Genomic DNA, 144,179 nt, shown 5'->3' with positions numbered 1-144,179 from the left:
ATAGAGGTATGTTCTCTTTCTCTCTCTATATATATGAAATGTCTATGAATTATTCAAATTTTTAAACATTTAAACAAAACTGGTATCTCTCTAAACTCAGTGAGTGGTCTTTTCTCATCATGGACCGTATTAGTGTTCAAATGTGTCTAATAGTGGTCAAGGTTAGAGTGTTGTTTGTTCCCCCATGATTTGGGACAGTGGTGCATTGTAAATGAACTTTTTATACCCTCATAGGAACACATAAGAACTCATGTGCTTTGTTTTACTGTTCCATGCTAGGTTGACCTGTTGGGGGTGGGGTACACAGAGAATTCTTAAGATAGAGAATAACTTTAAGTGAAATAAAAGGTAGTAATTTTTAGTTACATGATTTATAATATGTATTCAAGTATAGTGGATAGTTGCAACACACAATAATTAATCTTATGCATGTACATGTGTATGCATTTTTTTTCAACATAGGATCATAAAACATTAGATCTCTGTATTTCTGTTTCATGAGGGGATATGCCAATGATGGTAATAGGATTATAGACAATATATTTAGTTTAATTAGATTATATGAAGAAATACATTTTTTATTGTGAAAATACTGTACAGAGGGATTACAAGGTACTGAGTACATTTCTTATCAAGCATTGTTGCCTCCTCCTTTGTTTCCCCTTCCCATCTCCCTCCCCACCCCCGATCTCCCTTGTCCCCCCCAAGAAATAAATTTTTGAAGGAAGTGATTTTGAAGAGATTGTGTAAAGAATTCGTGGGCTCACACCTGTAAATATTTTCAACACTATAAAAATACATAACACCCAGGGTTGCACGGACAGCTGAGGATCAAGGGTGAGTATAAAACTAAAAAACAGACCTAACATCTGATTTTTCATTCAAGCAAGTCCTATCCATGCTCTAGTTTATGTCTTTTCTAATTGATTCAGCAGACCAGACACCGAATAGCACGTAATATAACCAGCTTGATGGGGTGGGATCTGTCCGAAGGTCACCGGGTAAATTTCAAAACTTTGCACAGCTGTCCTTGGGTCCAGGGCTTCAAAGTTTGCAGTGTTACTTGGAAATAAATTTGAAAATGAAGGATCCAATTGCTATGCAATTTAAAATTCTTACTTTGATTTTATTTTTTATTTTTTTTTTATTTTTGGGTCCGGTTGTGGGGCCTGAATTCTGGGCCTGGGCGCTGTCCCTCAGCTCTTCAGCTCAAGGCTAGCACTCTACCACTTGAGCCACAGCGCCACTTCCGGCTTTTTTCTTTTTTTTTTGCTTATATGGTGCTGAGGAATCAAACCCAGGGCCTCAGGCATGCAAGGCAAGCGCTCTACCACTGAGCCACCTTCCCAGCCCTCTTACTTTGATTTTTAAAAAAGGTGGTTGGGGAAAAATAGTATTAGAGACAGAATCAAGGTACATTCATGATAGGGTATTGTATTTGGTAGTATTGTCAGGATTTTTGCATTTCATTAATGAAGCAAAAGTCCTTTTACTTTAAAGTGTGTCATTTCTTTCTAGTACTGAAAGTCTATGAAGAAGCAATAAAAATGATCAGCATCATAAAAAGAAAAGCTACGCAGAAAGAAGGAGCCTTTTTTTTGTTCTTTTGTTCCATCTCTTGGATCTTTGTTGTAACTTTCCCTTTCAAATAACATTTTCCTTCAATATATTTTAACAGGAATTATCAAGCTTCTGTCAAGTAAATCAGTGCATGATGAGACAAACCAGGAAAAATACGGAGAAGTAGCTGATGTGTTTATAGGTATGCCACTCTCGATCATCTTACTTGGAAAACAGTTATTTGTATATTGCTGGCAACTTCTTCAGCAAGTCAACGTAGGCATTTCTTTTAAAGTGCTTAGAAGGGAGGAGCAAGAAATAATTTGATTTCCACTCTCCCTGATGTTTTTCCTTTCCCTTGCAAAATGCCACCTAAACTAAAATGTTTAAAAGCTCTTATTGCGACTGCCATGCAGTGGTAACAGGCTGCCAGTTCTGCACTGCACCAGCTGTCTGTCCAAATAAGTCTCCTGTATCACCCCAGATAGACTATCTGTAATAGGTCATTATTTGCCTCTGCCATTGTGGCCTTCCGTGGTGAATCTCTCCCCCATCTGAATATATTTTCTACAACCACTGATAATCAGATTTGATGTGGACAGAAATTATTATGAAGAAGGCCACTCTTCATAAGAACTACCAATGTCAGTGCTTGGAAAATGGATGCCATTTACTAAGATGGTCTGTTTGTTTTTGCTCTCTGATAGGTCTCTCAGTTCACTTAGCATGTTTAAGTTGAGAGTAGAAAAAGAGAGGACCAGAAGATAAGGGAGAGAAAGGGAGCTGGGGGAGGAATATCTATCTCCAAAGAATGGAACAAACCACCCTAAAATAACACCATCTTTACTCCTGCTCTCTGAAGGTATATGTACAAAGAACTAGCTAATATGCTAAAAAAAAAAAGTACCCAACCAGAACTTAAGTGCAATATTTGCCTATTATCAGTTTTCCTTCTAAAGCTTTCTTTATGGAGGTTATTTTTATTCATACAAGAAATATCATAGAAGCAAACCAAGTGGGTGAGTTATGAAACTGCTCAGAGTAGCGTAGCTTCTAATTCTATCGGCAGTGTAGTAGAATTAATCTTTCAGTTATGAAGTAGGAACGCTATAGGTGTTGAATATAGAGTGTGGTGATTGAATTAAATCCCTCAGGCACATATTATCCCAGTCTTCAAACATACATGGAATATTTAGGAATTTTTGAAAAAAAGTTTGGGATAATTAGGATTAAACCAACCCATTCATCATGCAGGTGACAACACTGGGACTCAGACAAGATGAACCATGTGCCTAGTGTGCCTTTAAACTATTGGTCCAGAGTGGGTATGGAAGCCATTTTTAAGTGAGCAAATATTTCTAACCTCTTATACTCTTGTGAGACACCTCCACTGAATATAAGACTTCTCAATAAAACACACCCAATGAGTTCTGTAACTATAACCCCTCTGTACATCACCTTCACAAGAAAACTTAAATAAGAAATACAATAATGAAATATATTCATTGAAAATATGTACCAGGAAACATATATAACTTCCTGCTGAAAACTTGTGCAATATGTCACAGTTATGCTAATGCCATGTAAATAAATACCCGATGATTCAAACAGGGGTATTGAATCCTGGAACTATACTTTGTAACCCCCTCTTAAAAATTTATTATTTGAGCGATGTGGGCTCCTTGTACAATTTTACACTCAATGTTTGCTATGAGACACACACAGTACAATTTATCAATGGAGAGAAGGTTATATTTTTTATCTTCAGACTTGAAGAAAGGCAGAAATGAAGAACTGAGTGTAGTAATGTACTTCGTAATTATGCAATAATTAATACACTTAGGAAGCTTAATTTTATAATCAAAATGATTTGTAATTTTTCTGGTGAGAACATCATTCTTTTGTATAGGCAGACTGTCTCCTTGGTGCAGACTTCAGCATAATAAATCGGGGCATCATACCAAAAACAAATGAAGATTTCAGATAAAGAGCTCTATATTCCAGGAATCCAATAATGAGGACATGCGGGTGTTTCTAGATATACCTCTCAAAATAAAGAAAAATAATGAGTGGTCAGGGTAAGGATATTATATTAGGAATTGAAAATAGATGGAATAAACCCAAGAAAACTTCAGAAAAATAGGTAGAGCTCAACATGAACAGTTAACACATAAGATGAAATACACTTTCAAGGGCATTGCTCCAGAATTAGAAATTGCTTGCATTGAAACCAAGAGCCACTGTGAAACAGGAAAGTGCACTCCCTGCAGGGGGTCGGGGGGGGGGGCACAGGAAGTGGAAGAAAATGCAAATCGTCTCCAGCTTCATAAAGTCAAAACTCACCCCAGAATTGTGGGCAAGAATGCAATTTAAAGTTCTTCACTGGTAAGTTGGATAATTTTACTTCCATATGTTTAGCGTTTATCAGTTCCTTATCATGTGCCAGGAACCAAGCTCTTTGCATAAATCAACTCAATAACAGCCAGCGTAATCCACTGAGATCCTTTGTAATGCTCTTACCGGGACAGTCAAGGGGCCAACGAAGGCCGTGGACTTGGCACCGTGAGCGCTCGCGAGCTTCAGTGGCTAGCGTCGTCCTCACGAGATGCTCTTCAAGTCCAAACGACTCCACATCCAGGTACCCATTGCTTGCAGTCCCATCACCAGTGCCAGGAGAATCAATAGTTACAACTGAAGTTATTTTGCAAGTCAAGCCTCACTTTTAATGCAGGCCTACTTTCATTGGTCTTTGGGGAGAGGCTGGCATGTGCTGACCTCGATGGGGGCTGTAGTTTGGATGTGGATTATCCCTGAGAGCCCAGGTGACCTAGTGTGAGGCACTGGACCATTGGCATGAGCCATCAAAGGAGCCTCTAGGCCTCTTCTTCCTCTTCATCCTGGCCTCCAGGGGAAGGGGCCTCATGCACTGACACAGCCTCTGCCATCGGGCACCGAGTTGGCACAGCGCCAGGCCATCAAGGACCGAGACCCCAAAGCCACGGTCCCAAATAACTGTTCTCCTTTTAAATGAATTTATCTTCAGCATTGTGTCAGCTGACGAACACAGAGTGTCTCAAAAACACAATGGTCTAGTCAGTTCTGCTAAAAATAGATGCAAACGAAGACTATCCACGAATGTACACAGTGTCAGATTCTGGTTATAAATGTGGCGGGCCCTGCAAGCATCTACACAATAATTTTGAAAGCATTTCTCAGTGGGGTGAGGATGACCAAAATCCTGCCCCCCTCCCGCTCTCTGGTAGAGCTTTGGAGAAAGAGGTGAGAAGAGCCACGCACGGTAATGCATGGCGACAGTCCCAGCCAGCACTGAGGAAGATCAGGAGTGTGAGTCCATCCTGGGCTACAGGGTGAGATTCCACCTCAATTCACACAAAGAGAACGAGAATGAAAGAAAAGAAATAGTTCAGCCCACAGTCTCTACTCATGATTCTAGTGGACTGAAAATTAGTGACTTCGGCTCAGGCTGAAACTTGCCCCCAGGTTTCCCTGGTCTGTGATACAGAGCAACTGAGTTAGGTAAGTGGGGTATACTGACCCCCCTACTGGTGCCCGGCCCAGCTGCAACTGGAGAAAAGGTCAAAAGATTTCCCTCCTGGAGCCCCCCTGAGTAATGAGAAGTAGTCAGTTACACTTCTATTAGATGTGGGCGTTCTGATTATGTGAAACTGTAATCTTTAGCTTTGCATAGTTTTCAAATATTATATTCATATAGTATAATTTAGTCAATTAAAGGGGTTACAATTTATAAGGCCAACATAAAATAAATCATGAAGTAATTAGGCACGTGGTTGCCCTTCCCCAGAAGCCTATTAGACTTTATTTTCCCTTTTGTTCGTTTCCTTTGGTGGTCCTGGGGTTTGAACGCAGGACCTTATGCTTGCTGTACCACGTGAGCCACGTTGTCAACCCTAGAGATATATTTTTAGATTGTGTTGTTAAAACAATGGGAGGAGGATACTTGTTAATGACAGATCACTGAAAGCAACTTATGGAATACATTTTCCTAACCATATTGGTGATTTTCTATTATGATTAGATTGCAGCTTTTATATATTATTATTAAAGATACATGCTACACTGACGAGCATATCATAAAAGTAAGGGAAGTATTCTCTGCTAACTTTTTAGATAGTTTCTCTCACTCAAAAAAAAGGTGGAGTAGATTTTGAAAAATATTCACTAGAAAAGAAGAAAAAGTAGAAGCCAAATGTATTTTAATGGTGTCAGTAAAAATGCAGGAATAAAGTGTAGGTTGTGTTTCCATAAACAGATTAACCTCAGCCAACTGTGCACTGCTCTTCCAGTGTGAGCAGAGGACAATGGAGCGTACACATTGATACATCAGGAAAGGAGTCCCAGGACCTTGAAGAGCATTATGCTCTGATATTCAGCACGGAGACTTTAGCTTTGTTCTTATCATACACACAGAATGCTTTCTTGGTTTTATTTTAATGTCCTTCTTAGCACAAAGAGCCTCTCTTGATTCAAATGCTTAGGTTTTTGTCCCTCTTCCTTTTGTTTTGGGAACCATATTCTGTTGAGAGTGGCTCCTGGCGTTAGAGCTGAGGTTCTTCCGGGGTCTGCTGGGAACCTCAAATGGGTGTCCTGACAGTTCGCGGCCATCCTTCCATCCACAGAAGCAGTGACTGCCTCCCACAGACAGGATGTTCACTCAGGGCCGCCTTTGGAGTTTGCACAGAAGATATTTCAAAGGAGACCATTGGTCTTTATAGGAATTCATACACAGTAGAGCTATTTCCATATAAACTTCATCTCCTAATTTTTATCTAGGGATACAGGAAAAAAATGCTAGTTCTAAGATTTCAAGTCTTTGAAACTGATTCTCCATCGTTCAGAGACAAGGCCCACGTGGACCTTAGACAGGGGCTCCATCTGCCCATTTCCTGAAGCTCTGTTTCTTCGTCTGTAAAATGTGGACTACAGTTTATGCCACGAGGCTGTCATGAGTATTGTGAGGGAGAATATGTGAGGAAAACATCACCCGCAGGAGTCAGCTGTTGTAAGGGAGAGGAAAAGAAATTAAATCACAGTTCAATGAGAAGTTTAGAGATGTTCCCATGAAGCGTAGTTTCCAGTCATCCATGGTCTTTCCCTGTGAAGACTGAGAGGTAAAATATATGAACCAGGGATGTGTAAGAAGTCTTAAAAGGGAGGGCCATGAAATACTTTTTTCTGACCATGAGGATAATGGATGGAAATGTGTCCTTTGAAGGGCAATGCAAGAGCCTTGCAGTGAACCACGGGTCCCGGTCTGGATCTTTCTCCACAGAAATCGAGTGAACGTATCCGTGTAAACAAGGCTTCGAGGTCTCTTACCTCTCCGTGGTGCCGTTTGAGGCTGAGGGGACAGGGCAGTGAATGAAAGAGACAGAATGACCTGGTTCCTTACAGCTTATTCATGAGTAGGAAAGAAAGATCATGGACACAGCAAATAGATCATTGATGACGTGACCAAAAGAGTATGAAGGTAGAAGGAAAAAATCGAGCAGAAAGTAAGTGGGGTGCTCTGTGGAGTAGAGGCTACTTTAGTTGGCGAGGTCGGGGCTGGCCTGTGGTCATGGTCATGGTCAGCTGGCATGGTGCGAGGGATGGCTTCATTGCTCACAACATGGAGAGCTTGCCGTAGAGAGCTTGTGCAGGCCCTGGGTTCAGTCCCGAGTGCTGGAAACAGAAGAAAGAGGTGAGAGGTGAGCAGATTTCTGAGGCTGAAGAGTTCCTGCCTCTGAACCAGGTGGGGCTGAGCACCTGCCCTGCCCTGCGGAGAAAGGAAGTGACATCTCGCAAGAACAGCCCGGAAGCTATGTGGGGAGGAGCGGGAGCAAACGCTGCCGCAAAGAGACACGACAGAAAATATGAAAAAACGGTGGAAACCTCGCGACCCATTCCCGAAGGACCGGTGAGTCATCAGAGATGAGAAAGGATGACCAAACGGCCCTGGAATCCAGTGAAATCGCAAACACGACACCACGGCCTTCGAGAAGAAAGTGTGCTGTGAGTACCTGCATCAATAAAAGAGACACCTCGACAACGTTGTAATGATGTGCCACAGACCCTTCCAGAAGACAGGAGTGAGCCAGCCCCCAAACCGGTCGATGGAAAGAAATGATAAAGACGTAGGACAGAAGTCGGTGGAACACAGACTCAAAAACACGGATGCAAGCGCGTCAGGTCCTTTGTGATCAAAGGCCAAGAAATACGCTCTGTTTCCAGTATCTTGTTCCATCCAGGACTTTCCAATGCGCTTTTTCCGTCGGAGACACTCCATCGTATTCGTATGCAGCCATGTAAGAAGCCTCAAAGAAGACCTTGGCTCTCAGAGCTCCTGCCTCCGGACACATCCCCGAGCGGCCTGCGGTTCTGTTGACAACAGTTCAGGTTTGCATGGCCTGCGTCTCCACATTCCTCCAGCCTTTACTCAGGGTAAGGCATTTCCACACTGTCGGGGCTTTGTGAAAGCAACCACCAACCCGGTGACTGGGGCAGGTGTCCTGTCTTAGCTTCGGGTGTACGATAACTATCGTAGCTCCACCACAGTTGGGGTGGTTTGTGAGGCACAGAAATCTCTTTCTTTCCATCTTAACAGTTGAGAGACCCAAGGTCTAGTGTCTAAACCTGGCACAAGCATCTTGCTGCTTCAATCCATGCTGGAAGGAGGGAAGGGAAGAAAGCAGGCGTAAAAGGTGTAGCAAAAGATCAAAACTGAAGCCTCCAAGTCTTTTATAATTGGCATGCTTCCAATTATGAGGGTGGAGACTTCATGACCTAAGGATTTCTCACTGGTTACAAGGTTATCTGGGGCAAGATATGTTCAAAACGTAGCAAATTGCAAGTTTTACTAGATGCCAAACCCTGCTTCAATTTAATGTTGCAATACCTTGTTTAATTCTCATAACCAATATAGGAGATGGTCATAAAGTTCACATAGAGAAACATGAGTTTAGAGAGTTCAAGTCGCTTGTCTGAGATCACTGAACTTGTGAGTCACATGGAGAGAATGTGCCTTTGAACGATGATTCTCTATCAAAATTAATAAATTAGAATAGTAAGCAAAATGTACCACTAATTAATTAATGTACTATTAATTATCTTTTAAATATTATATGTTGAAATGATTCACTTATCAAGCATTCATACTCATGATTTTCTACAATAAAATTTTATTTTTCTTGTTATAGATAAAACTAGAGAGATTATTTTTTGTTTTGGGGACACTTGGGGAGTTTAGCTGATGGATGTTGAATAGTTCAATGTGCAACAAAAATATTTACCTGGATCAAATGATGCCAATGATGATTTTGTCTCAATATTCTATTTTCCTAAGTGTGCCATTAAATTTTCTCCGTGGAAGACTTTTCATGCCACACATTGCCCATATACCATCTTTTAAAAGGGCAGACATGTTCTTCTCTCTCTGTCTCTCTCTCTCTCTCTGTCTCTGTCTCTCTCTGTTTGTCTCTCTCTCTCTCTTGTTCTTGCTCTTGGTCTTTCTCAAACCTATAAAAATGTCTGGCTCCAAATTTCTTTTTCTCATACTTAAAAATGTGCCATACAAACCTGAGTTATTGAGTTGGATGCCTGCTTTTGGTACTGTGTTAGTCTATTTGGGCCACTATAAGGCAATGCCATAGACTTAGTACCTATCACTGGAAGAACTTAGTTCTCACTCTTCTTGTAGCTGGGAAGCAGTGAGCCTATTTGGAGTGCGCCTGATGGCATCTTCCCATGTTGTGCTGTCTGGGCCTGGAGAGGCAGGGGGGACTGGCCTGGTCAGGATGAAGAGACAGGGGGGACTGGCCCAGGGTGGAGAGGCAGGGGGGACTGGCCTGGTCAGGGTGGAGAGGCAGGGTGGACAGGCAGGGTGGACAGGCAGGGGGGACTGGCCTGGTCAGGGTGGAGAGGCGGGGGGCACCTCCAGTCCTGTCAACTGTGCCAGAGCTCATCATTGCATTTACAAGGACTCCGCTTCCCACTATAACCTTGTAGACTAGGTTCTGAACATGTAAACTCCAGAAGGCTTAAATATTCAGGCTGTGGCGCACTGTCAGTGTGCAATCTGAAACGCAGGGAGCCACGAATTGGCCATGAAACACCCTGTGATAGAGATATTTGGGGAGCATTCCTGGGGATTGAATAGGCGCATGTTTTGGGAGAATGGTTTCCTTTCTTTCTTCCTGTCTCCTCTTCCCTTCCATTACATGGCTTCTTCCTTCTTCCTTTCCTTAAACTGAAAAACCTGTATTGACAACCTTTGCCAGAAAAAGACATGTGGCCTTCATAGGGTCAGTCAGATCCTTATGTTCCCTGGTATGTTGAAAACCAAGATTTCAGAGTGGTTACCAATCCCATGTACTATCTATCTGCTTATCCAGACATCGAAGCCCCAGACTTAGCAGTGGCAAAGCCTTGAGGACCACCGTGGGCCTTCTGCCCAGCTGACATGGTGTTAGCACAAGGGAATGGCTGCTGCCCCAGGAGAAGTAACAACGGAGTTGGAGGTTTGCGAAATTCAGGTTGTTGTTGGTTTTGCTGTCATTGGGCCTATTATCCCCAGCAAACGTGCAGGGCCTAGACCTTTCTGCGGTGCCTAGACATCTTCACTCTGTTCTCCCTCAGCAGAATTCCCTCGTCAACTTCCTCCATTCTCAGCCATACCCTGAGAGAAATCCAATCTTTTTCCCCTTCTCCTTCCTAAAACTGTGGCTTCCGTATCTATTCATCTATTGGCATTTCCCCGCACATGAGTTATGTGATGAGTTGGCTCCCGTCTGCTTTCCTTTTTTATTCTTATGGGTTTTTGTTGTTGTTGCTGCAGGTTTCCTCCTGTGGCACTGGCTGGCACACACTGCTGGGTCTCAGTTTGCGCATTTCCATGGTGGATTGATCAGCTCAGTGTCTTCGTGGAAGGCAGGACAAATTCTCCGTGGATGAGTTTTGTCCTTTGAGTGGAGCCTTCAGAGTTCCCTGTCCTTACCCATCACCATCCCTGCTGCCCAGGCTCTGTCCACCCCAGACCCCGCACACATGCCGGCCTCTTGGCACGGGCCCCTGGCCCCTGGCCGTGTCTGCTCCTCTCAGGCGGCTGCTGCTGTTTGCCTGTTGACCTACGTGTTCACATTCTCTTCCCGTGTCCTCACATTGTGTTGTACTGTTGATCATATTTTTCTACTACTATTTTCGAAACTGATGGACACATATGGACTGGACGAGGTCTTTCCATTACAGTAGTTTGAATAAAGCACTGTCATTGCGTGGTGCTGGTCAGGACTTCTGAGTGATTTATTATAGACTATTTTACCCCTTGGTATCAGGGTAGAGTTTGTTCTGAATGATTTGGCTTTATTTTAATTTCACAGTTATGCTTTCAAAATTGTAATAAAAGGGAAAAAGGGAACCTGTGACTCTGATAGCCAGGGAAGGATAGTGGGTCTCTTGAAGCCAGCACCCCGGGAGCTGTTTGTTTGGGGGAACACATGGTTTTCATTGTAGGAACAGACACACAAACTTCCCACTCAGGAATAAGAATTCAGAGATTTTCTGAGAAACCTGGGAATGAGAAAGAAGATGGAGGTAGGTGAAGAAAGAGATGCCAGATATTGGGGCCCGGGGATGGTGTTCTGTATGGAAGGAGATCGGCAGGCTAGTCTCACCAAGAGGCCTGCGGAGGTGGTGTTGGCATGGAAGTCATGGCTGCACCACAGAATCACGTGCCAAGAGCTGGGTCCCGGGAGGGGCTGGATCCGTGGGCTGGAGCCTGTAAAGAGTTGAGTTTTGTGAGAGGTAGATTGAGTGATTGGTGCTGGCCTCCCAGGAAGGGTCCGTTCCTAAGAGAGGAGGTTTAGGAAAGCAAGAGCCTGGCTCTGGTTCACGTTCTCTCTTCTTGCTTACTCTGTGTCTCTTCTACATGGCCTTTCCTTTTGGCTTTCATTTGTATTTGCTGCGACCCAGAGGCCTCTCCAGGACACAGGTACAGTGCTGTATGGACTCTCCAGCTTCTGTAGTTTATACATGGCCCATCCCTGGGTCTTTAATGATAGCAAATGGACTAAGACCACATACATATATAATTTTCCATGTGAACTGTATTGCTCTGATATGAAACACCCCTGCACCAAAACTTCATCAGAATCTTCTAGGTACTTGTACATAGATAATTTGGAGTAGTTATCAAATCACAAGCAAACAAAGGCAAAATACTGATATAAAATTCAGGAAAAGTATGGGTTGTGGATAAGGGGTAAAGCACCTGACTAGCAAGTTTGAGTATTCACACACACACACATGTACACACGCACACACACACACACACACACACACACACACACACACACACAATGCAGTGTCATGCCATTGTGGCAGGCAGAAATAAGTGTTCTCTTCCCTGTTCCAATCTGCCACACAGGAGAAACGAAGTACCTCTTGTTTACTTAAAATGACTTCAGTATGATAGAGTCAATATTTGCACTAGAATATAACCTGTGTTTTGGAAGGGACTCTGATGCCATCAGTTTTAAATAGTACATTCATGTGTAATAGCAAGATAAAAAACACACAATGGGCAGGTGAAAGGGAAGAGGAAGAAGAGGAAGAGGAGAAACAAAGTTCTCACTTGGTGAAGGACATGAACTTTCTGGCCAGGCCCCTGCTCTTCATCCTCCACCCCTTGCCTGCGCTCTCTCTCTTTTTACTCTCTCTCTTTTTTACTCTCTCACTCTCTCGCTCTCTCTCTTTCCCTCTCTCTCACACATGTGCTCTCTCTTGTTTACTCTCTCGTTTACTCTCTCTTTCTCGCTCTGTCTTTCTCGCTTGCTCTCTCTCATGCTCTCTCTCTCTCTCTCTCTCGCTTTGTCGCTCTCTCTTCTCCTTTCTCCTCTTCTCTCACCCCCTCATCTTTCCTGCCCTCCTGTTTTCACTTCCTTCCTAGCCAGGGAAGAGGGCAGGTGTGGTAGAAGAGGAGTGCATTTCTCTGGGAGGGGTCTTTCCTGCAGGAAGGGGAGCGCCTGCCTTCACTGCTTGTTGTACTGCTTGTGTTGGTAAACACGCCCAGGAGGGTTCCCGTGAGTCAGTCTATTCCCTGGGGGTAGTGTGACCGACATGTGTAGGATGAGTATGAGTTCCAAAGGGGAAAACAAGTCAGGACATGGGAGAGAAAGAAGGAGACAGCTATGCAAAGTCCTTTGGGATTGGCCCATAGAGAGAAGCATCAAGGGGCAGATGGGTGGGGGGGGGGGGACAGGAAGTGGGGCCCGTGGGGCTTGCTGTGTTCGCATGCTCAGTGAGGGACATCGGTCTTGCCTTCCTGGACCTCTGTCTGCTATTTTAACTCCTTGAAGCTTCCTTTGTTAGTTGTTTCTTTGTGACTGGATTACAAAATTTCATAGAGCAGGGACTACAAAATTCTTGTGCAATGTCAAGCACACTACATTACAGTTATATTCTAATGAACCACCCACCATGCACGCGTGCACACACACACACACACACACGCACACACACGCACGCACGCACGCACGCACGCACGCACGCACACACCGCCGTGTTATGATGCCCCACCTATACAATGCCTAGCATGTAGTGAATAGGGGTTGAACAATAAATAGGCCAATGCATGGAGGAGAAGCAGAGACTGAAGGGGAGCAAAGGTTACCCAGGCTCATCCAAAGAAAATGTTGCCGCTGAGAACAAGGTGTCAGGCAGGTAGTCAGGACTGCATATACTATTGAGAGATTCAAATGGAAGGAGAATCTGTTTCGCAAAATGAATTTAAGAAGGTACCACCACAAACATTTTCAATTAATTCAACTTTACTTTTTATTTTGTAATGTGCTTATAGTTCCTTGAAACACCTGTGATAGAGAGCCAGTAATTTTATAAGACATGGTTTTTGTGAATTCTGGCCCTGAAGTTCATGTTAGGTTTAATTTTGTTGTCGTTATTTATAACTTATGACTGAATTTAACTGGGTTTGAACTCATAATTATTCATGTTTAGTGGATAATGAAGTTCCCCATCCCTCCCATTTCCAATAATACTTTTATCCTTACTTACTTCCTCTGGTATGTGTCTTTAATAAGTACTGTGCCAGCACAAAGTATGAAGTATGGCACCTCTGTAGCATTCCAGGAGAAGTTAGCATTAGTCATCATGTACACAGGCCAGTGTGGTAACGAAGGGCGTATCTTTCCAGAGATTATAAGATTTCCTGCTTCTCAAAAGAACAAAGATCGCAAGTCCAAGTTGAGACTTGTTTCTGTTCGTGTGGCAATGACTCAATATGTTTTGATTGAAATCCAGGCCCACAATTCCTAATGGCTTGGATTTTGCATTGGGAACACCACCAGGACGATGTATTGTGCATGTCTGCACAGCCCACCACGATACCTACACCTGTCCCTCCCCTCACTGTCTGTCGCTCTATGTTCTATGAAGTTCACGTGGCTCTTAAAAGTCACAGCACAAAAGATCCCAGGCTTTTGTTATTCGGTATACTCGGAGTGTTTTGGCTGCGAGGAATTTTTGTTTTGTTTTGTTTTGTTTTCTGTTACTGGAGCTGGAACTCAGGGTCTCATGTTCCATCTGAGGATCAGCTGGGGCTTTACCACTTGAGCCACTCCTCCTGTTCTACTCAGTGTTTTGAAAACTCTTATTTGCAAATGCTTTCAGCTTGTTTAATATAACCTCAGCCAACAGCTGAAAGAAATCTAGTTCCTAATGGTTAAGGAAGGTTAAGGACTGTTGGGCAAATCTCTTTTCTTCTTCCACCTCAGAATTTAGGCTTAGCTGTTGGGAAATAATCACAGGCAAGGCCAGACCTGCTGACACATCTGCCAAGGAAGGATTCTGTGAATCCCAGTGGGATCCCGAATTCCCTGGGGCTTCCTGAGGAGATGTGCTCACTGGGGTTTTGGAAGAGGTTGAGATGTCAGTCTAGTTTGTTGTAGAGTTCCCTTCAACTTTACTTGTTTGCTTTATTTGTTTATTTTGGTGTTGTGGATGGACCCAGAACCCTGTGCGTGGTAGACAAGCTCTCTATCACGGAACTACAATCTCATCTTTCAGGTGTGTGACAGCCTTTGAGATAGCCAGGCAAGCACATCAGCTCGTCCATTTTATTAATGAACTAATTCAACCCTAGAGGAGAAAAAAAAAACAAACTGGAAAACAATGTCACACAAATGAGACATGGACTTATTTTGCCACATTTCCTGGAGTTCATATCTCACTTCATTTGAAAGAAATAAAACTTGGAATCGCAGCCCAATCTTGTCCCTGGACCCCACCCCTCTCCTCCCTCCTTAAAGGGAACCACTGTCTAGGGTTTGGTAAATCCTGGGGGGGAAGGAGGGGCTGTTCTTTTAAACATTGGAATAGACTGATAATAATCACAGTTTTGTACCTGAAACTACAGAAATGGGGTCACAGAGGCATGCAACCTGCTTCTTGAACTTAACTTGATGCCTTTCAGGTGTTAATAGATGCAAATTCGGTTCCAGATACTTCAGAAAGTGTGTTGCTCTATGATGATTTACAAGCTTGCTGTTAGAGACATGATTGCATTGAGCAATTCTTGCCTCGTGAGCAGTGTATGGGAATTTCGGCAAGGGAGTCGTCTGGTGAAAATTTCTAACTCAGGTGTACATGCAATTTTAGTTTTTCTACATCTCTCCAGATTACCCACTAAAGTACTAGCAGTATTTACACTCCTGGATCTGTTCTTAAGTTTTCTGTTCTTCATACCCCATATGAAGACATAGGTGTCAACCTTGAAAAGGTGCAGCCATTATTTTTTTATTTCCTTGCATAAAGTAGCCTTGGGAGTTGGACTCAGGGGTAGATGCTTGCCTAGCATATAGAGGGCCCTGAGCTTGGTTCACCACTACAGAAAGAATTATGGTTGTGAAATCAGAAAAAAATAATCACCTGTCATTGCCTAAGCTCTCTGACAGAAGGAAATATAATATATCATTATATTCCTAGCTCATGACAACCTCACGACTAGTCCATGTATGCTCACAAATGCCACGGATACCCATGAACAAACTTCCAAGCGCCCACTCTTTGCATCCTATCACCCTGAATTTTAAAGTGCTTATCATTCCCCTGACCTTTAAAGATTGTGTGTGTGTGTGTGTGTGTGTGTGTAAGCACATCTAAGAGTCTTGCTTTTGCTTGTTTCATGAACAAGGTAACATTAACTAGCCGTGGGGTCTTCATTCAGTGTGATATGATGTAGTGTGGCCATGCCAGGCTTTTTGATGCAGGCATGTGCCCCACTCTGCTGAGTGAATACAACACAAGCACTTAACATTCTCTCAATGAACGGGAATTGGAACATGTATCTTTTTTTTCTGATTAAGTTTGGGAACATCTTCTGCTACACACACATAAAGGTTTAAATTATTCTTAAGTAGAATTGTTGGGTTTAGGTAAGCAGATTTTCACTGTGCAGATCTTTGGAAATACTTGTACAAGTCTCCCATGAAGTCATTTGGATTGTGTGTTAAGTCTGTTCTAAGATTCCACCATCTTTTCCAACTTTCTGCAGTCCACATTCCAGCCGTCCTGTACGCTTACAAGTCAGTTTTGTTAGGTTCACTTTCAGTAGTTTGTTCATCTCTCACCCTGCCTAGGTTTTCAATCTGACTAAACAAAACTGTGGACAATAGTTACTTGTTATTTTCAATTCCCATTGAATATGAATTTCTTTTATTGTTCATAATGTTATGTCCCCTGTGGTTAATATTACTATCATTGATTTACTTAGGTGTTGACACTTTTCAAAGAACTAGACTTTGTTGAACTTCTCTATTTCATCTGTTTTCTGTCTTACCATTGTAACCATCTCCCTTTTAGTTTTTTTTTTTTTTTAAATAAGACACTAAACACTTTAATTTTTAATCAGTGGTGAGTTCCAATGGAAACAGTTAAGACTGGACTTCTCTTCAGTATGGCCTTAACTAGTACCCCTAACCTTAGGTAGAATGTTGTTTTTTTATTCACCTCTAAGAATGTTAACATTTCTTACTCTTTCTGACCACATCTGACCACAAGCTTTTTAGTGGGGATTTTAGTCGTCCCATTCCTAGCTTTTAAATGGTGCTGTGATCAGAGAATGTGATTTCTGGTGTTTGTTTCACTGAGCTACATGTTGCAACTGTATCTGATTGAAAAGTGGCTTTTTTTAAAATTCAGAGGTGAGGGTATGGTCATGGTGAAAAGTGGGAAGACATAAGAGAAGTTTTGATCACAAGATATAAAGTAGGATAACCTGTAACCAAAATGTTGATTGTACACTTCTAAAATGGATGAGCTACCCCTGCAGACGAGCTGATATTGGCATATTGGTTAGCATACCTGTACACTCCTTCAGACTGTCAGGCGAGATCTAGAAAGACTATGCCATGCTAGCAGAAGGCAGGGAAGACTTCACTCATCTTATTCATGTACTACAGGCTCTAGCTGCAGAGTGGATCGCCGTCTGGGCTGAATGGTGGCTGGGTGGCTGAGACCTCTGTGCTGTAGGTAGGTGACCTGTATTTGGTGTTCTTAAGCATTACGACTACTGTTCTGGTCGATGTGTATAACTGACCAATGATAATGAAGTGGTTATGTACTAAGGAATAATTAGACATTTTTATCTTCTGTGAATCATCTGCTTAAATCCTTTGTCTTTTTCTGAGTTTTTCTCTTCCTATACATTTGTAAGTATACCTTTATATAGTCTGGACTTCTTATGTGCAAAAACTATATGCGTTCTCAGATATGGCCTGATTCTATGTTTAAAGTAATTTTTTTCATGTACAAAGAAATTTTAGTGTAATATCATAAATTTATAAATACTTTCCTTTATAGTTTCATGACTTTTCAAATTCCATTCTAGGTGCCAGGTTTTAGATCCTAGAACATACAGCAGAAAACACAGTAAACAAAGTTCCTGCTCTGATCAAAGCAGTGGTAATTATTGCAGGATGTAAAGCAGAGCTGGGTAATGACAGAGAACCTGGCATGGAGCAGCATGGGTGGGGCCAGTACTTTATATCTGGTGGCCAAAGGAAAGCATTTTGTGAATAGACCACGCTAGATCAGAGAACTGGTTTCACGAGGGAGAAAGCCCTGTAGACAGTGCTCTTAAACTGTTCACTATGCTGATGATTTACAACCCTGTGAAATACCTTTTGTGGTATACTGTGAAGTAAGAATCTAATTTCAGATTTTTCTGTCTGGATACTCATCTAATCTGTGTATTAAATGAGCCACTTGATTCCTCTGTTTTGACATCTTGTCTGTTTTATACCATTGGTTCCTTAGGTAGTTGAGTTTTTTTAATAGCCTTTTTATTCTGTGCCATTGGTATTTTTGTTTCTGTATCAATATCTCCCAGATTAATTACTATGGGTTTGTAATACATCCTCCTCTTATCATTTCTCCCCTTCTTGGAGCTATTCCTGCTTTGTATGCTGGCATGCAGTGTTAGTCAGACCCCGTGGCTGTGATAGCATAGTTGATAGAAATGACTGTAAAGGGGGGACCCATGGTGTCAGAACATGTGTCCCCAGCTCTGGGCCTCAGGCAGGGGAAACATCATGGTGGAAGAGGTGAAAGAGGTTGCTTGTCTCCTGGCAGCCAGGAAGTGGGAAGAGGAAAAGCACCCCTCTGCGGAGGGACTTCCTGCTTTTGGCTTTTGTTCCACCTAGGTTGTCAGACTATTAGATGGTGTCATCCACAGTCAGGGTCAGATTTACCCTCTCATTGGCTCTCTAACGTGCCAATCATCATCTCTGGAAATACCCTCACAGACTCATCTAGAAGTTTGCTTTCCTAATCTTCTTGGTGTCTCTCCATCCAATCAGCTTGACTATCAAGATTAACCATCACACAAATGAATTTAAGGTTGGCCTTGACTGTCATATTTTTATTTAGCCTTGAAATATCAGCTCATTTACTCAGAACTTCCATGTTTAACCTACTGAAGTAGGACATGGTGAATGTAAGCAGGACTTCAAACTTGAGAGGCAGAGATTCGGCAGGATTATAGGTTAAGGCTTGTCTGTGTATCTGCATGTCTGGCCAACTTTAAGATCTATGCTTTGTCACACAGATTTAAAATTTTTGTTATCATGTGAAGGTTTATTTTTCTGGCATCTGCAGTTTGTATAAGATAAACCTTTTGCACTGTAGATTTCATTTTTACATTTAAATCTTTAGTCTATTATTATTTCATTCTGGATATATGGTGGATACAATTTACATGACTTTATGTTTTCCTAAAAGTTTATGTGTATTTCTGCACATCTTTATGGAGCAGTTCATTCTGAGATGCCAGTTAACATTTGACGAAACCTTCAATTTATTTGAACCAATTTCTGAGCTTTGCATTTTGTTCATCGTTAATTTTTGGAGAATTGTAGTGTATTCTGATAATCTAACTTTCCCCTAATGATTTCTTTTTAGATTTTAAAATGTTTTCATATAACTACAGAATTTTCCTATTTAAAAATAGTATGTTTATCTGTATCATGTTTCATGTATAAGTTAACTAAAGCATGGTAACTTTCCATTTGGCCAAGCAGAGTTGTAAAATATGTACCCTTCAAGCTTACTATGATTTTTATTCTTAGGATTTAAATAATTTGTTGCTACTGCAATGGCAAGGCGATTTTCATTATTTCACTGAATTCATATATATACAATATTGGTTTTATTGTTTGTTTAGCTATTTATTTAGCTATTTATTTATTTAGATGTTAATAGGGTTTGAACTTGGGCCTTAAACTTGCAAGGCAGTTGCTTTACCACTGGAGCCATACCTAGCCCTTTTTTATTTAGGTATTTTTCAGGTAAGGTCTTACATTTTTGCTCTGTGGCTTGCCTTTGACTATGATTCTCTACCTATGCCTTTCAGGTAGCTGGAATTGGGAAAAGGTGCTGCCATCTCTGGCTTGTTGTGAGCAGTGACCTGCCTTCTCTCTATCTTCTAAGTAGCTGGGATTACTGGAATGAACCACCACACCCAGTTATATTTATTTATCTTGGTTATTTTTTAAATCATTGCTCTTATTTGTAATTCACAGTTGTTTGAAATTTTCGTTGCAGCTGCAGTTGAATGCACTGTTTCCTTTCCAGGTGATTTATCATAAAATAATGAGTGTTTTTGGGTCCCTTTTATGTTTCCATGAGCAGGCTTCTTTTCTCACCTGTGCAGTAGCTGGTTGAGGTATAACATACACCGTGCTAAATGATAACATTGACAATAGATTCATTTTGCTTACTCATGTCCTCAAGAGCCCTAGCTTTGGGGTAGAGGTGTGGCTCAAATGGTAGCGCTCACACCCAGAAAGGGCCAGAGTCTTGTGTTCAAACTTCAGTATGGCCATGAAAACAACCAAACCAACCCAAAGAGGTTTCCTTACAGTGTTATTCAACATCACCAGTGACTGCATGGGGCTGTGCATGTCCCTTTCCACCTCCACCCTTTCTCAGTTCAGACTCCAGGGGAATCTCAGGCCTGGCAATGCAGCAGACTGACAGGAGCCAGGAGCTCCCCAGAGAAGTTCCCTGTACCCTGGTGGCCTGACTGCCATCTGGCAGGCAGGTGAGTAAGCACTAGATCCCTTGTGAAAGTCCACCTGCAGCACTACCTTAGTCTCATCCCTTAATCGGACAAGACGAAGAAGCATGTGCAAATCTTTTTCAGGAAGAGCAGCTTCTGCAGGAATGCAGGAAGCAGAGCAAGTGGGAAGAGACACTAACCTATAAGCCCAGGTAAATTCCCCAGCTAATCCTGAAGGAAGGACTCTGGAAGGCAAATCCTACCTCGGGGTTTGTTTCAACTCCAGGAAAGTATGTAGGACCTGGAAATCAGAGGTGAGCCCTTGAAGGCAGTCTGGTTGTCTCTCCCATGGGAAAGGCACTCTGGTGGTGCAGAGCAGCCTTTGAGGGTCACAGGTGTCTGTACCAAGTGCAGCCACAGCCAAGCACAGGAAGGGAATAGGAAAAGTGATACTGAGAGAGGAAGTGGCAGCATAAAAATGCTGTCATTGCTAATGGTTGTTGATTTAGGAACAGTGATTGTGAATGAAACGTTCTTGTAACTCTCTTGCGTTTCCTTCGTATCTGTTGGGGCCTTGATGTTCAGATGCATAAAAATGACATTCTTCATGTGTAATACTTTTTGCCCTATTTTAATTTAACTGTAGGTGCTTTTTGCGAGCTATATAACTGAGTGTTTAAGAAAAACATAACCCCAACCTTATCTATGTCTGATGGTTTTAATTCACTTAATTTGGCAATAGTATTGATAGACTTTTTTCATATTTAGACATTTTAATTAGTTGCCTTTTCCCTTTTCTTGATTACAATTTGGATTAAAAAGTTTTTTTCTTGCCTCTGGTATAGAAGTCAAACATGTTTTGTTCTCATTCTCTTATTCAGTTTCCCTGTCCATTTCCTCCTTGTTCATTTCCTTCCTTTTCCATTCCTTCCAACTGTCCGTCTCTCCATGTCTTTTGTTTTCTCTTATTTGTGATTACCCTTAAATTACTAGCATGAAGGAGTGTCTTTATATAATGTAATGAATGAATGTTTCTACCCTGCTCTCCCCATATAAAAAGGACCTTCGACATCTCATTGCAATCTCCTTTTTACTTTTATGCTTTAACCGGCATATGCTGTTTAAACTTTGTTTTATTTTCATTAAATAACAAGAACGTGGTTATTCTACAAATTTAGGATATGAGCCGATGCCCCTGTTTATAAATATCCCTCCAGGGGATTCAGCATGGCACCACTTTCCTCTCTGAACTGATTTTTCTCGTTTTTGGCTCCAAATCTCTAAATCACTGTCACTATTTGATAGTGACAGTCTCATGGTATATATCAGTTTTCTTTATGACAAGTGATGACTAAGTCTTTTATCCCCTCTGCCCCCAAGTACTTAACCTTTCACTTGCCAGTAATAATGTTGCTTATATTATTAGTAATTGGTAATTATAGAATACATCCAAAGTTTCTTTCTCAGTATCAGAGAATGAACTAGGCATTTCAGTATGCAGAACTTTAATTTCAATCTTTGGTCAGGAAGCCAATAATTTAATGAGGGATAGATAAAGTTAATAAATAACTTGCCTTTTGATACGATTGTTAATGTTCTAGATGTTGGTATGAGAGATGAAAAAAGAAAGGGTGTACAGGTGAGGGGAAGGGGGTTTGTGCAGAGGGAATGCTGACTTCAAGGTTTGTAGGATGAGCAAGCCCAAGGGCATATGACTAGGAAGACAGAAAATCAGTGTGGAAATGGTTCTCAGTGCTGCATATTCTCTTCAGCCAGGGTGAGCAGACTTCTTCTGGGACGAGGCAAATTCATTCTCTTGTGCAAGACAGAGCTCTGATTGGATAATCTGAAATCAGCCACAGACCAAGAATGGATGAGGGGGCATGGCTGTGGTCTAATAGAACTTCATTTGTGAAAAGCCCCTTGTTATAAGCCTTACATTCATTACTTGCTTAATCCTAATTACAATCATGATACCACTAGATAGGGCCTGGCCAACCATGCTGGCACTCTAAGTCATTTCTGCACTTCTGGGAGGTGTGTAACATGCATATGCATATGTACGTTTGTGAGGAATACTGAGCACAGATCAGGTATGGACCTAAACCTCAGATATTTACTGCCTGGCTTTGTGCAAAACGTCTGCTAACTTCTGCACTAGCTTCCCTCTGAGAAAAGGGTAAGACCAGACTTGATGTAAAGGAAGCAAATCTGAACTAGGCCCCATCTGAGAGCCACCAAGTCTTCATGAGAGAAATACTCCCTTTGTGAGACCAAGTGATTCTGTGGAATTCCATGGCCCATAATCCCAGAGGGTGAATGACTGTCAGGTGGGGACCTGGCTGAAGGGACTTTCATGAGTTTCCACCCGTTCATCATCGATGTGTAACTGATAAGTGTGTGGGCAGTTGCCTGATAGAGCCAAAGGATGTCATTCAGGGTCTCAAGGTGATCTTGCTCTTCAGGAGATAAAGCAGGGAAGCATGGGAAATCTCTGAAAGTTCTCTTTTGGTTCCATGAAGACAGGGCTATGTCACTGGCAACGGGACTGCCTGTTATTCTGGAAATCATGTGTTGACAGCTTGCAACAGATAAGTAAAGGGAATTCTCCTTACCTTTAGAAATACCCCAGCTCAGGTCCCATCCATGTCAGTGTAGCCAGAGAGAGAAAAGTTGCCGGGCTGGATTATGTGTCTTTGTACATCATCACAAGGTGGAAATTGTTAGTCTCAAATCACAGCAGCTCTTTTGACTTTATCTTAGAGTTCTTTCAGCAACCTCCAGCTAGTTCCTGGACAGAGGAGACACACAATAAAGGTTGGTGGCAAGCCCATCCTTTGAAAGGCATACTCAAAACAAGGTCAAAAGTAGGAAAAAAGAAGATTACTACATTTGCTTTGAATTGATTTGTCTGATACACACATATTTAAAGACCCTCCAGATTCTTAGCTTATACATTTAGGACTAGTGACCATAAAAGTTTGTTAACATTAAAAGAATTGCAACATTTTCTTTGTAATTGATTGTAACTGCTTTTTTTTTTTCCTTTTGAAAATTTCTGGGTAGTTTGTCCTGTTGCTTTGTTAGCTGTGTTTTGTGGAACTTTTGATTATGTCTGTCTTACTTTGGCCATTAATCTAACTCCAGCATTTCAGTTTTAAATATACTTTTTTATAAATTTAAAAAAAATACTGCAAAGAAAGAGAGTGACATTTAGTATTTAGAGAACATTTTTTTCTCCATCTAGAATTTGCCTAACTTAGGCTCTAGTCCTTTATAGCACGATTGAAAGTCGCAAGGTGGCCCATTGGTAGTTAGAGACAGAAAGTTGCTCCCCGTGAGTCCTGGTGTTCTACTTCTATCTCATATTTCTTCAGAGCTAATACTTTTCCTTCTTGGGAAACAAAAGCTCTTCCCTCCCTCTGAGGTGCACCAATCAAGGTTGTGGGGCTGGAGGGACAGGGAAGGGACAGAGGGTGCCGTGAAAGGAGAATCCTTCATTGGCTTTCTTTTCTAGGAGTTTCATCGAGATTGAATGAGGGAAATGTCTCACTTTATTTAGTTCTTTATTGGAAAACACACCAGCTGAGAAAAGGTATTAATTTTGTCTTAAAAAAATGTCCAACTTGGTATAGCCAAAGCAAAAAATAGAATTTAGATAGAAAGTGTAAACCAAAAAAGTGGTCTCATTCTGTGTCAGCCATCCCCCGGCAGAAGATGGTTCTGACATTTCTTGTCATCCTCCTCACCATGCTTTTCGCTTTTGGGCTTGTATCACCCCCAGGCCTCCAGGACCCTGGTCTCCCCCAGCCCCAGCATGGGCAGCATTTTGCTGTCCCCAGGGGTCCAGTGGGCTCCATTATAGCTGCTGTCCTGGTAACACCTGGTTCTTCTCCCTAGATTCCAACCCATGGATGATCACAGCTGGAAAAAGCTTCCCGGGGTACCTAGGTTATGTGTGTGTGTGTGTATTAACATTTACTTTTTTATTTTTAATTTTCTAAAAAATACTGTATTGTCAAGATGATGTACAGAGGTAGTGAGTACATTTCTTGTTGAACTTGTTACCCCCTCCCTCATTTTTCTCCCACTTCCCCCCCCACCCCAACATTTACTTCTTATAGATACTTGGTTGGGTGAGTTAGATGTTCAAAATTGTTTACCTTTGTCAGCATCGTTTTAGCTTACGCATTAAAGGAGCTTTATTTTTTCACTTTTTTTTGTAGTTTTAAAAAGTTTTGTTTTAATGGATACACAAAAGTGTAACAATTATACACAATACTAGGGAATTGCATGGGAAGAGTGCGCAATGTTTAAACCAAGTGCGTGGCTTCTTCTAGGTGAGAGCTTTCTTGTGGCCTTTTGGAATGGATGGTGTTAGCAAGATGGAGAATGGAAAAGGGACAGGCCTGGGCCAGGACTGTTTATTGCCAGTGAAGGGCACAGACCTTCCTGTGAGTTTGGAGGTTGTGTGAGGGACCGGATTCTGGGGAGGGCTGAACAAGGAAGCAGAAAATATAAAACAGGCTATGGCCTCTTGGGGGCCTAGGGCATTGGCGTTGGCCAGGCCCAGAGTAGAAGGCTCAGTCTGGGATGAGGGGACTTCCAGCCAGGCTTAGGTTGGACTAGCCTGTCCAGGGACAGGCATGTGGCCAAGCCTCTTCCCTGGTGTCTTGCTTGACCTGAGGGGATAAGTTGGGAATCAGCCCTTCACGTGGCACATTATTGTCACCTTCTCCTCAAACACATCACTTCATGGTGACAACTGTCTGGTGGCCTCTTGAAGTGCATGGTGCATTATTGTCACATCATGTCGGTACATCTTTGTCTCTCCCTCCCCCGCCCCGTGCGGTAACACACCAGAACTTCCTACTTACGCATTTTCAATCCATACTCACAGCCACAGTTCATAGGTGGACATAAAAATCAGTATTATTTATTTTTATTCCTTTGTGTGTGTATCCTTTTTTCTATACATTCCTTTGAAATCTTTTGTTCAATGTATGCTTTATGTAATTGGAAATATGGCTTACATTTGAAAATAGATTTTTGTGTGTGTGTGTGTGTTTGTTTTTGGTGATTCTGTTTCTGGAGATAGAAGAAAGGTTCCCCCGCCCCTCCGTGCTTCCTTCCTAGTTTCCACATGAAATCTCAGGTGCTTGAGATCCACTTGTGACAAGCATTTCAGGGTGTCTCACAAAAAGCAGTTTTGCAACAAGAGCATTTTATCAAGGATGTATTTTAGAATGACAGGGTTAAAATAGGGGAAAATGGAAGAGAGAGAACAGCATTTTGTGTTCCCTTTGCAAAGAATGGGAAATAAAGATTCAAAATGGTGGCTCCTTTGAGCTAGATGAGCAGGCCTCACCTAATTAAGATATATATAATCATAATTATATATATATGTATATGTATCTTCCATTCAAGCATAATGCATGGGAAACACATCTTATACTTTAGCAAGTCACCCGTGCCAAAAAGAATCAGAAAACCACTGTTTTCTGCAGTCACTGTGATTTTTAAATTTCTCACACTCAGATGATTTTAAGTGGGGTTTATTATGGGTCACAAGAAATAATTTTATCTCTTACTGTTGAGTAAAACTTAGTTATTTGTATGTATGGTGGGTTGTAAAAACTTTCTGCTTTGTAAATATTAGATTTGCCTGTGTTGCTAGGAAACACAAAATTAAAAACAAAGTTTATATAGGCATGAGAGAAACTGATGAAGTCTAAATCCTGTTGTTATAAACAAGCGAATCTTTGAGGTACCCTCTCTTGTCAAAACAAACGTCTGTGAAATGTAATTCACTCCCAAAAGAGAAAGAAACTTCTCACCATGAAGTAATGATTTCTTTTTCTTTCTTTCCTTTTCTTTCTTTTATTATTATTTTTCTTCTTTAATGTTTTCTTTTCCTCTCGGAAAAGAAAAAAAAAGAAAAAGTTTTCTTTTCCTCAGCGTTGTTTCAAGTCTCTGGGAAAGTCTGTTCGGCATTTCCTTCTTGGGATTGGCGCTGGCGTCTGTGTGTGTGCTTTGTTCTGGGGAAAGCTGAGGTCAGTTAGCAACTTGCAGCTAACTGTTAAAAAAAAAAAAAAAGAACAAAAAAAGCTGAGTAATGCTGGCTGTGCCTGTGGCGCGGCTGATGCAAACCTGGAGAATTTGCATCATCATGAAGTTGGAGTAAGTTAGTGTGACAGGCGGGAGCTTAAATACCAGCCCCGAGGAGGCTGAGCGGCTGTGAGATGCAGGGGAGCGGGGCCCGGGCGCACAGGTGTCCCCGGGACGCACCACAGCGCGGGGCGCGCGCGCACCCCTGATCTCTCCACCTGCCCAGCACAGCCATGCCCAGAAGGACCTTCTGAGCGCACAGGGCACGGGAGAGGCCAGCCCGCGGGACGCCCTCGAGGGAAGGCTTTCTTTCTGTCCTCGTGCCTCCTTCCCTCCCCGTGTCCCCCTGCCCCGGGGCCGGCGCCTCTGCCACCATGGTCCGGAAGCCGGCCGTGGCCACCATCTCCAAAGGCGGTTACCTGCCGGGCAGCGCGAGCGGACGGCTGCCGTCCACAGGGGCCCGGGCCGCCTCCGGCCGGGAGAGGGTGGTCCTGAAGAAGAAGATCACCCTGCTGCGGGGGGTGTCCATCATCATCGGCACCATCATCGGGGCCGGCATCTTCATCTCGCCCCGCGGCGTGCTGCAGAACACGGGCAGCGTGGGCCTGTCCCTCACCGTGTGGACCGTCTGCGGGCTGCTGTCGCTCTTCGGTGAGTGGGGGGAGCCGTGGCCGGCCCTGGGGCTGGGGGCCGTGTCTCCCGGAGAGGAAAGGGTTATTTGGGAAGGCTGGGGGAGAGGAGTGTCCTAGGGGTGTTTGGCTGTTTCCTGGAGGTGTGTGACTGACCAAAACAACGTGTCCCCTGCGGGGGTCCCCCTCCCCCAAATCCCTTCCTGAAGGCTGCTTCCCCCCTCCCTCTCCCTTCCCCGGGGTCCAGCAGATGATTGCTTTGGAGGTTCACTTTGGTGAGCCACAACATGCCTGTGCCAGCTTCCTGGACGGGCGCTCGTGCCCGTGCTCCCGTGTTCTGGCAGCTGGCATCCCAATGACACACCTGTGAGAGGCAGGGCCTGTGGCCTGTTGGGTCCCCTGGCGTTGCCTTGAGAAGCAAGGGAGTGTGTGGGGAGGTAGCGCCCAGCTCCCCTGCCCCCGTCCTGCCCAGCTGCCTGTGGGCCTGGGTCCCCGCAGGCCTGGAGAGGGGACTCCTGGGGAGGGGACTGGAAGGGCGCAGCGCAGCGCCCCTCCACGCGGGCTCAGCCCCCGCTGGGCGCACCTCAGTTTCTGCGCTTGCATTTCCTTAATGAATCCTGCTTTTAAAACGTGACTTTTTCAAACTTCAGTGGGGTGTTCGCTTCCTCTCCTTGCCCAGATGTGTTTGCTTCGCTGGGTCTCTAGGGAAACAGATAACTTTTCCACCTGTTCAGCCGAGTTCATGGAATACAACTGGCAGAAGAATGTTTCTTCTATAGAGTTGAGAGTTAAAGGAAAAGAAATGCTCTGAGGTGGGCAGATGAGAGATGACTTTGTCCGATATATAGACATAGCTATGTATAATTTTGATTTTTGCTCTTTTCTAGAACGTAGTGGTTTGATTCCAGAACACTATACTTTAAAATGATGAACCCTTTGCTCTACCTTAGGTTACCCAAAGCTAACAACCCTCAGCCTCAAGTACACCAGTCCATTCATGCTTTGTACTTAAGTCATCCATGTTTTCATCCGCTGGTTGGTGCAGGTACCTAGAGGACTCAGAGTTCCATTAAAACATTTTTTTTTTTTTTGGAAGGAGGTGCTTTAAATAAAACTTGTTAGTTAAAGCCAAGTCTTCCTGTAGAGAGGACTACAGAGGACTTCTTTTTAAGACTTAGTTTGTAGTGTTGCTTGTGCAGATGGCTGATGCTTAGTGACAGTTGTGTGATGATGTTTGTTTTCCTAGTGGTGACCCTTATCCTCGCAGACTATTATGAGACAGCGTGATGATAGGAGCTCTCCCCAGAACCTTGAGCCATCATTTGTGTTAAAGTGATTCTGGCATGTGCAGGCACAGATGAACTTAATTGTTGGTCTTAAATAACTTTGTGCAGCATCAGCCTTTAATCTTCCTACATTACTTGGTATGTTTAGAATAAATCAATATCTAATGAGATAAACGATAGCCAGTGTTCTGGGCATTGCAAACTCACACACACACAGTTCCCACTGTGATTTTCCATTTTCATACGCCATAAAAGATTATGCAGATGTAATGAAATAAATCACTTTGGGAATTGGACTAAAGTGGCATGATGAAAGCGTGCTTATTCTCCAGTATGCCACGCAATGGAGAGCTTCACAAAAGAAGGACAGAGCAGAGCAGGGGTGTAAGGTAGGCCACACTGGAGTGGTACTTCTAATTCTTCACTGGGGAGTGTGCTCCCGCACGCACTGACCAACAGACCTGCATTTGCATTCCATTTGTCACTTGGATTTCTAGCAGATTTTTGATGACAAAGCAAAACGAGGGGAGAAAAAGCCTTCTTCTTTTGAAACTCTGGAAGCCTGGGAGCAACTTAAGAATCTATAGATAGATGATTCCTCAACTTAAAATGGATTTTTTTTAACCTTGCCATAGTGCGTAATAATTTACTTGTTAACAAGTGATATGAAATCTTCACCACTTTATTATGAAATAAACTCAGTTCCATAATTTGCCCAACTATAGGCAAATATGTGTTCTGAGCATTGAACACATTTTTCATATAATGTTTTCAACTTACAGTGTGGTTTTTCTAGGGGTGGGGGGAAAGAGGGGGAACTCCTCTGTAAATGGAAGAAAATCTGTATTTAATTTATAATTTTTTTTCAAATCCAAGGTCAATACTTGGGTTTTATATCCTGTTTTGTACTTCTTTCATCTGAGCAAAGAGCTATGGAGCTGAAGCCTTTATGAAAATCTCATTTCCCCAGCACTCAATTTAAACCTAGGGCAATCATCCTGGAGTTTCAGCAGAGCATATAGAGGTCTAGGTATTGATTCTCTGACATTAAATTCAGAGGTACTTAAGACTCTTTCCAATAACATTTTATACTGGATGCTTTTCTGCACAACTTGCCAATATGGCGACTATTTCCCAGTAGTGGGTGAATTGCAAGTAGTCGTAATTAGTTCCAAATAGAAAACATGTATCCACGGTCCCCAAATATCCATGTACAGCATACTTACTTCAGAGTCATCTGTGGGAGTTGAAGAAATGTAGACACTCTTGGAGAGTGTGGACTCTTGCTTGGAGAGTAGATCTAGAATTTGGTCTTGAATCTGCTTTTCATTTGGCTGGTTTTGAGTTTAAAACATAAAAAAATTAAGATTCCTCTGATGTAGTGCCAGACTTGGAAATCAGGTCAAGCATAGTTAGATTTCACTAAATATATAAATTATATTTGTGCTGGACAGTTCTACATAACTTATGTCTGATGAGTTAAGGACAATTATCTGTGAAGTCACTTGAGTGAAATTGTGTAGTCATGTGTGAGCACTGAGCAGTGTTCACAGAGCATTTCATATTACATTCAGATCTATTTTTTCACTTTCTTGTTAATTAATTGCTCAGGTTATAAGTATAGTTATATTTCTTTCTCTTTTTTTCTTTTGGTGGCAATAAGGTTTGAAGGGAAGGAACTTTCTAGGCAGACTCTACCACTTGACCATACCTCCAGTTCCTTTTGCAAATTTTACTTGTTTTTCAAATAGGGGCTCACATTTTTCTCTGGCCAGCCTAGATAGACAGTGATCTTCCTACTTGTGGCCTCCAGTCTAGCTGGGATGAGAAGTGTGGATTGCTATAGCCAACTGGAGGGATGGCCTCCAGCTGCAGACTTCAAGTTGAGATCTCAGCTGGTCTTATTTCCTCTTTTGTACCAAGGATTCCAACTCTGGTTTTAGAAATGTTGGGGTTGGAGGAGTGGCTCAGAGGGTAGAGCACTAGCCAACAGGTGAAAAGGACAGATTTCAAGTTCTAATCTCTGTCTTGGAGATAAAAATAAAAATGTATGCATACCAATTTAAGTAACACGGGACTTTCCACGTAGAATGAGCTACGCCTCACACATGAAGAAGTTACAGGAGGAACTTGGAGTGTCTCAGGCATTAGATGACAGTTGTTTTGAAAGCAGGATGCCTGTCAGGTCTGAGGAAGTGCTAGCTCAGCTGCAGCACAAACACTGTTGTGTTGATCCTCGCACCCAGGGGGTTGATTCTGTATTCAACTGACACCTTTTCCTTGTAACCATTTCACAGGGGCCTTGTCCTATGCAGAGCTGGGAACAAGCATAAAGAAATCTGGTGGCCATTACACATATATTCTGGAGGTCTTTGGCCCTTTACTGGCTTTTGTGCGAGTCTGGGTAGAACTGCTCATCATTCGGTAAGAACGGAATCAAACTAAGACACAGTAAGCCTCTTCCTTTAATCACTCCTGTGAGTCCACATTCTTGAAGCCACATGGGACAGTGTACCTCTGGCTGCCCAGACACACGGAGGCCAGCGAGGGACCAGAACTTCCCTTGGTTGTAGGGTAGGTTATTAAGTCATTTAACTTGACTCCATTTTTGTGACTCAGAAACGTCTGGGCCAAACAACTTAGTGTGTCACCGGTCTTAAGATGTATAAAATTGTTTGCATACGACCCATGACTCACTTCCTGACATGAAGCAAATCAGGGAACTACAGCTGTGAAAACCTTTTGATTTTATTGTTGAAGAATGTATTTCCTCTCCTGACTTTCTTGGCATCAAATTGTGCCAAGTCACTCTGAACAGCAAATTTCCTTCCACTTTGAGTAGAACTTACAGGTCACCTGAGCCCCCGCTCTTCTTGCCTGACCTGTTCTCCAGTGGTGAGTTGCACTTTCTGATTACAGAGTTTAAGAGCCATTACTAGGGGGTACTTGCTCCTTCTGGAAACTTCTCAGGCATACACTGCTGAAAGGTTAGGTAAACTTTCATTCTGTCATTTAAAGCGAATGAGAAAAGCAGAGGAATTATTTGTTCAGTCACAGTAATTTTTTTTTAAAGAATTTCCTTTTTAGCAAAGAGCTCCAGAGAAGTATATACTTCATTATTAAGTCTGTTTCTCATTTTTACAAAGTCTGCATTCATTCAAGACTATAATTAAATCATGATAAAAGAGTTTCTCAAAGATCCCTTTACCTAGAGTATACCCTCTGCTGCTTTTCAATTATCTGAAAATATACTTCAAAGTTTCAGTTATATCTTCCAGCTAATTTCCTATTTATTCTACTTATGGTAGTTTTTAATTATTAGAATATGCAATCCTTTTTCATTTGACATTGAATTTGATACCTTGTGTTTTTACTCAGTATTTTAGGTGTCTTGTATACCTTGGAAGTATAAACATTTCATGTACTAATAACTAGGTCTTACACATCCCATAACCTTTTCCTACCTAGATGAGTGTCCTGTGTTATTCTGGGTAAAGATGATTTTTGGTAAATGATAGAAGGTTATAGTTATCCTGCTACGAATGCAACGGAGTCAGAATTCAAATGAGTGTACTCCTTATTTACAGTGCTGATAGACTATGGAGACCTGGAGTCTGATAGAGTTAGACTTGAATCCGTTTTATCCATGTATTTGTTGTGTGATTAATTGCTCATCATCATCATGAGTATGATCATTGCATTAGCAGTGACAGAGACACGGTACTTGTTCATTCACTTATTTAGCCCACACTCTGCTGGTGAACAGTAAGATAAGGGGAGCGCAACTGGAGCCTGTCACAATTCTGCTCCCACATAGCTGTTGCCTTACTTCTGAAAGAACTTCCCCATGTTGTGTGTGTGTGTGAACAGAAAATTCTAGAAGCTTTTTTTTTTTTTTTTGTCAGTTGTGGGGTCTGCACTCATGGCCAGAGCTCTACCACTATGAGCCATTTCTGGTTTTTGAGTGGTTAACTAGAGATAAGAGTCTCACAAGAACTTTTCTGCTCAGGTTGGCTTCAAACTGTGATCCTCAGATCTCAGCCCCTGAGTAGCTAGGCTTATAGGCAGAGCCATGGGTGCCAGCCTTAAATTGTAGAAACTTTTAAAGGTGTCCTATATCCTTTTGTCATATTGGACTCAGGTTTCTGGACTGATTTGTAAATAAGCAGAGTACTAAAGAAACTTAGGAGAGGTAAGCTACCTCAGTACTAACAAGTACTTAAAGATTTATCATCTATTATTAATACCCAGGATATCTAGTACTTTCATTAAAATCATACCATCAGATTAGTCAGTTTTGCCAGAAATACCTATATAGCACTTTCCAGAAAAGAAAACAAATCACCACAAATCACAAAGTACACAGGTGGGAGCATTAAATTGAACACACAAATTCTCATTAGGTACAGTATAAACTAGTTTTCTACTATGTGGCCAATGCTGAGTAAAACACTGGGGGTGAAAAACTAAACTTTTAAGGGGAAAAAGTCAAATACTGGGAGAACACAGGCAACGCTGGCCATCACAGCCTTGCTTCCATGATTATTTAAAAACTGGCCCGTGGTGCTGTACGCAGTCCTTCCTGTGTCTACGCAAGCCTACTTATACACGGTCTTCTGAAAATTGTAGACTCTCACGGTAAATGTGCTCTATAAGCCAAGTAGCATGATTCACAATGGAAAAACATATCGAAAATGATCTTTATTTTTTTTCCCGGAACTTAGTAACCTGGTCTGCTCTGTATCTTAGGCCTGCAGCGACTGCTGTGATATCCCTGGCATTTGGACGCTACATCCTGGAACCCTTTTTTATTCATTGTGAGATTCCTGAACTTGCAATCAAGCTCATCACGGCGGTGGGACTAAGTGAGTACCAGAGGCACAAACAGAAGCTCTGGGAGGAGGCTCCTCAGGATGCAGTGCTCGCCCCAACCTGTGTTCTTTCGGTTTACAACTCCAACTTTGTGCTGGGAAATACAGACAAAACTCAGACTTGGAGTGGGGGGTGCTGCCAGTGTTTCACTGGGTCAAAAAATACTGTGGCTGCCTAATACACAAAGCCTCCACAGTAGGTAAAACCACTTTGTCAGCAAAATATTGTCGATTATACATAAAAGGAGACGCTTAAGGAGGAAAATTCAGCTGTTTTTATGGAATTCCTGTTTGAAAGGTATCCTTTCTCAGTAATACGTTGCCTGTGACTCATATGTGACCGAGGAGTTACGCTTGTGTATTGGGTATGAGATGGTCACCCAATTCCAAGTTTTAATAGCTATAGTGACCATTGATAATGTTTTTACTGTCCTTTGTTGGCCTTGATTAGAATCTTCTTTCAAGATTTCACCATTAGTAGCATTTCTCAAGCAGGACATTAATTAACTAATTAATATGATCATTTTACTGTATTGGAGCTTAAATTCAGGGCTTTGCCCTTGTTCGGCTTGCTTGGTTTAGCCTTTTCTCTACCACTTGAGCCATGCCTCCAGTCTCGCTTGTTGCGGGTTATTTTATAGATGGAATCTCATGGACTTTTCTGTCTTGGTTAACCTCCAATCATGGCCCCCTCCTTCCAAAGCAGGGAGACATAAGCCATGTTGTGCTCAGCCACAAGTGACTATGGGCAACAAATTAGGAAATTATTTTCGAATAACTTTTTGCACAAAGAGGAAGTAACAACAGAAATATGTGCAAGATACCATGAGGTGAAACTAAATGCGATGGTCACTTCCTACAAGATTGCAGAATGTCACCAGAGAGGGTTCCAATTCTAGATGGCCCTGTAATCTCCGTTTTAAGTTCTAACAACTCCAAAAGAAAGCACGAGGCAGGCACACCTGGTTTCACTGTCACAGCGGGTGTTTAGGATGCTATCCCACCTTCCCTGGGAGGAAGGACGGAGCAAAGTGCTTTCAGCCAGAGGCAGGCACTGTGGCTGCCCGCAGAAAAGCAACAAGAGCCCTGTAACCGGGGACATAAATCTGCATTTAAACAGGTCCATCTCAAATGTGAGTCATCAAATGTATGCACACAATCATTCTGTGAGATGTCTCAAAAGATAAAGGAAATGACAATGCAACAGAACCTGCTCCATCTGCTCCTTAGGCCTAACACTAAGAATTTCGCTTAGAACAGATGTGGTTAGGAACCCATTATGTTATGGGCCCATAGTGGGTCATATTCCCCTGGAGAGAACCCGTGAGGACTGGAACTAAGTGACTCAGTTATGTGATCTTGGGCTAGTTAAGCCTCTTCAAGCCTCAGTTTTATTTATTGTGGAAGAGGTCTATGAAAAGACAATTTAGCTGGATGACTATAGAAATATATAATTAAATATGATTTTAAAGATGTTTAACAGTGTCTAGCTCATAGAAAGTTCTTGTCCTGCTGAAGGACTGGACTAACAGCCATATATAGAGACATACATACATATATATATATATGTCTATATACATGTGTATATATATACATATACATATACATATATATATATATATATATACATATGTATATATATATATATATATATGTTTCCCTTGAGTGAATGAGGCATTAAATTTGAGAAGAGAAAGGCATAGAATTTTTTTTTTTTTGGTTGGTGGTGGGGTTTGAACTCTGGGCCTGGGCGCTATCCCTCAGCTCTTCAGCTCAAGGTGAGCGCTCTACCGCTTGAGCCACAGAGCCACTTCTGGTTTTCCAGTGGCTTATTGGAGATAAGAGTCTCACGGACTTTTCTGTCTGGGCTGGCTTTGAACCTCGATCCTCAGATCTCAGCCTCCTGAGTAGCTAGGATGACAGCTGTGAGCACTGGGGCCCAGCTAAGGTGTAAAAATTTTAAGAACTCTAAATTACTAGTGGGAGTTATTATGCTATAACCAGAAGTCTTTAAGCAAATCCTATCTGGATGTTTGAAAATCCACCAATTTTGTGAAATTACATGAGTCATTATAGTGGATTTCTTAATTTTGAGAGTCTAGATAACTTTCTTTTTGTTCCTCCTCCTCCTTCTTTCCTCTTCCTTTTCCCCCTCCTCCTTTTCTTTCTTCTCTTTCTCCTTTTCCTCCCAACCTCCTGATTTCTTCATCTTCTTTCTCCTTTTCCTTTTCCTCTTCCTCTTCTTCTTCCTCTTCTTCCTCTTACCTTTCCTCCTCCTCCTCCTCCTCCTCCTCCTTCTTTTTTTCTGTGGCCGTACTGGGACTTGAATTCAGGGCTTCGCATTGTTCCTTGTCTTTTTCTGCCCAAGGTTGATGCTCTACTGCTTGAGCCAAATCTTCACTTTTGGCTTTTTGCTGGTTAGTTGAAGATAAGAGTCTCTCAGATTTATTATCTGCCTGGCTGGCTCTCAACCACATTCCTCAGTTCTCATCCTCTTGAGTAGCTAGGCACGATCCAATGGTTCCTGACAATGATTTTCTTATTTATTCCAATTCCATTAAGCATCTTAAAGGGAAACCATATATTTTAGGGGATTACATGGAAATTCTTCAAGGCAAACTTTAAAGTGATATGGACAAGTGATTGGGCTCTCCAAAACATCTTCAGGAAAGACTGACAAAGAGCCCCTGTGAGAATATTTTCATCCATTTTTGTCACTAGTATAATATTAGCTTATGCATTTGGATGTTTCTTTTATAAGCTTGAGATTCTGATAAGGAAATCTCAGAAACAGAAGCACTGACAGACAAAAAAAAGAGAGTATTCTTATAACTCAGTGGGTAGTAATTTAAATCAATGGCCTAATTGGCAAAGTCAACCTGTCTTTAAGAAGAATTTAGCTTTAATGGAGGCACCAGGAGTGAGAGGTAGAGATAAAGGAAGAGAGGGAAGTCTACCTGGGGAGCAAATCCTTCACATACTTTATTTTTCAAAGCGACTATAGGTGATTTTCCACCTGCTAGGGATGGAAGGGTACTGAGATGTAGAAAACAGTTTAATTGTATGAATTGCTTCCCTGTGCTCCTGGAGGGAGCTGGGGAGTTTCACATCTCTAGTTAAGTGTGGAAAAAGGTCAAACCCCAGGGTCTTCCTACATCACAGGAAAAGTGAGTTGCAAACTTGTGAGATATTAACCAGCCATTGGAGAAGTGATGAAGGGGTGAAAAGTTATCTAAATGCTAATTTATCCTCATTTTTTAAGTACTCCACTTCAGCCAAATAATCAAGATTAAACGATTCTGCTTATCCCAAATCCCCGTTTCCGTAAGAACACCAGCAGGTGGAGTTTTAATGGAAAATCTGGTGTGTCCACTCATGCGTAGCGGCTCTGACCCTGCCCCGTGCTGGCGTTGATCCTCTCCTTCCCGGACAGGTGCATGGATTTCCTCTGCTTGCATAGTTTTGGTGAATATTGAAGCAGGTTCATATTTAAAATATCTAGCCTGTTGTTCTGGTCTCCTGAATCTAGGCCCTCTGGAAACATACCTTTCATGGTACAATATTATCCTAAGAATACTTCTTTTTTTTTTTAATGGAGATTCCCTGAGTCTCCATTCCTTTGCTAGTTTATTTTGTGTAGGTAAGTTAAGAGCTGCATACAACTTCTTAAACCTTTTGGGAGTCATTGTGAGGAACAAACAAAAAACGGTTGTATCTGATGGCGAAAAACAGCTTGCTACACTACTCCATTTTCTTTTTCAAAGTCAGGTTTTTCACATACGGTATGTGGATATGGGTTAGCTCTAAGTCTGAAGTTTTTGTATACTTATTCTACCATACTTAAATACCAACCCAAGCAACTCATAGGTAGATACATGTAGTAGTGTCATGTACAAATTTGGTAGAACAGTCATAGTCTACAAGAGGATAATCAATCAAATGTGGAAGTAAAGTGTTCCTCCATCCCAGCCAAGATAATCACAGACCTTTACAGAGAGAGAGGAGCAGCACACATTGCAAACCACTAGATTTGCCGTGGGATCGTCTCTGCATCTCTGGAGCTGGCCCCTCGTATCACCGGTGAGAGAGTGTGCTCAGCATTCTCTTACCTAGGTCCCAATCTTATCTTTCCATTTACCGCCTGTGTGTACATAAGCAAGTTAAATACTGCCTGGAGTTACAGCTGCTTATCTGAAAACTAAGACCAATAATAGTAAGCATGTCACAGAGATAGGAGGATTAAGTAACATTATCCATGTTAAGTATTTGCACAACAACTGCCACAAAAATAATAGTTTGTACTTATTTAGTGCCTACTATTTTTATTCCCACTAGTGAGATTGTAGATACAGACTGCTTCTTAAAGGTGTTTATTTCTACACATCCTCTCTAAGATGAATGCATCCAGGGAAGAAATGCTAGCGGAGAGATAAAGGGAACCTAGCAAATATTACAAAAAGTGGTGGAACCATTCCTTCTATCTCAGCTCAGACATGCGTAGGGAGTGTCTATCATTTATCACGTTAGCATGAAGCAGTCAGAAGCCAGAAGCCAAAGGACCCTGCACCGCAGAGAAAACCCAATATATCTAGACTCTGTAATCTCTCTCTTCAAAACCAAAGATGGATTTGAAATATGGAGAGTGCAGAAGGAAATGCTCTCCAGTCTTTAAATCACAGAATCGCCCCTCACAGGCCCCCAAACATCCACCTTGAGTACAGCTCCCTTCACATGTGTATTTCTTATTTCTGGGATTTATAGATATAGTTTTCATTGCTGCATTTCAGTTCTCAGGAAAGTGTATCATAAATAAGCTGAATAAAGACTCTGTGTCCTCGTATTTTCATCTTGGTGAAAATTTGAGGCAAGCAAAATAAATAAGTAGCCTGAACGGACGTAATTAGTTCCTCATGTGTGAAATTAGCAATTACTCAAAGGAAGTAAAACTAAGACCTGAAGAGCTGTCTCAGAGGGCTTTTATTGTTACAGTCTGGGTACTGATGTTATCTGAGGTGTACACGCGCGTGCGCACACACACACACACACACACACACAGACATCTTAAAAAGGTAGATATTGTTTATTTCAGAAACTCAAGAAAGCTCTTGCATTTAGTGGATCCCAAATCCCTTTTCCATATTGTTGACCAAGTGACATAGACAGTGTAAAATCCGCTGTGCTGACCAGTGATGAGCTGCAGTTCCAGCCCGGGGAGAAGCTGCCCGTCTTGGGTGCAGGCTGCCCTGTGCTTGGGTGTGGGCTTCCCCGTTTCTTGGTAAGCTGTACCTTTGGGCTCATTGAGGCACAGCTCAGCTGGGATGTGTGTAATGAGCAGCCTTCTGGGATGCTTGGATATAACAAAACCTTTGATTCTCACTCTTGGGGGAGAAGATGAGTTGGTTGTGTCACCCATTGGCTGGGAGAACTTTAGGAGGTATGATGTAACTCCCTCCTCTTGATCGCAGCAGTGGTGATGGTTCTCAACAGCACGAGCGTCAGCTGGAGTGCTCGGATCCAGATTCTCCTCACCTTCTGCAAGCTCATGGCTATTCTGATCATTATAGTCCCCGGAGTGGTGCAGTTAATTAAAGGTAAGGACTCTGGTCATTATAGTCACCGGAGTGACGCAGTTAATTAAAGGTAAGGAGTGAAAAGGAAATGTCCTTAAAAATACAGATCTGCATTTGGCCTATTGTACCACTCAGTTTTGCTGGTGCAGCAGATTACTTAATTAGTCTCAGCATGTGGGACTTAAACTGGAGACTGTCACCTAATTGATCTGAAAGGCTGCCACACTGGCGTGAATTGGTATTTACAGTGGAATGGTGACAAGAGGACCAGGCCAGCTCAAGCAAGACAAGATGGCATCGGTGAATTCTTTAGGCGTAAGATTGCTTGGCGGGAAGCCCAAAGTGAAAAGAAAAAATAATCTGAAGTTTAGTGTTAGCTTCCTATGAGCATATCCTTTTAGGTGTTACTTTGAGCTTCCTCAATAATAGTAAAAAAAAAATCAAATCGATTTCTAGAAAATAATAAAGGATGACTCATAATACTAGTTTTTGAATTAGAATTAATTTTATCTTCCTGGGCACTGGTACCACAAGTCTTGTAATCCTAGCTACTCAGGAAGCTTGCATCTGAAGATTGTGGTTTGAAGGGTGCTTGGGCAGAAAAATTCCCAAGTAGTTATCAAAAAGCTGGAAGTATTGGTATGGCTCAAGTGGTAGAGTGCCAGCCCTGAATAAAAAAGCTGAGGACGAGCACAAGGCCCTGACTTCAAGCCCCAGTACTGGCATTAACAAAAAACAAAAACAAAAATACAGAGAGAGAGAAGAGAGTTGGAGAATTTCTTTTTTCTTGAGAGAGAGGATCCCAGGGAAAGACATTAGATCTAGAAACAGCATTTCTAAAAATACTTGATCATCAAAATAGTTCTCCAAACTTCATTTTTTATTTTTACATGATTTTCCATGTAAAATGTGCATTTCGAAAGGAAATCATTTCTGACATGACTTGCCTTCATCTGCTATGTAATAAGAAAAGAAGTCTGGGGGGTTTGTCAGTTAGAATTTCAATTGTTTTAGAGAGGAAGGTACATCAGTTGTTTCGATTCTGTGGAAATGGTTGGAAGAGAAGATGGTACACCAGGGTTATTTAACCTGTGCCAGGCACTGGAGCAGAAAATAAAAGACAAAACTGTGAAGAGGTGCCATATAACTTGAGCATGTTAAGTATTTAATGTTTACATTGATAGTGTCTGTTCCAAGAAGGGTAATTTATAGAGAAATGTAATGACGTTGCTGGAGAAGAATTATAACAAGGCAAAAGAGAATGCCAGTGTTCAACGAAATCATTCCTATTGGTTGAGGCATGAAAGAATAACAGACAAGGAGAGCCTGGTCACTCTGCACCTGGAACGGAGCTGCGGTTGTCCATTTCATAAGCCTGAGGGAGCTCTTAGAGCCTGCCAAGTGCTTTCATCAAATCCGGCAACCTCAGCCAGCTCTGGAAAACACAATGAAGATCTTTGAACATTAAGCTTACAGTGACGAGAAGCAAACTTGTTCTTCTCCACAGACCTGGCCTGCTCACCTTTGATCTCTTCTTCTATTGCAAATACAGGCCAAACCAATCTGTTTTGTTGGTACCCTCCTTTTCCCAGCCCTTTTGTCTTTGAAGAGGACTTCCAGGGTCTCGGAACCACTGGCCCATCTCTGCTCTTGATTTATGTTCCTAGTTTTGAGAATCTATACTATTCCTTTAAGCTAAGATTCATTTTCCTGGCTCCTCTTTCTGGTATAATCAGACATAGTACAATAGGTAGATTTATAGTCCATAGCCATTTTACATCACTAACACAATGTGTGTGTGAGGTAGGGTTTGTTTACTCAGACGTTGCTTTCTTCTGAGTTCTTTGAGAGTAGAGTTCATGATAGAGTGCTTAGATTCTTCTTGTCAGTTACAGAAGAGTGATATTTAGTATTATTGACCTCAATGGTTAACATTACCAGGTTTCTTACTTCTCATCTAATAAAATGGTGCCCTGGAAATGAGATCGCATTTAAAGTAGTTTGAATATCTTGGAGAGCATTCTTAGTGGATCTATTTGCTTTATTGATAACAGAACAATCATTTTCCTTAATTGTGACACAATCCTCTATTTTCCATGTGAATCTGAGACTCTGGAAGGATAAAGCCTTCAGTAATGCACAATGTGCATTTATCTCTACTCCATTCAGAGAGTTGAGTGTATTCACGTGTGAGGAATTGTTGAACTTTCCTTTGAATGTTGAAACTTTCATCTTCTGAGACATCTATTTTGCAGCCAAAATATTCCTTAAGTTTAGAAACAAAGCACCTCTTTTTGTAACACCCTCAAAAGAGCACTTTTGAAGTTCTGTGCTTATGACTCAGGCTTTATAGATTGTTTTCATTGATTATTCATAATTGTACTCTGAGGAACATTGTCTCCAGAGTCTAAGGAAACCGCAGGTCATGATAAAAGCATGCCCAGATGCGTTTTCATCTGGATCCCAGTATTTGTGTTTTCCTTCTATGAAGATGTGGAGATGTTTTAGTAACATGGACATTTTTAAATCACCCCACCACTTTTTAACAATGAACTACACTTGAAAACTACCGGGTACTTGAAGGAAAATTCATTCCATGTAACACTGAATGTTCTCTATGTTGAGCAGCCATTTGCAGACTCCATCACGGAGGGCTGTGCCTGGCTGGGTCTAGGGAGGATTTCCCTCATCCGCCTCCCTTATTTACACAAGACAGATTTTGAAGCAAAATCATTTCTGGTTTGGATATTTTCATTTGCTGTTTTCTTTGGGAAAAAGTGATTTTTAAAAAGTTTGATTGTAAATACTGCCTAAAGCAAATCTTAATTTCTTGTTTTTTAAACTATCCAAAACATATACTATATATACAATATATTATATATATGTATATATAGTATATATATATGTATATACATACATACATATGTATGTATATATATGTACTATATATAGTATATATCTATATAGTATATATGTATATATATACATATATAGTGTATACATATATGTGTATACACTATATATACCTATATATACATATACATACTATATATGCTCTATTTGTATATAAGTGTATATATAGTATAGATATATACACACACACACACACATACACACACACACACATACACACACACACACACACACACACACACACACACACACACACACACACATATATACTTCTCTTCACAAAATAAGGGGAAATGTTAGGCATAAAAGTGTTCTATCCCCTCCATGCAAAATCTGTCCAAACTTGGTTTGGAATTCAGCAGGATCTTGGTTTGGATTCAGCAGGATTCAGATGAATGCTGGCATTTATCATGACAGGGTAGAGGGCTTCTGTGTTGAGGCTCATTAGTAAATATTTTCCAGTGCTGTGGGCACTGTGGTCCCCTGGTCCTGGGTGAGGTCAGCCTCCAGCACCATGTGCCGATGGCTGCAATGCAGGGATACTTTACTTCCCAAGGGACTTATGGATTTGGGGGTTCAGTTTGATCTGCAGGGTTTTCAGATCCCTGCTCTAGGAGACGGGGACCTAATGCAACACAAGGGATTATTGTAACAGAAGGCAGAAACAAACAATTTTGGAAGTTAGCTCTGGAGTCTTTGGTATTTCCTCATCAAAAGTAGACCCTTGATGTTTGTGTGCATCTTTTGTATTTTTTAAAGCAAGCCATACACTTTCTTCCTTTATAAGAACTCTACCATTCTTTCAAACTACAGTTTACAGAAAATCCTTCAGTCTTCTTTCATGTTCAAAAGAGAAGCACACTCCAGCCGGAGATTGTGTCTTTTAAAAAGCCACTTTCATCTTGGATTTCACTATATTATTGAGGAGAAATGTGATAAATGTGGATGGTGATCAGAGGACTTTTGGGGTCCAGTATTAACAGATGAAACTCTCTAGAGAGTGACCAGTATTCATAGATAAAACTGGCTATGAGCTGACAGTAAGAAGTCCAGACATGAAACAACATGGCTGGCTCCCCACTTTCATGTTTATGATTGGAGTACATAAGAAGTAGTTCCCTGGAAAGCTGTAAAATCTTTCTATTCTAATTGCAGGGCACACACAGCACTTCAAAGATGCCTTTTCAGGAAGAGATGCAAGCATCATGGGCTTGCCCCTGGCTTTTTATTATGGAATGTATGCGTATGCTGGCTGGTAAGTTGACAGCTCCAGAGACTTTAAACAATTATGGTTTCCTCCTGTTAACCCATCTCTGTTGAAGGAATTCAGGTATGACCCTGGTATGGAGTGAGGAGAAGTCTCGCAGCTATGTGCTGCTACCATATGGTCTGTCAAAGAAGATCAGAGAATTTATGGCCAGATCCTTATGCAGAAAGCCCAGAGAAAGTTCAGTAAATATTTCTAGTTTTTATGACTTGCTTTGGGGGAAGGAAGGGTCAATGGGGCTCCTTGGAGAAGAGAAGTTTTGGTTTCCAGGGCTCACTTTGGGTGGAGAAGGGGTACAAGATGAACAAGGTAGAACAAGTCAGACCCACCCCTCCTCTGAGGCCTTCCTCTGGCCTTCCATTCCCAGGACTCTGTATGACCAGGTCCCACGGTTGGGATGGTCGTTTCTGTGAGCCCAACATAGGTTACCATCTCATGAGAAAAACCCAAACATGCTTGGTCTAAGGAGCCAGGGTAGACTGCGCATTAACAACACGGTGCTAGGAAATACGAGAGATTAGTAGTTGGCTGAGAGTACTTACAGTGATTAATACTTTTTTTTTTCTACTTTCTTGTGAGGAGCAAGTGATTCACATACAGAAATAAGATATTTCTGAGAGGTTAAAATAATGCTTCAAAGGCAGAAAAGAAGAAACCAAGATAACACACTCATCTGTATCAATATGTCAGTTTTTTTTCTCTGCTTCTGGCTTTTTGGTAGTTGGAGATAAGAGTCTCACAGACTTTCTTGTCTGGGCTGGCTTTGAACCGATATCTGCAGGTCTCAGTCTCCTGAGTGGCTAGGATTATAGGCATGTTATGTTACATTGTAAAGGAAATAGTAAGTTCCTTGAAACTTCTCCAATACCTGAAGATAAAAAATATGTACCAAAGCTGTTCCCAAAGCTGATCCATTGCCTGTCATGCATGTCTATCTGTGAAGCCTTTCTGTCTTGGTTAAGTTCTCAGAACTTCATATTTCCACCTTACTTTGTTGAAGTACTTAACTGGCAATAATTGTGGATAATAACTAAACTTTTCTTAGCTAAATTTTATTGGCTCTGTGAGGGTAAGTTGAATTCTAGTGTAGTAGGTGCAAAAGTATTCCTTAAAACATCAAAATCCTCGTGATAAGATTCATTTGTTTTGAGTCAAAAATGGTCTTATTTATTTTTATTGTTTCTAAAACTTGGACAACTTGAGCTGTGAGAATGTTCTGTGTGAGACTAAAAAATAACATCAGAAAACTTCACTAGCTCAACACTTACATAAACATCTTACTGGAAGACTCTCAGGGTGTCACACCAAAAAGGAGAGTCTTAGTGGGTGTAAGTCTTTTTGTTTTTGTTTTTGTGGATTTATTTTTTAAAGCTAGGATTTCTTTTAGAATAACAGGGTTAAAGTAGGGAGAAAGGGAAAAGAGAAGAGCATTTCTAGATCCCCAATACAGGAAGAGATTGGAAATGGCTGCTGTGTTTTCTGCCCTGACTCTTTCTGAACTGGGGAAGGGCAGGTCGTCAAGTCGGTAGTGCCAGCCACCGTCTGATGGATGGGGTCTGGCTGAGGTGTGTGTGAAGCCCACCCAAAGCACAGGTCGCTTCGGGGCATCTTTTCTCCAGACATACCTTTCAGTCTTTCCGTCTTCACCCATCAGTGAGCAGTTCTTTGAAGGCAGATTCACCCCTCAGTAGCTCTAGTCTTCTAACCGATGATGGGAAGAGTGAATCTGCCTTTTCAGCTAACTTCCTGTTCTTCACTGCTGAGTCTGGCCCCTTTCGATAATATAAAAATATATTAAAATAATATAATTCCTTTGTCTCCTTGTCTATCTATCCTGCTTCAAATGCATTTCTGAAATGCATAATTTCCTTTGGTTCTTTTAGAAAAGAAATGATATATTTCAAAATAAATGGAGTTGGTATCCTAATGAATCTCACTGAATCTTGCAAATATAGAATTACAAGAGAATTAGGAGAGAATATAAAGTTTTGATGCATAATGTTTGGAGATAATACCTCTAAAAAAGGTCTGTGCAGAATATTTGTATATTCCCAGAACATTTTTACAGCCATTGTGTGTAAGCATTGCCTTTGAATCACTCAATTTTTTTGAAGTCTTTTTACTTCAGTCCAAAGCACAATGAAATGCTAGACAGAGAAAAGCACTGTGTGTGATCACAGGGTTAGAACAGATCCAACTCTTCTTGTCTCTTCAGCTTGGGTCAGGGCTCTAAGGCCTGGAGCAAGGGTTCTGGATCCGTGAGGGGGAGGGACAAAGGCTCTCCCTCCCCGCACCTGCCCAGCAAGAACGCCTGGAAGGTTCCATCAGCAGTGGGAGATTTGAGTAATTCTGTAGGATGAAGCGTTTTGCTTAAATCTTTGTTCTTTTTTTGCCTGTGAGCACGAATGCATCTGTTCTCATGAATCTGCACATATTTCTACCCTTTCCACTTCCCCATCACCCGGCACTGAGGATTTACATCACCTGTTTCTCCACAAGTTTCTCCACTTTGGAGGCTGTGGAGGGCTGGTAGATTCCACCGTGCATAAAGACTCTTTTTATTCTGAATTATCTTGTTAATATTGGATTTTACTGATGTTGAGCCTTGAAGGTGACTGTTTACAAGGTGAATGAGGTGTGTGTATGTGTGTGAGAAAAAGAGAGAGAGAGAGAGAGGGAGAGAGGAGAGAGGGGAGAGAGGGGGGAGAGAGAGGGAGAGGGGAGAGAGAGAGGGAGAGAGGAGAGAGAGGGGGGAGAGAGGAGAGAGGGGAGAGGGAGAAAGAGAGAGGGAGGGGGGAGAGAGAGAGAGAGAGAGAGAGCACGAACCCTGGTAATGGTCATGTCTGCACGATGCCATTGATTTTTCTCACATCCTTGAGGGTTCAATCTCCACTGTGGGATGTGAGTCCTCAGTTTTACATGGAAGGCTATGGACATGAGCAGTGCATGCTGGGACAGATGTGTAACTGCTATGAGGGCTCCTGTGCTACCTGAGTGCTCCCTTGTGAGGGAGCTCCTGGATTCACACCTGTCAGGTTTAGATCAGGGCAGCTGTGTGGAGCAGAGTGGATTGATTTGGAGTGCAGAGGATGAGTTATCATCCGGATGTGGATGGACCATCGTGGAGGCAAAGTAATTCCCAAAGAGAGGGTCAACTTACCTTCTTTGCGTCTCTGACTGCTCCATCTTTCCTGATGTCATTAGAGGACCAGGTTGTAGAGTGACAAATGGAGGGTACAAATGAGTCCCCACTCCCTCCGCTGCTGCTAGGACAGAGACAAAAAGTAAAGAAGGAAACAGAAACAGAGGGGCTGCCTGGGAGAGAGACAGCAGCCAGGCAGCTGCCGTGATGGAGCTCACGGGCTCGCGGTGTCCATCCAGAAGCAAGCAGCAGGGCCACCGTTGTCTTGGACACATTGCTCCATGAACAACCCAACTCCTACGGTTGAACAGGAAAACAAAGCAGTGAACCAGGGGATGCTGAGCACTGTCAGCTTTTGGCTCTGAGCAATGAAGGACCTTCCAGAACCATGGAAACCCCTTCCCAGAGATACAATTAGGGGAAAAGACATCATTAGACAAGGCAGACCATAGAGTTAGTTAGGTCAGCACAGCTTTCATGTGATTGCCCATGTTCCGCCAGGCCTGGATGCGGCCGGGAGACCACAGCCAATCTCAATCCCATGGCCCGACCCAAAGCTAACTACTGCTTGGTGAGATTTTTATTTTAACCTATGTGATAGAGACAATGGTTTTCAGTGTCTTTCTTCCCCTCCCTTTGAAGTCTTATCCTCCACGGATTTAGTCTTGCTAAAGGACCTGCTGGGATTATTTTGTACCATTTCTTTGTGCCGAATGTAAAGAATAAGCTTCTTTTTTCAAGCCAGCCTCATGGCGCGGCGGGCATCGCAGGGCCTTTTTTCGTGCACAGTGGTGGAGAGGCAGACGCTGGGTCTCTGCACGATCTTCAGGGCCTCGTGGAAATGGGCTCCACAGAGAGGGGTGGGACGCAGTGCTGGAGGCCCAGAGGCCCAGGGAGAGGTGGCCTCCCACAGGACACCAGCGTCTGCAGAAAGCAAGCGGCTTCCTCCTCCTCTCCCCACTGCCCAGGCCCTGGCCTGGCCTCTGGCCTCTGAGGTCAGGGACATATTTGAAGTTTTTTATTATTATTACTATTAAGCCTGGGAAGGTGGCTCAGTGGTAGAGCGCTTTCCTCACATGCATGAGGCCCTGGGTTCGATTCCTCAGCACCACATAAGCAGAAAAGGCTGGAAGTGGCATGTGCTCAAGTGGTAGAGCGCTAGTCTTGAGCTGAAGAGCTGAGGGACAGTGCCCAGGCCCAGAGTTCAGCCCCATGACCAACAATAACAAAAATTAATTATTTCCCTTTTTGTTTTAGACTTGTTATAAAAGATTCATTTCTAAAATAACTGTTAAGAAGGAGTTGGCAATACGCATAAGAAGCCTAGAGATATTCTTAAGGTCTCTCTCTGTTTTGGTTTTGGTGGGAGTTTCTGTTTATTTATTTGCCTATTCCTATTTGCCTATACTTTGATTTGCCTCAGGATTATAACCAACACATCAAGTCTTTCTCAAAGAATGCATCTCACATACAGTTACCTACTGTTGCTTGCTCTTCTAAATAACAATCATCTCTGTTTTTTTTTTTTTTTTTGAGCTTAACTTTCTAGTCATTAAAAGAAATCATTGGCTGCAAACTTTTAATATTATCCTCCTGGATACTGCATTTTCAGCATTTCAGATGAACATAGCCCTTGAGATTGTAGACCTCTTAATCCTGACCATCAGATATACTGGTGAAGGAGCATCTGGTATTTTTTAACCACCTCTTCATTCTTTACCACCCCTGGAGGCTGTGAGCCCATTTACATGTATTACAGGCTGAAGGGCTGATATTCTAGACATTTGGTTTTGGAGTGTGGAGAAATTCTTCCTGTGCATGTGTGCTCCTGTTTACCCATGTATTATTATACCTGGTTATTATAGCTGAGCACTTTGGCTCACGCCTGTCATCCTAACTACTCAGGAGGTTGAGATCATGGTTTGAAGCCAGCCCAGTCAGGGAAGTTCTTGAGACTCTTATCTCCAATTAACCAGCAAAAAGCTGGAAGTAGAAGTATGACTTAAATAGTTAGAGTGCTAGCCTTAAAGGAAAAACCCAAGTGAAATTGTGAGGCTCTGATTTCAAGCTTCTCCAGTACCAACAGCCCCCCCCCCCCCATGGTATTGTCTTTGACCTTTGAAGGAGTAACAACAGGAAATCCTAGTGAAAATGTGGCTTATTGTGTGAAAATTTCCTAAGCCTATGAAATGCAGGAGTAGCAAGTCCTTTTTCTCGATATGTTTAGCTTTTTCCATAATGGTCCCATGGTTTTCTCATTTTTGTGATCCACTTATCGATCCATGCTTCTTTAAAGATGGAATTGGCAGTAACCTTGCATTGTGGAGACATGAGTCAGAACCACACAGATGTTAGCCTTCTAGCGTCCCCTTCAGACTGGACAAGGGATGCAAGGTGCTGGGCCTCCAGCCTCATGGGGGTGGAGTCGAGTCCCTAGTTCAGGAGAGGAACCAGAGGAACCAGACCTGGCCTGACATTAGAGGAGACTTTCAATTCCATGGGCCATGTTCTGTGCCCAGAATGTTTCCTGCCATGTAAAAGACAGGTAAAGTGCTATGGATCTGAGAAATCCCCATATTGTCGTGGTTTTTAATCATCCATTTATGGTGCAATGTGCCAAAAATTGACAGTCTCAATAGACAGGAATGAGAAATGATTACTTAGTCTTGGGAGTTGAGGTTATTGGGGATGAATGTCAGAGAATGGTGACCTGAAAGGAACAGGTGTGAACTGAGCATTTACCAGCTTTTTAAATTTTTTATTATAACTAGATAAATTAGAGCCGAATACATTTATAGGGGCTCCCAGAGTGATGTGGTGATTTACGAGTACAGTGTGGAAGAATTTAACTTCTTAAAATATCCATTGTCAGAAACACTTAGTGGGTAGAAGATTGGAAATTCAATCTTGGTAATTTTGAAGTGTGCATTATTAATGTCATTTATTTTTACTTCTTCTTGTATACTGTGTTTTTGTCTCAGAAACCAGTAAGTCTCCTTAAACTGGGAGACACTGCTGCATACATCATAGCATAGATTTGGGGTTATTTTGCTGTCAGAGCCTCACCCTTGCTTAGCTTGCTTGTTTAGCTGGTGTTCTGCCCCTTGAGCCGTGCCTTCAATGCTACTCTCTGCCAGTTATTTTACAGATGGAGTCTTAACAGACATTTCTGTCTGAATTGGCTTTGGACTTCAATTTTCCTAATCTCAGCCACCTGAGTAGCCAGGATTAGAGGCAGGAGCCCCTGGAACTGGCATTATACTATAATAAGTTTTCTTATTTTATAAAAAGAAAACAACTTATCTTTCAATAGTTGTACAAAGCAGCTTGGATTCCACATGTCAGCTCATAGGTACAATGTATCTTGATGAGTGTCACAATGTCCATCCTTCTCCCCGTCTCTGCCACCCTCCCCACCCCAAGTCTGCATTGACTCTTAGGACTGTGTGTTTGCTCTCATTTCCTCTCTGCTTTGTCTGTCTGTCCTCCTTCCCTTTGACCCCCCCCCCCCACATCTTTTTACCTGTTTATCTCTACTTCTAACACCTGAAGTCACAGGAGGCAAAGTTTGTCTTGCACTGCATCTGTCTTCCTTTTCTCCCTGTGATACCATCCTACAGAACCCTAACCTCTTCTCCTCTCCCCATGCATAATCTTTCTGCCTTGTTTCTGTGCTGTTGGGGGCTCATCCTGGAATGACTCCATGCTGCTGGCCCCTGCTGGGTGTTCAGCATCTCAAAGGCCCCCAGGGGGGAGAGATGCCACCCAGGAGACCTCCCTTTCATCCGCAGGGAGGGTACCCGACTACCCCCCCCACCCCCGCCGCACACTTTCTCCAGCACCTCCTTTTCACACCACACTGTGCCACTCCATGACCCATGAGCTCCGTCCTGCGCACAGAGCCCCGGGCTCTGGTAGATCTTAGGCACTGCACGAACAGGGTTTAATAAAAATGATGTGTGGGCATTTTCAGTTGTGAGATGTTTTCTTATTACAAGTGTTTTAACGTATTCTGAGTTCAATATTAAATCCCATAATGTGAAACTTTGGTTTTCTGTCATCAATATGTGTTACTTATTCGTCATCCATTTATATATTTTTAGGTTTTACCTCAATTTTGTTACTGAAGAAGTAGAAAATCCTGAAAAGTAAGTAAACATATTGAGCCTGAATTTTTAAAAAAGTTGGAATCTTGTAGAATTATCTTTAAGTAGTTGCACTGGGGTTTGACCTGTCAGGTATGAGCACGAAGCATCTTGGCCTGTGTCACCCTTCAGTCAGTGCCCACTGTGCCCCCAGTGTCCCGTCCCCCACCATGGCCTCATGCTACCTGCGAAACTTGGCAGACCCAAGGAAAAGCCATGTGAGATTCCATGGTGGAACACGCAGAGTTAAAAAGGGAATTCACTGTGGGCCAGTTAACTTTATCATCATTGTCATTACTATTATTCTCTTAAGATAAGATGTATTTGATTTTATAACAAATTATATATAACTAATTGCATGTTCTTTATTACATATGAAATTGCCTTAAAACCTGAAAGCCAGCAAGAATAATGTTATATTTTCAGTAAATTGTCTCACCTAAACATGTGCAGATTCTCAGTTTCCAGTACAACTTGAAGCTCAGAAGTGCATTATTCCAAATAATGCATGCACATTTAAAAGTTTGACTAAAGAAAATAACAATCAGTTAAATATTAGTTACAAAAGCTTGGAAAGAACTACAGAATGTTCTAGGAACTTTTAAAATTAAAGGATGACCAATTTTGTAGTTTTTTCCTAAATAACAATTTGAAAATTAGATTGTTTGATGATAATGTGTATGTTCCTAAAATGGACTAAGAAAAAAATGAAACTCTTTATGCCTTTGGCGTAAATGGTAGATTTTGTACAGAAAAGCAACATTAAGATACGCTGGTTAGGAGGGGGCATTGACCACCTACAATGTAAAACAAAACATCTAAGGTTATCAACTCGTTTCACTTCTGTTTAGCATCATCCCTATACCAACAACTGTGTCAGGAGCATTTTGCATGATGAATGAGTCCTACCCTCTGTCAGATGAGGGGGAAAAAAAAGTAAAAGTATGATCAGCACCAGAGCAGATGACTTAGTCAGCTGGGCAGAATAGAAATTAGAAGCACTTGACTCTAGTTAGGAAGACATTGCTTACACCTGGCTGAATAAGAGTGGGTGAGTGAGTGTTCCCCTAGCAGACTGATAGAGGAAAGGGAGAGGGGCAGGAAGGAGGTGGAGGAGAGAAAGAGGTTGACTTGATTTCTAGGAAAAGGATCTAGCACATAAGCGTGGGTGTAGGCTGCACATAGGAGAATATGCCTAAGGGTTGACAACAAATGAAGCTGAGTCAGGTGTCCTGGCCTGGGTGTGTCTGGGAGGCAGGAGGCTGCTCACACCTGTCCTTGCGGGGCCAGCCTGTCACGTGGTCGAGCACAGCCACAGGAGAGGATGTGGAAATGAGGATTCATGGTACCTGGCTCAGCTGCTATGCAAATCAATATGCAATTTCAACACGGACAACGCTGTTTTATTGAGAAACATGACCCACATATAACAGTATTGTCATATCTGTTACTGGAACTGGAGGCAGAGAACACATATGTACCAGGAACTAGTTCTCCCATTTCTTGGAAATGATAAGCTCCTTCAGGACTGTAAACCCATTGATTATAAAGACAGATAGACTGGCCTGTGTTTTGTGCCTTTTAGAATAATTAGTGTATAAGTGGCAACACAGAGATATGGCAACTCTTAGGGCATTTTATATAAAAATTTTATTGAATTTCCATTATGTAAAAAACATAATTATGGTTTCTGGCCATCAGTTTTAAATCTAAAATCTTCTTAAATCATCTTAGGCTCTCCTCACTCTCATTTCCTAGATCTATTTCCCTCTCCCTTTGTATATTTTGGTAGTGGCAGGGCATTTAATTTCTTCATTTTTTTTCAAACTGATGATGCCAGTGGTTCACAGTCTATACATATTAAGGAAGAATAATGGTGATGTAGTGATTTGGTGTGATTGATTTGTTTTTTTTTCCTGTTGCAAATAATTTTTCTTATTTCAAAAGATGGAAATAGCGACACACAGGCATCACTTGATGGTGTGGATGAATTAATATCAATAGAGAATTTAGAAGGTAGGTACTGAAAGCTCAAAGCTATGATTCTAGCTGCTCAGGAGGCTGAGATCTGAGGACTGTAGTTCAAAGACAGCCTGGGTAGAAAAGTCCTTTCTTATCCCAAGCTGGCAGGGAAGGGTGACCCTCAGATCTCAGCCTTCTGAGTACCAAGGATTAAAGTTGTGTGGCACTGGTGCCTGACAAGAACTTTCAGATTTTAGAGGCTGGTGTAATGAGTTATAGCAAACACAGGTTGAAGAAAGGTTTGATAGCTTCAAATCCTTCACCCCAGCTCTTCAGATGGTCAGTTCTCATATGAAAGACTTGGTGTAAAAATTAACTCAACACATTTATTTTCTCAAAATTAAAATATAAGAAAAGCCACACCATCACCTTAGTGCACAGTACAGGTAGTTGTGATATATGTATCATAAAAGTAACTTAGAGTTTTGAGTAACTTCATTATTCTTTGTTTTTTGTTAAACATAACTTCCCCTGGCCACGTTAATGATCAAGTGAGGTCTTTTTAGTAAAACACAGGAATTCTTTGGGAAACATTTAGAGTTGCATATCAAGAACAGATGGTTCAATTATGTAGATCCCGTCAAGATGTGTCATTTTTGTCATTTTGTAGACAGACAAGGTTCCAAAATACCTATATTTACAAGGGAGGATAATTCTGTTTCCATCTTCCTTGTGATGTGCCAAGGTGAACGTGTTTCCCAATCAGTCACGGGCATGTGTCCAGCTGTACCAGAACGGGCAACTATTTGGCAGCTGGTGAAATGAATCACAAGCCAAAGATACAACACCTTTTACCACCCTCCTCCATGGAGGCAGTAAAAGTTTCCTGCTGTTGTGATCTAATGGAAGAAGTGATAATTAATTTAGGTCGGTGAGAATAGTAATGTGATCTGAAGTAAGATAGAGTGCAGAGAGCAGTTTTCTCATCTCGCTTGACTGCCCTTCACGTGGTATTTCATTTTGAGAAGTGTTTTGGATTACATAACATTAGTCTATGAAAATTGTCTGATCTGCCTTATGTAAGCATGCCTTATAGTTCTTCAGTCTTGTAGCTGGGGCAAAAGAAAGACTTGGGCAAAAATCTCTGCCTATGGGATTACTCGTAGAAGGCTGAGAAATTTTTCCATGGCTTTTCTTATTATATGTATCTTTTTTTTTTGTCTCTGAGTACCTTTAGATGGATGGAAGTAGCAATCTTTCAAGTATAATAATTAACATTGAACTTTCATGTGAGAATGTTGCCTTTCATGAATACCTGTAGCACAGTGACTGGCTTGACAGAGAAATGTATTAGAATTGAAATAGTGTTTTGAGGGACACAGGTGTCTGAACTTTAGACTGGGAAGGGCATGAAATCTGAAGGGATTCCAGAATTTAAAAATATTATCATCTCCCCACATGGCATGGGTAATGCTGGTATATTACTGATAATGTTTTTTGAAACTATATGAGTTTTGCCTTCTGTTGTTTCTTTTGTAAAGAATATACAATCTGTCATTGCTTGGGAAGTTTCACAGTACAAAGAACATATCATTGAGATGTATAATGTTTGTAATCCTATGCTTGGATTGATAAATCATGTCTCAGGTTGATGAAAACTAACAAATGGATTGCTTTGCTTTGACCTTCAGGGTGTGAGATTAGTCAGTTTGTCTATGAGACATGTTCCCCTGTTCTTCTCACTTCATTTATTCTTTCTGTTCTGAAGAATTGGAAAAAGTAGACTTAGAGGAAGTGGGTAAAACTTGATATCATCAGTCATTTTTGAAGAACAGGCGCTTAACATGCTCTGAATAATCAATTTTAGTAGAAGGCTTAAGTAATCAGAGTGTTATGTTTAATTAATACCTTGCCTACTTCCAATTTATATTAATTGATACCTCATTGTCATCACACCTTGTACCAAGGATAATGTAGAAACAGAGAAACTTGGTTTGGGGACAGTGCCCAGGCTTGTCTAAGGCAGCATGGGTAGATACATTTAATTGGTCCCCACTGGTTTCCCACACAATTCTGTTGTGTGCATTTGGTTCTGATACCCAAGTCCTAAACATTTGGAATGTATGTGATCACCTGCTTATTAATCTGCTCATTTGCTGTTTAATGTCTTATTAGGCCATTGTACATGGCCTCTTACTTACATCATACAACTCTTTCCCTGATAGAAAAGACAACAAAGCAAGATATACTGCTTGACTTCGGTTGTTGACGTTGTGGGCACCTAAGTTAAAATCATTCCGTGCCATATGCGTTTCCTCTGGAAACATACGTGAGGCTGGCTGGATTCGTTTTCCCAGGTACTGCACGGGAGCAATGTGTTGACCCTTGCGGGGCCTCTGAGACACCACACAGCCAGCACTCAGCCAGGTGGCCCGGGCCGGGGGCGGAGAGGAGAGCAAGGGTACCACGTGGCCCGTCTGAAAAGTTCTCACTAATGGGACATGTGGTTGACATACTTGGGCATCCAATTTTTTTCATTTCTCAGCTTCACATAGGCATGACAGACACGTGGTTCCTGTACACTTTGTTCATGGGAGGCTGAAGTGGCAGATAAGGGGTTCAGAAATGATAGGATTATATTATGACCTTTTATCCTGGGGTAACCAAAGAAGACAGATATTAATACTTCAGGAGCTTTGTGGGAGCCGTTTAGGTTTTTCTCTTTTCAATTGTAAGGATTCTAGACATTGAAGGGCAATACTTTTGAATGTTTCATTTGCTTTCCTATTAGTTGTTCCTTAATTCTAGCTGTAATCTTACGGAGGTTTTTATTTGGAGTCTAAGATTAAAAAAACAAGCCAAAAAACACTTATGCTTTAGGAGCAAAAAAGAGTTTCGGTTTCTGTTATAAGAGATTATAAGTAGTAGAATGTCAGAACTGGAGGGGACTCTTGAAAATCATCTATTCTAGTTTTAAGCGCATGCACAACTACCTCTTATGTCTTTAAATAGCAGTAATTCATAGAAGATGAGGAACTGGCTATAACTTCCTTGAACTAGCATACTCTCTCTGTTTTTTTTCTTGGACTAAAAGCCTTCTAATTACTTCACACATTTCTGCTGAAATTATTGGTATGTATAACCAGTAGGTATAACCAAATGAAGAATCAAATGAGTCAGGCCAGAGTTAGAATTTTTCTGAAATCTAACAGATGGTGTAGGAGTCTCTTTCAAACACAGATTCAGCTTTCTGATCTAATCTTCTCTACAAAGAAACCCCGTAGATCCCATAGCCGGAAGTGCGATATAATTATGAGGCTGTCTCCTGCTTTTGTTTGATTGGTATACTTTTGTAGTGTGTCCCTTATCCATATTCTCCTTTATGAAATCAAGAGTGGAACTCTTCCTGATGTATCTCTTTGAGAGTCCGATGGTTTTCCCTAAAGTGTGACTCATGAGTTGATTTTATATTCTCACTCGAATGTGGTGAAAAGCTTCTTAAACCTCTGCCATGTGATCTGTGTCCCTGCTGGGTAGGCCTTCGTGCAGAATCAGTGTTGTTCTGGGTTTTCACTGCAGTAGAAAATGTCAAGTGTTGGGAATTTTATGGGTAGAGGTGAGCTGTATAAAGGTCATTCTAGTTACACGTGCCATGCCCTAAAGTTGTTTGAATAATTTTGTTCTAATCAATCTAATGTTGACTTGGCTTGTCAGTCCCTTGGAAAAATGAGCAACTTGCATTTGGATAGGTACTAGTTAAACCCTGTTGCCAATTATTCTAAAATACATCAAGTGGCATTGAGACTTCTTATTAAAAAATGAATAAAATTAAAAGGAATTCCAGGCTATGCACAGTGGCTCACATCTGTAGCCTCATGACAGCATAGGCAGGGATTGGAACTCTAAGAATTTGAAGTCAACTGGGGGAGAAAGAAACCCTCCCCCTCCCCCCTTCCCCCCATGTCCCCCCTCCCCCCCCCTCCCCCCCACCATCAATAAGCAAAGCTAGGCAACATTTGTTGTCTCAGCTACTACCCAGGCGGGTGGGGATTTCTCCCTGCTCAGGAGGCTGAGATCTGGACATTGTTGTTTAAGCCCAGCCACAGCCAAAAGTTCAAAAGGCTACATCTTTTATTTCTTTTTCTTTTTGGCAGTCCTGGAGCTTGAACTCTGGGCTTGAATTCCATCTTAACTAATAAAAAGACAGGTATGGTGATATGTGCCTCTCATGCCAGCTATGCGGGGATTGTTCATAGGCCAGCATGGGAAATAAAACAGGGAACCCTCTTTGAAAAATAACTAAGGCAAAAAGGAGGTTGTAACAATGCTCAGAAGGAAATGGACTCATTACCTTGCGCATGTAACTGTAACCCCTCTGTACAGTATCTTTACAATAAAAAATATATATTAAGAACAAAAAAAGAACTAAAGCAAGAATGTCTGTGAGCATGACTCACTTGTACAGCAAGTGTCAAGCTCTGAGTCATAAAGACAATATTTCAAACAAAAATCCCCAAACGACACGAAAGAAGAGCCTGAAGACCTTTTCTCAGAAATAACTAAAGCAAGGGCTGGAGGTTTTGGGTAGAGCGTCTATGTAACAATGGCCACGCCCTCACTTCCAAACCCTCGTGCTACCAAAACAAGAGAAAGATTGCCTTCACTTTAAAAAAATGAACTATAAACTTATTTGCTTGCTGAGTGACTGAAATGGCACTGGTTCAGGATTAAAATTCCAATCCTGTCTCTTCTTAACTAGCTGCTTGACCTTGGAGTGACCTTCTAAATTGCTTCTGAATCTCTGCTCAACACTTTCAAATGAAAGGTAATCATCTCTACCTTATAGTTCTCTTGGGGTTGTAAGGAAAAAATAGGAGAAATTCTAAAATGTTTAATGAGGACCACAGTGACATACAAACACCATCTGCAGACAAACCAAAGAACCCCACAAACCCCTGTATTGTTCAAAGATTAGAAGAGTCTCATAATCTTGGAAAAGTCGAGAGACTTAACACAATTTTTTCTGGGGGCAGAGGGTTCCTTTTCTAGTTACATGACGCATTCTTCAGCTTGAACAGTTGCTCTGCATGGTCAGCAGAGGACCCAATCTTTAGTAGCTAGAAAGCCCAGGTGTTGATGAGATGGCTTTGTAGTTTTCAGTCCCCAGCTGTACTCGGGGTACGCCCCTACACCAGCACCAAGAGGCATTTCTTGGCAGTTTTTCTGTTTTTCTTTCTGAACCAAGTAATTGTACACACACACACACACTGTGGCTGTCACACAGCTGGCAGATGGCGCTGGAATCATGGTTGGACTGTTTGTCTTTCTACGCTCATCACTGTCTTACCCAGAAATGCTTTGAGGGAGTCGGCTGCAGGCGGTCTTGCTGGGGGGGGTCTGTGTAGCTCACACCTTGCCAGTCTGCTTTCAGGTTTTCTGGGGAACTCGCTGCACGTGGGGAAGCACACGGCACCTGTTTTCTCCCAGATGCCTTTTGCAGAGCTTTGGTCAGAAGTGAGGGACACATGGGAGAGAAGATTGAACCTCCAAATCGGAGGCCATTCCGTGCTCTCCTGGCCTGTTTGTGCAAACTGTTTGCACCCGTTTCCTTCCTTCTGGGTGCACATTGGCTTGACTTAGTTTATTCGACTCATTGTCATGGTTGTCACCACAGTAAACCTGACATGAAGAGAATCAATCACAAAAGACTGGGATGATAGAAGAGACGGGAAGGAATTCATCCAACGTCTCACCTTCTCATTTTAATGGCAAAGAAGAGCTTGAAGCCATTGAGAGAGATTCATTTGTCCACGTTTGCAACTTAAACTCTTGATTCGCTTCTAGTCCTTTTTTCCAAACACTCCACAAGGTTGAAGGCAAGTCTAAAAGAGATGTACAAGGCAAGAGCGTGGCCTTGAAATCAGCTAGGGAGGAGGCGGATGGAATAATCATTAAGAGTGACTTGTATGCCATTCACGAATAGAATAATATTGCAGCTTTTAATAATGTGTAAAAGCATTAGCCTTGCCTGCATTCAACTTTCTAACACTGTTGCTCAAACAGAGAGAGAAAGAGGGTGAGACTGGTGGAAGTAAATAACCTATTTCCAGTCACTTTCTGAAGGTCATTTGCTTAGAAGTTTAACACAGAAACACTCCAGTTAAGAGTTGCCAGGAGTCAGAGTGTGAATAAGAAACAGCAGCTTTTATCATCGCTAATATCTCTCAGGATACACTGGCTCTTCACACAGAGGCTTGTTGAGGAGAAACATTTACTTTTCTGTTATTAATATGCTCAAACAATTAAATTTTCACTTCTTACATTTTTGCCGGAGGCAAGAGAAAGGGAAATGGATCCAGACACCATGACTGGCTTTTGGTTTTCTGCCAGGAAATTGGAAAAGAAAAGAGCAAGATGGATAGTAGGTTGAAGTCATGATTCTAAAGTAGGGGTTTGTGGGTCTTTGGGGACTTGGGTTGGGAGGTGACACAGGTGTTCAATGCACGTACGTGTTTAGCTCTCCATATCCCGGAGGTGAGGTCCCCTCTCACAGAGCTGAGCAAGGTGAGCTCAGGGTTGGTTCTCTTAGTCATGAGGCTGATGGTCTTTATGCCAAGTCACAACTTGAACTTGGAGCTGAATCCCACTGGAAGCTTTGGTGTGGACATGCAGGTACTTTTCCAACCGAGAGCCAGTCGGGACTTCCTGTTCTGAGTTCTGCTCCAGAGGCTGTCATGCCTCGAAGGACGGCTGGGTGGACTCTGGAGAGCACCCACAGGTGCAGCCACCTAACACACATATTACCTATTTCATTTTTAATAAGCTGAGACTCAAATCTCCTCGTAGTAGTTGTGGTCCAGTGGTCCATTTAATCAAATGACAGAGAGAAAAAGTTCTGTGCACTCTGTTCCTTCCTAGAAGAGGCGAAAGAAACATTTTCAATAAGTTGAAGCATCATTTTTATATGCTTTTCAGCGTAACATGTTACAACCATCCTCTCAGAATGGTAATAGATGGTCAAAATAGAAAATACCATAAAAATTACAGAGAAGAAACTTAAAATTACCTATAGTCTCTTCATCCAATCAAATGGAAGTATTCACTGCTGTCACTGGGATCTTCCCATCCGCGTGGCTGTGTGCACACCCTGCGTTATGTTGCTTGAGGTAGACGTGCATATGCATTTCTCTCCAGGCACTCTATCATGCATGTGCTTCACATGGCTTTATTATCTGTAGCCCCACAAAAGGTACCAGGCCAAGGTCTTAGCTGTGTCCTTGCTCCCTGGATGTCCTGCCTCGAGGACTTGCTGCTGTAGAAAGGTCATGTCTTTCTTCTCCTGAGACTGGAGCTCTTCCCAATTCTTTACCTTTCCCACCCTTCTTGTCTCATTCAAATTTTAGCAAATACCAATTTTAATGGTGATATACTAATTCTTTGGGTAGATATCCTCATTTTCTTCTTATGTATTGAAAATGTTTTCAATTTTTCTTCACGAAGTCATGCTGGATTGGATATTTTATATGTCTTTGCATATAATTAGGGTAGGTTGCTAGATGATACCTAACATATCAAATGCAATGAACTTTTTACAAGTCCCTTGTATTTTGCCAAATCTTCTTTCCCTGTAGCAACAGCTTAGAATATCTAACAAGCAAGGAAAGCGCTCTATCACTGAGCCACCTTCCCAGCCCTCCAAAATACCAACTCTTTATATTCAGAATATTATATAACAACTGTCAACGTATTAGCAAAACTACTCATGGAAAGATGGAAGAATATAGTTTTTGATTCTTGTAACTGTTGTGATAGCCCTTGCTCTACGTACCAACAATTTGATTGATAATTAAGAGAACTCACCTTGTAGTCCATGTTATCAAAATGACATTCAACACAATTTCTAGCCAATCAGAAACTCCAATTCTACTATACATTAGGAAAAATAAGATGCGTTTTCTTCCTTCACCTCTTTTTTCTATTTGCACCAAACGTGTGTAGAAAAAGACATCAGTCCTATTTTCTAGGACTGTCTGAGGTGTGTCCTACTTTTCTGATAACACAAGAATGATAGTGTTGACCTATTTCTGTGCTGGTCCTTTGGCACTTGTGCAGCTCCCTTCCCGGATTCCCAGTGGTTGGGCTGTGGTTTGTTCCGAGTGTTCCTCTAGACACGAGGGCTCCATTCGTGCCTGGCTCTGATACTCTGAGTTTGTGTTTGTTCCCCACCCCACCCCCTACACCGTACTCACTATGGGTGACTACTGTCTGCTTGCTGCTTTGGGTTTTACAGAGAAATGTTCACATGTGACTGCTGTGTTTGATATTAAATCTGAGATGAACTTCAGCAGGTTCCTGATTTTTTATTAAAAGTGATCCCGGTGAAGGGGCAGTATTATTCTGCTCGGAAATCAGCTGTTCTTAGAGATTTAATAATTTAGAGTTCACAGGAGCACTGGGTGAAGTAGACATTTCCTGTCTGTGCTAGAGCTACCTCTTACCTTTCCTCCCTCCCGCCCTCCCCTGCTCACTGCTTGCTTCTCAAGTCTTCTTTTAGGACATTGATACAGATGTAGTGCACAGCTAGGGGAGTATGTACATGTGGGGAGTTAAGGTCATAGTGTATTTTCTAGGCTCAAGTCATATAAATTTTACCCGGTTTGTGTCTTCCAGTCACTGTGGAAATCTGCTTTTTATTTAATTGATTTCTATTTTTAAATTAAAACTTATATTTCCCAGTTATCGTAGCTCCCTGTTTCAATAATCTGTTACTTTCAGGAGATGTCTTAGAAAGGTTGATAGAAATAAAGTGAATAAAATAAACCAACAGACATTAAATAGGCCAGGAACCCTTTTCATGTGTGATTCTGTGCTGTCCTTGAGGATGATAAGCAGTCTTGACAAGGATGTTTGCACGAGGGATTTAGAGGGAATTCTTCTGGGGAGCTTCACAGTGCTCAGTGAGCTGCCTTAATGTCTTTGTAGAATGTGGTGAGCAGGCATAAAGGATGATGCTGGAAAAAGGTTGTTCAGTGTGCAGAGATGTTTTGTTTCTCCTCATGGTAAAGGCAGTAGGGAATGGAGGGTCTTGGGGTCAGAAGTTTGTATAGAAAAGTGAGGACTTTTCCTCGGAGGGAAGCCCATGACCTTTGGTTGATGGATGTGGAGAGGAAGCAGTGTGGAGGGAGAAAACCCACCCTGCTTGTCCTCTTTGGATTTTACCTTCTGTGAAAGGATGCATTTTTGAAGTGGCTAATACCTTTGTCCCTTTACTTGCTGTAATTTCTAGCCTAGACAAGATGTTTGACAGATCCTGGTTGTCTGAATGACCTGTGGGTCAATGATGGGTGTAGATAGAATTGACTGGCATCACTATAATGTTGCAGATGCTTTCCTAAAATTCAGATGCTAAAGTAACCTGCAATAGTTTTGGTGAAGTCAAAAGTACGTAATATGATGACTTAGGAGCGTATTTCTTGCATGTCTACCATGGTCAGTGTCTCTGTCCCTCTGGAGTTCTGGCTTGATCACAGACAGCCTTTTTATTATGCAGAAGGGAGGACAGATGGCTTATCTTCTCAATTATCTTCTGTACTGATCTTTTCTTTTTCCAGCCAGGCTGACACTCCAAAGTTGTACTGATCATCAGTGCCCTGATGTACTGCATTGCTGGTTCAGGACAGAATCATGTCTTCAGAGGACAGGAAGAGATTGTCAAGCGGTCATTTATTCTCTCCTGAAAACTAGAGCAGAGTAAAGACAGAAGTATATGTAGGATGTTCTGGTATATGAGAAAATATCTGAGTTCTTAAGGAATTCTCTTAAAAACTGTAGATTGGCTTCCTTGGTCACAAATCAAAGAAATAACTTTCCAGAGGGTGAATTGTGTATGGCCTTCATAAGGTTCACACTCTCTCCAGCTGGCGAGGAAGTGTCACTCTAGCGAGACTGGCATGGTCTGTGTGTCAGCTCACACAGGCTCGGTTGAGACCCAGGAGGCTTCCGCAGTTGTGTAAAATCAAGTTAGGGCAAATATCCAGGGTAAAACTTGAGAGAAAAAGATGTCACCAAAAGACAATTTAAATTAGGTAGCGCATATACGTAAAGTTCTGGATTTAAGGCTTTGGGGAGTGGATGAGAAGGGACATAGGGAAGAGAATGGACATTCACGTATGGATGAGCCAAGCTAGGCAGTGTGGGGTGTGTTTCTAATCCCAGACCTGGAGTTGCAGAAGCAAGAGAATCAAGTTCCAGGTTAGTCTAAGCTCCACAGCAAGTCTGATGCCGCCTGAGCCAGTAACGAGACACACAGACAGGGACGCATGCCTACAGCCCTCTGATTCCCGCAGGCAGAGCTCCCTGAACTGCTAGACAGTGTGCTTGGCTTAGAAAATCATTCCTGAGAGGTTTGCCCTAGGAATCTTTGCCGTATTCGAAAGGACCTCAGTGGATATGAAATGAGTGCACAAAAGCTTACGTTTCCGCTGTTTTTACTTTTTAGTTCAAAGAAAGCAGAGCCTGGCACAGCACTGGGATGGGAGTCTGCAGATGGGCGTGCAGGGGAAGGGGCGGTGGTTCCCCGAGGGTCTGTGCTCTGTGGGGCTCTGCGGCCTTTGCAGGGAGCCATCAATGCTTCCAACCGAGAGTCTCCATCATGGCTTTCTTCACAAGGACATGCTGTCCTTCTAGCCTGGCAGGGTGCTTGGCCCAGCAACTTGTTTTCCTCTTCCCCGTGTTTCCTCTGCTCCAGTGAGCTGCTGCCTCGTGTTCTGAGTGGCCCCGTCCGGGGAGCCGCTGTGCTGGCGGAAGCCAGGCCATCTGTATTGGTTTCTCCAACTGCATGCGGCTCCTTCTAAGATTCATTTTATTTGCTACAATTATTTTTTTTCTTAGTTACCACAGGCTTTTGAATAGGGGTTTCAGTAAAACATTATTTTCTGTTTTATAGGAGCAAGTATGAACATATGTGTATTCATTTAAGGCACTTTATAAAACTGGTTCATATATATATATATATATATATATATATATATATATATATATATATATATAAACTGTTTATTAGGAAGCCACAATTAAGACCAAAATGTGTTCCAAGACAATGCTTGGCTCTCAACCCCTAGAACCATGACAAAAATGATTGCAAAGCTCTGGGTCATGTCACTTCAATAAAACTAATAAAAGAGGCCTACTTTGGCAGAATTAAGTGAGGTCAGGGAAGCCTGCAGTGCTATCTGTTCTTTCCCTTCTGTTCTGTTTCCCAGAAGACCCAGCTGGAAGCTCAGTTGTCTCTTGCCCACCAGCTCAGAAAATAAAGTGGTGACTCTTAGTTCTACCTGCCATTGTTGCTCAGAGATGTTGGAGGCAATTTTTGGTGGTGGGGATGGTAGCTTAACTTGTTACGATGTTTATCGGTTCCATTTCTTGCCAGTACTGGGGCTTGAACTCGGGGCCTAGGCACTGTCTCAGCTCTTTTCCTCAAGACTAGTGCTCAACCAGTTCAGCCACAGCTCCACTTCCAGCTTTTGGCTGGTTAATTGGAGGTCAGAGTTCTGTGCGCTTTTCTGTAGGGGCTGACTTCACAAGGCGATCCTCAGATCTCAGCCTCCCAAGTAGCTAGGATTACAGGCATGAGCCCCTCCTGCCCGCTTCTTCTGGTCCATTTCTCCTTATTGTGCAGTCTTCAGAAGTCCAAGTGCTCCTGGCCTTCATGGGTACCATGTTGACATGTTATCAGTGCCTTTTATGGCATAGCATAAGGGAGTTTTGCCAAAAACTTCCCATATGTGATGCCAACATGGGTATATTTAGTTCCTGTGGCCCCATTCTAAACATAAGATTCTGTTGATTTAACACTTCATGTTTTACAACGGGTCCTGGGGGCAAATTATATTTTGATCTTGATTGGACTGGTGGAAAATTTCCAAAGTACAAGAGAGTTTGTATTTTGAAATTGCTGTTTCTGAGAAGTTTGAATAGCAAGTGCATTTTTCTCTATCTTAGCTCTATAAGCTGAAAAATCTATTTTAATTTGAGATTGTCAGTTGGGGCGTTATTTTAAGTATTTTATATCATTTACTGATTTTTATAAGGTGAATAATATGGAACAAAATTCAACAAGGGCCCAGTTCCTCTCCAAAAAAGTCTAAAAAACCTACATATTAAAACCTCTATAAACAAGGTTGACACAGATCAAGATGCACAGTGTTCATAAATGACTTGGTTAAATGGCACTACTTAAAGATAATACAAATTAAATTAAAAAATAAACCCACCCCCTCCTCGACCTCTAAACAAGTCTTGGTATAATGGGGGCCCCTTGTTCTTTTGCCAATTAGGTTAAAGTTAGTATAACAAACAAACCCCGGAATTCTAGCTGTAGGCAACTACAACTTTGCTTCTTAAACCTAAGAGTTCATTGTTGGAGTCCCTGGATTGTCTTTACTCGCGTTGACATGCGGTGGAGATTCCTTCCACAGCATGACTTCTTCACATTAAGGGAGGAATGACAGCATTCCACCCTCCAAACACCTTGGCCTCTGTTGTCAAGATGAGTCACATTCCCCTCCTCGGTGGGAGACTCCAGGAAATGTGCTGTCTTTCCGGGTAGCTGCTTCTCAGGAATAACTTACACTTTAGAAAGAGAAACATAAATGATTGGTAGGAAGTTCTAGTTGTCACATTCATAAATCTGAATCTCAGAAACACTGTTCTAAAAAGCAGTTCACTAAGATGTCACCTTGTCTTCCTGTACTTTAGAATAAATCCTAAGATAAACACAAGATTTTTAAGAAAAATATTGGAAAGACCTCATAACAAAATAAGAATTGAACGGTACTGTGAAATTCTATCAATGATTATTAAAATATTTCATCTTATGATTTTTTTGCTAGCAGTTAATTTGAAATCAATATTATCTTTGCCCACTAGAACTTTCCTACAAAGATGTTGGTGTTTATCCATGATAAATATAGATAACTATAATATATATGTAAGGCACAAACTGTACCTTCAGAAAATGAGGAAAAATGAGAGGTAGACAATGCAAACTCTTTGAGATTACATGAAATGAAGCCAAATGAAAATTTATGTTCAAGCTATACTTTACTGAATAATTTTATTTAGTTAGGGATTTATTCTGGAAGTAGCATAAAATAAGGGATAAAGATATTAATATTCATGATTCTGCTTGATTTATAGCCTATGTTTCTGAGTTGTAACTTTCTAGTTTAGTTGATTTTCTATGTGGTGTGGGTAAAATTAAAATTTTTTTAGGCTATTTTTCTATGTGTGCCTTTTTTCTCCTCCTTTATATCTTCCTGTATATTGCTTTTCTGCCCTGTGCCTTTTAATGTGTGTCTGTTCATTTCTTACATCTCCTTGCAGGTCTCTGTCTTCTCTTTCTGTTTGTGGATTTCACCTGTGGACAATGGAGTAATGGTGAGATTTAGAATAAGAATCGGAGATATTGAAGAGTGCAATATCCCAGGCAAGCCACCAATGTCCTTACCATGGGCCACCGTGTCTCATGTGACAATGTGTATCTTTGCTCTTGGCCCAAGATGGTTAAGGAATAAGAATTGGAACCATGGACCTTTGTGAAAAGGACCTATTCAAAAGCAGGTTTACTGAGTGGCTTCTTCCTCCTGCTGCTATTGTTTTTCTTTCAGTGACAATCTACATCTTCTCTTTAATCACTGGCTACGTGTATTCAAGGGTGTCTCTACTTTGAATGGACAGTTTCCCACTCAGAATAGAAATCAAGAGATTTACATGTCACCCTAAATGGCAATGAGAAAAACAAAAACACTGAAAACAACAAACAAAGAAATTGGACTCCGGTCATCTTTAGTTTAACATTTCAAATACTGGGAATGCTGTTGCTGAGGTAATTACCAGACTGGGCAGGTTTCTACCCAGAGGTCGCTGGGGAGTTATTATGAGCAAGAGTTAGGAAAAGTAAGCAAAACTGTCTGGAAGGAAAAAAAATGACGTGAATGAAAATTACAGATAGATTTTCTTTGACATCTCTTCATTTATTGTTTTAGGCTGTAGCGAAGGCTGTGGTGATAAAGCACACAGTAATGCAACAGAAAGTAAATTTGTGAATTGAAAAAGAAAAGGAGAGAAGTAAAAGATGTTAGAATTATTTCTAGGTTAGAGCTACAGAAAAACTTTCAAGGTCTCTCCAGAGGCACTATGAAGAAAATCTGAAACACTGATGGAATGTGAGATAAATACTTAGAATCAAAAGTTACTTAATATAGCAATTAATACTTTATGTGGAGATGAATCACAGTTGCATTTCAATTTTACATAAGCAAATTGTCCCCAATGTGTCAAGAGAATGTTCTTAAAATCCTTAAAATGAAATCCCTTATTTTCATTTTTTTTAGTTGCATCTCACCTTGTAAATGTTATTTTCTGCCTTTCTTAATCCTTCCTTTTTGCATCTTTTCTTTTTCCTCTAGCACTGAACACATGTTTAAATGCTAATACCTTTTTTCTTTTTGTAGTAGAAAAGCAAAGCATCAGCTCCTTCTCTTAGAAGCTTCCAGAAAGTGTAAGAGTAGGTTCTCACAGAACTTTTGCCATCACGCCAGTTACAGGGCAGGATGATGACTGGAGATGCTCAGGGGTCAGCGGCCCTTAGGTGTATCTGATAAAGGGATTGCATGGAGATTTTGTACAGGTCACAAAACAAAGCCGGAATACCCCAGACTTTAAGTGATTGGTGTATTCCGGAATATCCCAAATTCCTCTAAGTCTCAAGTCTTCTTGACCATCTGGAGAATCAAGCTGGGCGTACACATTCTGTGTGACAGCGATAGTCACTTCTGCTGACACCAGCAGTGAACACAGGCCTTTCCAAAACACTCGCGTAGATGTGCAAAGTACATTGAAAAATTACATCCTATACTATTTTGTGACCGCTGGGTACATAAAAAATATAGTTGGCTTGAAACATGTTAGTGGTCTGATATTGAGTCATTTGAATGAAATGAGATGCATTTTTGTCAGCGTCCCTGGAGACCCTGCAGGCTGTATAATGACGGATTATAAAAGTAGGCTGGATAAGCCCGAATCTCATGGAAGGTTCTGGGTTCAGGTTTCAGCATTTTTCCCTTACTTCTTTTGTGACTGGTTATATCAGTAAGCCTCTGTGAGAACTGTTCCATTGTGTTTCTCACCTGCTATTTCCAGGGGCCATTTTGTTTGATATTCGTTCATGCTCACTTTCCTTCTACAAAGACTTGACATGGGGCCATGTATTTGCAGCTGAAATGTATTTTCAGTGCTTTGTAGATTTTATAAAGAAAAGCCAGTGCCCGTCGCTAGAGAAGCCATTCTGGAAGGTGTTGCCTTCAGAATGGAAGTGCTTCTGTGGAGATAGTTCAGGAACTTTCAGGAACAGTCTCACACACACAGTTGTGCATCCCTGCATCGCACAGATGCCTAGTTACAGATGACTGTTCAAAACCAGCCTGTGAGCAAAACAACCAGAACTGGATGGAGGAGAGTTTGCAGTTAATAAAAATATCACACTCGTACGCTTACCCCCTGCTCATCGGAAGAATGTATGTAACGATGTATAGCTCTGATAGCTGGAGTCACTTCTCTCCAGACCCTCGTGTTTTGTTTATCCCAGCCAACGTGTTCAAGCGTGTCAGAAAGTGTGGAACTCACGGGCGTGGCTAGTTTCCTTCAGCATAATGACCACGCAGTAACTCAGAGGTTTTGATTGATTCCTTGATTGATTCCCTGCCATTTGCTTTCGTCATGAGTTAGCCTGGGTGCTTTTCTGCTTGCTGAATCTACAGTCCCCAGCAGGCTGGCTCCCGTACCACCTAATAGCTTCTATCAGCTCTGTGGGCGTCTCCAAGGCTCTGTGATTGCCACGGGGAGTTAGTTCACTGGGTGGTGCCTTCCCTGAACAAGTCAGCAACCCTCTTCTGTAAGTGAGGCTGTTTATGCCAAGGCCGCCTGAGAACTTCCCCATGTCCGCCCTTTCCTCGGTGTGAAATGGAACACGAGGACCAGTGCCAGGCCTTTGGCGCCACGCCCTCGCCCTCCCCTGCTCACGTGGCTGCACTTGCTCTGTGTGTACTCAGAGGGGAACCCTAGCTAGCTCCTGCACAGCACCACATTCAGACCTCAGCTTGTGCTCTCTGATCTGCGACTGTCACTCTCAATGTCTTATCTTATGTGGTTAACTCTTAATGCATTCCAGCTTTTGGACCAGCGTGCTTATATTTCTGTCTCTTCTATAAAAACTTGCCTGGGAAAATTTGTCCTGTGGACTTATTTCCTTTTCAGGAACAAGAACCTATTTTGAAAATATCGTCTTGTCATTAACAATTCATATTTTACAGAAACACGATAAAAATCTTAGCTTTAAGTCCTTTTTCACAGTAAGAAAATTATAAATCCACGAGAAACAATGTTGCCAAGAGCTTTCCAATATATTTTATAGCCAATAACTATAATTTTCCTGGAAATGAAGAGCGTAGACGCTACCTCACAGGAGAGAGACGGAGCTTGGCTGGTAGAAGTGAACCACTTTGAAAGTAGAATCTACATGTTATCTTTATTATATCCAAGTACTGGCATGAAGGCGTTACCATTCAACAAGTCAGTTTATGAATACATTGCTTCTTGATCCATGTCACCCTATCCCCACTCCTCCCTACCCCTCCCAACTCAACCCCTCCCCTTAGTTTTCCTATCTCCTAGGATATGCACTGAGCATTGTAACTGCTGAATTCTGGCTTTCTGCGTGCCAGTTGTATATCTGAACCGTTATGTAATCTCTCACTACCTCCATTTCTTCCTCAACAGAAGGTAATGTGTCTAATGGAATGTCAGTTGGAGGGCAGCTGGTGACAGGGGCACACTGTGTTTTGGTTATTGACAACCTAAGGAAGAAAGGAAGCCAATCCGGAGGCTGGATTTTTCTAGCATCTAGTTCAGAAAACCACCCTCAGGGAGGCCGAAGCGTGTAGGTGGGGACCAGGCAGAGAGCCCTCAAGGCTCAGTGCTACCTTGGGGGGTAGGGAGGGGACAGTCCCAGGTTGCAGAAGTATTTCTCCTTCTGTTGCTCAGCATTCTGGATATGTTAGATCACCTCACTGCATGTAGCAATGGATCTGAGCTTTTTAGTAATGACCTGATCATATGCCTGCAGGGACCAGAAACTTTCCTCTCTTCTCCCCGTCTTGTCTGTCTTCTCTACAGAACCTCTTATTCCCCATTGGGAACATCATCAAAGCCTAAAGAATCCAAGTTGAAAATAACGCAGTGGGGGCTGTGCTGTGTGTGCACCCTGTCCTTCAGCTTTGCCTTCTAACCCTGTCTGCATTCACTTGGATCCACTTGGGTTCTTTCCCCCAGAAGAACAGAAGTCATCCCCTATGCGCACTGCGCATGTCCATCCCCCCCCCCCCCCCCCCCCCCCGCGTTTCCCAGGTACCTGTCAATCATCGCTAGCGCAGCCTGTCACGGGGTTAGCAGGAAATTCCCCAGGACCCCCTTCTTATTGGAGAAGCAGGGAACAGCTGCTCCTGCTGTGTTTGGAGGCCAGGGCCAGGATTTAGAGGTCACGGCGCTTCCCCGTCAAGGCTAGAGACCTTGGGGTTGAGGGAAAGCATCAGGCTCAGAGCAGCATGTATGACTTGTTGGATTAATGAATGCCATGGCTGACTGGCTGGTGTGTGTGTTCTTAGCTGGGGATAGTGCTGTTCCACATAGTGTGTCAGACACGCCCCGCTTGCATGCGAGGAGACTGAGCCTTTGCCCTCTTGCTCCTTCCTGCCCGGGCCGGCTGAGAAGTGAGCAGCCGTGTGCAGGGGGTGGAAGGGTTGAGCTGCCTGAACAGAGCCGAGTCACCAGAGGCAAGGATGAGTCGCGAGCGTGCGGGTGACATGGGATTGCACGGTTAGGGTGCGTAGCTCCCTGGCTTTCTCGGTGCAGTAGAAGTAGACATCTCACGGCCTGGGCGTGAGTCCCTCTCCAAGTCACCGGTGTCGGCACCATCGGGTCCCCTGGTGGCCTGACCTGTGCTGCTGCGTCTGAGCAGGGTGGCCGAGGCCTCGTGGGGTGCCTCGTGGACGGATCTCGCTTCTTGCTGCTTATCCTACCTGTCTTCGTATGTTGGAAACACGGCTGCTGCCTTCCCTGGAACGCCAGGAGGAGGACGCTTGGCCGGGCGTGGGGCGCAGCAGGGGCCGGGACTGACCGAGGGCCCCCCTCCTGTGTGACAGAGGCGTGGCTGGGCCTGCAGTCCTCACGTGGATGAGCGGGAGCTGTGTCCCGGAACCCGGGCTGCCCAGCCACAGGCAACTCACACTCGGTTCCGCTGTGCCTTTCAGAACCATCCCCCTGGCCATCTGCATCTCCATGGGCATTGTCACCGTGGGCTACGTGCTCACCAACGTGGCCTACTTCACCACGCTCAGCCCCGAGGACCTGCTGCTCTCCAAGGCCGTGGCCGTGGTAAGGCCCCGTCGGAAACAGCACAACAGCACGCAACTGAATTTAGCTTAGTGATTCCTGGTAGTTTCCTTCAGGAGAAAGTGTTTTGAAATTCAGTAATCTTTTCTTGAACCGAATGATAATGAATATTTAAATAAAAACACCTCTAGAGCACCCCTTTGCATATTCCATGGAACCGACGTGGCTAAAATGCTGTGTGGTTTCTCTTGAAGTTTTCTGTAAACCCTTCTCTCTTCCCCCTGCTTGGAGCATCCATCAGGGCTGGAGAGTTGAAGGCGCTGCTGGTTCATTCCCAACATGTCTGGAAGACAGGCGGATAGTTACTGCGTGGAAATGAACATAGTTGTTTTGGAATGCAAATTTTAGTTCACTCAGTAGTCTTCCTGCCTTGCAGACCTTTCTAATGCTGAGTTACAATCCTTCTCCAAAGTATCCTATAAGAACTTTCAGGTTAAATATGATTATACATTTTTTTCCTAATATATCCTTGGAATTCTCGCCTTGGGATAGTAATAAATCTGGGAAATACTAGGTAATTAAAAGTGAGACATATGTTGCTGCTGGAATGCTTCTCAGAATATTAAAAATGTAAATGTACATTTCTACCTCCCTAAGAAGCGGATTCACCTCATTCCTCCAACATTTCTCAAAATTTAGGTGACCCTAGGGCCATCTTGGTCCCCGGAGGTCGTGTGAGAGAGGATTATTTCTTCTGACACAGACTTTTATGTTGCTGTGGAATTTAGCTTAGGAGAGAAGATGCACTCCTCAACTCCCAACAACGAGAGTGTGAAGAATTAAAAATTTAGTGATCTCCCCATTAGCGAGTGCCAGTTCCTTTGACAACAGTGTTTGCTCCTATCGGCAGCATCCACAGGGAGTAAATTAGGTCATTTTGTATGAACCTGGGTCTGAATTCACTGCACTGAAAAAGACAGTGATCCATCCCCGTCCCTCCTCTCAGACAGGCAGGAGGCCGGAGATCACCCCGGCTTCTCCTCTCCCTTGTCAAGGGGCAGGACTGACTTTGGGGGCACAATGGGGCCCGCTGTCTGCAGAGCACCAACTGCACCACGGGCAATAAAAAAATTCCCCTATATTTTTGAGGGGAGTGGGAAATGAATCCTTTATGGGAACTATTCAGTGTCATGCATGGCATATTAGGAAATGTTAGTATTTTGTTCTTGCTTCCTTTTGTGGCTGGCTGAGTCTGCATTTATGTTTCTGACTTTTTGTTACTGAAAATCAGGGAAGGAAGCCCCCAGGGGCAGGGCTGGCAAGTGATTCCCTACACAGTAGGTTAGCCAGTGTAATTTTTCTGAGGGGGTGGGGAAACCCTTTTGTTTTTTTCTTTATATGATATAAATAATCAAGTCATCTGGGTGTTTTAGTTGCCGTCCAGCAGCTGTATTGGTGATTAAATAATACGTCTCAGTGGAAAGCCTGGCTTTGCTCTAAAAAAATGTGGCTTTCCAAACGGAAGAGACAGTTTTGTCTAGAAGAATTTCTGCCTCCTACAGGAGAACCTTCTTGAAGGGAGCTTTTTTCTATGATCAGAGTCAGTGAGGACACACAGCACAGCGGCCGCACATTCAGGAGGGGTCCAGGCCGGGGGGGGGGGCGGGGGGAGCCTTGCAGAGACCTTAGCCCAGCATCTGCGCTGGTGCTGCTTCCTCTTATGCTGTGGATGGAGGCTGACCCTAACCACAAAGAAGGATTCTAAAACACACACGTTTGGCCAGCCTGATAGAAAGTCATGCAGCAAGTTTAGCTAAAATGGTTTCATATGTATGCATATATATATTCATTTTTGGGAAAGGCATGAATTCACCTGGTCTTTTCTTTCCCTAGACCTTTTCGGAGCGGTTGCTGGGGAATTTCTCATTAGCAGTTCCCATCTTTGTTGCCCTCTCCTGCTTCGGTTCCATGAACGGCGGTGTGTTTGCTGTCTCCAGGTGAGCGAGTTCACCTATTTCCAGAAACACATTTCAGTGTTTGAGATTGGATGTGATAAGGATAACTTTAAAAAGCAAAGCAACCCAGCCTCACACCTGTTGTTTTTAAAGGGACATGCAGGTTTCGGTGGGTGCATGTTGGATTCTGACCAGGAGAGGGTGCTGCCTGTCTATACATAGCCTACACTGAGGACATGGCCTTAAAGAAAAATAGCCTGTCTACAGTCTAACACCAGCATTTTATTTCCGGCAATAAGATCTTTTATTTTACCAGAGTGAAGTAAGAGAATACCATCCCATGTTGCTTTTGTATGATGCAAGAGTCTTTTTTGTTTCAATCAGATAGTTTTGTTTTAATCAGATAGTTAATGAATGTTGGGCATGTGTGTGTGTGTGTGTGTGTGTGTGTGTGTGTGTGTGTGTGTGTGTGTGTGTGTGTCCATGTTGGACTGGATTAGCAATACTTTAAGGTCCAGAAATAAATTCACCACCAGCTATTCACGTGTAAGAAGCGCTGTGCTTACTTAAACCCTGATGTTTCTCTTCAAGAGAAAAGATGTTCTCGGATTTTTGTCTATCTCGAAGGCAGCCTTCTGTGTAATGTTCTCTACTGCATCTGGAAAATGCAACCCAATTAATCAGCTCAGAAGTGCCAAGCTGTTTGAAGTGAAAACGATGCACATTTTCCTCTGGGAACTCCGGGTTTTCCCTGTGAAATGTCACCCTCCACGCCACCTCTGTGTCTCTCCCACCAGGCTGTTCTATGTGGCGTCGCGAGAGGGTCACCTTCCTGAGATCCTCTCCATGATTCACATCCGGAAGCACACGCCTCTGCCAGCCGTGATCGTCCTGGTAATGCACGTAAAGGGGGTGACCTCTGGAAACCTGCGTGAGCCAGAGGCCTGCAGCAGAGTCCGGGCCTTCTTGTTCCCTGCGGCCTGGCCCCGCGTGCCAGCTGCGTCCCGTCCGGTCCCCCAGGCAGGGTTTCTGATGTGGAGTTGATACTTGAGGGAAAGAGATGATATCACCTCCCTTCACCCCTGTGGGAATTTGCAAGGTCTCAGGAGAACCGTGTAGCCCCTCTCATTTTCAGAAATCCCTAAGGAAAGATTGTAAAATGTGTAAAATGTTCCCACTTCATACTGAAAGTACAGCTCAAAGCCACTGTCCCCAAACACTCAAATGCCGATGAATAGCTTTTAATTATTTTATTATTATTATTATTATTATTATTATTATTATTGTGTGTGTGTGGTTTTTGGTGCTGGGACTAGGGCTTAAATTTAGAGCCTTATGCTCTTGCTTGGCTTTGTGTTCAAAGCTGGTGCTCTGTCGGAGTCTCATTTCTACTTTGGCGTTTTGCTGGTTCAGTGAAGAGTCCCGCAGACTTTTTTTTTACTTTGGCTTTGAGCCACTGTCCTCAGTTCTCAGCCTCCTGAGTAGTTAGGATGACAGATATCAGCCATCAGCACCCAACCACAGTTCCTTTATAATGAAACGCACAGAAAATGATTCCAAGGATAAATGATATCCTAAATAACTGAAGAGTCCAATGATTCTTTGATTAAAACTAAGATAATTAAGAGCAAATTTACAGGAGAGAAAGACAAGCCCTGAAACACAAATTGAGGTTGTAGAATTCTCTATGCAGGGCATAGTGTTACAAAAGACTATAAAAATGTAGGCTACAAAAGACTATAAAAAGTATAAAAGTACCCATTGGCGATGCTATAGCCATTTTTACCTGTGAGTTTGGTAGCATTCTTCTCCACTGGAATCTGTCGACAGGAGCACCATAGAAATGCGATGAACATTTTCTTCCCCTATGCATTTAATTTGTTTCAGAATGTTTCCTTGGAAAGAAGGTTTGTTTTTTGTTTTGAGGTTCACATGCTCTCTGTGTGGAATCTGGGGGCTGACGTCAATGTGGGAACAGAGTATGCTGTGCTGTTCCGTGACAAAAGCTTTCCTTTGAAACCAGCTGTCAGTCATTTGTCCTTGGCACTGACCTGCTCTGCTCTCCTCTGAGCCTGAGGGTCACATGTGCCTAGCAGCGGGTGCAGTAAATGTGGAAGAAGCAAAGGGCAGCACTTTGTTCTGCAAAAGCAACAGATTTAGGACTCACCCTGAATCTGTGTTTCCTGTGTCTGGGTGGCTAGGAGCTCATCAGAAAATCTTTACAGAGTTTGCTCTGAGTCTTGCCATTGGGCATGCATCTCCATATTTATTATTGGTTATTTGCGAACTACCTCAGATCTCTGGGTCTTTAACTTTGGAGTGAGTGTCCTGTCTTCCATTTTTTGAAAGCACATCCTCTTCTCTTGAATGCAAAAGGAAGTCGCCACAAAATAACACCAAACACTAACAAAATAATACCTTCATGGAGAATTCCTCTTGGATAAAGGGTTGTCACATGATGGCTCTCTGCTCTTGTGACGTGTGTAAAGAGACTATAAGAACAGAATGTTGAAACTTGTTGATGTTGAGTTTTGATCATGATGTCATTTTAGCAGTTCAAATAACATTTAGCACAACCACAACAGTTATAATAATAATAAATGTGTAGTTGTTTGTCATCTTTAAAGTCATCAAACTTCGATTTTCTCTCTTTTTTTCTCCCTAGCATCCTTTGACAATAATAATGCTGTTTTCTGGAGACCTCTACAGTCTTTTGAATTTCCTCAGTTTTGCCAGGTGGCTTTTTATTGGGCTGGCAGTTGCTGGGTTGATTTATCTTCGATACAAACGCCCAGATATGCATCGTCCTTTCAAGGTAACCTCAGCCGTGTGGATGGCTTACATAAATCTCTCTCTAACGCGCAGTCTTCCCTCTGTCATCTCTCGATGATGGGCGGCTGAGCAGGGGACCGCGCTGTGGTAGAATGCTGAACTATTGCAGGAAGTGCCTTTGTATTGGATTTATTTTAACTTGGGAAATCATGGTGTCTGGTATTTTTTTTTTAATATGATGGACTGAACATTGTATGTCATGTGTTTGAGAAGATGTAGTCTTAATGGGCGATGGTTAGGCTGATTTTTCATGAATGGGCCCAATGATCTCATGTTTAAAGGGCGGAAAACTTCTATCCATCTTCATGTGGAAGATTGGTGGCCAGCCCTGCCACAGAGAGGCAGGTATTTTATTAAAATTCTAAAACAGATGCTGCACTCCCAAATAGGAGCTTCAAGCACTTGTACATGGTGACTGGCCCATGGGCCTGTGTCTAAAAGGGAAAGAAAGGGAATACGAGCAAGGAGAGAGAGCTGGTCGCTTCGTAGAGAAAAGACTTTCCCAGAACCAGCCTTCCCTCCGGGGTGGGCTGAAGGGTGTGCGTGCCACCTCCCGGGGCCTTGGCAGTTCACGGATGGATTTGACCTTACTGTTTCCTCGCTTTTAAGAAATAGCAAAGATAATGTCGTCAGCCACGCTGTCAGAGGTTGCTGCTAATTATATGCATTGCCTGATGCTCGCAGCATCTTTATTAGTGGTTGAATAGGAGTTGGCTGCTTTGCCCCTGTCAGTTGTCATTGTGAAGCTCAACAGAAAATCAATGCGCGCTGAAAGGCCTCGTCGTGGAGCGAGCTGCCGGCGCTCTCGACTTCACGTCGGAGAGGATTCTAATCATCATTATCAAAAAACCAATCTTTTAAAATCAAAACCACAAATGATAATGGTACTTCACTGGTCAAACAATTCCAAGAGATCGGCTCCAAGGAAATACTCTTTTCTAGCCTTGAGAAAAGATCGAAGCATAAGTAAAAATGCAATTAAAGGAAGTATGTCTCATGGGCTCTCTGGGCCCCATACCAGGGACTTGGAGGCTCAGGTGGCTGGTGTCTGGTCGCGTGACGAATGCATGTCACACACCTTGTGCTCACGGCGGCCCACGTCCATGGTGGTACTGATGCCTTTTCTCTGTGCTGTGTTCCAGGTGCCGCTGTTTATCCCAGCTCTGTTCTCCTTCACCTGCCTCTTCATGGTGGTCCTCTCCCTTTATTCCGACCCGTTCAGCACGGGCATCGGCTGTGTGATCACGCTCACCGGGGTGCCTGCCTACTATCTCTTTATTATATGGGACAAGAAGCCCGGGTGGTTTAGAAGAGCCTCAGGTAAGGATGCTCAGCCTTTGGGGCCTGGTGAGGCGTGGTGGGGTGGAGAGTTCGCATGGCTGTGCAGGGCGGGGCATTCCCCCTCCTCAGGAGGCCCGAGAGGCCAGCAAGTGAAGGACTTTGGGGGCAGCTGCTCTTCCAGGGTGTTGGCTTTCATGGCTCTATTCACTTGCTAGGAGGAGAGCTTTTTGTGTTTAGAGTTTTATCAGCAGTTCTATAAACCATGTGATTGCTCTTCCCAACCCCATAGGAACCTAATTACTTTTCATGGAAGTAGAATGTGATTTAGCGATTCCCTATCATCACAATAACTTTGAGGAGAGCGAGGGAGATTGGGTGGGGACTTGCGTGGGAGCTGAAACCGTCTGAACTGTCAGGGTTCTAATGTTACTCTGAAAGGTGTCGTGAGTCACAGAGGCTCACTGTATAGCAGCCAAAGCCACCAAGAGAGGAGGCATAGCCCAGTTTATGGTGAGATTTCTACACGCACGCCCTTACTGAGGCCTTCCGAGAGCTTCCCGAGGTGAAGGCATGCCGTCCTGGCTCAGACCCGGGAGGATGGGTGTCTGTCCTTCCCGCTTGCATGGATTTGAGCAGTCAGAGTTGGAACGCAGGTGGGTTTGGTGTTTCAGGCAGGCCTCTCTGGGCCCTGTGAGGATGGCTGGGAGAAGTCACCAGGGGTGGAGAGTGCTGGGTTCTGCTGCAGGACTGGTGAGAACTGAGGCGGACGGGCAGCCGCGTCCGAGCAGCCGCGTCCGAGAGGACGTGGACCCCACTGGGCCGGGAGACAGCTGGGCTGGAGGGGGCGCTCAGCGGCTCAGCATGGCTAGAGACGGGACTAGAGACGGCGTCTGAGGCCCCTCTGCAGAAAGCACTCGGGGTGTGAGGTGCTCCTGGGCCTCTGTGCCATGGGCTCGGTCCTTGCTCAGAGCAAATCCAGGTGGGGAGTTCCGTCCCAGCCAGAGCAGCCAGGCCCAGCGTGGAGGCAGAGTTTAGGTTTGAATGTATCGATTAAAAAAAAAATAACCATAGAGTTAAGATTTGAGCGCACGCCTGCCAGGGTGCAACGTCTGGCATGGTTCTTTTTCCTGCTATGACAAAATGTCTGGTAAGAACGACTTGGGAGGGGAAAGGGCTTCCAGTGGCTTGTGGTCAGCTGGCAGGATTTCTGTTGACCCATGGAGCACGTGACAGAGCAAAGCTGCAGCCAGGAAGCAGAGAGAGGAGGGGAGGGGGAAGGTGGAGGGGGGTGGAGGAGAAGGGGGAAGAGGGAGGGGGAGAGAGGGGGGAAGAGGGAGGGGGAGAGCAGGGGAGAGGGAGAAGGGGGGAGAGGGAGAAGGGGGAGAGAGAGATGGGTACAAGGCATACCCCTGTGAAGGCTAGGGCACAGGACTCAGCCTCCAGGGCCCTTCCCCCAGCAGCCCACCTCCTCCTTCCAGCAGCCATTTAGCTGTGAACTGGAAGCTGTCTGGTGGGGTGGGTTTTCTTGCTTGGGTGCTGGTGAAAATGGAGCAATGGAACTTAAGTCTATCAACGGTAGACGGATGCACAGAGAGGCGCAGCCTGGCGAGTCTGGTGCACTTAGAATACAACTTTCTCTTTGGTTTATATTTTAATGTACTTAATCCCAGTAAAGTGTTCAGGGAGAGGACTCAAGAGACACAATTCATATGGTAGGGTGATTGTCTAGCAAACATAAGGTCCTGAGTTCAAACCCCAGTAGTGCAAAAGAAATAGCATGTCTTAGGAAGATTGCTAGTGAAATTATTAACAAATAGTAAGAATGCTAGCCAAAAGAGAATCTATATCTTTATATATGTGTGTGTTAAATCTGTATATGTTGAATATATATGTATATATATATAATTTTGAATGTGTCACACACTCGAAATGTGTTACACAAAGTGATTTAAAGCAATCTTGCTACTGCTCTTCATTAGCTTTTAATAGGCATTTGGTGTCTTTAGACCTTCTTCCAGTATTTCCACCAGGATTTTTCATTCTATACCCTAAAGAAGTGTTACTATGCATGCTGGGTCTTAAAGACTGACACAGACACACTGACCCTTGAACTATGTATTTGATCTCTATTTCTTATTAAACCATACTTTCTGTAGAAAGCCTTGGGTTAGATTTCTCTGTTGTGGATACCCACTGCGGAGCCTGGTTAGAACAGGAAAAGAAGTCTTGTTCAACAACATTTGCAATTGGGATCACTTGATTCCTTGCTAGGGTTTAGGAGAGGTAAGAGTTCCCACCATGGAGACCAAGGTCTAGAGACACGTAAGAGCCCGGAACATGATGAGAACCAAGAGCCTGGAGAGGAAGGAAGGCTGAGAGCCTCCAAGGGGGAGCAGACAATGGAGCCAGCTCCTTGACCTTTCCCACAGGAAGTGTTTTCCCCCTTTCTGTTCATAGCTAAATCTGAGTCTATTCCCATTGATGTGCGGTGCTCTGTTTCAAGTCCTGATCAGTTCATAACAATAACTTTTATGCTTCATTCCTCCTGGTCTTTCCATGCTTATGTAACTTTGGAGGGTTTTTTGTTTTTTCTATCTTTCTGTCTTGAATCTCAAGGCCCCTGCATGCACTGAACAGCAGCCATTTGTGAAATGAGCAGAAATGGGGCTCTCCCAGAATGGTTATTTAGTTCTCACCAGTGCCATTTGGTCTGGCCAGGGAGCACAGCCGTTCTGCTTTACACTGTGATCATCGTAACTCTCTTGATGGCCGCCTTGGAAGGGAGAAGCAAAAAAGAGCAACAATCCTCTATAATTTCGTTTGATTTTCCTTTTAGGCAGCATTCTTGTAGCATGATGAAGAAAATTCATAATATTTATTGCTACAATAGCAAGTGTGTTCTTAGCCTTTGGCCCAAACAAAACAGACACAGACGCACAGAGCACCAGCTTCCTACACTACCACCCTTCCCTGCTCCCAGGATGTCTGCTCTGGCCCCAGGGGACAGCGACCAGGGGCCCGTTCAGAGATTGAATAGCATTTTGTTTTGTGTGGCAAACGCTGCTAGCTTTTACGTGAGCAGGCTTTTTATTTCTTTACCCTCAAAGAGGTGGGTAGATTAGCTCTCAGGAAATCACACTGCATCAAAATACAGCTTACCTGTGCCATTTCTGTGAAATGAGAAAGTGACCACACGGATCCGAGAAGACGCCGACAGGCAGGCAGCTGGTTAGCAGTGCCCAGAGCCCCAGTATGTGGGATTTCCCCGATCTGATGAGGCTCTCCGGCCACAGGATGCCAGTGTTGGACCATTTCTCGTGGGCTCCCATTTCCAGAGCAAGGAGAAAATGTGCTCTTATGATACAGTTGAGAACATTTTCCCTGCCATCTGTGACACAGCGGTTGGCTCTTCTGGTTTGTTGTTTATATTATTTACTTATTTACAGATACATGAGTTTCTCAGGAAAGGAAGCCACAGTTAGAGGTAGTAAGACCCGGGGACCTGGGCTGGTCTAGCAGTAGCCTTGCCCCGCGATTTCCTCTGTTTATTGGCCCACCCCCATCACAGCTGAGCCTAAGAGGGGGTGACAGGAAGTGGGTCCCTCACTTATAGGGAGGGAGTTGGAAGACCAGGGTACTTAAAAGCAAAGCCTTTGCACCAGCAGAACGACTGCAGTCTCTTTTTGTGGACATTAACTTTGAAATACCAGGGTCCTAAGACACACGGCCCACAGAATGTCCAGACAACAGAATTCATGAGACATCCCTCAATGGTGGCTGGCTCAGTTGCAGACTTTTCTTGAAGAAAGCAATGCAACCTTCTCAATTAATTCAGCCTGACCTTAGGGACCCTGATGATCTGCATTCCAGGCATAAAGTGAGATCATGTATGTGACACTGCTGGAGGAAAAAAAAAGTGATGTCTTTTTGTTTTTTAAAAAAAAATGTGCAAACAAATGGATTTCATTGTAACAATTTTGTTTTTCTGCCAGGACTGGGGCTTGAACTCAGGGCCTTGAGCTCTCCCCTGACTTTTTTTTTAACTCAAGGCTAGTACTCTTTCTATTGGACCACAGCTGCCCTTCTGGCTTTTTGATAGATTTAAGATTCTCACAGATTTGTCTCTACAAGCTGGCTTCAAATTTCAGTCTTCAGAGCTCAGCATCCTGTGTAGCTAGGAATACAGGTGTGAGCCATTTGGCACCTGACTTTCATGTCTTGTTTTTGTTTGTTTTTCCCTCTTAATTCTGGGTTGCACATGAGAAAAAAATAGGTAATGTTTGTTTTTCTGAGTTTGGCTTATTTCATTTAACATGATGATCTCCAGTTCCATTCATTTTCTCGTAAATGATATTTCATTCTTCTTCATGGCCGGGCAGATACTACCCTTTCTATATCCAGTCTCCTCTTTATGAACACAGAGGTGGATGGCACAGCTAGCTTTTGTGAATTGTGTGACAATACACTTGAGTGCCGGTTTATCTAGGGCATGCTGGCTTTGGTTTCATGCGTGTGATGACAGGGTCTTACAGTGCTACCTATAGAACTATATATAGTTCCATTCACAGTTTACCAGAAACTTCCATAATGATTCCACACTCACTGGGACAGTTTCCACTTCCACCAACAGTGTGTAACGGCTCCTTTTCCCCACCCCCTTGCCAGTAGTTGCTCTTGTGTGTTGTCTTCTTTTATTTTTTAAAGGTAAGCAGAGTAAATTTACTTGAAAGTAAAGCAAACTCATAAAAGGAGGTGAAACTGTGTTGTCTTGATGATGGCTGTCTGATGGGAGATGAGATGGAAAACCTTTGGATTTACATTTCCTTTGCAGTAAAGGATGCTGGGCTTTTTTTTTTTTAATTTAATTTTATTTTATTTGAGAACATACTGTACAGAGGGGTTACAATTACATGGGCAGGATAATGCATACATTTCTTACCAAGCATTGCAGCCTCCTCCTTTGTTTACCCTTCACCTCCCTTCCCAGCCTCCCCCCTCCCCCCCACCCAATCCTTCCCCCCTTCCCTCCCCCCACACCGACATTGTAAAGATCGTTTTTGACATGACATTTTGTACTTCTCATTGTTGCAACAGGTCCACCTGAATCCTTAAACGACTTGTTTGTCCCGATCTCCTCCACAAGTTATACTGACATCAAATATAGTGAAAGCGGGGGTTACACTGTGGGGGAGGGACATACAAAGCAACAAAGAAATAATCTTATAAATGCGTTAGAAACACATGCATGAAGGGGAAAAAAACATTAAAATACATATTTAAGGGTTTGTTTTCCTAACATCACATTATCTGACCTTTTCTGCTTGACTCATACCTATACTAGATATTGCAAATAAGGGAAACCATGGGACCTATGTTTCTTTGGGCCTGGCTTACTTCACTTAATATAATTTTTTCCAAGCCTTTCCATTTCCTAACAAATGGGGCAATGTCATTCTTTCTGATGGAGGCATAGAATTCCATTGTGTATATATACCACATTTTCTTGATCCATTCATCTACTGAGGGGCATCTGGGTTGGTTCCATATCTTAGCTATGGTAAAAAATGCTGCAATAAACATAGTTGTGCTGGTAGCTTTAGTGTGGTCTTGTTTGTAAACATTTGGGTAAATGCCCAAAAGTGGGATTGCTGGGTCATAGGGGAGTTCTATGTGAAGTCTTTTGAGGAACCTCCATACTGCTTTCCAAAGTGGTTGAACAAGTTTACACTCCCACCAACAATGCAGTAAGGTTCCCTTCTGTCCACATCCCCTGATGCTGGGCTTTTTGTGTATTTATTGGCAACTTGTAATTCTTTGCCCAATTTATTTGCCAATGTATTCATTATTTTGAGGTGTTGATGTTGAATTAAAAAATTCTTCACATCTTGGATATTAGCAAATAAATAAATTTTCAAGTGAGTAGCTGGCAAAGACCCCCAGTTCCGCCCCACCCCCCGACTGTAGGCTGTCTGCACACTCTGTACATTGTCTCATCTGTGCGTGGAAGCTTTCTGATTAATGTCATTTCTTGCTCTCATTTTTTCAGAAAGTCCTGTTCTATGCCTGTATATCTTATTTTACTTTACATCTTAGACATTTTAGTTAGTGTATATTATAGAATAAGGAGCTTCATTTTGATTGCCCCATACATGCACACAATGTGCCCTGCTCACATTCACCTCCTCCCTCACCCTCCCTCCTTCCACTTCTTAAAGCAATCTCAACAAGTTTCATTGTTCTACTTTCATACAAGTGAAAATGTGTGCCATTTTTGTGTACATTAACTATAAGGGACCAGCAGAAACGCATGTCACAGGAAAATCACATGATCTCTAGCCTTCCTGGAAAGCAAGAAGCTTCCCCAGGCCTGACTGGCCATGGCAAGGCATTTTTCTGACCCCAGTGGAGTAGGAAAACCTAGAAAGACAAGTTGCTCAACTCTAACAGGTACTCAAGTTCAACATCAATCACTGCCAAGTGCTCCCAGAATGTGACCAGACCTGTCACCAGGGAGGAAGAGAGAGGACCTCCGGCCAGCACCTCAGGGGAGAGGCTGGCCCTTTGAGTGATGAGCCACATGCACTCTCCACTCCAAGTGGCTTCCCATTGGTCTAGAATGATTGCTGTGCTCCAATATGGGGGAGAAAGATGCCTGGGAATTCAGAGCACAGGGATGCAGGAATGCAGGGATGCACCCTGTATGGAGCTTCAGCATAGGTGTGGAGTTGCAGAGGCAGCGAGAGGAAGGCGCTCGGGAGCGGAGGGCTGGCAGGGTCTCTCCACAGAGGAAGGCCGGACACCGTCATGATTCCTTGCTCACACAATGTTCATGTCTCAAATTCCTTCATTCCCTTATTTTTATTTTTTAAATATACTGTGCTGTTCTTGGACAGGTGTTTACACTGGGGATACAGTTCCATAAGTCAGGTAATGAGCACATTTCTGTCTCTCTTCCCTTGCTCCCAGTTTTCCCCTCCTCTCCTTACCCATACAAGTACCCAGCTCTCCAGGTTGTGGAGTTCCTTTTCCACATAGTGTGCAGTGAGACACGGCTGATGGCAGTCCCCCTCTGTCCCTCTGCTCCTCAGTTCTTTTAGCTCTGCTAGGAGTCCTAGCCCCGCTCTGCCTACAGGGAGCCTCTGGTCCTTCCTAACTTGCAGATTTCACAGCCCCCACCAGACTCTGTCTTTGGAATAATTTTACGGCCTCCCTTTCTGCTCGTGTGGGGTTGGATTCCTCTCTAGGGTTCCCTTCTGCTCACCGTAAAGAGCGCAGGCACCATACAATTTATTTATGCTGAGTCTGTCGTTTTCCAGCACGGTACTAGGTCTTTTAAAGTTAATGTAAACAAACAAACAAACAAACAAAAAAGCGTCATGTCCTAGGGCCAAGAAGTTGGGGGAACATGGATGCAAAGGATGAAAAATGACTTTTCTAGAGTCATTCAACCCTGCTTGCGTGTCAGCAAGTCAGGGCTGAGCAGAGGGGCCACGTGTGGAGGCCATGGAGGCCGAGCCGCCGAGAGGATGGGCTGTGGAGGCTGGCGAGGCTGGCGAGGACTTCTCTTAGGAACTGATGACAAGAGGCGGGCCAGAGCGTCCACAGAACTAGGGGGTGTAGAGTTCCTGGGCCGTGGAGAGCAAATCACCTCAGAAACCATCATTTCCAGAAGGTTCTTACATTTTTGTTTCTATCAGCCGCATCCCAATTCAGTAAGCTTTAAGACTGAGCTTGAACAAAACGCCTCTCTAGAACCTCTGTGCTGCTTGTGTTGCTGGGCTTGAACAAAATGCCTCTCTAGAACCTCTGTGATGCTTGTGTTGCTGGGCTTGAACAAAACGCCTCTCTAGAACCTCTGTGCTGCTTGTGTTGCTGGTGTGGGCACAGCTGACTGGTTCAAGCCTTTCCTAACGAGGCTCTGGGAAACAAGAGTGTCTGTTCCTAGACACCCTGCGAGTTATCTACGTAAGGACATGCCGTGAGTTCGAAAGCAGAAAGGATGTTCTGCTGCTGCTTTTGGAGGCGGCGCTGGCTTGACAAGAGCAAAGGGTACATCCTGATTTAAATGCAACAGGAAGTATATTTTAAATCTCAATCCTACTCTCTCAACATGTTTGCAGCCTCTTGCTTCATAAATAAAAGCTCTTATTTTAGATACAAAATATTAATGTATTCCCCCTCAGAAGCCATCCTGGGAAGCTATGGAAGTGACAAGTCAATGCCTTGAGCATGATGCTGTTCCCACAGAGTCATTCTTGATAGCGCTCTATGAAATAGGTGGTGTGTGTGTGTGTGTGTGTGTGTGTGTGTGTGTTCAACTCCAAAGAATTCGTCATTTGCTATTTTTATGCATTTCTGATTTGCCTACATTTTAATTTCTCTTCTTTATCTCTTTGTAGACAGAATAACCAGAACATTACAGATAATACTGGAAGTTGTGCCAGAAGAAGATAGTCAGAAATTGTGAACTAATGCATTGAAATCTTAGCAATCTGCCAGGACAGGAAGGCAATATGGATCTATACTTCATTTTCTGGAAATCCAGATAAACGCCACTTTGTCAATGGACAGAAAGAATTGGTTATTTCATGTCTTCTAGTTATTCAAACTAATTTCTGAGAAATTTAGCTATAACTCCATGAAATTGAATATGTACATTGTGACTCCCGTTCATCATCGCTCTTTCGTGTCTCATGCTTTCCTGTTGGGCTTTAGGAAAAAGACTCAGGGAGTGGCCCACAGCTTCGACGGCTGTTCCCTCTAACAGATCTTGTCCTGACTAAGAGCCTTCAAATTGAAGACTGAGGTGTTTTCTGTATATACGGTTTTATACACGTGGTTTACCTACTGTAGGTGGCTGTACTGTGAAAAATGTTTTCTGTTCTTCTGAAAAGAAAAAGAACACAGGTCTGATGATTATGGCAAGGTGGAAAGGAAGGAACTTACTTTCCGTTGCCGTGCATTTCTTCCTTTAGAAAGCAAGCTGAGCATCACTCATATTCCAATGGCTTCTATGCATGGCGCAGAGGGGCCTCTACCAACGTAGCCAATACGTTAAAGACTCTCTAGGAGCTGTTGTTTGTCCCTGAGGTAATTCTAGGGATCATGGTTGAGTAAATATCCTTTATTATGTCAGATGATAGGAATTTCTATGGTTATTGGATTTTCACCTCAGGTCATTATGATAAAAAATTTGTGTCCACCTCTTTAATAATTTAATTCTTGGTGTACTTATCTAAATACATGAACTTAAAAATATGAATGAAATGACAAAATAACCAACATATTAGGCTCACTTCTACAGTCATATAACATATGTGCAACGTTAGTAAATCTGAATATTTGTCCTTTTATTTTACAGTTGTTTTGGTATGGGGATGGATGTTGACAGTTTTTGTATCTCTTTTATACACTCTATAGTCTGTGAAGCTATCTTTCCAGACAAAATCATCCAGATCAGTTAGTTAAAGGCACAAATTTACATAAAATAGAGGAAGAAATGTTACTGCTAAATAAGATTGCAACTAATGTGTTTTTTTTTTTTTTAAAGATTTCCATTTTCAACCTAGGATTTCACAGTAATTTTCTTACCTTAATTATCATTCAAGTTGCAAAAATGATATCAAGCTTATTGAGTGAATGGGAAACTGCCTGAATGTGTGTGTTCAGGAAGGGGCTGCTCTGGAGACGATATTGTATATTTGTAATGACAAAACTTCAATTCATGTTTATGTACATCTACTCTGAAATGCTCAGTCATAACCATGGTAGTGTGATCCTTTAATTTTTATCTATTTGAAAATAAGACATTTTAAAAAATTATACCATTTAAAATCACTAAGACAAGTAGAGTTTGTAGACAAAATTGCCCAAAGTAGGAATAATGACTTATCATTAGGACCAATTCCTATTCATCAATTCAGTTTTATTCCTGATAGCATTTTTAATATAGCACTCCCCCTCTCTATTTTTTTAGCCAAATCTAGTACCTCAGCCTAAATTTGTAATATTTCCCTTAGTTTACTCTTAGCACAGGGTTTTCAAAATTTCATCGGCGCTTACATTTTCCAAAAAAGATATTGTGTATCTATACATATTTTTTTCTAGTGTGCATTGCTAGAGGTAAAAAAATACTTTCATATTCTTATTTTTACAGTGTCTAAGCCCATAGGATGTAAGTGGGCAGATAAGTGCTGGGATTTCCCTGGCTGGTCGCTGCCTGTTTGGTTCTGGCTTATTTCTGAGGTTACTGTGTTTATAACCACAATAGTAGATTGATTGGTTTTTACTATCTATTTATTTATTTTTATCTGAAAGGTTTCTCTGAATGTATCTTGTGCTAACTCCAATACCTTATTCTTCCTCCCCAGCAAAGTGATTTTTACATTGTTAAATTTATAATGTCATTCTGATATAATTTTAACCAGGCAGAAAGCTAGTAAGTGTCTCACTGGATGGAGATTGAATCGTCCTTCATCTTATTCTCAGGATATGTGACAAGAGGATCCCTTAAACAAAGAATCCACATTCATTATTTTTACCCAGAAGGCTAATGTATCCATCAGAATCTAGTGCAGCATTTCTCCTGCTCTGTATATTTGTATACAGAGTAGAAATTTCTTTACATTTTAAATTGATATTGGTGTGTATGTAATGACACTTGCTATACTTGAATCAGTGTTCACAGTCCAGTGTTTAAATGCACATAGTTACTCTAACACAAGCAGCAAAAGGGGCCATAAGATAACTTCTGTGCTATTTTCATATATTTCTTCTTTTAGTAAATAGTCTCAAATAATAGTGGTTTTAAAAGATCGATACCTTCCAAAGCTGAAACATAATTTGATTCTAAAAGCTTTGGGTTATTTCCCTTTGACTACAAGAATACAATTAGAGGTTGTTGATGGTCAGCTGCTGAGCCAGCTGTGGGTCCTAGTCTTGTCTTTCTTAATGAGGTGAAAAGTTTGTTCTAGGAAAGATGACCAGTTCCAGTTCCACGTGCATGGCTGTGAGTGTGTCACTGCACGCCTGTACAGTTTCAGGATGCTTCACACTCCTGCTGGCACGGAGTTACTGGGCTTCATTAACAATGCATGGCAGTTTCTCTAACACTAAAATATATACCTAGAAGCCAATTCCCAAATTGTCTTATGTGTTTGCTGAAGCTCATTTCCCACTGCTACTGGCTATATCAACAGATGGTTCACAGGAGCCTAATTACATAACAGGATTCTTTATGCACTGTGTTCCGTCTCCAGAATACGCATTATTTGATCTCAACTGAAGACAAGTGGAATTCCAAGACAGGGCCTGACTTTGGCCTTATGACTGCAGTGTAAGTTATGAAAAGACAGGAACGTGAAGGTCAGTATTTCAGACAGTGAGCAGGCTTGTGTGGTTATAGATAGCCATATTTTTGGTGCTATGCAGTGTAGTCACAGAAACATTAAGAATTAATCACCTGCTGTTCATAAGGAGATACCACAAGAAAGCAAGGAAATGTAAGATTCAGAGCTGCTCATTGAGATACCTGCTAAGATCCCATACTTCACTTTGCATCAGGAATCTTATCTTAAGATTCTTGAAGCAGATCAGGAAAATGAGATATCCTTCTGGCTCCACAAAATCTGTGAAATCTGTGAATTGAGTAAAATAATTTCTATTATTTTCTCTGTTATATAAACATGGGGGCAATTATAGTATATATTGTTAAAATGATTAAAGCTATGCATTAATTGAGTATATATTATATATGTGTATATATGTGACTTTCTCATTTGGTCTTTTATGTGATATATAAGAAAAGATTTTCACCTTTGTCACACTTTATGTGTCGGTTATTGAATGCTAGAACATCAGTGAGTGGGATTTTAATTGTAGTTCTTTCTCTTAGTGTAGGTAGGAATAGATTTGGATTTGAGTGAAGCTAACTCAAGACATTTAACTTGAATATAGTCTTCATTTTACTCCACATGCCGTGCAGGGTGTGGTATTGCTAATGTTTACAGAGTTACATTTTCCTAACCATGAAAGTCAGGAATTAGATGATGGCAGTATGTAACTGGTGATAAGTTCATTATGGGTATAAATTAGAATATAGAATAAGTCATTTTCATAGCTTCTGTTTATATTATATATATATGTAGGTAATGTAATTATTATCTACATATATATATGCATTTTAGCTTAGTATTTTAAAAAGTCTATTTTAATGTATGTAACAACCTAAAGTATGATACCGAAGTAAGCCACAGTTTATTAATACTGTACTTAAAAAAGAATTTAACAGTTAATTTTTGGAAGCAATCCTTTCTTTGTTTTATTGCATTTTCAAATGAATTGGTGTCCAAAGAAAATGCTTTATTTATTTTTAGGTTACATACAGATCCACAAAATTGTCATGGGCTCACAGAAATTCTGCCAATTTTCTTTATGTTGTGAGATACTGACCTGTCTCCTACAACCTGGTGACAATCTTAACTCGATCTTTCGGAATCATTTTTCTGTCTCTTTTCAGTCAATGAATGATTCTCCTTGCTCATTTTTGATATTACAATACAATTATTATGGAAGTGAGGTGAAACTCCATTTGCTTTTATACAGTTATTTCGCTTTTCTTAATGTATGTACATCTATCCTATGAGTTTACTTTCTTGAGCTCTTTCCCCCTCTGTCTTCTATGTTCCTATCAGTTGAAAACACAGAGTGGATCATCTGGTCTCCAGTCTCTAACTGTGGATTCCTGTCTGTGTGCTGCAGGCTGAGTTTCAGGGCATGTCACAGCTGTACAGTTCCCAAGACACCGTGAGCATTGGGCACCTGGGAGCCATGCCAATGGGCCCGCATTCAAGGGAAACTTATTTCCCCTTACCACATACACTACTGCTGTTTTTAAAGGCATAGTTTTCAGGTGAATTGATTTCTTGATTTAAAGACCTGCTAGGAAAGTCTTTGGTACCTCCTGCTGAAGATGTGTTAACAAGCCAGAAGGGAAAAGAAAATGCACCAATGCACAGTTATCTCTCTTGCAGTACTGGCCACATTTTGAGGGCTTTTACAACAGAGCATTTTGCATAGCACCTTGTGGTAAAATGTGTTAGGTCTTGGCGTGCCGTAGCTATATGGTTAGCTTGCATGTGGTCCATCTTAGACCTCACACGTTCTTACTAATGAGCCTTATTTCTTCCCAGCTGGCAGGATGGGCCGGCTACATGGGAGACAATAAAACGTGCTTCCTGCTTCCCGATGTGAATGGCCCCATGTCCAAGGATTCCTGGATTAATTTACTCCCTACACCAGCTCCTTTATGATTCCTGGATTAATTTATTCCCTACACCAGCTCCTTTACACCACAAAATATGAGTTTAAAGCAGAAAATACTTTGGATAAATAAAACACATTATTTCAAATTCATGTGTGTTGATAACCAATGAGAAATGATCCCGAGGAAGCTGCTGTGCAGGTTAGCTGCTTCAAACACTACTCTATAGGTTTTGTAATTATTTGAACACTACTTCATAGCACTTTTTCTTATTGCTCTGAGACTGAAAAGTAAAACAAAACCAAAATGGAAAACAAAACAAAACAACAACAAAAACCTATGCTTAATGTAGCAGCTACCAGAATCCTCCAACAACTTGCAGGGATCTGATCTGCTTGGAGAAATATGTTCTCTATCATTTTCCCCTCTGAATTGTTACAACTACTGTTACATGTCTGGAACTAAGCTTTAAATACTTGTATCTTGAAAACTGGCTTCTTCAGATGTTCAGACAAAATTGACAGTTCATTCTTTTACCACAGCTGACAGGAACCATAGCAATATTTGGATAAATGTTGCTTTAAAAATTGCTTATTTTAAACAGGATATTCACCCCATTTTCTCTCTCTTTCTCTCTCTCTCTCTCTCTCTCTCTCTCTCTCTCTCTCTCTCTCTCTCTCTCTCTCAGTAGCTGCTCAGTAATAATACGTTTTCAATGCCACTTTTCAACATTTGGAGCTCTGCAAAATGTGTGCATCCTGTGTGTTTTCTCCCTGTGTCAAACAGGTGAATGAGCATTGTAGTTGTGTTGTGCTAAGGGTGAATTGTTGCCTGCCTGTGGTTTTATAATAAGCACAGGTCAGAAAGGGCCAGAGAAGCGGCCCTTGTACCGAATGCTTGGTAAGCCTGATATGTCTTATCTTTTTGTCACGCATTGAACTTGATGTTCCATTACAGCTTTGTTCTAACTCACCATAGGATGGAATGCATGGTAGTGGTGCACTGGTAAAGGGGTTTTAGATACGAATTTAGAATTCATTCCATGATGAATTTTGCATGTTTTAAGTATATGAGGATTTACTTTAGCCAGATTTCTTTTGGTTTTGTAGAACTTTGTTTAAAAATTTCCCTAGTAACTTCTTTTTTTTTTCCTCCTTTGTCGGTGGGTAGAAAAATTCTTATTTGCATTGCTATATTCATATTAACATAGTGTTAGGTACTGTATATATACTTCTCCCTGGCCTGTGTCAGTGAAGGCCGTTTACATGGCAGGAAAGAAGCAATCCAGCCACCCTTGAGGCTATGCTGCAGTCTGTCCCTTTGATCTGTGCTTAGGTCCTGAGCATAGATCAGTTGAGTTCCTGTGGCATGTGGGATGTGTGCCTCATACACATTATCCATCCTGCAAGTTCTGTGGGGTTGGTGCCATAGTCTAAAATACAGGACTAGAAAGACCCACGTCCTGGGAGGTATTGGATTCCTTCCCTCTCGGTAAAGGTGATGGTGTGTCTCTGTGTACATTCTGTACAACATCTTACTCGAGGGGGTCATAAATTCCTAGAGAGGAAAATTGCTTTTCTGCATCTACATTCCAGCCGCATTAGTAACTAAGATCTTAGGCTATGGCGCAGGGAGACTTGCACCTGTGGATTGGGTTGTGTTTCTTAGAAGTGGTAGCACTGGCGCCAGTGCTAGTATGTTATATGTGAAATAAAATGGATTCGTCTACAACGAAGTGATTCCCTCCGGGGAGAGCTCTGGTGCGGTGAGCGGGCTGCCAGATGGTGTTTATGGGCTATTTGTGTAAGTGGTGAGACGCAGTGAAGTAAACGTGGTTCATCTGATGCCGGCGCCCGTGCGGGACTCTGTACGGAGTCAATGCTGGTGTACTGTGATGTCATTCCATTTTGAATCGCATTTAACTGAGCGGTATTTATGTATACGTGTGCCTTGTATGCTTCCAGTTGCAACCATCTTTGTATGACTGTTTTGTACATATTTTTACTTGAAAATATTTTAAATGAACTTTTCAATAAACCTCTGATAGTTTACATATCAAACATGATGTGTTGTGTTCTCTTTAAAGCCGTGTCTGTTGCTTCAAGTCAAAGATCTGGGTTTTAGGGGTGGGATTCTGTGAGTTTGTGTCTTAAACATTTATTTTTCTGCAAAAAACAAAAAGCAATTGAAAGTGGTGATGGATTCAGCCTTCTGTAACTTCTCTCTCCAGCTCCCATCCATGGCCGCGGGGCTGGCTTACTTGGCACAGCTTTTCTATTTTTCGTGTGTGCTCATTCAGAATCTTTCCACTTCTTGCCTTTGAGAGGAGTCTCATCTCTTGCTTCTCTAGTTCAACCTTCAGTTGCTTACCTGAAATGCTCTCCCTCGAACACGAATGAGGTCAGATTTTTCTATGGTTTTACCTTTACATATTTATTGATTTCTTTCTGGGTGAAATCCAAACTACCCAACATGCACGATGGACTTTAAGGATCACATCTTCTGGAAACTTCTGATCCCTGTCCTTTATCATCTGGGGCACGCTCACACACGCACGCACGCGCACACACACACACTCTAGTTCAAGTCATTGTACACTGTTGTAACTGGTCTGCCAGACCCTTCTTTATGGATTTCCCTACTATGTCTTTTATTGACTAAGGAATCATAGGTATTCAGTTAGATTTATGAAATTTATAAAAATGAAGGAATTTGTACTGTTTCCTCATATACTTTGCTTAGAAGCAGTTTGTGTGGCCTCTAAGGAGACAAAATTAGTATGAAACAACTCTTACCTTCAAAAAAGATTGAGAAGGGAGTTTCTCTGTCTTCCACTGTCTCAGCTGTTATGAATTCTTCCTGCAAAAAGATATTAGGGTTTGGTTTAGGTATTCTGTTTATATATTAGGAAAAAAATACACTTTAAATAAAAACAACTTGAAAAATTGTCTGATTCTTAAATATAGAGCAGAAGAAAGTCTTAAATATTGAATGATCAAATTCATTTTAAAATCAGCCTGGGAGATGAAGTCAGCCTTTTCCTTGTCACATTTTGGGAGAACAAATGGAAAGGGAGAGTAATAACTGTGTCATCTGCAAAAGTTTTGAAAGGAAATAATAGAAATAGCATGATGTGTGGCTGTGCTTGTTTTTGAATTACTGTGTAGGACTTGACCGTGTCTTTAGTAAAATCACAGGATCTCTGGTATTTTGTTTCGGAATCATCATTTGCTTTTAAACATGCCAGATATAGGTTCAGGATGACTCCTTCGAGTGGAAAGTGTGTAGTGATTTCTACTTCAACTCTGAGGCCAGCTCCAGTTGATGAAGTTATTAGTTGATTTTTCTGGGATGGGGTGGGTTATAGCTGGTAACTGTACCATTGCTTGGCCTCCACATGCCCTAGAGATTATATTTTCAGACTCCCTGGAGATCTGACTTTGAAGGCCAGGCTCTTGAAGGCCTCTTGTTTTTATGGTCTTAGCTCAAGAATGAACACCTGGTCACCAGCAGGCCCTGACTAAAACTATGATCTAAGAAATGTTTGATGTTTGGAAATATTCCAAAATAAAATATAATTAGGATTCAATGTCCTTAAACTTTTTAGCTTCTAAGATTTGTTAATCTCTGACATGGCATGAAAGAGGATTTGTTAATGCAAGGCAAACACTACAAAAATCAAAATACCCTCCAGCTACAATAAAATAATAAGTATAAATAGCTTTAACCTTAAGAAAAAGGCAACAGGGCAGGTGTTTTTCTTTTGATGAAGTTTTTGTTTAAAATAAAAATACTTATCTTACTTTTCACTATAGTGATTAACATTGCCATTACATTGCATATCATTTTCATCACATGTCCCATTTGTTAACATCTAATGACAGTATAAACCTTCTTTACAGCTTCGGCATTTTACCTCAAACTCCTCTATTTTACCTCTTATTCCCCTTTCCTTTGCGTGTGTGTGTGTGAGTAGTGGAACTTGACCTCTGGGCCTGAGCACAGTCCCTTAGCATTTTCACTCAAGGCTAGCACCCTACCTTTTGAGCCACACCTCTGATCCTGGCTTTTTTGTTGGTTAATTGGAGGTAAGAGTTTCTAGGGCTGGCGATCTCACTGTCCTGAGCAACAAGGATTAGAGAGCCACCAGCACCCAACCAGCCATAGTCTTTTGGTAATCTGTTACATTCTTCCTTTGTTACCTGGAGAAGTCTTTCTGAACTCACCCCAGCAAGTTGAAAGATGTAATGATGGTTCCAAACCAAAGTCTCACTGAGCTAAAGTAAAAGTTGTATTTCCTTCTCTCTTTCTTTCTCTCCCTCCCCCCCCTCTTACACACACACACACACACACACACACACACACACACACACATACATACACACACTCTCTCTCTCTTTTTCTTTCTTGTAGCCTACTGGGGTTTGAACTCAGTGCCTAGCACGTGATTAGCTAGTGCTCTAACCCTTGAGCCACACAGCTAGCCTGGCTCTTTGAGAGTGGCTTTGGTGCTAGAGGCCCTGCAATTTTCTTCCTGGACTGGCCTTGACCATTGTCCCCAGAATCTCAGCCTCCTGCTTATTTAGGATTATAGGTGTGAGCCAATAGCACCCAGCTTTGATTCTTTTTTTTTAAGACATATTTTTTCTGGTGCTTTAATTGTTGAAATCTGACCTTCACTTCCAACATTTTTATTTGTTTATCTAACTCTGATAGATAGCATGTCATCACAAGTGACTCTGATAGTGTATTGTCAACATTTTCAACACACTAATATTGCTTATTTCTTTTGTTTCTTTAGAAGTGAAAAGAATGAACTTACTGTTCTTTTTTCACTCTGTAACTCACAATGAAAGAGACTTCAGTCTTACTACAAGAGAGTAAGAGTTTTGCCTAAGGAATTTGAGAAATAGAGACAAAATGCTATTTGAGTTTAAAGAGCTAGGACATGGAAAACAGGATTCTCAGAGCCTGCTCAGAGTCACACTTCTCTCCCCTAAAGTCCTTTATCAGGTGTTTTATTTTAATGCACCTATAGTGATATATTGATTTCCTTAAGAGAATAATTGTATATCATCCATGTGTACCTAATGAAAGAAAAGGTTAATGTGGAAAGTCTCTGATTATTAGAAAAACAGTTCATCAAATTAAAGTCCTCAAATTTCAGAGAGGGAATATTGAATCAAAGGCCTGAAAGGGCAGAGGGAATTGAACAATGGCTCAGTTTTGTAATAGATGTTATTTATCATTTTTATTAAACTCCGTATTAGCCGTGTTCTTCGCATTGACTGCAGCACTCCTCCTCACTCCACGTGAAGAAGACAGATGGCAGGCCTGACTTTCTCTTTTGGATTAAGAAAATGAGTCCAAAATCACTAAGGTAGCTTGCCTAGAGCAAACAGGGAAAGTCAAAGAGGTCACAGTGGAAATTCCGGTTTTCACCTGACTCGAATTTTAGATTCTTGAATTGAGCCATCATCTCTTAAGCAATGACAATGGCCTTACTTACTTAAAAGAGTCTTTCATTGGTGTTTCCAGGCACTATATGATTCCCAAGGAGTTTTGTGATGTGGGGAGCAGGCTGAGACTCAGCCATGAGGACACACTGTGTAAAGATGAAGCTATAATGAACCACGATAGCACTACAGCACGTAGTGGACTGAGAAACAGCAATAGGTGTAGAATCGTGTTAAAAGCCAGGAGATGTTAGGCTCCGCATTAACTATTGGATAGCACATGATTTGGGTTGATGATGATGTTCGTGTTCTTTACAGTGTGAATAAAGCTGTCGAGTAAAAGGGTTCTATGCTTTTACTGCATGAAAGAGTGCTGGGTCAAAGAAGAGCAGAAGGTGACAAACCCCGAGAGCTGAGTTGTTTATGTCCTCGTGTGGGGCAGCCTTGTGTATCAGGCAAAGGGTTTGACCTGAAGGTGGATTCCATTTTATCTCTGTGCGGATGTCCCGTTCATTGCTGTTCTTCCATGGTTTCATCTCTCAGTATAATGCTTGATGCCATACATTTCTTCTAGGCATGAGAAGGGCTCAGAGTCTCAAATCATTGGTCATAAATACAGTATTCAATTTGAATCCCAAATAGAGTTCAGTAGAGCCTCCAATGACACTGCTTAAGTAGGCGGAATATAAGAATATAATGTATATGTTATATATGTTGTAAGTAGAATATAATATATGTACATTTGATGCCTTCAATTAAAAACATTTAAAAAATAATTCCTATTCCCTTGCCATTAAATGATTGATTTTTTTAGTCTGTTTTGAATATTGTAATATCTTTTGTTTTGGATAAAAGCAGAAGAAACCTCTGTTCATGCAAGAATTGATGATTACTACTCCTCATTGCTCAGAATAGCCACTGAGCTGTGGACCTGCTGGTGTTTATCTGCACAAAGGCATGACATTGAAGATGGAAGTGTATTTTGGGAGGTGTTCTGACCTCTGTAGAATTCAACAAATAGTGAATCAATTCAAGTCAAACCACAGGGTCACTCTTTAGTCCTGACAGGAGGTCACAGCTAGTAAAAAAGATTTTATTTTTAGTTCACATTCCTGCTTCCCCTTGGTTCCTTGGTTTCAGAAGTTTTCCTATTAAAGAAGAAGAGAGGTGAGTAGTGGCTAAAGTAATAGGGAGATTTTGAAGAATTGGCATTTTTTTTTTTTTTTTGTCTGTCATGAGGCTTGAACTCTGGGCCTGGGCGCTGTCCCTCAGCTCTTCAGCTCAAGGCTAGCGCTCTACCACTTGAGCCACAGCGCCACTTCTGGCTTTTTCTGCTTACGTGGTGCTAAGGAATTGAACCCAGGGCCTCATGCATGCAAGGCAAGTGCTCTACCACTGAGCCACCTTCCCAGTCCCGAACTGTCAATTTTATTTGGAGATTTTAACACAACTAGTGTCATGGAGATGATGTCCATAATATAGCAAAATTAGGAATCAAATACAAAGTATAGTTCAGAATTATACATAGCTAGAAGCTTTTATGGAACCCATGGACAAAAGAAAATTACCAAGTACCTATAAGTACGTGATAATATAGAAAATGGTAAGTTGGCTTTTTTTTTTGTCTGGTCATGGGGCCTGAACTCTGGGCCTGGGTGCTGTCCCTTGTCCCTCAGCTCTTCAGCTCAAGGCTAGCACTCTACCACTTGAGCCACAGCACCACTTCTGGCTATTTTCTTTTTGCTTATGTGGTGCTGAGGAATCGAACCCAGGGCCTCAGACATGCAAGGCAAGCACTCTACCACTGAGTCACCTTCCCAGCCCTAAGTTGCCTTTTTTATTTTTATTTTTTGTCGGTTTTAGAGCCTGGGGCTTGGGTTCTGTCCCTGAGCTCTTTTGCTCAAGGCTAGCACTCTACCACTTTGAATCACAGCTCCACTTCTGAGTTTTTTTGGTGGTTAATTGGAGATTAGAGTCTCATGGACTTTTCCTGCCTGGGCTGGCTTCAAACCAAGATCTTCAGATCTCAGCCTCTGAGTAGGTAAGATTGTAGGACTCTGGGCCTGGGCGCTGTCCCTCAGCTCATTAGCTCAAGGCTAGTGCTCTACCGCTTGAGCCACAGTGCCACTTCTGGCTTTTTCTGCTTATGTGGTGGCTGAGGAATCAAACCCTCATGCATGCTAGGCAAGCACTCTACCACGGAGCCACCTTCCCAGCCCACAAGTTAGCATTTTTAAGTTACAGATAAACCAGTTCACAGAGGCAATGGAGGTGGTGTTGGCAGGGAAGACAGCAATGCAGCAATGCACCTGAACTCTACAAGACATAGTGTTATGAAAAGAGATGCTTAAAATAGATGTCAGTCCTGGGGATTGAATTGTACTTGAGCCAGACTTCTAACCCTTTTTGCTTTTGTTAGAGTTTTGCTAGTTTTTGGGTCACTGTTAGTTTCTGCTGGTTTGGACTGCAGTCCTCCTATTTGCAATTCTCATGTAGCTGGGATGACAGGAATAAACCATCGCACCCAACTTTTGATTAGTTCAGATACAATCTTGTGATCTTTTTGTCAGAGTAGGCCTTGAGCTATAATCCTGCAGCTGTCAGTCTCCCAAGTCATTAGGACTCAGAGCCATATTGTTAAGCATAGTTTGCCTAACCATATCCTTATTTTGAAGACAATAGATTTGAATGAAATAAATGCAATAATAATGTCCTTCACCAAAATCAGTGATTTTGCTTTGGAAGGAAAGTAAAGTATTTAACAGCAAGTAAAAATGCTATTGAGGACCTCTGTTAGAAATATACACCTGAGTAAAAAAAATTGTCAATATTACAGAATTCCGTAACTTTTTCAAAGAAGATAAGCGGAAAAAATGAAGATAAGAGCTAGAGCAGCTGGTCTGCTATTTCAGCAGGAAAAGTCTGTGTCGTGGGGAGTGTGCTGTGAGGCCCTGCCTCCCGGGGCAGGGAATCCCCTGTGCCTTGCAGGTCCCGGGAAAGCTTCGAACTCCTGTCTTCTTTGCTAGAAGCTGTGATCCAATAATCTGGCCAGCTGTGACTGGCCAGGCTTGGGATATAATCTTCAAGTAAGATATTCTCCACAATTTACTGTTAACTCGCCAGTAAATGAAGCAACAAAAAGAATCCTCAAGATGAGCCTATTAACCTTTTCGCCAGATGATGAATGGAGAATTGGGAGATTGTTATAGGGACTTCTGTTTAATTCCAATATGAATATGAATTTTAAACCACTGGATTGTACTACAGAATACTTTCCTTCCTTTACCACACATGGATTTAGCTGAGTCACACAAACACATCAATAATTTAAACTTTTAATCTAGATGTCACCTATTACATCTCATTCCATTTACGTATTTTCTATCAAGGATAGACTTCTCTTTCTCAATATTTGTTACATAAACATACATAACTAGAAATGAATGTTTATTTTCTTACATCATTAACTGAATGATGATGTTTTATAACATGTTTTAAAATTTCTTTCTCAGGTCAGGTGTATTTTCAGCAATTTCTGGGTATTCTTTCAAGTTACTGTTAAATAGCTCCCTTTGCAAGAAGCAGATCTTTTTAAAAAAAATACATACACAAAATAATATCGTTTAACTCAGTGATTTAACTCATTCAACAAATAACCAGTAGCTAATAAATGCCAAGATGTGGGTTGTGCATTCAAAGAGAAAGCAAAGGTTTTTCCCAGGCAATTAATAGTGTGATAAGAAGGAGCCACAATGTAAGAAGTGGTCAAAGGGCCAGGAAGAGGCTGGGCTGGGGGCTAGGGAGGTGTCTGATAGCCACTCCTTATTCCAAAGGAGCAGAGATTCCAATCCGTGGGGATCAGCAAGGCTCACCATGCAAAGCACCCTTTGCGGGCTGGGATTATGAGCTGTATTCCAGCCAGAGGGGACAATGTGCCCAGGAGGAAGAAGTCATGTGCAGTGCACTGGCTGAGGCAGGAGGAAAACACAGGCTGCTTCAGAGGACAAAAGCCATGTCACCAGGGACCAAGGAGGTCTTAAGGAGGAATCTCCATATGATTGCTGCTGTGTGAAGCTCAAACAACGGGAGGCTGCTGTTCTTGGCAAAACCTACTGAGCCCAAACAAGGGCTGTGGGCGTCGGAGAGAAGAAGATGGGTTTGTTTCCTGTTGCTGGTATAGTAAGTTGCCATGTACACATTCTCTTGCGGTTCTGGAGATCATAATGCTGAACTTGGCCTAGGGAATCAGCCTTGCGTGTTTATTTCTTCTTGGTGCTTTAGGGGAGAATCCGTTTTGCTGCCCCTCTCAGTTTTCCTGCATTCATTGGCTTGTGGCCTCTTCCAGGCCTCTGTGTTGTCTTTCAGATTTGTCTGCCCCGTCCGGCTTTGAACTCTGATCCTCAGCCTTTGGAGTAGTTAGGATGACAGTTGAGCACCATCAATACCCAGACCTATTGGAGTTATCAATATAGATTTTAGGGTAATGAAATAAAGTTTTGTGATCGAAATTATACTATTTTTTTAAATTTCTTGAGTAGAGGATTTGGTGTGTGGTAAATAACCCCTGTCTGTGGTGGCTGGCTGGCATGCCCTATGGATGTCACCACAGGAAGCAGCCACTGATCCTGAGACTCAGTTTCCCCAATTACACATAAGCACCATGCCCACCCTGCTGCGGCCACCGCGAGGTGCTGCTGTGGTGCCCAGCGGGGAGGGGGACAGGCATCCCAGGCTCTGACTTCAGTTTTGTTTTAACTTCTTTGAATCCTTGTGTAGACTGAGCACATGAAAAAAAAATCTCTCCAGAGACTTTCTTCTTTGTATTGCAAGAGTAAAAAGTTAAGGAGAAATTTATTCCCTACCTTCCTCTTAAAGAGAAAAGTGTCTGTCTTCTGAAGATAGAGAGCTCTCCGCAGGAGGCTCAAACGATGGTGCTGACCAGTCCACCACAGGGAGGGAGAGAGAAATTGCTTTGTTGCTGGGGAGGAATGAGGGGAAGAGAAGAATGAATAAAAAAGAAAGGCAGGTGACAGAGGAGAAGCGCAGGCAGGTCTTAGGATGCGATGCCCAGACTCACATGTTGTCACTAAGGTTTCTACATGCAAATTCTTTTCTTTGAAGTAACTAATAGAGGTTCTGAATTTTTCATTAATCTGGAGCAAAGCAGCCACAGTAGGTGAAGAGTAAATATTTGAAGAAAGTGCCATGAAAATGTAATGTCTGAGAATCTGAAGAGCTCACAGAGACTTTCAGTTCCTATAGGTCAAGCATTTTGGACGTAGAATATCTTTAGACCAGTGCTGCCCAGTAAAACATTCGTGAGAGCCACAAAACATAAACCTCATCTGTAATTTCAAGTGTTCTAACAGTCACCTTTACAAACTAGAAACGAATAGGGAAATGAATTTTAATAACCTTTCATTTAGCACAATATATCCAAAATATTAAGCTGGACTCAGCCCATAAATTGTTAATGGGCTAGTTTTTTATTTCCTGTTGTAGACTCTGATGCATACTTCATGCTTTATAGTGCATCTGGGCTTGGATTGGCCACTTTCGGAGTGTTTAATGGCCATCTGCGGCAGGTGGCTGCAGATGGAACATCTGTGGAGCAGGCGCTGGGTGCTGGTGTGGGACCAAGGCTGTGCACACACAGCGTCTGGGACGCAGCCCTCACTGCTGTCAGTCCGCTGCCCGAGTGGAGGCCTGGGACACTCACCTAAATTAGGCAAAGCCAGTTTATTCCTCCCTGAAAGGCACCAACAAAGGCCGGATGTCCAGACACCACAGCAGCCCCTCTTCCACTGCCGCTCAGGGGGACAAGTCTCCTCTGCGCATGCTGCCTCATACTCCAGCCCAGGACCCTGGGTGTTCACCTGGCTGTTTCTCAGGGCGATTCTTGTGGGTAGCGAGAGTGCTGGCCTAGACCAGCCCTGTCTTCCTGGACTTAGGCTGTCTGTTTCCAGCACATTTGGTTTAGGAGGAGGGAGGGGCAGGGGCATGGTTGAACAGGTCCCCAGGAGTCTGCTGGGAGATACTAGGGAATTAAAATTTCATAGCATAGGGAACTTGATTTCAGAAACAAGTTTTCAGCTTCAAGTCCCCTGTGGGATGGAAGGATTGGGGTGGGACAGGGAGCTTCCTCTTGCACACCCCTGAGTCAGGAGCACTTTGTACCATTGCTGCCTCATGGCTGGGTACGCCCAGGAAAGTAAGCCTCGTGAGTAAAACGGCAAATACAGATAGATCTCCAATGTGCTCTTTCCTTTTACCTAGAAAGTACTTTTAGGAAAAAACAAAGATGATCCAGGGAAGTATTTTTTAAAATAACTGTAGACATTGAAACTATAGAGGTGCGCAGATGGCTCTGGGCAGCGGGAGAGTTTGCGTCTGGAGTGCGTGTGTGGACACAGGCCGCGGCTCTCTCAGGGGTGGCTTTCGACAAGCGGTATAGCGATGAGAAGAGACGTGTGTACTGGGCTTCACAGGAAGAGTCTGGAAGGGTATATTCTTGGTACAAAGTGGAGATGGTTCCTGATGAAGAGGTACTTTCTGTGGCCTGGCATTGTCTCTTGTGCCAGGAGAGACCCCAGATATTCATTGGGCTGAGAATGGGAACTGGGCCCTACACAGCTCTTTGCTATGCTTGTGCCCAGCTCAAAACCATTAGCAAGCCTTGTGGCAGTGCAAACATCTCTGGGTGATGGAAATCTGGTTTGATAGTTGGATAGTTGTGTTTTTTTTAATGAAGGGATTGGATTATGTAATATGCTGAAAATGAAGTGTATGAATATATTCGTGATAAGTTGGTCGCAATAAGGGCTAGGTAATTAAAGCAAGGACTTGGTGCTTAGTGGAAGGTCTTTATCTAGGCAGATGCTGTGCTAATTAATAGCCAGTAGTCACATAGGGCTATTTAAAATGAAAATACCTAAAGATTTAAGTCGTTCCAAATTGAGTTGCTCAGTTATACTAGCCTTCCTCTCAAATGTGCATTAGCCGCACATGGCGAGGGGTTGTTCAACATACATGCTAAACAGAGAACAGTCCCACCCTCACAGACAGCTCTTGGAACAAGCCCCTTTCTAGAAACTGAGATATGATTGGGGTGTCAGGAACTACAAAGAACACACTGTCATCGTTAGAAAATTTCAACAAGAGGTGGCAGAGATCACGGGCATCCAGTAAGGAAATGGCGGTGTGCTCAAGGGATGCGGGAGAGTAACAGATGGAGTAAAAAATGGAGAGAGATGCAGAGAAAGAGAAGAAAACTCTGCCACACATTCCTATGCCTGTGCCTGTGAAAAGATCTTGGTTATAGCTCTTCTGAGCTGGGGGAAAGAGAGAAAAGAAGAGGATAGGGGAGGGGGAGAGGGAGAGGGAGTAGGAGGAGAGAAAGACAGGGAGAGGGAGAGGGGAAGGGAGAGAGGGAGACAGAGATCCCCTCTCTCTTTTATGGGTAGTTCTGGAAGCTTCAAGATAATGCCAGTCCCCACAGGCCCAGTGATAGTGGGAATGGCTTTGGCTTTTCAAATCATTTTAGAATTTATGATTCTAGCAGCACAGCTAGGTTCCCAAGAAAGACAGGGAAAATGAACTTGATACTTGGATTATTAGTACATGACATAGCATGTGACATAAAATAGATTCTTAATAAAATGGTAGAATGAATGGATTATTCTAACACCAATTGAATCTCTTGAAGCAACCTCATTCCCAGACAGCCACTTCTGTGTAAATGGTTAATGTAACACCATTGTCTGCTTGTTTGGCTTTTTCAATGTCAATGTAAATTTGGATCAATCGTAGTTTAGACAGAAGTACTCTTAAAAGCCAAAAGGGAGATTAGCTTTCACTGACATCCTCTTAACCTTTGGGATCTGATAGTATTTCTTTCCATTAGATTTATTGCCATACTTGAACCTCCAAAGTGGCTGAGTGGGTATTAATATTCAGTGTATCTGCTTCAACTACAGACCCCGCCCTATAAATTTAGAAAGATTTACAGATACCATCACCTTGGGCAAAAAAATGGAAAAAAATAAGATGACACCAAGACATTGTGCCTTTTAGCTGGCCTAACAAATTGATCCTGGAACTGCAGAAAACCAGTCCGGAGATCTGACTTGAATGCTGAAATTGTCTTGTCTGGAAATTGGTTTAGATTCATTGTTGCTGAATTGTATAAAAAAAGATTTCATTAACTTGGATTTCATTCTATTTATGCCTTTGTCATTTCCTTCAATGTTTAAGTGAAAATAACACGTAAGAAATCTTTTGCTGACAGGCCTAGAATTTGTCTTCTATTATTTATTGTGATACTCTTCTCTCCACCCACCATCGCACTCTAACAAGTCAAATATCAGTTAAAGGGATGTTTAATACCTTGTAATTCACAGCATGGTGTCTGTTTTGACGATTTTTAATGGCCAGCACTTACTCCAAATGAGTTAAAGTGTATTATTGTGTAAGCATTTATTTTCACTACTGCCTGGGTAAAGCATTTTCCCATTTCTCTATTGCTTTTTTTGTTACCATAAAAGTTTAAATCACAGGATGCAGTTAGCTAATAAACACGATTAGATATTATGCCAACCAAGTTGATATATGTACGAAAGTATTCCCACATTAACAATTCAATAAGCATGTATATATCTATCATCTCCTTGTCCTGACTTTTTTTTAACATGTCTGTGTCTATATAAGACCAATTCCCTTCCATTTTGTCTCTACTGAACATACATAAGTTTTGGTGAACTTAGAATCTAATTATACCACACAAAAATGCTCTAGTAAAGCTAAGTTCTCTCTGTCTCTTTACCTTCTTTTAGCAGTATATAGATTATCTTTATGAAGTTGTATCATCTATGGGTGATTAATAATATTTGTTTTTCTTTAATTCTTCATATTTTCCTGTTTCATAATTGATAATCTATTGTCTTGGCCTTGAGAAATACTATGGTCAGTAGATTTTTAGCTCTTGGAAGATTTGGCTCCGAGAAGCAGGATCTGAATATATTAAAATGTTGGCTATTGTCATTTTAAGGAAAGCTTGACCTTCTCTATCAAATGCAGGATAAAACTCAGTTCAGATTGTAGATTTAGCTGCCCTGTAAATTGAATATAAACACATACGCAGTTAGGTTATTAAACCACAACTCTTACTATTGCATCATTCTGTCAATTATCTTGGTGTCAGAGAAAAACTGCTAGTCATATACCTTGTAGTTGGCTATTTCTAATTACTACGACAGCTCTAGGTAATTTAGTAGAATATATATCCAATGATATTGCATGAAAATAATGAGTACTTAGAAGAAGCTACATGGTGGTTGAAAAGACAGTACCACAAGATATTTAAGGAGTAAAATTCATAATCAAATAAGCTGCTAATATTTGAGTCTCAGGAGGGCTCTGGCTCCTGAAGATGGTGCATTGTCCTGCTTGACTTTGTTAGCACACTCTTGCATGGGCATGCTCAGGAATGACAGGCCAGGGTGCTAGGTCTGTATGCAGGTATTGATGAAGAAAAGAGAAAGGGCCAATGGTAGCTGAGACAGGACAAGTGAGTAAATCCCCAATGTTGGTGTGTCCAGAGTCCTTGGGACTGTCATCTTCAAGAGGTTGTTGGCTCATTCGTCCAATAATTGGCAAGGCATATCCCTGGAAGATGGTTGTGCCAAGTTTAATCTCCTGTTGGCACACTTATCTAATGGCTTGGTCCAGGCAATACTGCACTCCAGGATTCATCAGGTGGACAGGTTTAGAGGTATTCTCGATTTCTATAAGGTGCCTGTTAGATAGATTTAATTTGTTGAACTCACTGCCAGGAATTTACAGCCCAACTTGAAAATCATCTGGAGCTATGGAAAAGATGGACACATTGCAATCATTTTGTTCTGATTGGACCTTTTGCTGCTTCACCTATGAACTAATAGTTATACCAAAGTATTTCAACTCAATGTCAACTCACATGTAATACACATCGTGATGGAGATGCTTGTTTTTCTTTTTAAATTCTTTTAAAATAAAGAAAACCATGGGACCTATGTTTCTTTGGGCCTGGCTTACTTCACTTAATATAATCTTTTCCAAGTCTTTCCATTTCCTAACAAATGGGGTGATGCCATTCTTTCTAATGGAGGCCTAGAATTCCATATCTTGAAATAAACCATTGATAATTCATGGGCATTTTCTTCAGAGGGCATTTTCTTCAGAGGACATTTTCTTCAGAGGACATTTTCTTCAGTAACTGAGATTTAGCACAGGAGACTTACAGTTCAGATATTATTTACCCTTTGTGGACATAACGCAAGTAGTTGCTACATGAAGATTCACTAATCCTATTAACAGTCTTAGATCTGGGATGAAATGATATATGTAGTACATTTACACATGAGGAGATTTGTAATTAGATTGAAAAAAGCAACATGAAAGTCTGTGTTATATATTATAGAAAGTTATTTCTTTCACTGTTTGTTTTAGCCTATGGACAGAAATAGTAGAAGGTCTTCTGTGCATTCTTGATCAATCTCTTTTAGAATTAAAGCAAATTTCTTAAAGTACAAAAAAGGAATATCAGCCTGAAGATAATTTTCTGTTTCATTGACAATGTTAGACAGCCAAGCAAATGCTCAAAGAGCAAGTAAATTGCTACTTTGCAAAGTGCTTGAAACATGAGTCATAAACATGGTACAAAAGTTAAGTCTATGCAGATTTCAGATATTTGCCTTTCAAGCTTACATAAAAAAAATCCAGCTCTCTTCTGTAACTCAGGCTTTCCTTCTGTTCGAGACTCTAACACTTCTCCTTGGTGATGCTTCAAGTTATTGCAAAAGACAATGTGAAAAAGTATTTTAAGAAGTATTTCTAAAGAGTAAAACTCATGATCAACTCATCTTATAGAAACATGTATTCAAAACAATTTACTCATCATGCTAATCAGTGTTGACTTGTCGTCAACACCCGTATTGTTAGCTCTGGCTGTTACTGATTGTTGACCTCCCTGATGGAGCCCTGTGCCCCTGGAACTTTGTTAGTGCAGGGAGAAAGAGACCTGGCAGACAAAGGAGACTTAGGGCTTCTTCCTCTCTGTGGCCACATGCATTCTTGAACATTCCATTGGCCCAGGCAAGATGCATAACAGGGCAGAGTTGTCGGAATACCTTCCAAGGAGATATTACAGGAAGGGAAATAATAATATTTCATTTTTAGGTAAACAACCCATTATGTATCATCTTCAACATACAGCATCAATAACCTTTATCACTACTGTCTCCCTTCCTTCCTTCCTCCCTCCCTCCCTCCCTCCCTTCCTTCTTTCCTTTTCCTTCCTTCCTTCCTTCCTTCCTTCCTTCCTTCCTTCCTTCCTTCCTTCCTTCCTTCCTTCCTTCCTTCCTTCCTTCCTTCCCTTGCTTGCTCTCTCTTTTTTTATTTCTCCATACCCTTTTCACATCTTATACTATGATTTGGGTCTCTGAGAGGAGTTCACATTCTGTTTTCTCTCACAATCTCCCAACCCTTTACTCAAGCTGGCACAGTGTTCATGGATGAGTTCATTGCCCCTTCCTGGAGTAATGAACTGACTGGCAAGCAGTTCACTAGTGTGTGAACTATCAGTAAAAAATGAGAAGAAATTTCCTACTCAACTAATCATTTCCAAAACTTTTAGTCTTTTTTTTAATTTTAATTTTTTGTGAACATACTGTACAGAGGGGTTACAATTACATGGGCAAGATCATGCGTACATTTCTTATCAAGCATTGCAGCCTCCTCCTTTGTTTACCCTTCACATCCCTTCCCAGCATGTCCCCCTTTGCCCCCCCAAAACTTTTAGTCTTAAACATAGAATAGATTATTTCTAAAACAGAATTGGTGATTTATGTGAGTTCACATGTCTTTTATGATACTTGAGTTTTATTTCTCCTATTCTCATACTTTCCTAGATTTTATGTACATTTACTTTTACAGTGATGCTATCACTAGTATTCCAATCATAAAACTACAATGGCATTATTTTCAAAACAATATAATTATAATGACAAGTAAGAGATTAACTAGGCAAGAGTAGCTTTGGGAAAGTTAGGGATAATTCCAAGTCATTTGTGTCTCTGTAATGATATTTTTATTTTCTCCTAGCCTTCAAATTGAAAGGTATAATCTTAGCTTTATGGTGGTCTTCACTTGGGTGATTGACAAATATTGAAAATCAGCTCTTTGTGCAGTGTGGGGTGAGAATGAACAGAGAATGCAGCACAGTGGAAAAGGCATTGCAGATGTTTATGAGACTGAGCTTCAGAGGTGAACTCTGTGAGTGACTCTGAGCCGAGAGACGGACAGATGCTGTGGATGAGGCCGTGTGCCCACTGAAGCACAAATACAGCCAAAGATGTTTATTTGGAGCACAACTGCCAATAAACACAGAAACAGGATATTATTTCTCCAGGCTTTGGTTTCCTGGCTTGAACATTTTCTCAAGGTGGTGGAGGAGGGGGGAAGGGAGAGAGAGCCTGAACAGGAAGACATTCACGGTGTGCTCGTATGCCTTCTCTAGCCAAGGGGTGGAAGGTCTCCTAGAAACTTAGCCTTCATTTTAGCACCCTTTCTCTTCACTGAAGACAAGAAATTTGCTCTGAGCCAATACTGGATCCAGTTGCTGAAGCTCTTCACTCTGCTTTGAAGAGAAGATATGGGTATTAGGATGGATGGTTTAACATTTCAAATGGATTGGAGCTAGGTTGGAGTTTTTCTTTCTTACAGAGGGACACTACTTTCTCTGTTCATCATGAGATAATCATTTCTTTAAAGACCTCAGCTAGGCCTTCACCCCGAGTATCAGATTTATGAAAAATGTCCAATGTGTGCATTTTGCAATAGGAATAAGTTCCAACATATAACAGACGTTTTCAAACTGTATACATATGCATAATCAAATTATTACTAGTAACACGAACTTCAAATGGGTAATCCTCTGTCACATTAACATCTTTACTATAATTTGTATTATTTTATATGTGGTTTTTTAGGGGCATTCTGGCTTAATGGATTAATCCATACGTATGGCTTTTCTGGCTATTACACTGATATTTATTTCTGATTAAAAGTTAGAGGTAGAGTCAAATTATAAAAAGTAAAATAATTCTAAAGTCAAACTTGACCCTGAAAGAAGAGAGTAAAATTCAGTATAAGAAGAAAAGTTAAAGCAATCTCTAAGAGTTTAAAACCAAAAAATAAAAGCATTGAAGTATAAGAAAAGAATTCCTTAGTGCTTAATCCATTATTAAAGGTGACCATTCATCCTTGGTAATCAGATCAATTTGTGCTGAAAATTTCATTCTATATGTGTGAATTGGAAGTGATCTTATTAGTGTTTTACTGCATCAGGTTTGATAAAATCCCCAATCTATTTCAGTTAAGTTTCTATTGATCCACTTAAGCGATCAATTTGGACTTGCTTGATTCTTTTGTCAAGGGATCTCATCTGGTTTGAGTTTGACATTATAATGTGGATGTGTGAGGAGGGAATGGAAGAGTCCACAGACCTGAACTCAGGTCTTCATATCGGAGCATACACCATCTAGAAAGGGAGTGGAGGACAAGAAGGCAGAGATGTCAAGGTGTGCCTTTTGAAGTAGTGAGTGGTCGTGTATTCTGTCTTCTACCAGTGACCATGTTCCTGTGCTATCTATTTGAAATCTACTGAGCTAACAAATGTTTTATTTTTATTCTTAAATATGTTGTATATATGTATGTATCCTCTATGATCTATCTATCTATCTATCTATCTATCTATCTATCTATCTATCTATCTATCTATGTATCTACCTATCTATCTATCTATCTTCATTAGCAAAGTACTTCCTTCACACCAGTTTTCTCTTTCCTTCTGCATTTTGTGCAAATTTTTTGAAATTCAAGATGTGGGCAGATGTCAAGAGTAGTTACTGAAGCTTTATGTGTTAACTATTCCTTCTTCTTCATCAGGGAAAGTCTGAGAAGTGAGAAATATGTCTCCTCCTTGCTTAATACTGTTTTTTTGTTTGTAGAATAAAGAAATCCTGGTAGGAAGAGGCAATCTTAATGACTCTGTGTTCTTCCTGGTAAAGAATAGACACATAGGATTGCAGCAATTCTGCATTTACTCAGTGAGAAGTCAATCGAGGAGAGAGACACTAAAGGCGAAGATTAAGCAACATGCAAAACAATAAGTTAGGCAGTAATTGATGGTTTGTATGTTACTTCATGTCATTATATCCACATGTTTTCAGAAAAAAGAATAGAACCAATGTAAATTCTCTGAGGATGAGGGATTTAGAACAATTTGTGAAAGAAATTACACCATGGATAAATGTAACAGCTTCCTAAGGAAGTCCATTTCTGGAAAGGAGAGATGGGAAGATCAGAGGGATAAATCATTGCTGAGAAATCATGAAACTACTGGTGCACACAGAACAATTGGGTTTAGAGGAAAAAACCCAAGAGGTCAAGCTTGCCTGAGAGCTGGGTTTGGGATGCATTCATGCATGTACACACAAGTATACACAGTCATTTTTTTATAAACCAAAAAAGAAATGGAAGAGGAAGATACGGCCTACGTCAAAGGGTCAAATAAGTTGTCCCATTTCACCATGACTTTATTTCTATTTACATTATTATTGTTATTTACTCATCATTAGAGGTTATTTGTTGTAGATTACTTATTACTTATCATAGGTTAATTATTGGAGATTGATTATTTAACATTCTTACGGTATTTCTCATGTTTATTGACTAGAAATATCCAAATAACAAAAGGCTGTTTAGAAGACTTTGGGGTTGGTTCAACTTGTTCCATTTTACCTGTTGGTAAATGGACATGTAGTGAACTACTTAGTACTCATCCAAGGCAGGCAGGTGACTGTCTACACAGTGGAATGGAAGATAGAATTCTACTAGCTCTTTTCAGTGGTCTTTCTACTGTGTTTTTACATCCTGAGAAATCTTCTGACTTAAAGCTTCTAGGCAGCTCTCACATTTTAAAATGCTTTGATTCTGCCTCTGGTCTTTTATTGATATTTATCTTAGCAAAGCTATTTTTTGCTCCTTTGTCTCAAGAGGCTAGATAGCTTTTTGCTTCCCTAGAGACCATGCTGTAAGTGGGAGAAGACAAAATGTAATCTCCTGTAGGTCAGTCTACTCACTTCATCTTGTGAAAGAGATGACTTCTCTGTTCTCTACTTTTTGGGGTGTGCGCTGGTACTAGGGCTCAAATACAGGCCTGGGGCCATGCCTTTGCTATTTTGCTCAAAGAAGGCACTCTACTCCTTAAGCCACAGCTTCACTTCAGGGCTTTGCTGGTTAACTGGATGCCATAAACTTGTAAAGAAATGCATTCAGTGGTATGCAAGTGAGTACAAATGTATGAACTGAAATAAGGTAGATTCAAGTCTGAAAGTCAAAGACAGCTTAATAAAATAAAGACCAAAAGGTCAGTACTTGAGAGAGGTAGAGTGGGATCAAGTTGGAAAGGGGCGGACAAAGGAAGAGGAGAAGAGGGGCAGAGAGCAGTCAAACATTCCAATATATGTCCTACAGAATTAAGAAGACTGAGGGGGAGTGGGTAGGGAAGGATGGGTGAGAACGTTGGAGGAGGTGACATTGATCACTATGATCGACGTTTTTCATAAACTGCTTTGTTAAATGACAACCCCCTTTTTTATAACTACTTAAGGATTTTTTTCTTTAAGAAAAAGAAGGGTCCCATGGAGTTTCCTGCCTGTGGGGACTTCAAACTGTGATCCTCAGATTACAGCCTCCTGAGTAGCTAGCATCACAGATGTGAACTACCGTTCCCAGCTACCTTTCTGTTTTAGAAGGGCATTGCTTTTAGGTTCTTTTCCTCATTCTGCGTTGTCCTGTCACATTGCCTGTCTCCACATCTGCTGGGTGTGAAAATGCCTGCTGAAGTAGTGGAGCAGGAATCCACCCAAGTTTATTCCAGCAGGGAATAAAGGGACAGGGTGTAAAACAGGTGAAATGAAGGGCTGTTTTTTTCCCTCACAGATACATAAAGATAGGGGGAAAGTTATAGGGTTGCTGTCTGAGTTTTCTCATAAAAAAATCTTTTAAGTCTTTTAAAACTGGGACACATGATAAGCCAAAGTCTATTGTAAAATTTTACAACTTCAAATCAAAGTCTGCTGGTATAGTCATGAAAAAAATGACAATGTATAGATTTCTGTACTATCGGATATCTGTTTCGCTTTCCATTTTCGTGGAATTTCCAAGACTGCCTGCACAAATGACCACCAAATTTAGTGTGCCCATTGACTTTCAGCTCACTTTGTTTACAACAGGGAGAGTAGGAAGTTGCTAATATCATTGATTAACGGTCAGAGCAGCACTTGGGAATGAAATTAATCTTCCAAAGTACTTAGTGTTTGTCTACTGCCAATGCTGCAATAAAGATTTTTCTTTTCATCTACTTAAAATCGTGGGGAAATTGCTTTGCTTTCTCCCGGATGGCCGGAGGCTGTTCCTTGTTTCAGAAGAGGTGGGTAGGGATGAAGCATCGCCAGTCTTCTACTCTACCCTCCACAATAGGTTGGGAATCCAAAATGCATCTGAGCAAATGAAATCATAACTAATCCAGGTGACAGAGCATCTGCTCCTGGGTACAGGTGCAGAGGCACAGGTAGCTGGGTGATGGACAGAGACTGAGCGTCCAGCGATGCGGCTAATTCCAGATGTCACATCTGAGCTCTGCTTGATTTCTTCTGCTTCCTGATGCTGAAATGTTCACATCAGAGCTCTTTTGTCCACTCTGAAACTATGAATCCTTGTCTCCTCATGGCAACTAGATGTGTCTCGTGTTCTACCTGAAAGAAGAACATAAGCAGTGCATGAAAGAAACTTGAATCCAAGATGCTGCCGAGTGTCTGACTGCCTCCTAGGCATGGGATGCACAGTAAACTGTGCTCTGGAAAAACACCTTTTTCTTGATAGCAGAGATCCCTAAAGCTGAAAGAAACAGGGCGTTCAGTCTCTGTAAGTTTGGAGGCACGTGTGAGATCTACTTGTTTGGTTACTTGGCAGATAGATTTTCTTTCTTTCTTTTGCTAGTCCTGGGGCTTTGACTCTGGGCCTGGGCACTGTCCCTGGACTCTTTTTGCTCAAGGCTAGCACTCTACTACTTGAGCCGCAATGCCGTCTCCAGCTTTTTCTGTGATTAATTAGAGTTAAGGGTCTCACATATTTTCCTGCCCAGTCTACCTTTGAGCCATGATCTTCGGATCTCAGCCTCCTGAGTAGCTAGGATTACAGATGTGAATCGCTAGCTCCCGCCTAATAGATTTCCTTAATGCTCATTTCTACCCAATGCCATGGAGGAAAAATGGAAACCAATGCGATTTGCCCCAGGTGTGATACCTTCCCCTCTTAAGAGCATCCATTCTACTGAACTCAGAGAATTTAAAGATGGTACTGGAGTGACTAAAGGCAATAAAAGAATAAGGAGAAATGCAGTCAGTCGTCATAAGGAAATTAAAGATGAGCGGGAGTGATTGCTGCCTGGTGATGGAGACTGTAATCACAGGGTTCATCATGAAGAGCGGAAACATGAACCAGCTGAAAACACGTAAGGGGGATGTGAGCCCTGATATTATGATGATGCCCTCTGTGGGTGAGGCAAAGATTGGATCTCAGGTGTCAAAACCTGTAGCTTTACAATTACAGAGTTTTAAAAATATTTTCAGTCCATAGCAATAGCTATGCATATTTATGGGCTATAATGTAATGTTTGTTTTTTGAATACATTATGGAAAGATTAAATAAGAGTTGCTTGCCTAGCATGTATAAGGCCCTGGGTTCAATCCCAAGTACCATCAAGTAAAAGAAACATCTCAGGGGGGCTGGAAAGGTGGCTCAGTGGTAGAGCGCTTGCTTTGCATGCATGAGGCCCTGGGTTCGATTCCCCAGCACCACATAAGCAAAAAGAAAAAAGCCAGAAGTGGTGCTGTGGCTCAGGTGGTAGAGCGCTAGCCTTGAGCTGAAGAGCTGAGGGACAGTGCCCAGGCCCACAGTTCAGCACCCCCCCCCCAAAAAAGAAACATTTCAGTAATATATTGATCATCTAGACAACTACCACTTTTTTTGTAGTGTAGTATGTATTAAAAATATCTATGCCTTTCGAAAACTTTAAATATACATTATTATTAACTGTGGTTAACATACTACATTTATTTATTTAAATTTATTCTACCACTGTAACAGAAACTGTGTGTCCTTTGATCAAATCTTTCCTGCTCGCATTCTGATCCAAAGTCTGGGCCTTGACAACCTCGTACTCTATTTCTATGAGACGGACAGATCAGACACTGTAAGACCTGTTTCTCTCTGCCTGTCTTCTTCCCTTTGCATAATGTTCTACCTATGTTAATACAAGCAGCTCAATTTCTTTCTTTTTGAAGAATGAATCAAATACATAGAATTCCTTTGAGGACCTATGGCAGATTTCTATATTCACCCATCCATCCATTCAAGTCATTTAGGTCATTTTCATTTCTTGACTATTGTGATTATTAAACATGAAAGTATCATTTTAGTATATCCACATCAATCCCTCCGGACATATGCTCAGAAGTTGGGGGCAGTCACAGATTTTAAGGTCTATTTCCAATGCCATCTCTTTCATTAATTCTTTTCTGATTTTTCTTTTTCTGCTAGTGGGCCCTTCAGACCATGCCTTCTTATAAACCCATCACTGGTTTTAATTCAAATATACCAACTGCTACAAATCTCTAGAGTATTGTAGAGTACTAAACACTATGGGAGGTAGCACAATGGTAAGTATTCATCTGCCCTGACGTATCTGAGCTTAGAAAAGGGTATCGTACAAGTGCAGTGTAAGAGGTGACAAACGGACTTGGCATAATGGAACCTTGGGATAGGAGTGGCTGTGTGATTTGGTGAGTGGTTTCTGGGTGAGTGGGAAGGTAAAGGGCCGCAGTGCACTGACACACACTAGGCAGAGGCTACTCGGAACTTAGAAATGTTTTTCATCCCTAATCAAACAAACTTAGATTATTATCATTGTCAATAGCATTTACAGATGTTTTTAAATCTTTTGTCAAGAGCACAGTTTGGAATATACATTATGCAGTTGCATAGGATTCTTTATGTCCTCTGTTTATAAGCTTTAGTTCTGTTTCTTTTACCACTGTGTGTGTTGGTAGTGGGGTTTGAAATCAGAGGGCCTTGCCTGCTCACTTATGATTTTGCTCATGGCTGGCAGTGTACCACTTGAGCCATGCTTCAGCTTCCTGCTTTTTGCTTAGTTGGAGAGAGTCACTGGGATTTTTCTACCCAGGCTGGCTTTGAATCGAGATCTTCAGATCTCACTCTCTTGAGTGGCTAAGATTATACGTGTGAGCCACGTGTGCTCAGCATCTACTTAGAAAATGGTGGTCATTTTTAACGTGTGACTACAAATAAGACACAAACTCACGAGCTTAGTGGCACACGGGGCTGGAATCATTGTGGACTCCAGAGTCACACCCTGTCCCAGGAGAAGGCCTGGGGACAGCGACACAAGGAGTTGCTCTATTCAGTGCCAACCGATGTTCCTTCTGGATCATCTCCTGCACTGTGTGAACAGTACAGTGTCCTACTGCATAACACAGAATCACGGACGTTTAGTATCATCATCGAGTATTATGAGCTGTGCGTGGCGTGGCTGTCAGTGGGCTGGTTTGCTGATATCAGCATCACCACACAGGAGAATAACATGGACTGAGGTGATGCTTTGCGGGCTAGGCGTCCATGAGGAGACAGGCGCTGGTCACAGTGCTGTGCAGGACAATGAAAATGAGCTCAAATCATAACGGGGGAGAAGAAGGGAGGGGCCCTGGCAGGGTGCACTGCTCTTCACCACGCGACTTGTTATACCCAGGCAATGAATGAGCTAATAGCCTAGGCAGGAAGATCAGGCCCCAGCTCTGCAGTTAGATGAACACAGTACCCCAAGGCTGTCTCTCTTTGTGGAAATTGTCCTGAAGGACCAGAAGAGTCTGTTCAATATTCATTTTCTTTGCAGGGCCAGTCATAATTAATCAATCTAAAGTTCAATTTCTAATCTAAATACTCAGAAGTTGCTCTTCCATCTTACTGTAGACATGTGATGCTGTTAAGTTTAGCAGAAGGTGACTCAAATGCAAAGCTGGACACTCGAAGCCTGTTTTCAGTGCTACCTCCTCGTGTCTTCCTCACTTTCTCCTTAAAGGTAAGCAGAAGAAGGTTGTGTTGAAGGATTCTGGGGGAACTCAGGCCTTTGATGAATACCCGAGGAAGGAAATAGTTTATGATGTTGGAGTGAAGAGCTGAAATCTTGGGTCTAGGTGACTAACCCACTTGTATACAAGCTGAGTTCAAGGCATTCAACACTAGGACAGGAAGCTGGACTTTGAACTATTTCTTCAAGTTTAATCTCAGATTCATTGCCGTCACTGGTTTCTTAAGGAAGATTTTATTCTGCGTCTTACTGTTTCCTGCCTGTATGATGGACTAAGGCCCCTTCATACCATGGATAAATGGGCTCTGTATGTTCTAAATGAGCAGAGTATTGACCTCTCCTCTTTCCAGCAGGGTGATACGGCAGATTGGTGCGGATGACTTATGGGGCAAGTCTGCCACATTAATTTAGGTGACAAACTCCTCCCTTCACCGGTGCTTCAGCATTCTCTGCCCACACCGCAGTGCCTTCCTCTGGATCAGCAGTAGCTTGCTCGCCTTCACACATTTAAATGACTGACTTTTAAAATCCCTCACAGTGAGGGCTGCACATATTAGAAATGAGGACATACTGCATGTGTGTGAAACTTCATATGTAGTAGGAGCCTCTCAGTACCTTTTCTCTAAAAAAATGATTTGGGTAAACTCTGACTTAAAACAAAAATATGCAAATTAAAGCGAAAGAAAACACACATACACGCTGGTGTTGTATGATAGTAGAACAAAACATTTGGACACAATTTCATCGCCTTCAGAAGTTCTGCTGCTAATTAGTTTCAAACATTCTGAGTCCTCACTTTATTTTAGTAAAGGAGCTGTATGTTTTTGAAATGTAATTCTCCAGGACATTCTTCTGAGCACTGGATGGTTTAAATTGATCATGTTTACAGTTCATATTCTCGATGCATCCAGGTGGGTCACTGGAGGACTATCAGAAAGAGTATGTGTGCTCTGTAAATATTAACGAGGTGTTTTGAATGCCGAGCTTTCTCACCTTTATACTTTACCATAGAATTATGGAAGTAAAGCAGATGGCTGGATGAGTTTTATTTATCTTACCTTCTACAAGAGAAAGCAAGAGACGAATGTGAATGGCTGACTTGTCTTCCTTTGTGTTGGATACAAATCAAAGCACCGATGGATTTTTCTTGAATCTCCCAAATAGGTTTTAAATCATTCTACTTTCAAGGAAATGTGCCAAAAGCGATCATTTCTTTATTACTGACAAATATTACAATCTTATACAATATATTTGGTTTTATAATATTGAAATAGAGATAAGAGTAGATCACTTTAGCTGTATATGCATCTTATTTATATTTAGCATTGACAAAAATAATTAAAGGAGACTATTAGATGCCATTCTTTTTTAAGTAAGAAATTAGAAAAATGAGAAATTAACTATGGAAAATAAGACAGACTCATGGGAAATAGTGAATCACAATACATGCATTCCCTACATTTGGCTAAAAACCTCAATGGTTCTAGTTGCTAACACTGAGACATTCAAGAAGTGTTTTTACCCCTAACCTTTAGCATTTTTCCTGTGCAGTCTTGTTCAAGTTAACATGATGCATGTTTCCAGTATATACTTCCAAAATGATATACTTAACCAAAGGATAGAACAACGAGAAAGGATTATGAAATCTACATGGAAAGAAACTAAATTTTGATGACAATGTAGGCTAACCTAGTTTTTATATCCAAATTCTTAGGTGGGATGAGATGAGACAGTCCCTTAAATTTGTTCAGAGAACAACTAAAAAGACGTTTGAGTTCAAATTTGTGCATTTCTGTAGTTATTTACTCAATAACTCTATAGGCCTTGATAATGTGGGTGGGAAATTTTATTATAACAAATTGTTAGAATTTACTGACAGAGTCCATAAGGAATTGTAAGTATTAAATATAAGCCAAACAAATACGGTTATCTCTGCAGAGCATGCTGGAGGAAGCCAACAGTCCTGGCCAACTGGGAGAGGGTCCAGAGTTATATTTGGACTGCGATACCTCTTTTCCATGTCATAGAGCCTGGAAATATTTGCTCTCCCTCCAGGTGTTAGTTAACAGAATATTAGCAGAAGTTATATGTCACCATCTGCAGGAGCGGCAGTGATGTGTAGAAAGAGCAAACCCATCACACAACACATGCGTGCTGTACATGCATTTACTGTGCACACAGTCACAGAGCTAGGCTGTGCTGCTGCACTGTGTGGAAAGCAAGGCCAGCAGCCATGTCTGGTGGTGGTGGGAAGAATACGTAGCCTTTTGCTGCTGGGGAAGTAAAGCTTCACAGAGGAAGTTGCATTTGGGTAAGGATCTATTTGATCTGGAAGAACAGATGTGATTTGAACTAGAAGAGGAAGGCATTCCATGCAGAATGACATGGAGGTGACATTCACTTCTGTTCATCTCCTTGTCTCTGTGCTCACCTACCAGAAAGCAATCATTATAGGAGGAAACATTTCTCCTCTTCCCCCCTTTATTCAGCTTCAGATTGTGAAGACTCACCCCTGCCCTATGCAAGGTGTCACCTTAATGTCCTCGTTTCATGAAAGGATTCTTATTTTTGCCTCCCTTATTCAAATGGGTGTTTGGCTTGTCAGTGACTCTGAGAGAGGCTCCTTTAGCCCGTACGCCTTCCATGCACGCAGTGATCAGAAACACCTGTCCTCATCCATGTCCCGAGTCCCTGCCTCCCTTCCCCACCCAACCCAGGGCCTGGGCCTTAACACCGGACTAGTAGATTCTAAGACCCTGAGTCTCCCCTTACCCAGGAGCATAATCCAAAAGTGGGAAAGTACCAGAGACAGCACAGGGGAACTGCGGCAACTTTTACTGGGAATATGAGCTACACATAGGAGATTGGGAAAATAAAGATTACAAATGACCTAGGCTCATATTATAGAAGGTTCTGATAGACTGAGGAAATCATTTGATTTGGTAAGAAGTTTGGTGTTTGCTATAAAAATTCGAGCTGGGTAGACTGTTTGCATTCACTTCTCTGTTGCTATGGAGTATGCCTACACATGTTTCTATAAGTTTGCGTTTTCTGAGATACATTGATATAGCAAGAAGCTTGAAGTCAGGCCATTCACAACTCTGGGTGTCTGAGAAAGGTTTGTGGAGATGAGAACAGTGATGGTGGTTGGGAAAATTTTTCTCCATCTAGTGCTTTATGCAATTCCATGTTCAGAGAGTATAAGCATCTCTTATCAAAAAGCAAGCCGACGATGGCCTTGAGACTGGAGACTCAGCTTCACCCTCCTGGAAGTCTTTTAGCTCCCTGGCAGAGGCTCTCAGTGGGCACCGAAACAAATCTCAGGGCTTCACGGTCTGCTGACAGCAGAGAGGAGCGTCCGTTAGCTTCTAGCTGAGTGTTTAAGGGATGTTGAGATTCCTCCAGTTTCCAGTACATTTGGCAGCTCTCTGCTGGATAATCTGTTTTTATGTGTATTCTGTGTGGAAGTGAATTCTACATCCGTTATTGTAAGTAGTGCTTTAAAAAAAATCTGTTGCAACGTTAATTATAGCAGGGACAATGGCAACGCGATCACGGCCGATGGGAACTTTCGTTCAATGAAGCAAGGAAAAGTCCACCAGAGCTGTATAGACATTTCACTCGGCCGAAAATAATCAAATATGAATGGGTTTCAGTAGCCAATGGCGCTCACAGCTCATGAAGCTGAACACCAGATTTTTTCCCCCTTTCCTACTGCAGTTTTATGTGAGCCATTGAAGAAAGAAACCCCTGGCACAATAATATTTTCTCATGGAATGTAACTAATTTCACAGTGGAATAATTTTGATAAGTATTCTTAGTTTTCTTCCATATGTTTGATTTCATTTTCTTGAGGAATAGCCTTTGCCCTGGCACATTTGACTGCTATTGAGCACTGTAGGAAAAATGTTCACTTTTTGTGGAATCAACAGTAACAGCAAAATAAATAAATAAAAAGAGGTGTGTTTCGGTGAATGGCTCCCTCTTGTGCTATTGCTGACTGGCAGAGAGACTTCAACACCCAAAACAAAGCAAGAGGCCATCTTGGCTTCTTAGCAAGCTCTGAACCAAACAGAACCCTGAAAATTACAAAGGGATGTGTCATGTGGGATTGCACAGTGAACCTGCCAACCCGCTGAGCAGGTACGCATAGCAATCTTCCCTTTAGAGACCAGCTGGGCATTCTACTGTGCTGTCTTCCAAAAATGGAAACACTTGAGAAGAAATAGCATGGGAGTAAGTGGCTAATATTCCAGAAAATGAACCTTTCAGTTATTTCCTACGAAAAGATATTGGAAAATGTAGATGTACAGCACGTAAAAAGGAAGATAAAGAACACTTGGAAGCTACGCTGACTGCCTTGTTAAGTTTGTTGAAGGGAAAGTCTCTTATTTCTTTGAATTGGCCATTGAGTTACCTTAAAGCTATTATCGCTAAATAGCTTTCAGGTATTAGAAATCTTGGCAAAAAGAAATCTTCAGGAAGTTTTAGGAGGCTTTTCTCTTGTGCTTGTTTCGTAGATTAAAATGAAACTTTGACCCTTTGATAGTTGTGAGCGGTTACTCTTCCACTCTCTCCTGTACCTACAGAGGCACAAATGCACACATAGTTCACACAGCATGAATAGACACACAAGCACACACATAGATATATGCACACATGCATACATGTGCATGCATTCATACATGGACACATACATTACACAGACACACATGCCCACATACATAACTTTTCTTGCCACCATTTAAAAAATTGTACTCCAAATACAACCCAATCTGTTAAATAATGTCTGCTTGTTATCATAGAGAAGAAAAATAAGATTTTTCTATGGTTTTGGAGTCCTAATCCAGAATGCTGTACAGTAAAAGACGAATCAGAGAAAAACACGTTAATAAACACATTTTCCTTGTGTATCCATGGGGATGTATCACCACAGAAATGAGCGTGTCTCACGGAGGAGGTTCGTCTTCAGCACGCACACCACACTCCATTGAAACAGAGAAAGGATGGAGAGCCCGGAGAGGACCGCCGATGGGAGGTGAGCGAGGGAAATTGTGGCAGAGAAGGGTTATTCTGAATATTCCAGTCACCATCTTGCTTACGATATGGAATCCTCCTCCTTTGTCCAGGAGCTCTCCCGGCGAAGAATTTCCCCATTTTCAGAACTTCATACCCTTTACTATTTCCCCAAAGAACCGAGCTCACAGGCATGCACTTCACAGCACCGCATTCTGGGCTCCACCAGTCATGTTTAGAGGTGGGTACTCTGGAGTCCTGTACCCCTCGGTAAGACATCAGTAGATCAGCAAGCAGGTGCTATGGAGCGCTTTTCCTCTATGTGATACTTGGAGTGTGGTAGACAAAAAATAAATGTACATTAACACAATTTAAAAGAAACAGACGACTTCAAAAGTCTCAAGACAAACATTAAAACGAAAGGAAAAATAGGAGAAGCCATCAGGTGGATCGGTGATAGAAATGGCACACTACCTCACTGCGTGGATGGTCCGGGAGTCTGGCACCATGAGAGCTGGTGGTTGGGGTTTACACAGTGACAAGAGCTGCAAAGAGAACTGGCATTGGGGATCTGTGGGTGGTGACAATGAGGCAAGCGAGAGTGGGAACAAGGGAAATTCAGAGGCAAACACTGTCTTCAGGAGGAGCTTCATGCAAAGCACATGGACTCTGTTTTGGCTTTGAGCCTTATACCCACTAATATTTGGTGAAAAGACAAAAGAGCAGATCTCTTCCTCTCTCCTGCTCATTTGCCCAGGGAATCGGTGTGAGTTAGAAATGGAGAAAAGGATACCTTAAAGAAAGACACTCATCCTCAAAGAGGATGGGGGAAATGACTCCTCTGGGCACAAAATGTGTTTGTAAAGGAAGATACCTGTCTTGGAGATGGAGGAAGCACCGTCCTTTGTTCAAGGATGCTGACTCACAGCAACTCAGTTCATGCAGTTCATTAGCAGCCAGCTGTGAGATCTCTGGGCCCAGCTGATTAAACCACGTCACATGACCGATGGTGAAACACGCCAGGTGTCAGATCAAAGAGAGCGAGAGCCACATCTTCGACGTACTTTTGTACCGTAAGTACCCGCCATGCAGAGGACGCACTGCATCTGGGGTCAAACGTGCTGGCTCCGGCATCTGCTCATCTCCCTTTCCTTTGCTTTGATCCACTCATGAGCGTCCTCAGCACCTACCTGTTCTTCCATCTCTTGGGAACGTGACCTCGGTACCCAAGGGCCAGACTGAGGCCTGTTTCCTTTGCAGGTCCCTTCCGGGAGCACCACCTGCCCTGCCACACTGCTCCCAGGTCAGCAGAGGGTGAGGGAGGAGCCGCATGGCTTTTAGTCAGAGAAGGGAAACTTAAAGACATCTCTCCCTGCGAGGGGCGAGGGGCGGGAGAGGCAGGAGGGTGGGAGCAGATCCTCTTCTCCTGCAGCTCAGAGCACTCCGCGCCCCACCCCACACATTATTCTCTGAGCCAACAACACAGCCCTTGGAGCATAACAAAAGAAAGGCTGTGAGAGGTGGCTAACACCCACTTAATCATTCCCATGCAGCACAGCAGAAAGAAAGGAAATGTACAAACACCAGTGATTCGTTCAGGGATAGTTTATCATCCACGTTTAGGTGCCTGGCATTGTGCTAATGTATGCGAGGTATGGAAAGCTGAGTCATACACAGGTGGGCCTGTGAGCCTCCACGTGAAATAGCAACTTTGGAAATTATGGTGACAGAATACAGCAAGTTCAATTATAAAAGTGAGCAGGTTCCAGGCAGTGCTGGGAGTCACCACACCTCACCCACGGAGGTGCCAGCCTGGCATTTGTCTCTGCGGCAGCGTGGATATCTTGAAGTGGTTATTTTGCAAAGCCACTCTGAACAGTTACCATGTGTACAAGAAGTGGCACCTATTAGAAACGCTCTCTGCCAGACTTCCGCAGGGAGGGGCATGCGCACAGATCTTATCTCGAACTTGCCTCGCAAACCTCACCCTGCGCCAGCCTAGCCTTCTGTCTCCTCCTCATCACCAGGCCTTCCTCTCCATCTTTCTTTCTTTGCCTCAGAAAGCAGTTCAATCCTGAATTCTAAATACTTTGAGATCTAATCTAGGGACTAGACCCATATCCTCTATGTCTCCATCTATACAGATGGAGCAGTGTGTGTGTGTGTGTGTGTGTGTGTGTGTGTGTGTGTGAATTTACTTCAGCTTGCTTTTCTCCTGGTCATCTGTTATGGGGAGTCCCCATTTAGAACAGTAAAGGAAGGACAGAGAACCACGACTGTAGATGCAGAATGATTTAGAGCAAAACCATACACAACGGAGACAGAACGAGAAGCTTTTCTCTTGTTTTTGGTTGATTCATAGGTCCAAGTAAGGAGCCAGTGATTTCCAGGAAAAGCAGGTTAAGAACCCATTGCAGAGGTTGATTGCCAGGAGAGAATAAGAAAGATAGCAGCTGGATGATGAGGGTCCTGTTGAGAACGCTGCCTCCTCCCCCTCCCCCCCCCAGTGTATCCCCTTTTCCTTCTCTATAAAACTTCCCACACGCAGTTCCTCAGCATGCTCTGCCTGGCTGTGGGGGTGGGGTGGGGGTGGGGGGTGAGGGTAAAGCACTGGAGCCCAGTCCCATCCTTGTGCATGTGCGGGACGTTGAGTACATCTGTTTTCTAGGCTACCAGCTCTTCTCTCCTGAGAACTGGCTTTGGAGCCGTGGAGAGAAAGGCTTGTGTTTGGTAGAGAGACTGGATCTACCAAGGACAACTGAAAACGTATCAGACTTCCAACATAGGTGTAGGATTATTAAGTCCACCATTACATGATAGCGTAAGGCTGAAGCTACTTAAGTTGTACCAATAGAAGTGTGATTGAATTCAGCATAAGATAACCCCGCAGTAAAAGAAATTATATAGCTTTAAGAGAACGATACCATACTCTATATACTTAGATGAAAACACCTCTTTCCAACACATGTAATTAAGTAAGAAGCAGCGTCAGACCGCATGGTACCCTATCATTTGTGTAAAAGCAGAAGAAAATATGCTTGCCTTTGCTTGTTTGTGCATAAAGGTCTTTGGATACACAATAATCACTTGATGATAAGAAAAATGGGGAACATTAAAAAAAATAGTGTGAAAGAGACATTTTTACCGCATGCCTAATTACATCTTTGGATTTTTAAACTGTGCTTGTGTGGTATCTAATATATATATATATGATGGAAACAACTAAGTCCAACCTGGAAGATCAGGGAGATTTTAGAAAGGAAGTGGTATTTATTTGAGCTAAATCCCAGAAGATAAGTTCAAATGGAGAGGAGAATGGCAAAAGCCCAGAAATATGTGGAGCTAAGCAAAAGCATCAGCTAGTGTGTAGAAGGAAGGTTCAAAATGCTCAGAAGAGTGGTGATATATAAAACAAAGGAACAAGAAGTTGCTGGAAGAAGGCAGGAGATGCATGATCATTAGCATCCTGCGCTGCGGGAGGCTGAGCAAGGCCACCGTCTCCTGCAGTGGGGCTGCTGCTTTCTGCTCTTAACTCTTTGCCATGGGGTCCTGCGATTAAGGGGTTCATTTTATTTCTGGCTCCACTAACCTTTGATTTTTGTTTGCCATAAATGCGTCCCTTGTTAGATATAAGGCAGAATCGACGGAAAAAGAGCCTGGGAAATGAAATAATTTCTAAATTATGGGTTTCAAAAATAGATTCCCTTTAAGACAGAAGCAAGAGATAAAGCTGAAAATGACCGAGAACAGCAAAGCTTTCCACCTGTCCTCTTCCTTCCTTGTGGTGTTACGTGGTGGTCTCCGCGGATGGAAAGAATTCAAAGCAGAATAAGAGGAGAATAATAGGCCTGCCTGATGAGGGGCTTCTCGGACAATGCAGAGGTTCCTTGAATGTTCTACCCACGGTCTCCAGGCATGCAGATATCGGGAGACCTACCCTAGACTCCTGATCAGGTACTTAGCAAAATGCTTGGGCAGGAGGCGTGGCTAGGGGAGGCGATCACATGTCTAGGTAGGAACTAAAGCTGGGGGTCCCAGCTCGGTGTGTGCACACACCGATGGGACGGTGATCGACCCCTCACTTTCCCCCTAGCACCAGGCAAGAGCGTCTCCTCTTCTCCCTCTCTGATTCTCCCTACTTTGTCCTGCTGTACCAACTAAGTCTAGGGGCCATTCCTTCTGTCATGGGCCTGGGGAGAGAGAGAGAGGGCAGTGGGTCCCCACGTGGCTTGGCAGGGAGCCCCACCCGTGAGGGAGGCCACTCCTAAGACCCCACCTCTGCAGGGCCCTGGCACCTCTCACTCCTGCCACCTGGAAGGTCATGCCTTCCTGCCCGCACCGTCATTTTCCAAACCATGAATTTGTTCTGGCCATTATGCGGTTTGAACTTAGGGCTTGGTGCCTGCTAGACAGGACAGCCACCACTTGGGCCACACTCGAAGCTCTTCTCGCCTTCATATTTTTGGAACAGAATCTCATGTTTCTGCCTGGGCTGACCTATTTAAGCTTCTCACAGGGCGGGGATGGCTGACACATACCTGACTTTTCTTGGTTGAGATGGGAATCTTAAGAATTATTTTTGGCCAGTCCGGCCTTCCAGTGTGATCCTCGCAACTTCTATCCTCCAAGTAGGCAGGATTACAAGTGGGAACCCCATGCCGGGCCCTTTCATGATTTTTCATTTGAAGATGGCAAGTAAGCCAGGTTCTTGCTTTCCAAAAAATGTACTGATGGTTGCCTAACTGAAAATGTCCAATTTTCTCAGACAGCACTGTGCCCCAGTGGCTGGTTATGGAAGCTCTGCCCGTGCCCAGCCCTTCCCTGGTTCAGTCACCTAGTCAGGAAGGAGTTGAGGAGGGGAGTGAGGGCCTGGGTGGCTGTGGCTGCCGGGGATTGTCTGGGCAGATGTGTGTCAGTGGCTCTTCTTGTGCCGGGGAATGCAGAAAGCACCTCCGTGTGCCAGGGCTGGCTCCTGTTGCTGGCCTGAACACTGGCATGTGGTGCGGTTCTTTCTGTTCCCAGCGAGTGCTGGGCTTGATTGGCAGGTTCCTTAGGAAGCAGCCAGGCTGGCCAGGAGACAGAGGGATAGCGAGAATGGTATCAATAGCCTTCCATAGCAGGGGATTTATTTTAAAGCCTGCCATCTTGTCAACATGGTTTCAATACGACAGCTCTGGCTTTTGCCAAGTATTGAGCATCTGACCCTGCCTGGCTGCCACTTTAAGCCGGGTCTTATTCTAAATGGAAGGGCTGACCCTCTGAGAAGCCATTGTGTGAAGCCGAGTTCGGTGCATCACCAAGTTCAAGATGATTATCTGAGGTTTGTTTGGACCTCCAGGGAGAGCAAAATTGGACTGAAGAATCTCACCCGAGCAAATTTCTCCAGTGAGTTTTGGCCTTTCAGCTTTTGCTTAGAAATGACATAAAAGCAGTTTTTGTCTTCTGGCCATGTGGGGCTGGACAGCAGATTCTAGACGCATCTATATCATTCTGGTGCTAATCTAGCAAGGAAGGACATGTATCGAATCATTTCTGAAATGAAAAAATAGGACACAGAACCAACTCTCAAGTTTAAGCATTGTTTCGGTGGCTTCTTTATTGAAACACAATTGAGCATTGTCTCCATATACGACAGGGTATATATTTCAATACCTAGAAACTAAAATTTTTATTACTAAAACTTCTGTAGTGAGGATAAAATTTAAACCTACAGAAATATTCAATAGGAATGTAAACTTTGGGGTTAGACTTGGATTTTTCCCATTTCTTAGAGAAAATCATTAATCCCTGTAGATTTGCCTCTGTATCTTGGAAGTAAGTATTGCAATGTCTCCTTCACAGCTGTAAAATGATTATGTAACTGGGTAAGAACAATGTCTAGATGACATTGTCCATGAATGGTAACAATCTCATGCTATTAATAAACTACAAGGTAATCACAAATTATTTTCAGTTAGCCTGCAAATGAAATTGCCTATAGCCCCCCCAAGCCACAGGTGTAAAACCAGTCATTGTAGCCATGCAATGATATCTTTGAGAGGGAGGGGTCTATTATTTTAGACCTTGGCATTTTCCTTCTGAAGTGTTTATAAGATGGGAGTGTGTCTTTAATCTTCACTGAATATTGTAAGCACTGCTATTTTTTTCCTTTAAAAAAACTTACCATGCCATTTCATCAACTAGTATGTTAATGTTTTAGAAAACATTTTTATTAGCATCAATTATTAGTAGAAGGGGGTTTTATTTTGACATGTCCAAATACACATACAACACACCTTCCTTCTTACTCCCTTCTCCTTTTGCAAAGTGATGTTCAACAAGATTCTTTGCTTTATTTCACACCTGTACATGAAGTGTGCTGACCATATCCGCCTTCCTTCCTCTTCTCCATTCCCCTTCCTCTTCTATTAGTGTCCACACCCAGAAAGAACCCATTTTCCATTCCTGTCATTCATTGTGGTTCATATGTCATTGTTCATAGGGGTTCACGCCTGCACATGTAGAATTTTGAGCAGGTTGGCTCCTTTTTTTGTCCTCACTTTCTACTGCTCCCTCCTAACTTCCCATTCAGCAGGCTTTAGGGGGTTTCATTCATTTTGTCATCCTGGTAAGAAATAAGAGTAAACTTTAGTTTGGGAGATTATCCAAGCTGTGGAGTCCTGGGGCCTCAGATTCTTGCCTTCTAAATGAGGGGATGCTTCTCTTCTTTGTGCCAACGTGAGTCCTGTCAGGGGTGGAGGCTAGCAAGAGGGGAGTGTGCAGTGGAAGTCTGAATCCAGTCGGGCTGTAGACTTTACATGGGCAGTGGGCTAGAGGAATATGGAAATTGAGGACAAAAATATCTTCCCTTGCGAGTCATTTCAGGTGGACTGGGTAGGCAGCTTCTCTCCCCAAACATTTATCCTGTGATATCCCAGGGCCTCGTGCCACCAAATCAGTACCACATAGACACTGAGATGCGGGCAGGCTTGTGATCCCCTGTACAGTCTATTTACCATGTCAACGATGCAGAGTCTTCCTGCCTCTGTATTTTACTCTCTGGTTGTAATCATGGCTCTTTTTATTCCTTAGTTCTCCCATTTAATTATATGGTTCTGTCAGAGAAATGAGGGCAGCAGCGAATATCTTTAGGAAAGAATATTAATCTAACTACCATGAGGGAAGCAGCAAGAACTGAACCATTTAATGGGATACGGCAACACTCATGTTCCTGGGCTTCCGGAATGGCTGGAAATGTGTATAAAGTTGCATGTTCAAAATACCAGGATTTCAATGTTATCATTAGAAGGAGAGATTTCTGGAGAAACTAAATAGAAAGAAGCCCCGCCTTCATGAGAGGTGGCGCTTACTGTGGGGCCCAATTCATTCGTCATTTCTACCATATTGCTTTTATTTAAGAATTTGGGCTTCTGAAATCTATCCCTATGCTGCCCACTTAACCATCACTTCTTTAGAGAACTGTAAATTCTAGAACGGGCATTTTTACTTCTTTTTAAAATTTAATTTACTCTTTAATTTTATTTTCAAAGTTATGTATAGAGGATTACAGCTACATACGTAAGGTAGTCAGTACATTTCTTGTTGAACATTGTTACCCCCTTCCCTCATAGTTCTCCCACTTTCCTTCCCCCCCAATTTTCCTCCCAAGTTGTACAGTTCATTTCCAACATCTTGTCTTGTGAGTATCGCTGTTGCATTGGTTCACCCTTTGTCCTGTGTCTCACCATTTTGTTGTTTGCTTCCCTCCCCTAACTCAGATAACTGTATATATAAGACACAGGGTACCAAATTCAAATATGGTGGTAACAGAGGATAAACCAAAAGAAAAAAAAAGAAATAACTTCACACAGTACATTAAAAACCACAACAAAGGAAAGCCTCTATATCTTGGAGTTCATTTCAATTAACATCATCTTATATGGTCATATGTACATAGCTATTGGACTCTGTTAGGACTGTTCTAGACCTGTACTAATTTTTCCAAATGAGGGAAACCCTAGTGCCTATGTTTCTTAGAATTTGGCTTAATTCACATAATATAATTTTTACCAAGTCTTTCCATTTCCTTATGAATGGGACAATATCATTCATTCTGAGGGAAGCATAGAATTCCATTGTGTGTGTGTGTGTGTGTGTGTGTGTGTGTGTGTGTGTGTGTATCACATTTTCTTGATCCATTCATCTACTGAGGAGCATCGAGGTTGGTTCCATATCTTAGCTATGGGGAATAATGTTGCAAAGAACATGGTTGTGTTGGTAGCTTTAATGTAGCTTTGTTTGTGGTCATTTGGGTAAATGCCTGGGAGTGGTGGGATTGCTGGGTCATAGGGGAGCTCTATGTTTAGCCTTTTGAGGAAGCTCCATTCTGCTTTCCAGAGTGGTTGAACAAGTTTACATTCCAACAGTGTAATAGACTTCCCTTTTGGCCACATTCCTGTCAGCATTTCTTGTTATTAGATTTCTTATAATTCTAACTGGGGTAAGGTTGAATCTTAATGTTTTGATATGCATTTCTTTTATGGCCAAAGAAGTCGAGCATTTCTTTGTGTGTCTATTGGCCATTCTTATTTCCTCTTCAGAGAAGCTGCTCTTTAAGTCTTTAGCCCACTTATTAATGGGGGTGGTTGTTTCTTTGAGGATTTGTTGTTGGGGGATTTGATTTTTTGTGTTTTATGTATATTTTAGATCTGAGGCCCTTGTATGTTGTATTGTTAGTGAAGATCTTGCTAGCTATGTCCTTTGCCATGCAGAAGCTCTGCAGTTTCATGTAATCCCATTTGTCCAACCTTTCTTAGATTTGTTGTGTTTCTGAGTCTTCATTAAGAAAGTTAGAATGTCTTGAGAAACTTCTAAATTCTCTGTCAAAACAAAAATACTTGTAACTAGTAGCAAGAGATTGTATCTTCCCTGCCACCCACTGATACCAGTCAACTTTCATAGCAGAGTGACATGTGTCCCTAGCAATTCCAAACACACAGAGCCATCATCTCCTGCTGATGTCTGTTATATGTATGGCAGGCAGTACTCTTAGTTCTATGAATTCTACTGTCTTTCTCCCCTCCCTCCCTCCCTCCTTCCCTCCCTCCCTCTCCTCTTTCCTCTTTACATCAATCTTTAGTCTATTGTCTTCTCCATCCTCTATCCATATGTCCATCTCCTAGATGACCCGATGAGAATAAATGGTTTTGTCAAATGTCTAATAATTTCAGTTCACTGAAGTTTCTTTAAGTTTATTAAAGTTCTCCAAAGATGGATGTCTGTGGTCAATACAAAAAAAGAGTCTGTTGGCTGTAGTTAGCACAGAGAGGCCAGTACTGGTCTTACTAGTTTCAACAATGACATTGTTTTGTTGGTGATTATTTATTTTAATCTTGCTGAAAAGCATTGGAAGCAATGTGCTGCTTTGCAGCTTGTCTCTCTATCACCATGCTCTCTACCTTACCATTTCTCTATTCAAAGCAGTGCTGTTTTCAAGTTTTCAATACCATCTCAATATATGTAGCCTGGCCAGGTCCATGGAAGGTTTAAAAGAATAAAAGAGACATATATAAAATAATGAAAACCTCTCTAGACATTGAATGCTTTGGTACTATTTACTAATATATGTGTTTTTATATTGAATGGTTCTTGTCATTTCCCACTGAGAGATGGAGTAATGTTGTAATTCAAATTCTGCTAAAGCTAATCTTCAAAAATCAACATGCTAAATATTGTGCAATTATTTTGGATCTCAAAATGGCCACCACACTTTCTACTTTATTTTCATAGTGTTGGGAACATGATTAAAAAAATAGATTCTTTTATGAATTATTACAAAATGCAGCAAATGGCCACTGAGCACACAGTACTCACAGACCGACATTTTTATAAAACCACTGCTTGTAGGGATCCTGTTCTTTGTAGGAAGAGGCTTCAGGCCTATTATTCTTTCTGCATGTTCTAGAAATTCTTTCATTTCACTCTCATTAATGGAGCCTAAGGAGTATCTCCCTCTGAAGGTACTGTATTATTTCTTCTAACTGGAAATCTTGGTATTCCTGTCTTCTCTTTTATCCTCCTTCTCCACAGGACTTCTGCAGCTCACTGGTCTCCTACACAGATGAAGCAATGGCTGCCTCCTTGTGCTCTTAAGAGTTTCCTAATGCTTCTCACATCTCTCAAAGGCCTTTAGAACCCATCCTTCATTCCCTGTGTGTGTTTCAAGCTCATAGACGTTGCTTGGAAAGGTAAAAATCCCTAGTTAAAAAAAAAATCTTCCAAAGTAGCCACTTAACCATAAGTGTCACAATCACTTTTTCCTGGGAAATATAACATTACTCAGGAGAATAATTAACTCATCCAGGAAACAGAGTCAAATTTAGCCAAAGACTTTTGAGTCCGGGAAACAGAAGAAATATGGCAAACTGAAGTCAAAGAATGTTTCCCACTTTAGGAAGAGAGGTTTGTAATCTCAGCCTATGGAAATTCCCCTTAAAGCTGGATGGAGGTCATAAAATGTACAATTATTTCTCTGCTCTAAGAACAATTTATGATTGGAACAACAGAGTAATTCTGGGGGGGGTAACCCATAAATTCTTCTAGTTATGTGCATGCTTTGTTCTCATAGCAATTTTCCTCAGCCACAGCCAAAGGGTTGTTACCCTGGACTTTAAAATGTTCAAGTGCCCTAAATGCTATCTCTTGTGAAAAACTAAAACTCTCCCACATACTACACACAAAATGAAATTTCAACCACAGAACCATCTCTGGCCCTTCTTCTGCAGGGATGATAATCAACAGCATTAATGAGAGGATTCAATTTTGTGCGGCAATTTTCATCCAAGTAGAGCCCCGCACTCCACTCCACGCATGGCATTGTAATCCAGCTACTCTCACAGGCAGTGCAGGCCCTTAATTTATCGAAACTAATTTTGAAGTCATGGTACCATACAGGCGGTCTACTGTAGAAATTATTTATAAACATTAATTGCAGGAAAGAGAGGAGCCATTTGCTCCAAAGAGCCCATCAGCAAGCTGTCCTTCCTGTTTTATCAGTAAGCAAAGCTGAGAGCAAATAACAGATGGAACTGTCCCTTGGTGGCAGCAGGGAGCGCTTGTGAAATATAGCACAATCTTCCCCCAGCGCGTTATGGTTTTAACAGAGGAAGATCAGAAGCAGGCGTGCGTGAGTGAGGATGGATGGCTGTGTCTGATGAGGCCTCCCTTTCTTCTGGGGAGATTCCTGGAGCAGATTGAGCTCCGGCAATTGATCTCGGTGTCTTGATGGAGTGCCATTATGAAAGTGCATCTGGAAGATTCTGTGTATGAGGGCCAAACCTCAGAAGACCAAGGTGAATCTATGGCCCGATCTGGACGCTTAACAGGCACTTAAGTTCTAGGTCCTCAAGTTAGCATCAAAGCCACAGATAAAGCCACTGCGCAAGACCTGGTGCTCACTGGCCATCTGTCAGATTCACTTCATCCTCTCACACTCTTTCAGTCTTATTGTAATGACAAAAGGTATTTGGGCATCGTGTGTGTGTGTGTGTGTGTGTGTGTGTGTGTGTGTGTGTGTATGACTGGCAAATTCTCCTTCATCTGTTGTTTTTATAATCACACAGAAGAGATTGTTACCCACCCTGTAGAAGCTAGATGCAGCATATATGTCTTTCCTAATGGAAACATCGATCAGCCCGGCTTCAGTGGTGGTTACTAGGCAGCCATTTTAGACAGTCGGATAGGAAGTAGTCCTTGGTTCCATGGCAAATCTCTCTTTTTTTTTTTTTTGTCGGTCGTGGGGCTTGAACTCTGAGCCTGGGCGTTGTCCCTCAGCTCTTCAACTCAAGGCGAGCGCTCTACCACTTGAGCTACAGCGCCACTATGGCAAATCTTTTATTCATGCCTGGTTCATGGTTAGCACTTTCCCCAGTATCTGTTCTAAACACTGCCCACTCCTCCCAGGTTCCCTTCTTTGAAACTCTGCTCCGTTCTTTCCACATGAGGCCTCATGCTCTGTTGAAGGGAGAGGTCACAGCTGCCTGATCTTAGTGAACAGTGATCATGTCTCCTAGCTGACCATGAGCTTGTCTTCAGGGGTTCTCTCCCTCCTCCATGTGGTACCATCCTCCTTTAAAGTATATCCAAATACATGTGCACTCGCAATCTCATATCAGTTAAGTGTTTCATTGTTGAAATATTAGCTCCTTTCTTCTAAGTGAAATGGCCAGCATTTCTCTCCTACAATGGAAAACAAATGAAGCATCCTTTCCAAACCTATCTTGTCCTTTGGGCTACTATCTCTTCTATATCTACCATCCCTGAAAGATGAGTCCTACCATCGATCAGAGATAAGAGGCCATGTCCTTCTCTCTTTATGACAGTCTTGCTTCCTTCTCTCTACTCCTTGGAACAAAAGCTGGTGGCTCTCATCTGTTGACTCCATTAGTGATCACATGAAACACTGGCATCTGCACACTGCACACTAGGTCTCCAGGCCCTGGAGGGATGGATTCAATCCTCTGCCTCTCTAACGTGGGCAGTGAGGTCACGCAGGCCTCTCAGGTCATCTCTGAGACACTATTCAGAGAAATACGGCCGCCGCCTACAGCAGGTGCTAGGATGAAGCCAGGATGTTCACATACGCTTCGTGCTGCTGAAAGCTGGACTTTTCTATGCCGTATTCCCTTGGCTCCTATCCCTGGCTGTATAACTCCCATGTGATTGTATTAATGATCTCTCATGTTTGCCAGAAATTACTTTCTTCCCTTCATTAAAGTATATTTACTTTGTTTTCCTTTATCTTAAAAAATATCTCACTCACAGGTATAGAAAATCCCAGATACCTGGGAATACAGGGGCTTGTTAAAGGATTAATGTAATGCCTTTTGGGGAAGGCGGGGCCGGATGTGGGTGTCCTCAGAGTTTCCCTTTGCCCTCAGGGAGTGGATGTGTCACATGTTGGTCACATACCAGCCACATGTGCTGTGACGGGCTGTTAAACATGGCCTCTGATCTCTGGAATCATCGTCATATACAATGAAATCCTTTCATGGGAAAGCCTTGGGAAAACCAAATGCCACTGTCATTAAAGGAAGAGATGATGGGGATGTGGAGGAATGCTGAGTGTGCTGAGCAGCTGAAACCATGCAAAAAGTTTATCTCCTGAAATTCCTCAGATTTCAGAAATGCTATCGATGGGCACTAAAAGAGGCTCAATTCTCTCATGCCTCTCTAAACGTCTACATAGTTAAAAATCATGGTAGTCACATTATAATTTCTGTTAATTCAGCTGTATGGCTGCTCCTTTGATTTAAAAGAGAGAGTAATAAGAGATCATAAGCCTCAAGTTTAGACCATGTGAATAATTCTTTTTAAAAAATCTTTATTGTAAAGGTGATGAACATGGTGTGGGGGAGGCAGGTTACAGTTACATAAGTAAGATAATGAGTATATTTCTTTTTAAACACTATTGCTCCCTCCCTTGTTTTCTCTCATTTACCCCTCCCTACTTCCCCCCAATTGTATAGTTAATTTCCAACACAGTGTCTAGTGTGTATCATTGTTGCATTAGTTCATCCTGTGTCCTGCTGTTACTGTGATTCTCTTTCCTTTCCATCGATCAGATAAACTTATATACAAGACAAAAGGTACAGAAAACCAAAACAGAATCAAAATAGAAATGACTGCATACAGGACATAATAAAACCTCTTGTTTCCAACTCTTGGAGTTCATTTTGGTTTGCTTCATTATATATGGTCCTATGCATTTAGTGATTGGTCTATTGTGATCCCCTGCTAAGAATATAATAGACATATTCTAGTTATTACAAATGAGGAAAAATTGTTTAGCCACTCTGGAAAGCAGAATGGACATTCCTCAAAAGACTAAACATAGAGCTCCCCTATGACTGAGCAATCCCACTCCTGGGTGTTTACCCAAGTGACCACAAACAAGGCCATACTAAAGCTACCAGCACAACCATGTTCATTGCAGCATTGTTTATCATAGCTAAGATACAGAACCAAATCAAATGCCCCTCAATAAATGAGTGGATCAAGAAGATGTGGTATATATATATATATATATATATATATATGTATGTATGTATATATGTATATATATGATATGTATATATGTATATATATGATATGTATATATGTATATATATATGTATACACACAATGGAATTCTATGCTTCCATCAGAAAAAATAATGATATAACCCCATTCATAAGGAAGTGGAAGGACTTGGAATAAATTATACTAAGTGAAGCAAGCCAGACCCAAAGGAAAGTAGGTTGTATGAACAATTCTTAAGGCTTTGAATAATCCAGTCCACACAGCCTTCCTCCCCCTGGGCAAACATGATTTTGGGGCTTGCTGTCCCTCTCTTGATGGGCTAGGTGGTTAAGCTTTTGCCAGATCATTACTGCTTGGTGGGATGTCTTAGGTCTTCCTTCCTTCTTGGACGAAATTTATTTCTTGGAACCTGTTTTCCTCAAGGGCGAATCACCGCATCCCATGGAATGTCAACCCTACTGCACCTTCTCCCTCATCTCCTGACCAAGAGGCCTGCTCTGTGAGAGCCATTGAAGACCCAGGAGCAAAGGTTTTCCTTTTATAACTACGTATAGGAATGTTAATGACTTCTAGAAAGAGTGATTGACCTGGCACAGATAAAGCAACGTCATCCAAACATGTGGAGCATAGCTAAGCTTTTTGTATTGGAAATGTTACCCAGAGGATCTGGGTTGAGTCGGGTCCTTGGATTATTTAGTGACAATAATCCAGATTTAGTGGAGACTTGAGATCATCCAGTTGACATCCTAAAAGTCCTGAACAGATAGAAGGGAAAGTCATTGGATACTTTTGGGTGAAATAGTTCAAGTATCCTCAGCCTACTTTGACCCCAAGAGGTCTAGAAGCTTTGTTATTATTATTTTTTAGAACAAAGTCCAGAGAAGCCCCTTCATGAGAGACTCACACGGGTTTTTGCAGGGTGGGGCCTAGGAGGTGTGCACGTGGTTGAAGTGGTTCCCTGGATTGCAGTGAAGTGAGGACTAGCACCATGCAGCCATCACCACGTGACATTAAAGTGAAGAGGCAAGTCATTGTGATCAGATACAGGAGGAGGTGAGCGCCTCGGCCTGGCTGCTCTGCACCCAGAGGGCTGTGCTTGTGAGAGGAGTACATGAGTCCCTGCTGGCCTGGGTTATGTAAACACTCCTCACTGAGGTGCGTCAGGCTGGCATAGGCTGCTGGGCCAGGGGCGCGCTCCTTCCCTCCCGATCCTCAGAACTACAGAGTAGCCCTGATGAAGAATTCTTCAGTGATGGTTTCAACCAGAACAGCATTGGTATTTACAATGAATCTTTTCCTTAGACTTCAGCAAAAGGTCTTTGGCTATTGACTGATATGACCGGTACATAGTCCTGCAATGGGTTTTGTGTTCTGAATTTATTCACAAAGGGCCGTGGCATGCTGTTCTTTCCAGAGAAAGAATCCCAAAGTGCTGCTATGCTTTTACGTTCATGACCTAGCAAGCATCAGGGCCAGCCATGGTACCTTCTGAGGGCAATGTGTTGTAGGGGTCAGTGTTCACAGACACATGCCCAAGTACTCAATGTGATTGTTTGACTTTGTAATAAAAATAGACTCCTTGCATTTCAGGTCATGCTGCTAGCATACATCCTAGAGTCTGAGACACAGACGTTTCATTGCAGGGATCTTTATGTGTGAATCGACTGTAATAGAATGCAAAGCATTACAAAATCTGTGTAGTGAAAGCACATAGAGTCAACAGGAGCTGGGAAAGGACACAGTCAGAGCCTCAGGCTGTTGCTCATGACTAACTCGGAGTGACCAGGATTTCTGCAGGCTGAGAATACCACTGTCTCCGCTGATCAGAACAACAAATTGTACTTCAGGTTATAAATTGAATTTTGATCTAGGTTGGCCTCTAGGTAGTTCTGTCTTGTGATTATTTTTCTGAGAACATAACTGAAATAGGTCTCTTAGGCAACTGACCGAATCCCCGTGTGGGTCAGTCCTTGTACATGGAGTAGAGCTATTCTGATAGGAAATGCCAAGCTCCTGGAATTTTCCACATCTGCTAAAAAAAATCCTCAGCAGATTGAAACGCTAGGTAAATCATGAAAATTAAATGTATCATTCAAAGGCTGAGAAATCCTGAGTGATGATACTTTTTATAACCCTAGTTTAGCTATGAAAAACATAGCCAGCAATCAGCCAGTAGCCTAGCCTGTGCAAAACTGAGTTCAATTCCCAGTGCTGCACATAAGTAAATAAGTAAATAAATTAAGCAGTACGAAAAAGTGATGTACAAGCTGTGTGTGCTAGTGGCTCACTCCTATAATCCTAGCTACTCAGGAGGCTGAGATCTAAGGATCATGGCTTAAAGCCAGACTGACAGGAAAGTCTGTGAGACTCTTATCTCTAATAAACCACAGAAAACTGTAAGTGGCGCTGTGGCTCAAATGGTAGAGTGCTTGCCTTGAGCTAAAGAGCTGAGGGGCAGTGCCCAGGCCCAGAGTTCAAGCCCAACAAATGACAAAAAAATGATGTACAGATATCTCCAGATGTCTATATAACAGATATTTTATTTGGTACCCATCCAAGATTCATGCTTGGTGCTGGATGTCAGAGTTCAGAGTTGAGCAAATCTTGTCATGGTATTTGCTGTGAGAACTTTGGCACCAAATCATTCTCCAAGCCTGTGTTAGAGTGGGACTCTGTTGGCCGTGTGTGTGTGTGTGTGTGTGTGTGTGTGTGTGTGTGTGTCTGTGTGTCTGTGTGTCTGTGTGTCTATGTGTGTGAGTAGGGGTCTGGGAGGAGGGAATGAGGCAGGAAGGAAAAGCTTCTGATCAGCAAGTGATACTTTGGATGAGATCTGTTGGAGAGGAAGGTGCTAACCAGGCAGACGTGGAGGGAGGATGTCACATAGGGAAGAGTACCCCCAGAGGAATGCAATGGAAGATAGTGCTCCTTCAGGGAGCAGCTTAGTAGCCCAATGGTTAGGGAAGATGCACTTCCTCTCATTGAACCTCAGGGTTCACTCCTATCTTAAGAGCAATGAGAAGTCAAGTTCATGGCTTCAAACAGGGAGATAGGATCAGAAGGTGGCGAGGAAAGACACCTAGTGTTGCAATAATCTAAGTGAGAACATGTTCTATGGATGTAGGAGTGTGTGTGTGTGTGTGTGTGTGTGTGTGTGTGTGTGTGTGTGTGTATTAGGCTTCTTGGAAATTATATCAATGTATTATTGATGACTTGTTGGTGAGATACATTGAAGGTGGGCATGAAGCTACAGAAAATGTAAATCAATATTCATATATTTCTGGACTCCCATAACAAGATAAATTTATTATCTTAGATCAACCAATCAATCTATCATCTATATCATCTTTTCATCATCATCATCATCATCATCATCATCATCATCATCACCTTTTTATGTTCCTATGGGATGAAAATAAACGTAGGGCCAATGATCTCTGGTCTGTGTTTGAGGGACTGGGTTCGTTTATCTGATGATGATGATGAGTGAGAAATTAGACTAAAGGGTAAGAGTGTTTGGTGATTAACAGGCACAGAGCTTCATACCTGTAATCCCTCTTCAAATAGCTATCAATCCCGAAGTAAAGAAGAAAAAGAGAAGACCACACTGTTCTTGCCTGAAGGCAAATCTGAAAACAAAATCACCTGCATAGAAACTTGTTTTCATCAGCTGGCTTACAGGTATGCTAATGAGCTAACCATGTTGGTGTGTATCTTCTCAGTCTTCCCTTTCTCTTACATATGAATCCATGTCTGAAACTGACCACTGGAGGGCAGCATAGTGCAAAGCTAGCATTGAACTCACTTTTTTATTTTGTTTCCCTGATGCAGGATTTTCTCCTTCTTTTAGCAGAAAAACTGTGCTGTGAACATAAGCAGAGCCCTCGTCTGTCTGTCCATCCATCATTCTTTCTCTTAGTCCTTCCTGCTCCCTCACGTTCCAGGGTTCTCTGTGGGTTAGAGTTTTGAAACTGGCAGGAGCTTGATGAATAAGCAGGAAACGCAGGTGGAGCTGGCCGAGTCCTTCCTGGCCTGGGGAATTGTCCTTACCTACATTTGGCTTCCCACCCCACTCAGCCAGCAGCCTTGCCTTCTTTGCCCCTCTGGGTACCGAGGCTACCAAATTAAACAGGTTAACGCGGCCACAGCATTCACACCCTCCAACCCCCAAAGCTAGAGTAAATCTGCCACCTGTTTATTTCCATAAAAATTCAATTACACCATCACCCGGTTACTCTTCTTCCATGAGGAATTAACTTCAGGCAGCTTCTGTCCAGAGAGGGCCAGGCTGCTGCCCCCTCTGTCTCTGTCTTCTCTTTGTGTTCCTTTGTAAGCTGCTGCTGGTTTGTTTCATAAGCAACTGCACGCCTGCACCCAGCAGAGCAGCGGAGAGATTCCATGAGACTGCTGGACCAAGCACAAAGCAAGGCCCTCTCAGCAGCAGCCCGTCCGGGAGAGTGAGGGGAGGGGAGGGCCGCGCCCAGTTTGTCCGGTGACCGGTGACACACCCCCACAGGAACGGAGCCTTTAAACACGGTTCATTCCCTTCCTCCTTCCTCTCTGTAGAAATCGGGATTAAAGCCCTGAGCAGCCCGGTGGAGGCAGGGATGGCATGAGGAGAGAAAGGCAGGGTCACCTGAGCTGGGCGTTGACAAGCCATGCGCAGCTTCTGCCTCTTCTGGCCGCAGGCACCGAAGGCTGACTTCTACCGCCTTCCTTTCAAATGGTTGCTTTGGTGCCTGTGTGTGTGTGTGTGTGTGTGTGTTTATGTGTGTGTGTGTGTGTGTGTGTGTGCATGTGTGTGTTTATGTGTGTGCGTGCGTGTGTGAGTGCGTGCACGTGTGTGTGCGTGCACGTGTGTGTGTATGTGTGTGCGTGTGTGTGTCCACCGGTACTGGGGCTTGAACATGGGACCTCATGTTCTTGCGTGGCTTTCTTTTCCCCCCCCACTCAAGTCTGGTGCTCTACAACTGGAGCTACAGCTCCACTTCCTGTCTTTTTGCTGCTTAATTAGAAGATATGAATCTTATGGATTTTTCTACCCAGGGTGGCATTGAAACTGAGATCGTCAGACCTTAGCCTCCTGAGTAGCCAGGATTAGAGATGTGAACCACCAGATCCAGGTTTCTGTTCAATCTCCCTCTCTCCCCCTTCCCCTTTCCTTCTCTCCCTCCCTCCCTCCCTCCCTCCCTCCCTCCCTCCTTCCTTCCCTCCCTCCCTCCCTCCCTCCCTCCCTTCCTTCCTTTCCCTTCCTTCCTTCCTTCCTTCCTTCCTTCCTCCCTCCCTCCCTCCCTCCCTCCCTTCCTTCCTTTCCCTTCCTTCCTTCCTTCCTTCCTTCCTTCCTTCCTTCCTTCCTTCCTTCCTTCCTTCCTTCCTTCCTCCCTTCTCACAATAATAGTGAAAACGTCTGAATCACACTCGTGCACGCCCCAGGATGGACGTGGACATTGGATAGCTTCCCACCATTCCCACTGATGTGGTTTTGCTTGAACAAATGCTATTTGTATGAGTAAACAGGGACATCACATTTACATGCAAATAAGCAAAAAGATCCTTTAAGCAGGTCGATGCACATGATCATGAATGGAGTCATACCCATGTTTCTGGTTCAAACAAGTGGTTGGGTACTCCCTTCTGTCAGTTTATTACCAACAAATTCAGAGGAGAGGAGAAGCAGTAACAGCTAACCAAGTGCAGTGGAAGTAGGTGACAGGGACTGGGGGCCTCAGCCAGGGCCCAGGGTCTGGTGTCTTCTCCAAACTCCTAGCACGCAGACGGGGCCCTGCCCTGTGTTCTTCTCTCCCTCCCACTCCTGAAGGGGCCTGGCGGTGGCCAGCAGTGCTCAGGAGCTGCTGGGGAGGAAAAGTATTACAAAGTAGGTTTTAAAGGCAATGTCATAGGGACAAGATGCAATCTAATTAAATTTAATCTTCTTTTAAATGGTTTCTCCAACGAGAGACTCTGTGAGGAGCTGCAGAGGGCAGGAATAAATCCTCCTCAGGCCGGTCTATACCTGGGGCGAGGCTATGGCAAGCAGAATTTAGGGAGCAGAATTTAGGATTTCTGTTTCATCTTGATCGATGGAGCAGGGGAGACTTTAAGGAAGAAACACTGGTATTCCAGGGCCCTGGGACCCCATCCTCTGTTGGCTGTGAGTTCAAGCTCATGGTCTTGAAAACTCTTTCTTGTCTTCATATGTTCTATCAAGTCCTTTCTCTTGGCAGTTCAAAGTGAATGTTGAAATGGGCTTTAAGTGTTTATTCTTCATCCTAGAGTTTGGGCAGATGCCTAATTTCCATAACTCTCTTACCTCCTGAAGAGTTTCAGGCTTTTTTTTTTTTCTTTTTGCATCTGCCAAAATGAAGCAAAAGCAACAGCTTCAGTCCTTGAAGTCTGAGTTAAAGCAAAACTAAATGGACCATGTTTATCTGATCAATTAAAGGCATTGCCTCCATCCTTGGGCCTGATGCTTCTCATTTAGGCAACATTCTATACAATCCTCAGGAAATCAACAACAGAGACTGAGTTCCAGGCATGCGGTTCCAGGCACGGAGAATGTAGGAAGAGTGCAGGAATTTGACGGGGCTCCAAGACAAGCTCCATAAATAAGTTGACTGGACTCTAATACCAACTGGAGAATGTCTTGTAGAAATTGGAAAGCAGATGAAAAACAAAACCACATTAATATAAATTTCCAAAATAGAAACTCCTGTTATGTAAAGGGATCCACCACCTCTCCCAGTCTTTAGCATGCGTGGTGGTTTTCATTTTGTAAAAACACCCTCATCTTTCAGAATTCAGCGAACGTGTAGTCCAGCTTGACCGTGAAACATCGAGGCAGCTCGAGGAACAGAACACACCAGAAGAGTGGCACACTGGAAATATCTGAAAGCGCACACATTGGAACTTTCCTGGGAGTGTACAATTGTTTTCAGACAAAACGGATCAGCGAGAATCAACTAGAATGCATAGCCAGGGAACCAATTAAGTCAGTGAAAAAACAACAACACAAAAAGACAGTGAAATATCAATGTATAGAATCGAAAACAGTTCCTACAAACTATTAATGGGAGAAATGATTAAAATCAAGACTACATAATACACATCCAAAAACTCGAGTAATGGAAAAACCACCTAATTAAAAATGAGGAAAAAGATATGAATCGAGATTTCTACAAGGAAGACCTTAAAACAACCAATACATTTATGAAATGATGCGCCACTTTTTCGGCCAGCAGAGAGTCAAACCAGCATGAAGTATCTTCCATGTCATTTCAGTGGCTAACATCAACAAATCAGACAAGGACTCATGCTGGTGAGGAGGGAGCAGAGGCCCGCACACACGCTAGCACCGCTGCCGTGAGGACCGGTGATGGAGGCCCTCAGACACCACGGACAGAGCGAGACGCTGCGATCTTCCTCCTCTAGGTATTGACCAAGGGCACTCTGTCCTAGAATGGCACATTTCTTCACAAAGAGCGCTGTCCTTTTCATAGAAAACTTACATCCTAATGCCCTGATCAGTAAACTTTTCCACCATCTCACGGCAGCTTATGGGACCAATCGGAAAAAGTAATTTTCTGTGTATTCTTAGGGAGAATCATTTGTGGTTTAATCTTTGAGGTGATGTGTTGGTCATGTTGCAATTCATTTTTTTTTTTAAATTTGCTTTGATTCAGACTTGGTCTAACTTTCTTGAGAAGACATTATACATTTCATGTAACTGGCCCTTTCTTTTCCTATTTCTTTCCTTCTGGTTTTTCCCATTGTTTTCTTGTATTGATCTTGGTCAACCTTGGTCAATCAACAGATTCTTGATACCGCACATGTCCAAGGATGGCACATGGCTTCCTTTCCTCTATCATTTGGACTATGGGAACGCAGGTACTGCATAGCTCATTTCTACTCATCACTTCCCAAATCTCCTCCATTTCTAAAACATCACACTCTCTTCTTAGATGTCCTCTTGCATGAAATCAACCCATGGTAGCAAAGATAACCAACTGTGTGGCCCTCTTGTCATGATTATACTCATTTTTGGTTTTTCTTTGTCCAGGAGGACATGCTGCGTCGCTACTGTGGAGTTTGCTTCCTTCCATCTGATAATGCTCTAGTGCAGGTCCATGCTCTAGTGTCTCTGCCCTGGGAGACACGTGCACACAACTGGTTCTCACTGATGCTCTCTCTAGTAGAGCTCCGATTCAAAGCTGTTGTTCTGTGTGAGATCACGGATGAGATGTTTCTGTTCTTATTAAAATGTATCAGTACATCTTTGAAAAAAATTCAAGCCAAACCATGTAGATCAAAGTGTCCTTTATATAAAGTGTCCTTTATATCATTTATCCTTTATCTATGGTAAAGGAATTATTGTGCTGTGTTGTGGTGGTCATTGTTTAATTTTCTCATGGCCATCGCCCACGGCCTTTGCAGAATGCACTGGCAAAGCACTCTGGAGGTGACGATGCCGGTCTGGGAGCGACGATGCTTTTTCCCACCTCGCCGTGGACTTGTTGCAGTGGACAGCCCTCCAGTCCAGGTGTTCTTATTAACGGCAAGATCCACTGGAGGAATGGATCAGAATGCGTTTGTTATGGTGCACTTAGGATACACATTGAGGAAAGGTCTGTTTCTCCCTGGAGGCCATCTTTGAGATCTGCTCTAGGGAAGTGAAATACACATCTATTCAGGGTGGGATTTTGCTGAAGCCGAGGTTTTTTTTGTTTTTTTTAATGTGAATTAATGTGAATTATTCATGCATTAGTTATCTTCCACTCCTTCCAATACAGATAATCCATTGCTTTGCCACCAAATATAATCTCTGGGCCCAACTACCATCTAGATTTTGTATGGGAGAAATTATGGTATCCTTAGGGCTTGATGTAGATTTTGTCTTTGGTTTGGTTTTGTCTTGGCTTGGATGGCATTTGACCACCCAGTGTCAGGATTTGTGAATCAGTATGTCTTGACTTCTGGGGTTTAATTGAGATAATATAAGCTGTTCTTCTATCTTATATGTAATGTAGGAGGAGTGGAGCGGATCATAGCCGAGGGGGATTCAAGCAGAGGGAGGGGACAGGGGGCTCCCCGAGACCCTCCCACAGCCCACACATGCACGTGCCTGGGGGGGGCGATACGGAGGCTCAGCTGCCCTGGGGCTCCCTCAAGCTCCATGCAAGAGCAAATGGCAGAGCAGCTCACCTCTGTAGAAATAAAATTCATAGATTTTAAGAAGCTTTAGCGCCTGCCTGGTTAAAATGAAAATATATGCTGTCATGGGTAATGATAAAAATATTAAGGGGAATAACCAGCCAGCGTGTCAGAGAACAGCTTCGGGAACGCTCTGCTCAGACCCTGTCTGCAATTTCTCTCGGGGGTTCGTGGTGTTGGAGAGGCAGCCCCCTTCGCCCTCAGCTGTGAGCGGTGTGCATGCTCTCCCCCTCTCCCAGAAAACGAAACTTTATCTATCTATGAGCCGTGATTGCAAGACTTATAAAAGGCGCGTGTCAAGAAGCTCTCGTTGGTCACGAATTTTAGGCTGTCTATGTCATTCTACATTTGATTTTTTCCC

General features: G+C 42.3%; 1 protein-coding gene across 1 annotated transcript; it reads left to right on the top strand.

Moving 5' to 3' along the window:
- The first annotated feature begins 26,429 nt into the window (after nt 1–26,429).
- Slc7a11 (solute carrier family 7 member 11) lies at nt 26,430–85,801 on the top strand. The gene is made up of 12 exons (XM_042670477.1): nt 26,430–26,908; nt 30,470–30,596; nt 32,922–33,037; nt 38,509–38,634; nt 42,682–42,781; nt 50,039–50,083; nt 70,408–70,531; nt 72,383–72,486; nt 73,242–73,338; nt 75,110–75,259; nt 76,419–76,596; nt 84,957–85,801. The coding sequence occupies exons 1-12, from the start codon at nt 26,632–26,634 to the stop codon at nt 85,022–85,024; spliced, it is 1,512 nt and encodes a 503-aa protein (XP_042526411.1). The 5' UTR covers nt 26,430–26,631; the 3' UTR covers nt 85,025–85,801.
- The last annotated feature ends 58,378 nt before the right edge of the window (nt 85,802–144,179 follow it).

Source organism: Dipodomys spectabilis, unplaced genomic scaffold (assembly GCF_019054845.1).
Source record: "Dipodomys spectabilis isolate Male_0828 unplaced genomic scaffold, ASM1905484v1 ptg000555l, whole genome shotgun sequence".
In the NCBI taxonomy this organism is placed as follows: Eukaryota; Metazoa; Chordata; class Mammalia; order Rodentia; family Heteromyidae; genus Dipodomys; species Dipodomys spectabilis.
This window is presented reverse-complemented; position numbering and strand designations above follow the sequence as displayed.

Bases quoted from the DNA above. Each gene is read 5' to 3' on its own strand.
- Slc7a11 (XM_042670477.1), top strand. From the start codon at position 26,632: ATGGTCCGGAAGCCGGCCGTGGCCACCATCTCCAAAGGCGGTTACCTG. The intron at 70,532-72,382 runs GTAAGGCCCCGT...TTCTTTCCCTAG, and splicing joins TCTCCAAGGCCGTGGCCGTG to ACCTTTTCGGAGCGGTTGCT. The intron at 76,597-84,956 runs GTAAGGATGCTC...ATCTCTTTGTAG, and splicing joins GTGGTTTAGAAGAGCCTCAG to ACAGAATAACCAGAACATTA.